Source organism: Eleutherodactylus coqui, chromosome 5 (assembly GCF_035609145.1).
Source record: "Eleutherodactylus coqui strain aEleCoq1 chromosome 5, aEleCoq1.hap1, whole genome shotgun sequence".
In the NCBI taxonomy this organism is placed as follows: domain Eukaryota; kingdom Metazoa; phylum Chordata; class Amphibia; order Anura; family Eleutherodactylidae; genus Eleutherodactylus; species Eleutherodactylus coqui.
Genome location: NC_089841.1, coordinates 126,651,323 through 126,771,568, shown reverse-complemented (window position 1 = coordinate 126,771,568; position 120,246 = coordinate 126,651,323). Strand labels below are relative to the sequence as shown.

Genomic DNA, 120,246 nt, shown 5'->3' with positions numbered 1-120,246 from the left:
CTTCTGTGAGGAGACACTGTCACAGTATGTTAAGTCATGTTAAAGGACCTTAACCCTTTCCAATCCAATTTCCCTGCCACCCACACTCTCTTCCCAGCTCTTATGTATTTTGGGTGGGAAAGCATGTTGTGGATTCCTTGGAATTACTCAACAGAAGTACATAAAAATGATCAGTCATGATTTTATTAGCAATTTTTTGAAAACTAAACGTGAGTTATGAATGTTTCACATTCCTAATAATCATGTAAATATATGCATATTGATATAACAGATATGTATATAATAAGACTTTTAATTTCTCTAATGAGATATTAGAAAAATTAGAAATGAACAGAGTTTTGTTTTGTCAATTAGAAATGCAGGACAGCTCTCTGATGTCAAAGGCTGTTCTGCATATCTCTATTACACTATGCCGGACAACACAGCCCCTTAGTACTGTCCTATATAGTGTAACTAGCTGATATACTCAGCATCGCCCGAGGTAATTTGGTTGAGGTTTTTACCTGTTGGTCACACTGAAAATGTTCATGAAGTCATGGTTAGTTAAGAGAAACAAAGGAATAAAATATGTATACACATAGAGGAGCGTTAGATTCTCCTCAGGCTGCATGTACAGATGTCCCTCTGCAGAATGTGCCACCCATCCCACTCTCCTTACTTTTTACCCTTAAAAGGTAACACCCCTTTTATGCAGATTTACATTCAGACTGGAGGTTGCAGCCTTTTTTTTACCCTTAAAGGCATGCTCCATCCCTGCAGTCCATGGCTGCTTCCTTATGTACTTTACAGGCTTTCAGTATATGCACATAAAGGTCAGTTAGATTGTTCTCAGCATATACACATAGAGGTGAGATAGATTCTCCTCAGTATACATAGGGGTGCACTTACTTTTGCACTTAGCATTGAATAATCCTTCACGAAGTAGACCTAAATATAGAAACTAACTTTTATTAGGACAAACACTTCACATTCAGAGCATTGAGGGAAATAGACAGGCTGGCAATCTCCTAGGTCTCATAATCTCAGGTTATTGGTCCTGCATACTTGCTGTAATATATTTTTTGCAGTTAAGCTCTCAGACTTCATCTGACTATATAGTTGAAGACCTCTTGGGTCTCTCTTACAGTAATAGGTTCTCAGTTTTGGCTCTGGAATTTCCTGATGAACCTCATAATTTGCAAAGAAACGTGTTGAATATAATGAATGTAAATCTGAGTTCCAACTACCTACCTGAGTTTTGAGAATTTTTGAATTGAAGCTCAAAATTAATTTTTGAGTTCTGATACATTTTATCTGGGGCTGTGTGTTTCTACTAGGGTTGCAGCAGGGCCAATAGCATTTCACTGTGGCCCTGGACAGACTATTGCACCCTCGTAGAACCACAGCATTACAGATGTTCAGTTTTTCTACTCTCCTGTAAGGTCTTGTTGTAGTCGTAGAAAGGAGTGAATTTTTGACCGAAAATTCCTTTTTTCCGAGTCATCCTGACGGCATACCTGGAGGTTGCACCTTGACCTTGTAGGGACAGGAAGCAAGAGACTTCAAAAGGCTCCTCCAGCCTCCCATTCTCCAGTGTCTTCTAAATTACTTACATGGACATGTCGTGGTTAACCAAGGAAGATATTTTATTTGCTCCAAAACAAAATAACATGGTTAATTCCATTTGAACATAAACAAGAAGGGTAGCTCACCCGAGTTTTAACAAAAGATATTATGCAAAAAAATGTACCGCATGAAAACGTCCGACATAGGAGTCTTTGGGCTACAGATTCGTACCCGCATAGTCGTAAACATGTGTCAGTTTCGGGAGGGAATACCGTGCCGTCAGGATGACTCGGAAAAAAGGAATTTTCGGTAAGAAATTCACTCCTTTTCCCCGGCGTCATCCTGACGGCATACCTGGAGTATACCAGATTATTTTCAAAGGGGTTTTTACAGAGATTCTGGAGAACTAGGTTCAGGTCCCAGGGGGGAACTATACTACGGCAAACTGGCCTCATTCTCTCTGCTGCCTTCATGAACCTGCGGATCAGTCTGTGATCTGCTAAGGGTTGGTCTAGAATGGCCAAAAGTGCTGATACCTGTACTTTTAGGCTCCCGGGTCTTAGGTTTTTATCTAGACCCACCTGGAGGAAGTCCAAGACCTCCGCCACCGAGGTGTCAAGATTGGAGATTTCCAACCCCCTCCGGGAGGAGAACTTTTTCCAAATTTTGTTATATATAGCAGATGTAACAGGTTTGTGAGACTGGCGTAGAGTCACGATAACTCTGGAGGACAGACCTTGTCTCAATAGCGTCTGTTCCTCAATAGCCACACTACGAAGTTCAGTCTCTCTAAATTGGGGCACAACACTGGGCCCTGCACTAGGAGATCCTTCCTGGTTGGAAGGCGGATTGGCTCTGCGATGGCAAGTCTTAGGAGTACTGGAAACCATGCCCTTTTTTCCCAATATGGGGCGATTAGGATCAGGGTGATATGGCTTTGCTGGACCTTCTGCAAGACTCTCGGGATCAGGGGTATGGGGGGAAAGGCATAGGCCAGACTGAAGTCCCAATCCTAAGAAAAAGCGTCTATCCCCTCGGCCCTGTCTCTCGGATCTAGGGAAAAGTAGACGGGGCATTTTGAATTTCGGCTGTTCGCGAATAGGTCCACCTGTGGACTGCCCCAGGTGTCTGTAATGAGTTGGAATTCCTCTTGGTTCAGGGACCATTCCCTGGGGTCTAGGCGTCTTCGACTGAGAAAGTCAGCTGTTAGGTTTTGGGACCCCCTGAGGTGGACCGCCGTCAGGGACTGTACCGTGGCCTCGGCCCATCGGAAGTTCCGGGCTGTTAATTTCAGTAGGTGGAAATTCCTGGTGCCTCCCTGGTGGCGAATAAGGGAAACGGCGGTCATATTATTAGAGAAGATCTTAACATGTTTCTCCTTAAGGATATCCTGAGCTCTGTGAAGTGCCTCCCAGATGGCCCTAAGTTCTCTGAAATTTGAGGTCTGGCTATGCAACGCTGGACCCCATTCGCCCTGGAGCAGGCGCTGCCCCACTTGCGCTCCCCAGCCAGACTGGCTTGCGTCGGTGACTACACAAATAAAGGGCTCTGCCACCCATGGGGACTCTGCTTCTAGGTTGTGTGTTGACCGCCACCAGCGAAGGGACCGTGTGACGGATGATGACAGGGGCATCCTGATGTCCAGGGAGGTCGTTGCCCCGTGCCAGTTGCCCAGGATGGCCCTCTGGAGCGTTCTTGAGTGTGCCTGGGCCCAAGGAATAATGCTGATACATGAGGTCATGAGGCCCAGGAGTCTTATCGCGTCCCTAATTGTTACTCTTTTCTTCTGGCTGCATTTTTGTGCTGCCTGTCTAAGGCTTTCCTGCCTGGGTGGAGGCAAGGATAAGGACTGCGACACCAAGTCTATCCGCACCCCCAGGAAGGTTTTACATGTCTCGGGGGAAAGACTAGATTTAGGGAAGTTAACTATCCACCCCAGTCTCTGAAATAGGGAGATGACTCGGCTGGTATCCTCTTTGAGGATCTTTGGCGAGGATCCTATGACCAGGAAATCGTCCAGGTAGGGGATGATGTTTATGCCTGCTACGTGGAGATGCGCCACCATCTCTGCCACTATTTTGGAGAATATTCTGGGTGCTGTTGAAATGCCGAAGGGTAGGCACTAGAGATGAGCGAACGTACTCGGTAAGGCCGATTTCGCAATCGAGCACCGCGATTTTCGAGTACTTCACTACTCGGGTGAAAAGTACTCGGGGGCGCTGTGGGGCGGGGCATGGTGTGGTGGAGCAGGGGGTAGCAGAAGTGCGGAACAGGGGGGAGCTCTCTCTCTCTCCCTCTCCCCCCCACTCCCCTCTGCAACCCCCCGCTCACCCACAGCGCCCTCCGAGTACTTTTCACCCGAATAGTGAAGTACTCGAAAATCGCGGTGCTCGATTGCGAAATCGGCCTTACCGAGTACGTTTGAAAATGGCATACACGGCTTCCTATCCTGATAGCGAACCGCAGGTACTTGTGATGTTCCGGCAGGATTGGGACGTGGCAGTACGCGTCCTTTAGATCGATAGTACTCATAAAGTCCCCTTTTTCAATTAGAGTTACTGCTGACCTGACGGTTTCCATTTTAAACCTTTTATAGGTAATGTATCTGTTTAGGCCCTTCAGATTAAGGATCATCCGGTAGCTGCCGTTTGGTTTTTTGATAAGGAATAGGGGTGAGTAAAAACCCAAGCCCTGCTCTACTGTGGGGACCTGAACTACCGCCCCCATTTGTAGCAGATTGGAAATTTCATTTTTAAAGATACCCTGTAGAGCAGGGGATTGCGTGGGGGTGACTCTGAAGTTATTAGGGGGCCGGGTGAAGAATTCTATTCTGTACCCCTGGGCTATGAGCTGCAGGACCCACAAGTTATCTGTAAGCTCCTGCCATTCCTGGGAAAATTTTTGTAGTCTACCCCCCACCTGGTACTCCTCTATGGGGGTAGGGGTTGTTTCTGTCTTACCCCTGCCTCCTTTGGGGTAGGACCAGCGCCCCATCTTTCCTTTGCCCCGGTAGGGCCTGAAGGAAGGCTGTCGTCTGTGGGGAAGTCCGGTCCTCGCCTGGTCCGGAAAGCTGTGGGTCTTGTCGGTAGCCTTCTTAAGGATCTCCTCCAAGTCAGCACCAAAGATGTGTTGGCCATGAAAAGGAATGTTACACAACCTTCCTTTGGATGCCGTATCTGCCTTCCACGTTTTCAGACAGACTGCCCTCCTGGCCATGTTGGACAATGCGGCGCTCCTGGCTGCCAGCCTCATAGATTCGGCAGATGCGTCTGCCAGAAAACCTGTTGCCGATCTCAGTAGGGGTATGCATTCTTGTAATGTGTCTCTAGGGGCCCTCTGTTTGATCTGGTCGTCCAGTTCACCTAGCCAGAGAAACATTGACCTTGCCACAGAAGTCGCTGCAATATTGGACTCCAGCCTATAGGCCGTTGTTTGCCAGGCCCGTTTCATCAAGGCGTCTACCCTGTTATCCATAGGGTCTTTAGGATGAGAGGAGTCTTCAAATGGGAGGGCTGTCTTTTTGGCCATTCTGGGCACCTGTGCGTCCACCTTGGGAACATCCTCATAGACGCTCACATCTTCCTCCGCGAAACGGAGCCTCTCCTTATACTCGCGGGGTAGGTAGAGGTGTTTGTCCGCGCAGGCCCATTCATCCGCGATCACCTTTTTCAGGGTGTCATTTACCGGAAAGATGATGCCGGTCTGAGCCCTCCGAACATGTCATCCTGCACGGACCTTGCCTCGACCACATCCTCGACCTTCATAGTATCCCTGACTGCTTTAATCAGGTCATCCAGATCCCCTGATGAGTAGTATTTTTTGTTCTCATCCTTAGCGTCAGGGGGACGGTCGAACAATTCACCATCTGAAAGGTCGCTCAGGAATTGCTCAGACTCTGAGCTTGTTAGTGGTATGTGGCTAGACCTCTTGGCGGCCCTTCTTTCCCGCTGAGCTGGGGGGAGACTGGAGATTGATGCCCGGACCTCCTCCCTAACCAGGGATCTTGTATCTTCCCTGAATGCAGACTGTTCGTCCGTGAGGATCTTGGAGGTACATTCAGGGCATAGTGGCTTTTTGTACGCCTCGTCCAGTTTTTTAAAACACAGGGCGCATTTGCTGTGTCTTTTCTTAGGGTCCTGTTTAGACCGGGTGGATTCCCTGTCCTGCAAAGATACATGCATGCACATAAGGGGAAAAAAAAACCCATACATCGCTATACCACTGAGCATATTACCCCTGCAATTAGTCACACTCACAGTTTGCAGGGCTTCCACTTCTGATTCCTTGGTAGTCATGATGCAAGATAGCAGTAGACAGAACCAGCTAGTCAGGATAATGCTTCACTGAAGGTGTCCTGTCAGTGGACGCTTGCCGGGGGGGTTCCATTTTTAAATCTCCCGTTATTTCCGGGTCTGCTGTCGGCGTCTGATGTCACCACGTCATTGGCTCCGCCCTCCGACGTTGCGCGCGGCCGCGCCGACACGCCTGGAGGAGAGAGGCTCCCGCTCTCTCCGGCTGAAGTGCTACAAGGAAGCCCGTGAAGAAGCAGGAGGGGACTCAAGGACCTCTGGCCCGCCTCTCCGATGCGCTGCAGTGGTGACCCCCGGGTGGTCAGACCTGTGGCCCGCCGTACTACCGGACCGTGCTGACTTTCCAGAAGGGAGGTGAGAGGGGAAGCAGCCCTGTGGCCCGTCAACCCTGTTGTCATCCTTGCGGCTTCCTGGAGGGAGCTCCTCTTGCATGTCCCTGTAGGGACAGGAAGCACTGGAGAATGGGAGGCGGGAGGAGCTTTTTTAAGTCTCTTGCTTCCTGTCCCTACAAGGTCAAGGTGCAACCTCCAGGTATGCCGTCAGGATGACGCCGGGGAAAATTTTCCTTTGAGGTTAGTTTGTCTGAGGGTTTGTATTGTTTGTGGACGTCCTGTCTTTAGCGTATCTAGGCACCAGTTGTGACAGTGCGCCTACCACGTGCCACCTGTGCCCTGAATGTGTGTGTTTTTAAGTATTTATCCTAATAAAAGCTAGTTTTTATATTTAGGTCTACTGTGAACGGCTGTTCAGATGCTAAACTTGTCACAGAAGCAGATTAAGTCTAATTATTGAATAATCGTTTACTTATCCTATTTAGGACCTGAAGAATGCTCGTGCCAAATTTCATGCTTGTACGACATCGGGAAGTTAGAGAATTAGATTAGATACATTATATAAGGGTGCCAATGCTTTTGCAATTAGCATTGAATAAGCAAGTTGTGACCCCCTTTTCTTTTCCCATTTAAGACCTAAAGAGTGCTCGTGCCAAATTTCACATATGTATGACACTGGGAAGTTACATTACATAGGGGTGCACCTACTTTTGCAATTAGCAGTGAATATTGAGTTGTGACACCTTTACTTTTCCTGTTTAGGATCTAAACAATGCTCGTACCAAATTTGTACAACATTGGGAAGTTAGAGAATTAGTGGCGAGTCAGTCAGTGAGTGAGGCCTTTTAATATAAATATATATGTATGAGTGTAGAACAGCCTTCGACAAGCTCCTTAGCGCTTACTATAGCCATCTCATGGAATCTCTATAGCCTAACATTAGTAGAAGTGGGTCATACTAAAAAGCTCAGTGACTTGGCAGTTTTGCCATAGGATGCCACCTTTATCACAATTCCGTTCATGAAATTTCTGATATACTAGTTCTACCCCAATTAACTATAAGTGCAAGTATCATGAATCGGAAACATTTAAGGGTAACAGCAACTTAGCCACAAAGCAGTGAACCATCTAAACTGAAGGCGTACAGTCAGTGAGTGATGAAGCATGTAGCGAGTAAAAAACTGTCCATCAATAACAGCTTCAGGAAGCAACCTCAGCACAAGAACTGTGCATCGAGAGCTTCATGAAATGGGTGTCCATGGTACAGCACATCACACAAGCCTAAGGGTGCATTCACACATGCAGGGTTTTATGCGATTTTTGAAGCCAAAAGCAGGTGAGGATTCTAAAAGGAGAAAAAAAATAAAAGGAATGGATACAAGTTCTCTATTTTGTATCCACTCCTGGTTTGGGCTTTAAAAGCTGCATTCAAAAACTGAACAAAACCTGCATATGTGAACGTACCCCAAGATCACCATCACCATGTACAATATTGAGTCAGCTGGAGTAGTGTAAAGAATGCTGGACTAAGGAGCAGTGGAAACACGTTTGCTGGACTGATCACATTTCACTATTCGGCAGACTGATGGAAGAATCTGGGTTTGGTGGATGCTTGGAGAACACTATTTACTAGAATACATAATGCTCCTCTCAGGGGGATAACTGTATGATGATATGTTCAGTGCTGGGCCCCTTATTTTCAGTGATGGGTAATATTAATTCTACAGACAATTTAGACAAATGTCACCTTCCAACTTTGTGGTAAAGTTAGCAGATTTTTATTTAGTTGAGGAAATCATCAATTTAATATGCAGGAATTGTGATTTATGGTATAACACAGGTACATGTATGTGGCATTTATTAAATTTTACTTTTCCGAAATGACAAAACTCGTTAGTAGACATCAACTTTTATGTAATATCAAAATATTGAATGTATATACCGTAGTAGCAGCCATTGCGGGCTGATGGGGACTCTGACCTTTGACCTGCCTCTCTGCCACGTCCGTTTGTCAAAGTTTAAACGGCCAAGCTTTGTTCTGCTTTATCATGGCCTTACGAAGCTGCCGGTCCTGGTAGTAAACCGTACAGCACTTTTGCTGTAGTGTGCTGCAATAAAGAGGATTATACATACATTCTGGCTCGCCACCATATGGTGTTCCTAACACTACTGGCGATGCATTCCAGGATGACTTTACGCTTTTGCACAATTCGAGGTCTGTAAAGATCTGGTTTGAATAGTACGCTGTGGAAGAACATGAGTGGATGCACGTAGTGCTGACCAACTCCACCAGACATCCTTAGGATAAATTGAAATGCCAGTTGCGAGGCAGACTTTCTCACACATCATCAGTGCCTGACCACACTAATGCTCTTTTTGTTGAATGGGCACAAAATTATCCCATACACACATCAAGATCTTGTGAAAAGGCTTCCCAGAAGAGTAGAGAAGGAGCCCATACCCCAATACTTACTTCTCTCCATATTCAAATGGGTAAGGTTTACCCACCTTTTAGTTTTTACACCATTCAGATACCATAGTGGGTTTTGGAGCGGCTTGGCCGCATGCTTTTGCGCTGCGGCCGGTGCTCCCATAAAGGAGACCACGGCTGCAATGGAAAAAAAAAATTGACATGCTGCTGCCAGGAAATCTGCGCCCCAGCGCCGGCTTGGCCGTGAGGGATTTGCCGCCCCGTGTGGATGAGTTTTCTTTCTAATTCTGTCCACATGGCTGGTTTATCCCAGGATTAGCAGCCGTAGGTGGATTTGCCACTGCAAAATTCTGGACGGAATTTCCGCCGCAAATCCGCCCTGTGTGAACCCAACCTTAAAAGTAACATAGGATGTTGTGTGCTAAAGGAAGGGCTCCATTACTTATTACAGAGGAATTAACTCCTTCCCTTCAGCTGTATGCCCTGAGCAGTTAGGTTGTATGTAGACGCCCCCGGTATATGCTGTGTATCGAGCAGGTTTGAGAGCTGAGCCCGCCTCATACATCATGGGTATTGGCTGTCTCTGATAGCAGACCCCCGCCTGCAATAGCTGTGATTGGAGAGAACACTGACTGCAGCTGTTAAGCCTTTAAATGCCGCTGTCCATTCTGACAGAAGTATTTAAAAGTCCCGATTGATCTGGATTTAAATGTTCCAAAACACACACACCCAGTGGGGTGCCGACTGGGTGTCATGGCAGCCTCAGGCCTTCTGAAGGAGCCCAGGGCTGTCATGATTGTTTGCCTATTAGGACGTGCCTGCAAAACATCATTAATAGGCCATAATATTGCATTGTACTGTGCAATCACATGATCACAAGTTTAAGTTCCCAATGGGGACTAAAAAAAAAGTGAAAATAAGTAAGACTTAATTATTACAAAAAAAGTTAAATTATTTAAAAAGTTAAAATTAAACCTTTCCCCAGTCATCACATTTAAATAAAAAAATGTAAAAAACTGGCATTGTTGTGTCCGCGAAGGTCCAATTTATCAAAATATCACATTATTAATCCCACATGGTGGACACCTTTAAAAAAAATGCAATGCCAGAATTTTTTGGTAACCCCATTGCTAAGAAAAAGTTGAATAAAAAGCAAATCAGAAAGTTGTGTTAATTCCAAAATGTTACCAATAGAAAATACAGGTTACCTAGCAAAAAAAAAACCAGCCTTTACATGGCCCGGTGATGGAAAAATAAAAAATCTTTGCGGGACAGAAGACTGTCAAAAGCAATTTTTTTCTTTGAGGAGCAGCACAAACTATATAAATGTGGTATTGCTGTAATCAAATTGACCCACAGAATGAAGAGAACATGTCATTTTTACTGACTTTATCCCATATAGAATTTTTTTTTAAGTATTCCCACATTATATGGTATGTTAAATGGCAGCATACAACTCATACTGCAAAAAAACAAGCCCTCATGCAGATATATTGCCAGAAAAATTAAGGATTTTTTGAAAGTGTTGATACCAGAACTGCAGAATTGATTCGGACACAAGGGCATAAAGAATTAGGCCTGTGTCACGTGAACGTATTCTTGCAGGATTTTGTGTATGCAGTGAATAGAGAGAGCCCACTGACTTCAATGGGTGCCTTCATATAAGCGGATTTTGAGCATGCATTTGGTTTAGGCAAAAAAAATACATAGCATTCTCTTTTTTTCCAGCAAATTTGCACATGAAAGTAGCATATATTGCACTAACTTAATGCCCATTTCAATGAATGGGAGCATGTTTGCATGTGCAAATGCACATGATTTGCACATGCAAAAAGTCAGTAAAACACACAGATGCAAGCGCAAATCTGCAATACTTATTGCACAAATAGGTGGCGTAAATGTACTTGCGCCTATGTGACACTGGCCTTAATGAGGACTGAACCTGAAAATGTTCCTATAGCACCTTCTTCAGTGACAAAGTCCACAGACAATTCCTCCAGTTAATAATATTTATTGTAGTCAATATTCAAGTCTAGTCGTAGTTACAGACCGCCGACATGATAGTAATTCTGTAGGGCCGAACATTGTTCATCTATTCAACAATAGCATGCCTCGTTTAAAACATAATGTACAAAAATATCAAATGCTCTAGAGTACAGTAAAAATACTAAGCATCTGCCATGCAGCGCCAGCAGCGTCACCATAGTACTCACATACACGTGGCACAAGTTCATGGTTCCAGACTCTTATGGCACACCTATAGCCAAGTACTTATCAAGAAGTGTTCAAAAGCTTTGTAGTCTATCAAATATACAATTTTAGTACCAGTTGCTGAGAATCCCTTCATTCCACATGATTTCTTACAGAGTTACAAAATATCCAACCAATCAGCAGTCAGCTTGTATCGGTCTTGGTTAATATAAAACATTTGATTTATTATGAGAAAAACATTAAGCAACACAGTTACAGAATCCTAAATAACTCTAAACGTTTTCCCTTCATTTAAAGTCCTAAGAGATGAATCCGTAATTGTTTTGCAGTTCCCTTACGTTTATGGACAGGATACAAGTCCATGCAAACAGATACCTGCGGTCTGCATCATTGTTTGTCCTTCGCTTACCGGGTTTTGTAGGGCATACTAGATATGAATATAAACACCAAACAGGAGGAAATTGCACATCTTGTATGCTGATGAATGTAAATGGTAGTTCCCATGCCTTCAATTAGGGTGAATGCAGACGGCCGGGTCGGATCCTGCTGCGAGAATTCTTGCAGTGGACTGCGACCAGTGCCCTTGCAGTGACCCGCGGCTCACCTCCTCCAGCGTCTTCTCTCTCTGCACTGTAATGTGCTGGCGCACAGCCGTACACGTGCAGAGCAGAGTCGGCGCGCCAGTGGTGACGTTTTTGTGCGGGCCTCTGCGAGGCTTGCACAGAAATAGGACATGCGGCGATTTGTTTAGCACGCTAGTTTTCACACAGTCAAATTGTGCCTGTCTGCATAGGATTGCATAAACCAATGCAATCCTTTGGCAGCGTGTACGGGCGAAAATTCTGCGGGAAATCCCGCTGCGGAATTTCTGCCCGTGTGCATTTACCCTGGTAGAAAGGACTTGAATGTTATACTTCCCAGCCGATATGCAGTTCCAGGAGTTCAGCAACAAAATTCACATTACTTACTGCGGATTTTGAAGCGGAATTGCTGGTAGGATTCGGCGATTTTCAATTTGCACCAAAATCTGCACATTAGCAGTGAATTGTGGGGTTGAATATTTTACCCTGCGTGAAAGCTCCCAAATGGGACTGCTCCCGCTCCTAAGTTGTTCCCTTGGCAGGGTGGGTTATTTCATGCACATCAGGTGATCAAACGCATCTTACATGGACAGGTCCCATTTTAAAGGCGTTGTTGATTGTAACTTGTCCTAATCCAGATGACATGTAATTAAATAAATTGCTGTATTTACTTTTTAGACTTGCAATGCAGTCCCAAGTGTGAGATCTAAGCTCTCTGCTGTTAATGTAGGAGGGACAAGCATGTATGCAGGATTATCATGATGTGTCCAAGGGAGACAATCTGCAAAACTGTAGAACACAGCAATTCTATATAAAACTACATGTAACATCTCATTACATTTTTCCTTTCTATATCCCTTATTAGATTAGTCCCAGTAATCACTAGAAGGAAGGACCAACATCACTAGTAAGAGAGAGCTGGCTCCTACAACTGTGCACATACTGCAACTCTGCTCCATTCACATAGCACACTGCGGCACTTCCATTCTAGTGACTTCTAGGGTCCCAGATGCCTATCAATATCCCATCACATACCGTGATAGGAACACCCCTTTAAAGAGGACCATCACCTTTTTTTAGTAAATAACTGTATTCCCCATAAAATTACAATTCTGGATCATCTTTTATCAGAACGCCATGTTATGATGCTCCTGTGTTACTCCTCCTAGAAATTTAGAATACATTAACAGCTGATTGTCACCAGTTGGGGGCGTCCCAACTTAGACGGATGCTGTGGAATTAGTGCTGACAGTATCAGACTATATAGGGACACACCCTTTGACAAGAAGAAAAGCGGCAATCCAGTTGTCAATTTACTGATGCAATTCTAGGAGGAGTAACGGAGGATGGTACAATAAAGAGTTGTAAGTAAAGCTACTCCAAACTTATTTTATGGAATAGACAAGTCATGAGCAGTGCCAGGTCCTCCATAAATCTACTGAAGTTAACAGACCCAAGTCCAGAGATCCTCTTTAAAAGGAGAGGTTAAGAAGTGTTCCATAAAATCCCTTTTGTCAAGAAGAATTTTAAAAGGCCACTTCAGGGATTTTTTTCCCCCATTCATGATGCAACCATCCCCTAGTGTATATAAGTGAGCTAGTGTTACCTTGGTTAGTTATTTCTCTCTATCTGAAAGTCCTGGCCTCTTTTTCCTTAGATGGTTATGTCATCTCACTTCTAACCAGCTACTTTCGGTTATGCTTTCTGAAATGAGTACATTTCTCAATAGTGCATGATGCTTTTGCATGAATACTACCATAGAAACTGCCTAGAGGGGAACACAGACAATCCTGTTACAGTTACTGATGATGATCACACAGTTATAATAGAGGAGATCACATCCTCCTGACTGTATATTTATGGGTTGTAGCTTATTTAGGTGAATATAGAAGGTAATGATAGCTAAACTGTTCCCCCAGCAGGCAGAAATGGTAGAGCCTCAGCTAATGATGTGCTGATGCATCATGGGATAAATGAGAAAAAAAAATCTCACTCTCGAGATGGTGCCTGGTCAGTATTAGACAGGGGATGCACTGGATGAAAATTACTACAATACACAGATGATACCTAAAGAGTGTGACAGGCAATCAGGTGAGGGCGCAGGAATGGAAAAATGTGTATTCACTGAAGTGGCTCTTTCATAAGTTACTTCTTTGCTATGTTGTCAGTGCTTTAAAGTTACAAAGTTCCAGGCAACCTGCAGCTCCAATGTCCCCATAACAACACTCCTGTCTTATGCTCTATTAATTCAGTCATTAATAGATGGTGATTTGGATTGGCAAAATGTCCACATAGTAAAAGCCTCGAAGTGGATTTTGATATGTATGGCAAATTTAATCCACCTAATGTTCCTACAATAGTGCTTATCAGAAAACATCCTGAAGATAGAAGAACACAGGAGTGGTAGATATCATGAATTAAAAATCTCAAACAAGCTAGTCACGTGACTGCCTGCAATAAACATCCTCAGATCACCAATAATTACATTTTTAGAAAAATAACTATGACTCATCAATACCAGAGGCTCCTAAACCACCACATTTGTCCCCAATGAGTCGAACGCTTTCCTTTATTTTAGTTTAAAAACATAAGTAGTTAAGCAGCAAGTTAACTCCTAATAATGAGATGTTTACACATCAGTTCATATAAAGTAGCTCCTTACCAATTATACTGGCATCAGTAATTAGAACACTTATTCCCTTTCTGACCTCATCGACTAAAGCATGTGAAAAAAGTGGGAAAATAACATAAAAATATTGCACTAAACATCACATATAAAGACTACCACCCTATAGACAGTTTTATACCACTGACCCCCACCAGTATGTGTTGTACGTGAAGGTGCCGTGTCAGCAATTTTAGTCACCGGAAATCTGCTCTACAAGTCTTCCGAGACGTTCCCAGCGATGGAAATCTGTCTCGCCTCTGAAGGGTTCAGAGCATCGTAGCATCTTTAATGTAAGCATTAGCTGAGGACTGAGCTCATGGAGCCCCGAGAATCTTCTGACATGGTGTTGAAATGTACAGTATATGCAAATCGGTTTGGCAGTATGTTGGCATCATTGACCGTGAAGACTTTCCTTACGATGAGTTTGCGTTGCTCCCTTTGCTTCCCATTATTTATATTCCTTAGTAAACAATAAATAAACTAGTACACTGTGTAGCAGGCTCCATCGCCGGCACCGCAGCCAAGCATTCAAGAAAACAGATTATCCACCTGACAGCTCCACTTGCTTCAGGATGGATACTGTAGATTATATCACACTTCTAGCTGGTCTGAAGATGTGGGTAAAATATACCATGAAGAACTCCCTCAATCACCACATTGGCTGTGAGATCTAAGAGAGAAAAGAAAGACCTTGTCAATACAGATCAACACTTAACGCTGTCGTCAAGTAGAGCCGGAGGAAATAGTCTGGTGGGCTTCTTGTGTCAGAAATGGTTCACAATAGCCGGATCACCACCATTAAGGATATTTCAACATATTAATAAATGATATGATTATTACTGATTGTAACAGTAGCAGAGAAGGAGTTTTACTGGAGCTAGAATTGTAACATCATAGGTGGTGTCTATTCTATATTTCCCCTATAGCACGTTTTATTGGTATATGACAGTATATGACTGAAGTCTTTATAGCAATGTCCAAAAATATAGCAGTATATGTACCCATGTCCTCCTCTACATCGCTCTATTATGAAATGTGACATGGGGCGTGTAGTTTTAGTAATAATTTGTGGTGCTGAGAATGATCAGTAAACAGCAGTTAACACATGACAGGTTTGATTACCGTTGGCTTTAGGCAAGACGTATGGATCCCTCAGGAATAGCAGCACAGGCTGGTGGGACAGTTTGCTGGAAAGGTCAAAAACACAAGCATCAGCATCAGAAATGGTAAGCAGAAAATACAACAAACTAGTTTCCATACAATGATGAGCGGAGGAGACTGCAGTGCGGGATATTCATTCTCACTTGGAAAGTTCAAAAGACAAAATCTGCAGGGACCTTGATGTGAGCATAAGCTCTCCTTCATAGTCAGTGTAACTGTAGCTATATGATCACATGCCCCTCTTGTATTATAGCTAAATTAGTTTTATACTTTTATGCACATTTCTCTTAAAGGCTGTCTATCGCTCCCAATGGACAGCGGCTGTCAATTATTCACTCAGCTGTATATAGTCCTTACAGTATACACTATACTGCCAAATGTATTTGGACACCCCTATCAGTATAATAGGGGTGTGGAGGATGCCTGGGGAATGCCTTTTACCCAAGTGTGTTGTGTCAACAGTTTAATACAGTGGAGGTTCCATTATGGTTTGTGGATGTTTCATGTGGTATGGTTTTGGCCCTCTGCTTGTCGGGTGGCTCCTCCCCTTAACCCCTTCAGTGGCAGGTTTATTATTACCATGTCAGTGCAGCAAACCCCATAGATTTTCCTGAGTTAATTCAAAGTGGAAAACGTGTACAGTGGCACAGTAACTGTGTGTCCTGGCCAGCATTTCAGCACTAGAGCTGTCCACGGAAATCTTCAGGGTTTATCTGCATGGTCAGTGCAGCAAGCCCCAGAGATTTTCCGGACGTGCTACTAAAGGGGTTAAGTAGAATAATAGTATAACAATAGGGACTCTCTTCTTTAACTTTTAGAATTAAAAGTTTTATCTTTGAAAGGGTGTCCACTTTTCAGTTTCATACACGGTTGTTTGTAGTAGCAAGAACCATGAACATGGAGGTGCACCCCGACATTCTAAATGATAATGTGCGGTCGACAATGTGGTGTTATACTCTGGAAATGGTCAGCAAGACTGCCAACAAGACAACGTGCCTTGGCACAAAGCCAACACTGCTTTACATTAGTTTGAAGATATGGATGTTCCATGATTGGATTAGTCTGTAAAAAAGTCCCAACCTGAACCCTATTGAACATCTTTGGAATGAACTGGAATATTGGGTCAGGAAACATGAAAAGTATCCATCGTCTTTAAAAGAACTTGCCAGACGTTTGCAGGAGGAGCAGAGGGAAATACTAGCTCAAGGGTATGTGACGATAGTAGAACGTATGCCATAGAGAGTATCCAATGTCATTCGAGCCAAAGGAGGCCCCACTATATTTTAACATGTGTAAATAAATACTACTTTTGATTCTTCGTTAGGTGTCCAATTACCTTTGGTAGGATAGTGTATATATGCTTAAGATACCTTTACATGGGCTGATAGTCACCTGAATAATTGCTCAGACAAGCGATTATGGACAACTTTTAACCCCCCTCAGGGCAGTGAGCAAGAAGTCGCTCATTAGTCGCTGGTCGTTTTGTTTCAATCCACTGAAGTAGAAGGACTACTGAGCGGCTTCTCGCTCAGTGTAAACAGGAGGCATTCAATCTTAGAATGACATCGGTTTACTGTGAATAAAGGTGGGTGGCTGTTAGAGATCTCCGCCTCCGTTATCTGACAGACGTGCTCCTGTGTAAAAGTATAGAAGCAATAATTGCTGGCACAGCTGTCAGACGCTTATGCGCCCAACAGTCGTACCATGGAAAGCAACTTTAAGGCTGGGCTGACATATCAGTTGTGTACAAGGTTGTTTTATGCCTGAGCCGTAAACAACTGATAACATTTCTATGCATTGCTTCATAGTCTGAGATAGCGGAACAGACAAATATTCGACTTTTTTCCCCTGGATCAGTACTGCACAGCAACTTCTGTCAGATGCCAGACACAAAGCCATAGAAAATAATATTTTCAGTTCTGGCTTTAGTTTTCCTTCAGCGTATCATTACCATGCCAAGGGGGAAAAGACCCAATGGCTAGCTGGACATATGAAAACAAGGCCTAAGCTTGCGAGAAGTCGGAAGTGTATGGCCAGTAGGTTTCTGAATGTAGCCATATTTAATAACCCAGTGGGAGTAGCTTTAACATTGAGAAGACAATTTTTATCTAGCATTCTCCTATACAGTGTACAGTATTAATCGTTTCCCTAGGAGTACATAAATGTAGTAGATCTTGTGGCTGTGGAAGAGTCATTATTTGTCTACTTACATGGAGACGTGACATAAATATAGGAATCTATATGTTAAAATCTAGATTAGGAAATCTACATGTTTTTCTCTTCTCAATCCCACTTAAAGTTAAAGGGGTTGGCCCGCGATGACAAGTTAAGTTAAACACTTCTGTATGGCCATATACATGCACTTTGTAATATACATCGTGCATGTAATATGTGCTACACAGAAGTTATATACTCACCTTCCCTGCGCTGGCGTCCCTGTCTCCATGGTGCTGTCTAATTTCAGTGTCTAATCGCCTGATTAGACATGCTTGCGCAGAAGGGTCTTCTCCCTTCTGGTCAGTCCGGGCATAAGCGGCGTTCTGGCTCCGCCCCCTCTACGCGTCATCGCGTAGCTCCACCCCGTCATGTGTGCCGATTCGAGCCAATCAGGAGGCTGGAATCAGCAATGGACCGCACAGAGCCCACGGTGCACCATGGGAGAAGACCCGCGGTGCATCGTGGGTGAAGATCCCGGCGGCCATCTTGGAGGAAAAGAAGGAAGAAGTTGCAGAGAGGGGATTCAGGTAAGTAAAATTTTTTTTTTTAATTTCAACACATCCCTTGGGTTTGTCCTGCACTGAACGGGGGGCCTATGCAAAAAAAATAAATAAATAAATGTTTCGGCGTGGAACAACCCCTTTAACTTTCACTTATAACCTATAGGCATGTTCCCATAATTATAAGTGATGGCAAGTCAGTAGGACATGCTACGGTATCACTTCCTGAACAATGGGGACCAAATTACTGGTACCCCTACCAAATCTCAGAATGAAAGGCTGTGGTGCTCTTAGTTGCCTGCTATGCAGGATACTGCACCAGAGTCTCATTCACTAGGTGGTGATAACCAGGCAGGATCTTCTGCCCTACCTGGTGTATGCGAATGGTAGGCAATTGTTGCTGATGTACCCATTATCCTCTTTAATAGTTCAACCTACCAGCCTATGTAATCTAAATGGCCATCCATGCGATCGCCTCTGTAAAATGCGTAGCTTTGTGGGGAAATATTTACTGGTCCCTACCACAAAGCTTGCAGTACAAGAAAATATAAACTGCCTACCTAGTTTCCTCGGATTCGATTTCCTCAATGGAGCTGAAAGATAGAGCAGTCGTTACTTAGGACAGTAGAACAAAATTCAAGAGACTCTGTAAGTTATATCAGTAAAACTATTTCAGAATTTTCTTCTAATGTTCCTCAGTGTTTTCTTGGTTACACCGCAGAATAAAGATTCATCAGGCAACTAATGGTCCAAGGCCTGGCACATTAATATGCTCTTTCAAAGGCTACATTTTGTTAATATATGTGACTAGGGGCCTCTTCACATCTCGTTTCAGCCTTAATCCCTAGATTCTGTCACAGAGTTCTGTCTGGATCACCAAAAACAGCATCCAGACGTGGTCGAAACGTGGCTGATCATTGTGTGGAGATACAATAACGAATGCATCTTTAATGCAGAGGATTTTATTGAAGATTCCCGTGTGCTGCTCTCTCTTTCTACATTTTGCATTCTGATGTGGATTTGTGAAGTCCGGATCCATTTATGAGCGTGCACCTCTACAGCTCCCCTAAAGGATTGGTTTCTTGCTGTGCTGCTGGTAAGTTTCTATTTGGAAAACTGTAAGCATCCACAGACTTTCATTACTTAAACGGCAACCAATACGATCAGTGTCTGAGCATAGTTCCATCCAGGTTTCCGTTTGGATGGAGTTTTTGGGGATCCAGACAGAACTCACACCAGAACCTGAGATGTAAAGAAGCCCAAACATTACCATTATCTACATAGAAGAACAACAACAACAAAGAGAAAACTAACAACTCATTTCAGAAGTTTGATTCCAAGTAGAGATGAGCGAATATACTCGTTTCGAGTAATTACTCGATCGAGCACCGCGATTTTCGAGTACTTCCGTACTCGGGTGAAAAGATTCGGGGGGCGCCGGGGGGAGGCGTGGCGGAGCGGGGGGTAGCAGCGGGGAACAGGGGGGGGAGCCCTCTCTCTCCCTCCCCCCCCCCCCCCACTCCCCGCTGCAACCCCCCACTCACCCACGGTGCCCCCCGAATCTTTTCGCCCGAGTACGGAAGTACTCGAAAATCGCGGCACTTGGGCGAAAAAGGGGCGTGGCCGAGTAGGTTCGCTCATCTCTAATTCCAAGTGTGATATATAGATATGCATGTATATGTAATGCAATACGAGATAGATAAAGCGATAGGATTTATTACAATTAGTACTAGGGAAAAGTGGATAGCTACCCATAGCAACCAGGTAGCAGCTTTAATTTTTTTTCAAGGGAAATTTTAAATAAACATATGGAATATTACTGGTTATCTTCTCCATTTTTAATCTGCACTAGTTTTAATACACACAGCATAGAAAAATTTGAAACTCAGTTCTGATTAGAAGATGTCTGTTTATTAACAATCAAGTGTGATTGTTCTCAGTAAGAGAAACCAAGTAATCTTGTAGATATGATACATTGTCACGGCTAACAAAAAACATGATGTTACAGCAAGCTTTCGGGATATTGTCCCCTTTGTCAGGCTAATGAATGAAACTAGTTTGTACAAAGTTTAGCCTGACGAAGGAGGCGATATCCCGAAAGCTTGCAATAACATCACGTATTTTTGTTAGCCATTAAAAGGTATCATATCTACAAGATTACTTGGTTTCTCTTACTGAGAACAATCACACTTTACTCTTGGCTAACACCGTACCAAACCTTTTTTTCATATTAAACAATCAAAGATAGATTCATAGATTTAAAATCGTGATATTTCAGTCCTACCCAGACCTCCTTCAAACAATCCGATTGCTTTAAGAATAAGCAATACAGATGTATAGTAATATAGATATCGGCACAGGGTAAGCTATGCTATAATTCTAAATACTCCATTCTTAGAGCAATCAGTGTTTGAAGAAGGTCTGGGTAAGACCCAAAACATCACCTATTTTAAATCAGTGATTGGATGGTCTATAAAAACACATCTGCTAATCACAATTGAGTGCCTGCCAAGTTTTTCTATATTATATTCATAAGGATTGGGACCATGCACCTCCTAAGCAGTAACATTTTTTGATCTGATTTTAATGAATGTCTACCAATGTAGTAATAAGTAAAACAGAATACTGTACCAGCAACTCTCAGCTTTTGGCAGAGATGGCAGATGGCGAATATTCAGGAAATCCAGAAATATTCTAGGGAGTTCTTCATTTTCGTATATAATAGTCTATTAAAAAAAGTCATAATTTGTATTTCCAATACAACTATTAAGTGGCAATTCCATAAAGTTATACTAGAATATTCACTTAAAGTAGTTTTCTGGGAGCAAAACATTGATGGAGTATCCTTAAGATGGGCTTACCCATGTTCAGCCAGTGGAGATTTAGCCACCATGGACTGATGGAATAGAAGGACCATGGCTCATCTATACATGCAGCTGTGCTTCGATTTAAATGGAGATTGGTTGCAATACCAGACACAGCCACATATATGAGCAACCCTTCAGGTTGTCCAAATTTATTATTCTTGATCAGTGGGGTGGTCTAACACTTGCGACACCTGCTGATCAACAGAATAAAAGGTCTCCCAATGGTCCATATAAGGCCTTAGTCAGACGGGCGTCTTTTCGCGCGATTTGCGGATCGCATGACGGATGCGCATCCGCAAATCGCGTGACCGGTGCCCGAAAATCGCCCGAAAATATGCTCCTAGCCACGTTTCATTAGAAACGGGCCGGAGCTGTCCAGCGCATTGCATTCAATGGAGCGGCAATACAGCCCGCTCCATTGAAAGCAATGCGCTGCGGGCGAGTGTGGGATGAATTGTCGGGAAGGGCTTAAATATATAAGCCCTTCCCTGCAATTCATCCAGAAAATTGTTAAGATAAAGAATATATATATATATATATATATATATATATATATATATATATATATATATATACATACATACATACATACACATATATATATATACATACATACACATATATATACACTTATATATACACTTACCTGCTCCCGGCAGCCGGAGTTCCGCGCGGCCGGCCTGCAGTGGGTGTGAGTCAGACCTGCCCCCTGATTGGCTCAGCGCTGAGCCAATCAGGGGACAGGTCTGACTCACACCCCCTTCACACCCACTGCAGTACGGCCGCACGGAACTCCGGCTGCCGGGAGCAGGTGAGTATGTATATATTTTTTATTTTAACACTTTTCTGGATGAATTGCAGGGAAGGGCTTATATATTTAAGCCCTTCCTGACAATTCATCCCGCGCACGCCGGCAGCCCATTGCTTTCAATGGAGGCGGCTGTATTGCCGGCTCCATTGAATTCAATGGGCAAACATCGTTCTTCTCTGCCACAGCTGTTACAGCTGTGGCCGAGAAGAATGATTTGTCTTCTATATGTTCTCAATGGGGTCGGCGCTGCTGCCGCCGGCCCCATTGAGCGCATATAGAGAAGAGAACAGGAATCGCAGATCGCAGATAGGTGCGATCTGCGATTTCTGTTCTATAATTTATCGGATGAGCGCATAAAAAGCGCTCATGTGTCCGATACCATTGCAAAGCAATGGTTTTATAAAATCGCCGGACGCATGCGCATGCGCAAATCGCTGCAAAAAAAGCCCGTCTGACTAAGGCCTCAGCAGTTGTACCTGGACTTGAGTGGGACTGAGGTGTAGTACCAGGCACAGCATCACATAAACAAGCTTTATTGTGCTGATCGTGGGGTTAGACTCCCGCCAATAACATTTTCATGGTTTATACTAAAGATCCATCAATGTTTTACTCCCCTATGAACATCAAATTAAAATGATCATACGCTTTAAACAAACACCACCAACAACGTAATTGAATGAATTATAAAACATGAAGTAAACGTTAACATAAGGAATAAACAATGTGCCGTAAATTTTATTTTTGTATGCCGCTCTAAAAGGTTAACTCCTGTTTCTACTGAGAAGAAAGCAAAAAGAAAACAAAATGTTGCATTTCAATAGTTGAGGCTATTTCATTACTCAGCCTTGAAGGAATCCAATCCATCATTGCTGTGAGAAAGAGGAAATCTCCTGTGGTTTCAGAGACTTACTCTCGTTTTATTAATGCAAGATTTAGGAAATGTTAACAATGTGAGTTGTTTGTTTAGTTTGACAGATCAGCTTACGATGCACTGGCCACATCTATACTATATCTGAGAATGACAAAAGACAGGCCACAAATCTCATTGTCAGGGTTTGTGCAGCTAAGCTCTGATATTTCTCTAAATTAGCATGAAGGCATTTGGTGCGATACGCTCTGACATTATGAATGTGGCCCTGCAACTTAGGGAGGACTGATAAAAACACAAACAAGAAAGCCCAAGAATGTTCACAAGTCAAGCAGCAGCAATCTTCAAAGCAAACAATTAAAGCACCTTTTGAAATGTGAGATTAAAACTTTGTCTCACATTTACCTATATCTGGTTGTGATAATGTTATGGATGTAATATGCACTGGACACACCATGCTCATATTTTTTTTTTTAACCCCTTATTGGCCACCCCTTTTTGATGGCGGCCATTAAGGGGCTTTATTTTGATAGTAACATAGTAAGGGCGAAAAAAAAACCACATGTCCATACAGTTCAGCCTATTACTCCCCCAATGTTGATCCAGAGGAAGGCAAAAACAAGACAAAACAAAAAACAATGAGGTGGGAGCCAATTTACATCATGTAAGGGAAAAAGTTCATTCCTGACTAATCTGACAATCAGAATAATCCCTGGATCAACAACCCTTGCAGTTATTAATGATTCTAACATATAATATTGTATCACTCAAGAAAGACATCCAGGCCCCTCTTGAACCTCTTTAATCAAATTTGACATTAATATGTCCTCAGGCAGAGAGTTCCATAGTTTCACTGCTCTTACAGTAAAGAACCTCCTATGTCAGTGTAGAAACCTTCTTTCCTCTAGATGTGGAGGACACCCTTGTTACTGTCACAGTCCTGGGTATAGACTGTGATTATAGATTAGAGATATCTGTATTGTCAACAGATATTTCCATACATAGTTATTAGGTCATTCCTCAGCTGTTTTTTCTAAACTAAATAATCCTAATTTTGATAACCTCTTTGGGTATTGTAGTCCACTCTTTCCATTTATTACTTGAGTTGCCCTCCTTTGTAACCGCTCAAGCTGTAAAATGTCCTTCTTGAGTACTGGTGCCCACAACTGTACACAATATTCCGTGTGTGGCCGGTTTTGTGCACACCTATGTATGCACCAGCACACACTCGTCTGAATGCACCGTTAATTGTAGAAGCTGATCAAGTTAGTTTGACATGATCGATCCCTTATGAACCTGTGCTGAAGAGAATTTATGCCGTTGTCTTCCTTCAGGTATTCCAGGATGGCATCTCTCAGAAACCCCTTAAATATTTTTCCAATTATTAAAGTGAGACTTACCAGCCTGTAGTTACCAGGCTCTCTTGATCAAAACGTTGCATTGTACCATTAAACAGTACAACTCATCCCACAAAATTACAAAGCACTCCTCTTTTTAAAGCGTGAAAAAGTTGAAAGAAAAAGTTGAAAAACCTGCAGAATTAATTTAACATATCATTTATTCCTACACGGTACACGCCGTTAAGAATAAAAAACATGCTAGAACTGCAAATTTTATTCATCTGGCCTTTAGAAAAAAAACTGGATAAAAAGCAATCAAAATGTTATATGTGCCCAAATATTGGATAAATGAAGACTAGAGTTCATCCTGCAAAAAACAAGTCCTTATAGAGCTCAGCTGATGGAAAAATAAAAATGTTATAGCTTTTGGAATGCAGCCACACAAAAGCAAACTTTTTTTTTTAAATGTAAAAAGTGTGGGTTTTTTTAATGTACAAAAATAGCAAAACAAAAAAATGTATACACTTGATATCGCCAGAGTCATGCTGCCAGAGAAAATAATATATTAAACAATAATGTTATTGAAATTCAAAAACCAAATGGCAGACTTTCTTCTTTCCCCCTAAAAAAAAAAAAAAAATTATATGCGCTATACCTTGGGTTGAGAGTGCCTCAGCTTACAAGCTTTTTGACTTGAGAGCAGGCTCTCTCCCAAATTTTTACTCTGATTTAAGATTGCAAAGCTCTCTGATTGATTTCAATGGGGCCGCTGTTGCTGCCGGTGGCCCCTTTGAAAGCAATGGCTTGATGGCAACCCCTGCAGTGATTTTCGGGGAAGGGCTTTAAATATAAGCCCTTCCCTGAAAATCTTCCCTAGCTGTTGTAAAAAATATATACCCACCTGTCCGCCTGCTGAAAAGCTTAATCCCCGCATGCTGAAAAGCTTCAGAGTAGTGCAGGGAGAGCAAGCGACGGCTAGACGCGCCTGAGCCCCAGCAGACAGGTGAGTATATATATTTTTTATTTTTTTCTACAGCTTGTCTCTGTAAGCACAACCCCTTTAGGTTCTCCACACTACACAGACAGGTCTGACTATTATTAGCTCAAATGGCAGAACAATTATTGTGCCGTTTAGTGAACAGAACCCAACGCAGAATAAGTGGACTCATAGTTACGAGTCCGCTGTGTTCATGAGCGAGCTCCTCCCTTCACGCTCCTCAACATTAACTCATAACTAGCAAATTTGTAGATTATATTGTTAGAAAATCTATGCTTTGCTGTGTTGAGTGCTGTGCTTGGCATAAGGCAGTCAGGAAAGAGTGTTGCCTATCATGAAGAGCTTACATTATTAGCATGCATTCCTGGCCTTGGGTTTACATAATCTCTATATAAAATACAGCGTTCTGTAAAACACCTAAAGCTTAAAGGGGTTGTCTCATGAAATCAAGTGGGGTTATATACTTCTGTATGGCCATATTAATGCACTTTGTAATATACATCGTGCATTAATTATGAGCCATACAGAAGTTATTCACTTACCTGTTCCGTTGCTAGCGTCCCCGTCGCCATGGATCCGTCTAAAATCGCTGTCTTCTGGCGATTTTAGACGCGCTTGCGCTGTGCGGTCTTCTGTGCGGTGAATGGGGCCGCTCGTGCCGGAGAGCTGGTCCTCGTAGCTCCGCCCCGTCACGTGTGCCGATTCCAGCCAATCAGGAGGCTGGAATCGGCAATGGACCGCACAGAGCCCACGGTGCACCATGGGAGAAGACCCGCGGTGCATCGTGGGTGAAGATCCCGGCGGCCATCTTAGTACGATAAGGAAGAAGTCGCCGCAGCGCGGGGATTCGGGTAAGTACTAAACTTTTTTTTTTTTTTTAACACATGTATTGGGTTTTGTCTCGTGCCGAACGGGGGGCCTATTGAAAAAAAAACAAACCCATTTCAGCGTGAGACAACCCCTTTAAGTTGTATATAGCTTGTTGTGTCTACACAATACTTATTTCATTTTAAGTATAAGTAGTAAAAGGGGCCGTCCCACTACTAGCTATTTTGCCACAAAAAAATAGACAGCTCTGTAAATTATACGGTGTTTTTTGCACTTAAAATGCTTGTGTGTTTTCTGTAGATTGTGTGCAACTGGTATGTACTGCAGGGATGAAAAAATGTTTAATGCAAATCTAACTTTTCACAATGAGCAGTTGTGTGACTATACGAGTACCACCAGTATTTCTGGACATCATCTGACTTGCATATGGCATCTTTCACCAGTTTTCCCCTCTGCAGACCCTATCTTTAATTGTCAGCGTTCCCCGAGCTGCTGGGTGTAGACTAGCTGCCATCATGTCATACACTGCACACAAAGAAAAGGATCTTTTCTTGTCTAGCTCACCCTTATAATTAACAGCATCATGGAGAGCATAATACAGCAGCATAGCTGTGAATCCAGCACCGAGGTGTGCTAAAATACTAACTACATACAAGAAGGAATATGTAAGCACATATGGCACTCACATGAATTAAAAAACACACTATCAAAATGCCACAAGGCAATCTTTATTGAATGTACATCATTTAATAAAAAAAAAGTTAAAAGAAAAAAAACACTTAAAAATCTCTGAAGAGAACTTAAAGTTCTACAGTCCATAAATCCAATAAAGAAGAACCCATAAATCTACCTATTAGAACAATATAGACAGATTGAAAACTATGTCAAGCTAGAAAAAAACAACAAGTACCTGCAAATAAGTACAAAAGTATATGAGATATACATCAAATGTGAATACGATTAAATCATATATACATTGGGGAAGTCACACTATCAGTAGGCCTCCATAAACTACAGAATATCAAAAAATATCAAAAGCCTAGAAATAATGTATAGCAAAGTCACCCGACAGGGTGCCCTGGAATTGAGTTAGACATAACAGAAGGAAGGGTGCAGCCTGCTTCCCACATGTATCGCCACTAGCAGGTGGCTTTCTCAGGGTCATTACTCATATGTAGAAGAGGATCTCTTATTGTCTTGTTCTCTGTAGCACACCCTTATAAGTAAACAGCATCATGGAGGACATTATACAGCAGGGTAACTGTGGATCTAGCACTGGAGTGTGATAAAATACTTACTAAAAGCAGCAGCCATGCCTCTAAGTGTCTTATTCCAGCAGCTCTTCTCCCCAACAGACTTCTAGGGGCAGCATGAGCCAACACCCCTCAACTTCCTGTAATCCATCTTGAGGCCTCTGCTGCTGGAGAAGGATTTCAACATGCCAACAGGCACTGGACAGTTAAAAGAATATAAAACCTCTATTGGACAGCACTTTAGAAGGATTTTCAGCACAAAAAATTTAATTTGGGTAAATGAAGCGATTTGCACTTTTGCTGGTCATCACATTGACCAGCTCAAGAGCACGTTTCTTAAAAACTTACTGACCAGGAAGGTATTACAGCCTACATATTTTTCCACCGATTCAGAGATATTTAGGGTGGAATATGCCTTTAATATTATATTTGACTTCCAACATATACAGTATAATGAGACGTTCTGTCACACTTTCAACCTGAAGACGACCCTCGAATGAGATGTAGAAAAAAACCTTCAAGATCCAACAAGTCCAGTAACGTATGATTTATTTCCATCAGATATGCTGGATGAAAGGGAAGTTCATAATATTGGTAGAGGAAAACTAGAGCTGACCAATTACAAGATGTGTCTTCTAGTACAGTACATAGCTCCTATACAGGTGGCTGCAGGAGGACCTGTAACCTTTCTATATCTTGGGATTATGTACATGTCTAATCATGCCAAATATTCGATAATGCTGTCAGCTCCTGTTTATTATGGATGAAAGGAATTTTATGGAAGTTCAGCCATTTACGAGAAATCAGGAATGGTGCAACATCATTTCGCTCAATTCTCTTCAACATTTTCTTCTTGCTACATCTGATAAACAGGAAACAAAATCATAATTTTGTATTTGAAGCATCGTTTCTTCCAAGGAGATATCCACTCTACTCGTGCCGCTCGAATTCCACAGCGTCCTGCTTTTTTTTATCCGCCTTATCATTTTCACAAAACTGTGCTCCCAATAGACACAATTGATTGGCTGCATATGTTTCAAATTTGACAACCCAGGCATTTAATTGTCAGTTATCTCTTATTCTTCTTCAGTGGCTGAAATACAGTCACAAAGTAACAGAGGGACTTGTTCTGCTTTAACCTCAGCTAGCTGCCATCACGCAGTGGAAAACAGTGTTAAAATATCACAGGATCACTCTGTACTGCAGAAGACGACGTGTAAAGAGCGTAATGATTTCCCCTGAGTTTGCTTTTTCGAAAATTGTCAACGGAGCCAGCAGAAACTGTGACAAGTCTTCAGAGGGAATGCTGGGAAATCGAACAATGGCATTCTAGTTAGGGGCCAAGCCTACTCATCAGCCAATTATATCTGCAACGGAGCATCTTGCTGAAAACTTCAACAAGACCACTTTGCTAACCTTTTGAGATTTCCAAGCAAGGTTCCTACAGAGCACACGGTAACATCTGATCAAGATGAAACATTTCCTTCTACTTAGTCTTTTTAAAGTCATTCCTGAAGTGTAATCTTCTAAGTGGGTAGTAAGTTACCTTAGAGGGCAAAGACTCAAGTCTATACGCCATCTGTGGTATTGTGTTGTTAGAAAGAAATATACCTCCTTATTAATTCCTGACACAGACAGTGAAATACTGTGGAGTTCTGCAATACATAGGTATTTGTGCTGGCCATTAGAAAAGAATAGATGTTTTCTGTGTACAGAATAATAAATATAATTAGTATGTTATCGCCATGTTTGTGCGGGATATTCCCCCCCACCCCAAATTACTCCAAAAACCATAATCGCCCTCCTACGCAATTGGCCCATGTATATGATGGAGACCATGATGGAGAGGGGTCGATGCATATGGTGACAAACAGTGAACAGCACTGTGGAATATGTTGGTGCTATAGAGGCCAAAAGAAGTAGAACTAAACAAGTATTAACACGGGGTATGACTGTTTGACAATACACACGGACACAACCGAGCCGCAGTCATGTTCACATTCACAAGTGGAGAAGTTTAAACTATCTATGCGGGCCAGTTTCAATTTTAATTTTCCATTTTTACAGGTTTAACGAAGACATCAGTGACTACATTGTAAATGACCATCTACACATTGACCCATATATAGAATTTTCTATTATCCATTTTTAGCAATTCTTCCCCTGTGACATCTCTCCAGTGTTCACGATGACCGGCAACTCCCTTATTGTATACAATATTGTCTAATATTCGGAGAGTTGTATTTAGCAAACATTTTATTGCCTCTTTTAAGCAAGGTGCAATTACATTTAATTGGGGACCATATTTTTAGACTAGTTATTTGTATTACATGCTTTGCGGTGAACACTATATATTTTTCTTAGCAAACATTTATTTTGTTAACATTAATGAATGGTACAAGGAGCCCTTATATAAAGACAGACACACAATTTTTGATGAGACCATTTGAATATCTAATGTGTATTTGGGCCTGTGGGAGATAAGACTCCCTCTAAAGTTCACTTTACACTGCAGGATAAACTAGAACGAGCAGGTGATCAGCGATTGTATATCGTTTGCTTGGCGTGCATTTACACTGAACAATAATTGGGTAGTTTCAATCGCTCATCGGATTCTAGCCAACCCTTCTGCCACAACTTTCTATTCAGCGAATCATTATAATGCCCGTTTATACTAAAAGACTTACAGCAAATGCTCATTTTTAGGTCTGTATGAATATCCAATGCGCAATCTATTGACTTCTTACTGATCGTTTGGTCCCTGTACTTGTTTATACCTAACAATTATCCCACAACCCACTTGATCTATTACTTCCACGATAACTGTGTCTTGTGAAGGGCCATAATTAATAAACTAATCAACAAACTTCCACTAGCGACAAAACTTCAGCAGCATCTGCTCTATATTACCCGCCCCGTTAATAGTTTTAACAGCTAATGACCCCTAGTTAAAAGTGATCATTCCTCAACCAAACAAGTATCTCTAAATGGCGTCGGCCAACAAGATTATGCATAGGAACATGAAATGTGGAATATTTGCTTGTGTTTGACAAACATGTAGCATTTGTTTCCTCGAACCTCATAAAATATGTAGACAAGGTTGCTGCTGTAACAATGGACACCCCTGGATATTTACATCTATTTCTGCCCTTTCCAATTGTAGCAATTTGTCACCATTATAACACCCTCTCTGTATGTTAAATGGATAGCTCTCCAAAATGCACTTTTCACTCTAAATGAGCGTGGCACACTGTCCTCAGTATGATGGATCTCTTGCTTTAGAGTCCCCCTGAATGCTGTTAACAGGGCCAGTCTCTGATAAAGGCTAACTGGTATGAATTGCTGCTTCTTTCAGCATCCGTCTTTCAAACACCGTCGGGATCATTTACCCTTCCCAATAACAGGGGAAAGCAGCTGTTCAGTGCGCAATGAGGCACAAATGCAGCGTGGTTAGCAGAGTATATATATTATACATACACGTGTGCATATATAAAAATACCGGGAATCAATTAGCAAGTCCGGTTATGTGTGAAACAGTTACAAATACTGGGTCCATCAGTCAAAAGAAGTACCTTTATAGAGAGAATGAGGAAAAGTCTTGAGCCATCAGGGGCATTTTGAATGTAGTGCTGTCTTTTAGAAGTCATTATTATAAATGAACGATATTATTATTTAATGTATATATATTTTTGTTAATTAAGAGCCATTAATTCCAGGGTTTTGTGCATATGAAAAGTACATAAGGTAGAAACCAGTACGATAACCATTATGCAAGGATTGTATGATGGCATATCTAGCAATCCAATACCTTGTAGTTAGAAAATCTATTTAAAGCCATGTCACACCAATAAAAGACAAGAATGGAACACAAGTCATTATGTCATTTAGTTCCCAATGTAATTTCAGGATTTTAATATGCAGATTATTATGGTGTGAAAGCAGCAACATCTGGTAGTTCCAGCATACTAATTGCATACCTAATGGTTTATGTACCTGGATCATGTTCTAAAACAGAAAAAGTCCACCATTTAAGGATAATTTCTAGCTCACCACATTAGTACTTCGCTCTCTTTGTTCATTAGCTTCTTTTACTTGTAGAGGTTACTGCTTTACTCGGAGGACACCAACAAGGGTCAACACAGCGCACCGAGCAGAGCTACCAGCTCCGCAAAACTCAACGCTTCGCTGCCGATCTTCCGTGTAGGTTTTTCTCATTGCTTCTAGATGAAATCACATGCTAAATTTATTGCTTTAAATACACTGTATTGGCCGATCTTAGGCAGGGTTCACACAGGGCGGATTCCCGTCGGAAATCTCGCGGTTTGGCCGCAGCAAAAACCGCGAGATTTCCACCGGGAGAACCGCCGCGGTTTAAGCCGCGGCGGCTTTGAAGCGGCTCGTCCGCATGCTTTTCCGTTGCGGCCGGCTCTCCCATAGAGGAGAGCGCGGCCGTGACATAAATAAACAAAAAAGGAAAGGTAAACAGACCTGCTCAATCTTTGGAAACCGCGGCTGCGGCGGCCGCAGCTTCAACCGGATTTACCGCAGCGGATTAGCCGTCCCGTGTGGACGAGATTTCTGAGAAACCTTGTCCACATGGCTGGCTAATCCCGAGATTAGCGGCCGCGGGCGGTTTTGCCGCGGGCGGATCTGCTGCGGCAAAACTGCAGCAAATCCGCCCTGTGTGAACCCAGCCTTAGAAGTGAGCCTAAAAGGTGTAAATTAAGGTTACATTTGAGTCTTTGTGCAGAATAAAAATTCCTGATATATCAAACTGGGAGAGAATGCTAAAAGAAACACAAAATAATCCTCTTCTGTGCAGCTGTAGGCTTCCGCTTAGTAATATGATGTCTTGCTGGAAGTTACAATTGTGTTTGTAACCATAATTCATTTCAGCAAAGTTTACCCTCTCATAGTTACTTATAATTCTCAACACCTCTCCAGCACTCTGGTGAGAATATTGGGCTGCAGGGTGTCAGTATCATCCAACTATTTACAGATGTGTCCACACACAGGACAAATACGTGGTGTCGAAAAGCGCAAAAATTGAGCAATTTTTAGAGTGGATTTCATAGTGCAATTTCTGCAGATCTGACACCAATTTCAACCCATGCCTTGCAAAGTGTGAAATCCGTGGTCGGCATCTGCAGGGTAAAACTTAAACCACAGGTCAATTTTTGCACGTATTCTATGTGGATTTTTCATCTAATTTGCTTCTACTGTAAATGCTGTGGATTTTCTGCATGGAAACTTTATAGAATATCCGTCCTGTGTGGACATACCCGTGGGCTGTACGGTCACAAGGAGGCCTTCTGATGATAGTAACAAAGACTTATGGAAGAAATATCTTACAAAACCCATAAAAACCTCTTTTACATGAAAACAGAGCATACAGTACATTGGACGGTCAGTTGACCTTCTTGTCTGTGGACTTGACAACTCTTAGTCAACCCGTTATTTGGGAAAGGGGAAGGACAACCCATTTTTTTGTTTTGCAAAATTCCCCTACTCCCACACAACCACCATTAGATATGGGTCACTTAATATAGCAATATACAAAATACTGATCATATGTGGTCAAAACATGAACAAGTTTGGTGCTTTTACCCGGAACAATAAATTGTCAGAATGAGTGAAAAAGTCGTCTGCTTCCAAACAATGTCCATTTGCACCTGCAAATAGTTTACATCATCTTTGTCATGTTTTTGTTCAGTCCATCGTTAGTCTGTCAGGGGGGGCTGGAAAAGCCTGGGAATAGTATTTGAACGACTGAATGATCCCCCTTTACCTGCCAAGGCTAAAACGATGAATGCTGATTTATATGCCTGCACGAAATAAACGACTAACAATAAGTCAACGAATTATCCATCGTCCAATCATTGGTCACGTTTACATTGAACGATCATTCATTTTCGGATGATTCAACGATTATTTGAGCGATACGTGTGCCATATAAAAGGCCCTTTCACAGACATCAATAAAAAAAAAAAAGCCCAAAATTCACACTCCGCTAATCCGTTTCACTACCTGGGATGTGAGCCTTCTCCAACAACTATTCTATCTGTACCTACTATTACAATCAGCTTTTCCACATTTCCAGTCAATAGATTTGCAAAAAGAAAAGCTTTTGAAAAAAAATGATCAGAAGGAGTCAAAAATACCGCAAATAACACGGTAACGAAATAGAGCCCTTTGTCTAGTAACATCTTTTTTACGGAGATTTGATGCAGTCACAGCTCGTCTCCCCAAACCGAGGTCCTTCCAGACAGGATGAGCAGGCGCATTGCATGCTGTTCTGGGAGAAGGGACAGATCAATAGCAGCTGAATGCCATCTGCTTTGGCCAGCAAAACAGCACCAAAAGTGTAAGCCATGCATCTTCCTTTATTGAAAGGTTATTTTTATGCAAGTAAACAATTCATCGTCTCCTTGCACGCTTGATGCTCATTTACCACTTCTGATCAATAAAATATGCAAAACAACAAAAAAATTGAATCCTAAGAGTAGTTGTGATGCCAGGGTGAAAGGTAATCAATAGCAGGCTTGTTCAGTAGGGTAAATCGTGGGGTTAGAGCATCGGAGGGGAGCTGTGTCTCTCTGCTCTTCCATCGGGTCTACTTAAAGGTAACACTTTACGAAGGCAACCAACTTACTTCGTTCAACTATAATCCAGGTATTCAAATCCTATTACAATGCAGCAGCGCTCGAGAACCAACGGTATTGAATTCTATAGACAGGGAATGGCTTGCCGCTGGGAATTGGCACTGCATATTCCTGCAGGTTTTACTAGAGGTTCTGCATATGGCAGCTGTTCCCTTCTCTCCAGATTGTGCACTGAGGATGCAGTGATAAATGGCATCAGCAAGTAAAGATTCTGGTATTGAACTTACATTCACTTTACTGCAATTATCTCGCTTATTAAGTTACACTTACATTATTCTTAGTGATTTAAATGTCTTCTCTGCAGTTTTTCTCAAATTTGGTCTCAACTTTCAACAAGGTAAATGCTCAGGTTCCGGCTTCTTATTCCATGCACGACAACACTTGAACCTATTCCCATGTACTAATACAATAAGTAGTGAAGTCACGGGTTAACGGTTCATGTCTGCATGCAAACATCATTAGAATAGACCTCAGGTATTGATGTTGTATGGGCAATAAAGAATCAGTAGATCAGGCGTTAAACACTCTTTAATGGTGTTGTCTGTTTATAAAAAGACATCAGGGAGTTCCAGGACCCGTCCCTAGTCCGGTATGTCTGCTTTAGTAGAAAATGACCACATGGTCCATCTAGTCTGCCCTTATATTAGTTCCTTTGTATAGATACGTGCTTATCCCAGGCATGTTTACATTCACTTACTATAGAGGTTATAGCCACATCTGCTGGAAGCATCTTCTTCCAAGCATCTACTACTCTTTTCTGACATAGACCAACATGGTTGAAACGTTGCAGCTGTTATGGAGGAACACAGATTTATCCTTTTGTACTGCTGTCCTTTTTGTAATGCAATCACAAGGGAGTTTTGTTGGACTTGGGGCTCTGTGGGTTCCAAGCCCCGGAGACTCTGCATTCTCTTTGATGCTGCGTGCTGTATATGCAGGGTGCTTATATAGACACTTATTTTTACTGTCAAAATATGTTGGGATACAGCCCCCCTAAAAGTGGTAACACCCAGCTGTCAATTCATAAATCTCTAACATAGGAACGGCATAAGACAGGGTGATAAGAAAAAATACTATAGAATTGTTATTTAATAAAAAACAAGCACTTACTAAAATATGTAGGTAAGGGGAGCTGACAGGTCACCTCTAATATTAAAGGGAATCGGTTACATCCCCACAGCACTATCAACTAAATAACGGTGCTGTAGGGGAAGGGACAGGTAGTCGGGTAGTGTATTTTTTTCATGCTTACCCACTTCCACGATCCGTCGGTGCCCTTTTCTGAAGTTGGCATGCAACACAAAAATCTGCCAGCGCTCTCCCATAGACTTGTATAGGACATTGCACACACAGGACTCTGAGAACAGTCAGATTTTCGTGTTTCATGGCAACTGCAGAAAGGGGCACCGCTGGATAGTGGGAGAGAGTATAAAAAAAAGAGTCACCCGGCCCCTGTCATGTCCCCTAACAGCACCATAACCTAGTTTATGGTGTTGTGGCAACGTGATAGGTTCCCTTGAACCAGAGTTACAGGGGTTGCCTGAGATAAAATATTTTTTCAACAAATGGGTCCCGTAGTATGTAAACATACCTCTCCCTGCAAATCCCCCCTTGCCACTCCATTCTCCGCTGTGTTTACAGGCTGCAGGCAGTCTGAATGTCTACTAAACTGGTTGCTGAAACCAGTGACAGAGCACAGCGATCACCGATAGCAAACATGACGTCAGTGAAGAGACCCGAAGCCACCGGCGGAGACAAGCAGGGAGAGGAGAGTATGAGCTCTTTATTATGTTTGCACACTGAGGGACTACTTTGTTGAAAAAAACCCTTTAAAACGGTTGTCTGAAACTTCTTTGGACTTTTACTATTGATGACCTACCCCCAGCATAGGTCATCCATAGTTTATTTGCAAGGCTTTGCTATTGAGGATCCCTGCCGATCGGCTGATCATGTGGCTTGCTGTCAGTGGAGGAAGATAGTGCTGGAAACATTGTAGTGGCTGAGTTTGGAATTCAGGCACATGTCTCAATTAATTCAATGGAACCCAAGCCTGTAGCAGCAAACTGGGCCCATGCATACAGACAGCACTATTTGCTTCCAGTACTGACAGTGGGCCAGGTGATTAGCTATTCGGTGGGGATCCCAAACAGCAGACCCCTGCAGATCAACTACTGATGACCTATCCTGATAGGTCATCAATAGTAAAGGTTCATAGAAGTCCTGGACAACCCCTCTAACAGTGGCTGTCATGAGCATCTTTCACTCTGGAGGACGCTGCCCACCCATGCTTTAAAGGCCAAACCGATCGATTATCAAGACGGATCAGCTTAATGAGAGATCATGTGTTTCATGCTGCCCATAGGAATCTATGAAGAAGTGAGAGGAAGGAAATGAGAGAGGCAGAGATGCTGCTGAAGGCTCTACCAAGTTTCCCGACTAAAAAAAATAAAAGAAACAAAAAAAGTTGAAATCTATGCCAAAAACAATTACCAAATTTGGATTTTTATTTCCACAGTGGTTCTTTTAAAGGTATTTTATTATTGGAGGTGTGGAGAATTCATGTTCCTAAGTAAGTCTCACAACTCTGCTACTGACCAACAGAGATTACTTTCGGTGACTATAACTTCCAAGTAAATGTGGTTTCAAAATAGGTTTCCTAGTAATTTTTTAACCTGCAAGTAATATTGAAAAATAATAAAAGATGCTACACTTACCAATGCAGGTCCCCTGCTAAGCCAGCACTGCCTCTCCTATTGTCTATAGCGTGGTGACCTTCTGTATAGAGGCGGACTGCTGCAGCCAATCAGAGTGCACTGCTGCATCCTGTGAGTTGTTTTAGATATTATATTAGATAATGAAATTCTGACAAATCTAGAGTCATTACTATAATCAATCCATATATTAGAGGCAAGATGCCAGTAAGAACCCATCAAAGAAAGCGGGCAATGCTTGTGCCCTGTGAATGGACAGAGGCTTTGCAGTACCATCTTGCCCAACACACGGGGCCCTCCTACAGCCATCTCCTTTTGTATAGGGGAGGGATATTCCGTCACCGTGTAGGATTAGGATTGCTGAACACAACCCAGCTGGCTAGTGATGTCACACGGAGCTTTTTGTCCACCGCAGTAAATTGTATGAGAATGAAATGACCACGGCTTTATTTTCCGCGGATGTTGTTCTAAACTAGAAGACATTTTTGCTGAAAAGAATGCTTTCAAGAGTTTCTGCCTTCCAAACATCTACTATGTTTTCACAAGCAATTACAGACATATGAAATATGAATCACCATTGATTTTCTTCTTCAGGGGTCACAACGCTCTCTGTTTTACGCACCCAAGGCATTTATTTTGGCGGCCAAACTTGACACATTTTCTCAAAATGAACTTAGTAATGTTACCAAGGCTTTGTCAAAAGGATTCTTCATTTTTTACTTTTTGACATTTGTTCCTTGCACAGCTCTTCAGGGACTGGGAGGGCAAAATAAAAAACATAGAGCCGTGCAATTACTGAGAAGACCAATCCTATTTACACCGAGATGAGACGGAGGAACACTGCACTGAATGTAATCTTTATAATGTTCTCTTCTAAAACTGGTTTCCTCTTGTTAACTTTATTAACCCTTTAGAGACTGACCTTATTTTGGGCCCCACCGACCAAGCAATTAAATAAATAAAAAAGTTACTTATAACAAAGAGGGTGGAGTTGCAGAGGGGGTAAAACACACCCCTACACCACAAACCACACAAGATATAACAACTTATACAGACCAACAAGCAGGTACAGAAGCAATTGCAGCAGGCAGGAGGCCTCCAGCTCCGGATCCAACCCAGGAGTTTCTAAATATATACCAATAGTAAGCAAGGAAAAGAGAAAAATGTACAATAAAAAGCAAGAGGGTGTGGAGAAAACAAAATGGGAGTGGGGAGATGGGAAGCATGAATGGAAGGCAGGAAAAGAACGACCCAACCAAAAAACAGATGGACATTTCAAGGGGCGTCCCGAAGTAGTTTACCATGCTGAGCAGTTTGTTTAAATTCCATCCAGTGGAAATAAGTTCTGTAAACAAGACACAACTTATTTTTCCGTCATTAAAGCTGTGTGAGGGCTTGTTTTTTTGTAGGGCGAGCTGCAGTTTCTATAACATACCATTTTTCAATACATACCACTTTTTTTTTATCACTTTAAGAAAAAACTGTTACTCTGTTTTTTTAAACGTATTTAGCATTCAACGTGTGGGATAAAAGTCATCATAATTTTATTGTTGCGCTCATTAATTTTTTTCTATAAAAGCACAATTTACAGGGAAAAATGTGTTTTTTTCTTTACTTGGACTTTTTTTCTATTACACTTCAGTGAATTTTTTTTTTTTTTTTAAGACTTAAAGGTTTTATTTATTTATTATTTTCTATTGATGACCTGTCCCCAGGAAAAGCCATCAATAGAAGATCAGCAAAGGTCTGCCGCTTGGGATCACTGACCATCAGCTGCTTGCCCGTGCCAATGTCACTACAAGCAGCACAGGAAGCAGATTGAGCTGGCCATAACACAGTGGTCAAGGTTTGTATCGCAGACGCAGCTCCTTTGAATTCAATAGGAGCTCTGCCTGCAATACCAACCCAGGCCGTTGCACTATAGTCAGTACAACCTGCTTCTGGCTCTGCACGTAGTGACAACAGCACGGGGAATTAACGGATTGTCAGAGATCCTGAGCAGCAGACCCACCAACGATCATAAAAAGAAAAAAAAAATGCAAGAAGTCCCTGATAACCCCTTTAAGGGCCTTTTACATTGCCTGGTGAATGGGCAAGAGTCAACAAAATCATTAGGATATGTAAATACCCACATCAACATGATAAACGAGTGAACACTCATTCGTCAGCTCAGCTGATTGCGTCTTATGTGGGCAGAAAAATGTTCACTGGTTGGCTTGTGTTACTTGTGCGACAAGTGATCTTATAACCAATCGTTTGCCATCTTACCAGCGATCTTATGCCGTGTATGCTCTGATCCGATCGACATGCTTTGTCAGTTGGCACTTGTTACAATGGACTGATTTTCATGTATAAGGAGTTTTATTAGTCCCACAATGTAATCATTTGATCACTTGTATAATATACTACACTACTTATGTAGTGCAGTGTATTATGCCTGCCACTTGCATACTGACAGGTAGCCTTGGACATTCTGCCTCTGGCAGAGCCTAATCGTTATTATTATTAAAAAACACTGTCCTCACGTGGAACCCTTTATAATGGCTCGTTTAGGCAGATTATCATTCTATAAATCATTCAAATGAACGAAAGTGAAGATAATCGTTCAGTTTAAATGCGGGCAAATAACCGAATGCCGAGTGACAGTCATGAGGTTCTCACTCGTTCAGTTTCAGCTGGCATAAAAACCAGCGCCGGCTCGTGCACTTCTCATGTAGTTTAAACGCTGATCGTTCGCGAGGACTGCGCGATTCTCAATGAGAATTGTACAGTTCCAAAAGAAAGCAGAGGGCAGATGTGTCATCAGCTTGTCCGCTCGGGCGAATGAGGACCGCGAGATTCTTGGCCTGGCCTAAATGGCCTTAAGAAACTCTGCAATGACAAAAATCAGACAGGCATACGCTTTAAGGTTTACAGGGGCTTCTCTATTCATGCTTTCCACATGCCTAGTTACGACATATGGACAACATGGGGGATTTACTACTAAAGAGAGGGTGTGCCTATGTATATCAAGTAGCCCAACTGCTAAACGGGTGTAACAGTTTTTGAGACTCAACCGGTAAGAGTAGCACAATTAGGGTGCATTCACACGGGTGAGAGTGAGTCATGCTTGACATTCATGGGCATGGGTCGCATCGAACAGCACAGAGACACTCCATCTGTGTTCTGCGCAATGTGCGGGAGGCTTCATATCTGCACGTTCTATTCTACGCAGTGACTTTTCCTTCTCGCGGCAAGAGAAAAATCGGTCATAGAAATACACCCATTGCGAGTCGAATTATTGTGTGTTTCGCAACGCACAAAACTCGCAACATTTTCTTGCCCATGTGAACGAGTAATATATATATTTCTGACCACTTTAACAATGGACAATAAATGCTGAGCCATATGTGTCACTGACAGGTGTACACAGTGCTTACTATGAGCTATGAAGACAGACAGGTACACCAGGTCAAGCTGAAGTCCTACAGATGACTCTTCTGCAGTAATGCTCGTGAAACTGCACAAGAAGGGATGACGCTCCGTTCACATCGGCAGTGTGGCTTCTGTCCATAACGGATGCCGTGACACATCCAACGCCCAACTCTAACTTATAATGGATTCGATCACACTTCTGTTGTGGCTTCTTGTACGTTGTAAACCAAGCTGATGGCAGGTAACAACTATGCTGCATGTATAGATCTGTACCGGACTATAAAAGCCATCCCAGCCGGTTATTTGTCTGTCACCGCCTTCAGACAACTGAGGTTTTTTCTCACATGACTTACGTGCGTTGGCCAGGGCAGACGTCTCCTAGTTGTAAAGCGAAGTATGGAACTAATTACTTCCAATGAATCGGTTCCACTTTGATAGCTTATTTATCAGGTTGCGGAAGACAGAATTAATGGTGCTTGCTTTCAGCAAGTTCTATAATTGGAAACCATGTTGTGCTTAAGCAATTAAGGGCAATTTGCTAAAACTATGTGCGTGCGTAGTTTTTGTTTTTATTCCTCACTATTGTCTGCTTGATTGGATTTCTCCAGATACGCGCTATACGAATGGGGATACAATCCAAGAGTATTACTCTGAATAAAAGCCCCACTAGCTAAATTACTTACCGTGAGGAATGTGAACACTACCAATTAATCCCCCTGCCGCTATACATTTATTTCTCTGCAGTTATAGAAAAGTAGAAATATTTCTCACTGAGTAAATCCAACGGCCTCCTATTGCTATTTGTTATAAGAAAGGCAACAGAGAAATATATATTTTTCTTGATTAAGCAGCTGCATTTCTCCAGGGATGGAAAGAAAACGAACAATTAATCTTTTATTTGTTGGGAGAAGGACGTACATGCTGTGTACGCAGGATAGCCAATGTACCTGTGGCAGCCAGTCTGCTGCAATTAGGCTTGATCTGGAAATGAATGGACTTAAGTCAGAGGGCTTGGTCTGCTGAGACTTCTTTCCAGAGGCCAAGGTTATACAGTTCAAATCCCCTGCTGTGGAAATATAGCTAAAAATTACCCACCATGCTTTGAAATAATTAACAAAGCTGGGGAATTAATATCAGCTAAGTAATTGGAAAGAATTAGCAAGAGAAATATACATTAATCTTTACTAGTTACATTAATGAAAAGAAGCCGTGGATTTGCTTAGTCTTAAAGTTTCACTTCAGAACACTTTTCACCTGTAGGATAGTAGTAAGGAGAGCGGGTATACATGCAAGCTAATTAGGAGGATGCTAATAGGAAATAGTAAAAACTATTCTGTAATCTACCAATTGAAGCATTACATTAGATGCTACATTTTGGCCTCAAAACCCCTAGGCCACATTTCCGCACAAGACGCACTAAGACGATAGCTTCTATTTAAAAAACGGAAGTGGTGATGGACGCGCTGTGTCCGGACAGCAACCAATGGATCCTGCGGACTAACTTAGAATGGTTTCCTTAAGGGTTCAATCCAGGTTTCCGTCAGTTTATTGGCAAGCCATTGTCAACAGCCCCATTGGAAGCTGTCTTGCTTAATGCAATTACTGGACACCGATATAAGGTTACTTGTCTTATGTTCTGTATATATTGTATTATGGTCAGGTCTACTATGCGGCACAGATGACAAAGTATGGACGGATATCTTGTTTTCTTACGTGTACTGAAAGCAGGGGAGAAGGAGGTATCAGAGCAAATACTTACATATTAAAAAATGTACAGCACCAATAGTGAGATCCTTGTTGTTACCAGATTACAATACAAGTTAGGTTAGCGGAGTTAGACTTTCCAGTACAAATATTAACTGCATCATTAAAAATGGTTTTCTGAGATTAGTTAAAAATTGATAGAGAAGAATGTTGGTGGGTAAAATAAATGTTTGCCTAGTACCCCCCCAACCGCACCCCGTCTGAAGCTGGAAGCTATTACTGCAGTCGTTGTTCAAGTGGCTGCTCAGCCAATCACTGGCCTCAGCAGTTGTTCCTCCATAAACTCCCCTAACGCCAGTGATTGGCTGAGCAGTCACATGGATGTTGCAGGAGCTTCTGGCTCCAAACCAGAGCAGCAGCACTGACCCTCAGGGAACATTTACAAGGAGAATATTTTTTTTAAAGGTTATCAGTACTACCGGTAAATGGAATTAGACTCTACAGTGTATGTAGAAGCAAACCTTGGGGGAAATTTACTAAGCCTGGCATTTCCTGTGGTGGGCTTAGCACAATTTCCCCCAGTGCATGGTGTGCCAAATGCATGAAGAGGTGCATGTGTCTTCATGAAATCAGCTCATCCCCCAAGCCTCCGTGCGCCTTCTGAGGAAGGTTGGGACCAGGCGAACCTAACATACATTTCTAGCATAAATTACACATAAATCTGTTGGTCCAGAGCGGCCATACCCCTTCCGGACAAGTCCCACCCAATTTTTGAAAAGAAGGCAGGGCAAGTGCAGGAGGAAGAAAAGTTGCAAACTTTTGTACAAGTAGGGGTTGTGCAAAACTTTGTGACTTTTGTGCCCCAGTATGGAAAACGCACCGGATATTAGGAAAGAATTCAAGCATCTCCCAAACCAAGTTATCTTTCACCTGGGCTAGGAGAAACTTCCTCTGAGTAAAGGAAAGAGTATTGCCAACCCTTACAGAATAGTCCAGCTTCTTCTTAGCTTTCTTCATAGTAGGTTAAAAAGAAACTGATGTAAATACAATACTATTTACGTAAGTCTGTATGTGTCCATTTACACACACATCTTTCAAAAGATTGAAAGACCAGAGATTGTTTTGCATAAAGTACTAATAGGCACTAATTGCTATTAGTACTTTATTAGCTTCATTTGCATGCAGATGAGCTTCTGGGAGCTGTTACACAATTCAGCAGGAGGTCTGAGCTCTGTAATTAGCTCCATTGTTCAGCCACTGGCTCCCCATGGAGAATTCAGCACCATGGACAGCAGACACAGGGTATGGTTCTGCTTATCAGCTGTTCTGCTGACTGACAGTTTTCAAGCAGAACTGAAAACTGTTGTTCGGTTGAGCAGTGAAAGTTGGGCACATTTAGACAATGATTATCGCACAAAACACGTCGATAATCGTTCGGTCTAAATGGGCCTTTATACACACACCAATGTCATGCGTACGGACACTGTACAGCTGGCTGCATACATAGTCCTTACTGGTCTGTAGTATGGAGCAGCCGGCACTCCATGTGTCACTGTGTAGTGCCTTTATGAGGCTTTTTTCTACCTGAAATCAATGGCTAATAACTAAAGGGAACCAGTCACACTGAAAATGCACTCCAATGTGCAAACATCATGTTTTGGAGCCAAGTGAGTAGATTGATCTACATACTGTATTTTTTGAAAGGATTCAGTAGAACTAATAGTTCATTAATAGAGACCTTTGCTTATTATGGGCTCAGGAGTCCAGTGGGTGGTTCTACTCACCGATTGACACCCTTTCTTAGGGCTCCTGCAAACTGGAGGGGGCGATATCGGGCCCTAAATCACGGCCCAATATCGCCCTCGCTGTCCTTCTGAAAACCCCTGGATGTGAGGTGTTTTCACACGGAATCGGTCTTACATCCTTGCAAGGGTTTCCTTAATCTCCACCATGGCTTTCACAAGAAGAAGAAAACAATGGACGATATCGCAAAAAGAAAGTAGACGCTGCGATTTTTTTTCATGCAGCATCGCAGGAGTAAAAACATCGCAAATGACAATGAAATCATTAAAAATGAGAAAGAAACCATTGGTTACATAATCATGCGTTTTCCCTCACCCTCACATCGCGAAAAAATCGTGTGACTTTCTCGCTAGTGTGAAGGAGCCTTTGGCTGCCTACTTGGATTTTTAAGCGGATGTGAGGTGTTTTTCTTTCAAAAATGCCTGCAATCACTTCTGTGAAGTAGGGATCCTCCGGCGCGGCTTTCAGGTCATTAGAGGATCAACAGGCGTTTCCCATTGTTTTCAAGGGGAAATGTCGCATTGCACAGCATGCGATGTGTTTTACTGTCCCATTGGAAACAATGTGCGATGCGTTCTATGGAATGTGAAAAGATAGGACATGCAATGATTTTTTTCCCTCACCGCATAGCTCAGGGAAAGGACTCTATTCAAAAGAATGAAGTTCATAGTCGCGCTGATTTCGTGCATCTCACAACACACCAAACTTGTGCGAGATTCTCGGCCGTGTGAAACCGGCCTTAACCCTTTCCAATCCAATTTATATCCTGGTTTCCTAGGGGGCTTACTCTTTTTCTGCTGTTATACAACGGCACTATATGTTGGCTAAAGCCAGTACTGCATGAGGTGACACGTTGGATAGGCTCCAACAGCAGAGAGGCTGGCAATATACAGCAAGAGAACCCCGACGGACGTCTTCCAACATCGGAGCTGTACAGCCTTAAATCATAATGTCGTCAGACAGTGGATTGGAAAGGGTTAAAGATAGTGCTATATCACCAAGTAGGACCACCCACTGAAATCCTAGGGCCAAAATAAGCAGATGTTTATAAATGTATTGTTCTACTAAGTCTTTCCCCATAAATATGTATATCCATCTGCTCCGCTCCTCCTGCTCTATAACACGCTGCCCACACATTAGACGTTTCTGAACATGACTGCTTCTCTTTAACCTGCGCATGTCTCAGAAGTACATTGTGGACCGAAAGAATTCTACAAGCCCCATATATGGGAACCAGAGGTAATACAGCTGTGGACACGAGGCCTTAAAAAAGAGAGATATATAATCTTTTATATTCATTGTATTCAAAAAGATTACAAAATGTAATAAAAGCACAAGTTGGAAAGGACCACAGTGTGCCATCCAACAATAATGTACGGTAATGGAAAGAGAATTTTCCTGTAGTTTAATTTAGAGTGGCTTTCTGGGTAGACCGTAATAATATTGTACCTGTGAGACTGTGTGTTTTATTTAGGCCCCTATCTAATCTGAACTCAGCCGGTGGGTTTTTTTGCAGCTCCTGAAGACATGAATTCATCCTATAAACTCCATCCAACTGATATACACGATGATGGATTCAAGTTATTAACTGATCACAAGGAGATGGATGGTCGTCGGCTCTCGCTAATCTACATCATCATCTTGATTCATTTAAAGATAGGCCATGCACTTAACAAGAGCAGTTAAGGTTCCGATAGAATCAGCCGTATAATCTGAACCGCTGCGCCGAGCCCAAATCAATCAATACATTCACTTGTACGGGAAGAGGACTGTTAAGTACTTACAACTGGGGCCATTAATATTATTTAACACAACGTCCAAAGTTTTTAATAAGAATCAAGAAGAGGCTAGTGTTTTCTGCCGGATCAGATACCACTGTATAAAAACATTTCATTCTCTTCAATGAGATGTGCTTTTAGCCTCCATTATCACAGAAAAACAAAAGACTGCTCCGCGGGGACGACCGATTCCAATTTTGTCTTCTATTTTTCTATTTAAACAGCGTTACAAAGGAAATCAATGCAGATAATTGCAAGAAAAAGTGGATGAGGCAATTTTTCAGATTTATCAAAGAGCAGAACTGAAAGGCGTATGGAATTTTAGTAATCAGGTGCAGCGTGTACCACTGCCGCACATTTACAGCGGGTTGTGAACTAATTGTTTTCAGATTTTATATGTAACCTTGAATTCTGAATGCATAAAACTCTATTAAAGCACTTCAATACCAACTGCTATTATTTTCTCTGTGAAAATGAACCTCACATAGTAAATCCAGCATTTGATGAGTTAAATAGGCTATCCAAAGACAATTTTTTATAAAAACTGCCACAATAGTGTAAAAAAATGTAATAGTAGCAATCATAGTCAAGTGCAAACAGAGAGAAAGGATTGGTTTTGAGGCTAATTAAACCGATTATGGACCAGGCACTGAAAATTTACGGTGCTTGGTCCTGGGCTTTAATCCCAGCCAATAACAAAAATACGGCACAGGATTGTCCTCAGCTGTTAGTCACAGCTAAGGACCCTGAGGAGAAGGCAGAAGCTTTTTTAACCGCTTCTGCCTTCTCTCTTGCAGACTACATAGCACTCAATGAGCGCTATTTAGTGAAGGGAAAAAGCGGAAGTGTTACTTCCTCTATTCGACCCGACGATCAAACGTCTGTTGGATGCCCTCTGCCAAAGCAGAGCTGCAGGGTCCTAGCAGATGTAGATCAGCGCTGTTAGTGACTAACAGATGCCCCAGCTACGGTGGAAAAGTATGAAATAAAGAAAACATAACATAAAAAAAAAAGAAGACAATGTGAATGACCCCCCCTGAGTTCTTTTAGGACTTCATGGGCAGAGAGGTTAAAAGAAAAAAAGTTACAAAAATACATTTTAATAATTTTTTTTAATTAAAATTTTATTAAAAATATAAAAAAAGCAAATTACCCACCACCTACGCTAACCAAAACGGTCACCATATATGTACCCTGTAATCCAAGACTAAACAAATTATATATCAGAACATCCAAAACAAAATGAGAAACCCATTCCTGTACTTTATTTTTTTTAAAATAGCCCTATATATAAATGGCAAAAAAAACACAAACTGCAAAAATCGTTTTGGTAACTGAGAAAAAATATATAGGGCAGTAAAATTATCACATGGGTAAAATTCCTAAAAAGTGTCTGGTCCTTTAGTACCAAGACACCCTGGTGCTTAAGGGGTTATGTCATGGAAAAAACAATTTTAGCCCTGGAAAGCTCCGCTAATATTAGATCCCTGTGGACTTCACTGCCGAGAACCGCAATGATCACGAGTGTTGGGTCCCAAGTCCCCAGTACCTCATCTCGAAGAGTTTATATCTAGCAATGGACGAGCATGTACCCTGCCACTCTCAGAAACTCCATGAGAGTTTCTGAAAAAGCTATATGCTCTCACTCAACTGTTTTCGTAACTGCCATAGAGTTCTAAGGAGTAGCATGCTCAACCTCCGCTCCATACAGCCACTTCTTCATCTTCTGCAAATCATGACTGGTCGAATTCTTTGAAATAGTTGGTTGGAATGCCTTTGCCCTGGGGGACTACTTGTCTAGAAACACAGTTCAATATATCCTCCACAAATCTAAAAAACATCTTCTTACCTGCAAGTATGACTCAAGTCCTTGCCGCCTTTGTTCCAGCACTTTAGGGATCCAGTTCCTTACATGCTTTGAGGGCATCTCTGGAGTTTTAATATTTTTCTTTAGCTAAAGAAAAAATTACACATGTTGAAAGTCATCCAAGTATTACAAGCCTCTTCTTTACAAATTGGTTTCAAGGCGATTTTAAATGATGTCTTAAGGCATATACTGTATGTATAAATGGCAATTCCCTGTTATATTGTGATTAATGGAACCACTGGCAGTGATCAACAATAATGAGTGGCAGCAGAGGGTAATACAAATTGATAGAAGCTTCCATGCTAGCCTGCCCGGAAACAATAGACTGTGTTATTAATTAGCTAATTAAAAGGCAATTAACAGAGAAAACTGAAAGGGAGTATCTAGTAGTTTAAGTAATTTGCCTGTGAGCAAAGAATGGTAGAAAATAAAAAATAAATAACCAGTGCTTAAATATTAAATATCCCCACCACCCCAGTGCCGCCAGTCCCTGCTGATTCTACAGCAACATAAGATACATCATTCGCTAGACCACTGCGACCAATCACTGATTGCAGTGCCAACGCTATGCATGCAAGGATCAATGCTAAGGCCACTGATTGGCTGCAGTAGTCAGGTGAGTGATGAACGAATCACAGGAACAGCGGAGGGAGAGAGGATTTAATGGGTTAAAGCTTATTTTAGTCCTATTGGTTCTCACAAGTATTGAGTCACTCTGAACAAATGTAATATTAAAAAGGGAGCCTGTCAGCAGTCTTACAAAAGTAAAACGGTTGACAGTATTAGATAGGGCCGGGGGAGGAAGCATACTTTTGGGTAGGATTTTACTATCAGCAGTACTGCAAAAACAAAAAAGTTGTAATCCCCTTCGTGCAGCCACCACCACCACAAGTGCCCTAGAGCCCTCCTTTCTCGGCATTGAGCTGATCAACAGCTGTAGTGGTCTCCTTGTTGGATGCTACAGTCCTCATTCAGAGCTATAGAGCCGCTCAATGTAGAGAGGAGAGCAGTTCAGAGAGAAGGCCAACTCCGGAGCATTGGCTTTGATGCTTTGGGCATTAAAAATTTGCTTTCTTGATTCCACAGATGGTAAAATCCTGTCCAGAGGTGTGCCGATACCCTGCAACACCGCCCCTACCTAGTGCTGATGCACAACTGCTGATATACTGCCACTAAGGCCTCATGTGACATCGCATAAGTATCACAGCAATGAGACAAGCCAGGAAGGCAGTGACAATGCACCTAAATCAGATGTCCCATACACCTCTGCAGCCACAGACTAGCTCAGGGGTCATGTGATAAGAAAGAACAGGTTATTACAGCACTGAAATAAAAAAAAGAGCCAGTGAGAGACTGGGAACATTTGGATTGGTCATTTTAAAAGGGTGAGTATACTACCATTCATTATAGTTAGCTATTTGGAGAGTCCTGTCCTCGTTTATTTAGCTGGGAAAAACCCCTTTTAGTTTTTTATTAACCCTTTCCAATCCACTGGCTGACGTCTGAAGACATTATGATTTAAGACTATACAGCTTCGATGTTGGAAGATGTCTGTCCGGGTTCTCTTACTGTATATTGCCAGCCTCTCTGCTGTCGGAGCCTATCCAATGTGTCACCTCATGCAGTACTGGCTTTAGCCAGCATATAGCGTTGTTGCATAACGGCAGAAAAAGAGTAAGCCCCCTAGGAAAACCAGAATACAAATTGGATTGGAAAGGGTTAAAGGAATACACCAGATATAATTGATAGACTGTGTGCATGATTCGGGCATATAAAAGAACATTTAAAGGGATTGTCCACTTCTACAATACTGGCGACCTATCCTCAGGATAGGTCATCACTAGCAGATCGGTAAGGCGGCATTTGCATGTACAGAGCTGTCTTTCTGCAGAAGCAGACAGCTCTGTACTTGGCGCAGTGACCTGGCATGCGGAGTCTCATAAATGTGGACATGGAAACTATGTTTATATACTGTACAAACTGCTTCTGCCTGATCCTTTGTACATTATACCCAACTGTATTTTACTACTTAGCTGTAGTTATGAATGAAGGGAAATGCTTAGTGCATCGCCTCTCTTCTCATTCAGAAATCTCCACTTGGCGCCTGACTTAAACGCGGCAGCTCCTCGCCTCTATGGGATTTACAGTCTGAGGTCTTTTTCATTACTTATCAGTGTCAAGGCAAAAACTCTAAATCCTTTTCCTTCGCTTTATAAATGTGCCAAGCTTTCAAGCGGCCATCATCACAGCTGTTGGAGTCCATGACAGAGCAAGTGGGTGAGTGATGAATTATGCCGGATGACGAACGGCAAACATGAAACAATGCAGGTGTCCTGCAGGATGACGAGACGGATACTTACTGTGCGGCCCATCATTTCACAGCTCTAATCCTTACATTCATAAATGAGACATTATAAAACAATTACACCAACACTCCTCTTTTTCTGTGTCCCATCTTGCTATACTCTATGGGTTCAGTGTACTTCTCACATGATAATAGGGATCCTTCCATCAGAAGTGCCGTGTAAGAAGACTAAACGAACACTTTGCATTGATCACTGATACAATGTGATCGGATTGTCACAATTATGGACAGATACAATGTAACAAAGTCACAAACATTCATGTCTTCTATTGAGCTTGTTGAGTAAAATATCCACAGTATAGGAAGAAAAAGTAAGTGAACCCTTAATCTTATTAACCCTTCGGTAGCAGCAATCATCTTCGCCAAACATTTCCTGTTAGTTTCAGATATTTGCACAACATTGTGGGAGAACGGTACTTTTTTATTTTCTATAAAGTTTGCAAAGATTAATTTAAATATATTCATAGGTAATTAAGTCAGGTATTTATTTAATTGGTAAAATTATCTTTTCATTTGCAGATGTCGCTCACCCTGTAGATTTATGGCGCCTTGGCACTGAATTCTGTTTGTGTCATCTTTTCTTATTAAATTTAAGAATGAGCATGCATTCTTAATGAGCATGAAGTCATGTTGACTTCATTATTAATATCATTAATGTTCTTAACGTGTGTTTCATACTTTTGGTCTGGGTTTTATTGGTGCTCTGCTGTTTCTATGCGGTAACAAGGGGCATCCCGCACGCCTAAAACACAAACGATCCTCTTTGTTTTTCTATGGATCTTCTGGTAATTCACCGGTAAAGCCTTCATTCACTTACATCATGGATGCTCCTGTGTCTGCCTAACACATCCGTAACCCGGTAGGAGAGCGGATACTGCTTTTCTTCAATGCTTTGAGGGAAGTTCCAGCCCTTGTCCTGAGTTTTTGACCTTTATGGAAATCGATATGCTGATTGTGGTGGAAGAGCATTGATCTACTTACGGCCTTGTAGTAAAGCAAGGCGTTCAAACTCCCAGCACCGATACTTATGCAATTCCCTAATATAGCAGTATTCTCTGATGTACGTTATGGATAGATACGGAGCTGTGAACAGTATAAGAGTAACTATTTACTGTCACATGAGACATGATATCATCATCATTATGGCAAAACCAATGTTCTGTCTTCTTCCAACTTACCTTTTTATGAAGTGCATGGAATTCACTATATCTCTTCTCAACAAAATGCCTTCTTCCATTTACTAATACTTCTATTCTAAAAACCTGAAAACAAAGAAAACCAACATCATCTGTTACAATATGATTATGTATAAGAAACATATTACATACAGTTAAATATGCAATCTATGCTTATGAGAAGGTATAAATGCACAGGCAGCTCCTAATCTTACATCACTTTGCTTTGAAAATCAGAACCAGCGTCATCGATGTATGCTTTTGGGGCATTTTCTATTTAACCACACTTTTCCAATCTGCTTTGGAAAAATTAAAATCTGATTAGTTGCTATTGGCAACTCCCTAGGCTGGGTTGGAATAATGTGCACATCACCCTTGATTTATTTTCCACCACAGATAGCTTCAATATAGGAGTTTACGGCCGGTCTGTAAAAAAATATTACCAAGTAATAAATGTAAGTCGAAAAAATTAATACTGTAGATGAACATATATGAAGCCCAGAAAATATCTGTCTGCCCACACATTAGTGCTTGAAAGAGAATATTCACGTTTCCTGATACGTCTCTTCTATATAAAGGATTTGCATTATTAACCCTTTCCAATCCACTGGCTGACGTCTGAAGACATTATGATTTAAGGCTGTACAGTTCCGATGTTGGAAGACGTCCGTCGGGGTTCTCTTACTGTATATTGCCAGCTTCTCTGCTGTCGGAGCCTATCCAATGTGTCACCTCATGCAGTACTAGTTTTAGCCAGCAGAAAGCACCGTTGTATAACGGCAGAAAAAGAGTAACCCCCTAGGAAAACCAGGATACAAATTGGATTGGAAAGGGTTAAGTGTAATATATATATATATATATATATATATATATACATACACACACTTTTACCCAAATCACTTCCTTTAAGGAGAAACTGGGGTAATAAAGGGGAGGAGATAATTACTGGCGCTATCAGCAGAATATGGAAATGGCTTAGGATCGAACATGGAATTTTCAGTGCGGATTAACCTCTGAACCACAGCAGATCGACATGTGGATTTCGCCCTGTCAATGGGCAAAATCTGCCTATGGGATTTCAACCATAGATCAGTGTAGAAACACGTCAAAAAGTTTGCATATGGATTTTGCCCATTGACAGGGCCATATCCTCATGCGAATCTACAACAAAATATGGAGCATAACCACAGTTTTAGAGGCAGAAAATTGCGCATCTAATCCCACTGTGTGAACATACCCTTATAGTGCCAAAAGTCAACCAATGGAGAGAGCGGTTGTTACTACTGAGCTGTTCTAATTGTCATTGGAACTGCACTTCTCTATCCCAATGAAGAGAGGTGCCTATACGGATTTCCCCACAACTGCCCTACTGTTACCTAAATCATTCCCGCTAGTAAAGGAAGCAATCCAAGTAATAGTTGAATGATGGGAAGTTACAGCTAATACAATTTCCTATCTATAATCAAATGTTCACCAAAGAAACAGACATTTGCATAACAATTCATCTGGCCAAGAAATGACAGGCTAATTTTTCTATGACCTACATAGCCCTTTCCACCATCATCAGGGGCCGCTCTTATTTCTAATGCACAAAAACAACGTGCGGCACATGTTTTCTGCATGTGACGTCTATGACAGAACTTGCTGATACAGCCAACTACCGGAAGGTTGCAGGGCAAGGAAAGTGGGACATCTAGACTCACTAATTAGTAGCCTGCAATATGACATGTTCGTGACACTCAGGTCATGGGGGTCACAGTGAATAACAGGTGACAAGCTACACAGATGGGGTCTTCTAAAGAGAGGAAAGGGACTCAAGAAAATTGGTAGTGCACGTTCTAACCCTATCTCAAATGACAACTAATATAGCATGCTTCAAACAATACCCTGTCGACTGTCAGTGACCTTATCCACAGGGAACTATCCTAAATTTCCCTATTAAAGGAAAACGTCCAATGAGTCAGACGTTTCTCCAACCACTTCATGTGACTGTAGGATTGTGTTGCCTAAAAAAAAAATGAAAATGGTCACTTTGTTAACTTTCCAGTTTAAAGCTAATAAAGATTTTCTGTTTAAAAAAAAAAGTTGTTTTGTGTTCTAATTTCTCAACATTTTTAAGACCTCCATTTGAGGTCAGTAAATGGAAACACTTATTTACATTGAGAGGCTGAAACCCGTACAGACTAATAGTTTGCTACAACTACACCCAGAATAGGCAACTGTGATCCAAATACTCCAGCATCACAAATATAAGGGTTTGTTACAGTCTTACAGCATAGGCAGAATGCATCATCATTGAGGAACATCACTGTGAATGGCGTACATACGCGGTCAGAACTCCATTCATTTCAATAGGGGTGACAGAAATACAAGAATGGGTGCCTTTGGGTTACGTCTGTCCAGACTATTGTTCGGATTCATGGTCCATTTCCAATGTTCTTAGACAAATGATTCATAACTTTCTGTATTTAGTTTACAACTTTTTGTAACTTTGCTTCTAATATCCTGTACATACGATCATCAGACTTGGCACAATTGTTCTGCCCATGCTGCCTTGTTTCCCACACAGCTTAGTATATGATATTCTATAGAGACTCTTATTACTCGGTGTGGGAAATAAAGGATTTTTTCCCTGTTACACAATATGCATTAGTAAATGCAATGTTATCAACATAGAGGCATCTACAACATAGTAACTGATGCCAATATGGGCTCTGTGTGTGCTGCTGTTCAGCCAGAAAAAAATGGGGTCGCCTCCTATTACACCAATTATTTCTTATTACCGCTCTCTCCTGTAATCTGCATAAAACGTTACGCAAGGTTGTAAATATAGCGCATTATTTAAATTGAAACAACCCCCATTTACAGCCTGTACTAGAGGACGGAGCTGCATTCACAGTTCTGCTGAAAGTACTGAAGTCTCCCAGCACTCATTGCTGGCTCAATATTTACACAGAATTTGGGATTTGCAGTCTATGAAGTTTAGTCTTTAGGCTGGGTTCACACAGGGTGGATTTGCCGTGGAAATTCCGTGCGGAATTTCGCTGCGGCAAATCCGCCTGCGGCCTCTAATCTCGGGATGAGCCAGCCATGTGGACGAGATTTCTCAGAAAGCTCATCCACACGGGACGGCCAATCCGCAGCTGCGACGGCTGCAGCCGCGGCTTTCAAATATGCAGCATGTCTATTTATTTTTTCTTTCCGCTGCGGGCGCGCTCTCCTCCATGGGTGCGCCGGCCGCAGCGGAAGAGCGAGCGGCTGGGCCGCTTCAAAGCCGCCGCGGTTCTCCCGGCAGGAATCTCGCGTTTTTTGCTGCGGTCAAACCGCGAGATTTCCAACGGGAATCCGCCCCGTGTGAACCCAGCCTTACACCACGTATTGTATAGTTATCTAATGTAGGAAAAGTTAACTGCCTAGTTGCAGTGAGACAGTTAAAGAGTTAATAAGAAGCTTGATGTCCATTTCTGTAAATGGCAAGCAATAACGTACTTGTGGCTTTAATGCCACTTTTACACAGCAGTATTTTGCATCTATAAGCCAAAAGTAGTAGAAGGCCCAAAACACAGAAGAGGTGCAAGTCTTTCCACAGTATTTCTTCTAGCTGTAAATTCCAATTCTCACTTTGGATTACAAATACAAATGCTAAACGCTCATCCAAGCACTGCTGTGTAAAGGTGGCCTAAGGCCACTCTCACACATGCCGTCGGCAAAAAGCCATTAATTAAATCACAGCGTTTTGCAGCGATTTTACCACCATTCTCAAACGCAAGTTCCTGCCTGGATGATTAGGTTTCTTAATCGCGGGAAAAAAAACCCGGAAAAATGGAGCAGATCGCACTCAGGAACCAGCGCCCGGTTCCAACACGTCGGCGAGGCCCTATGTGAGAGTGGCCTAAGGCTAATTTCACACAAGCGAGTGTGATATCGGGCCGGGAAACTTAGCCCAGTATCACGCTTGCCAACGTGCGATGTCCCCGTAAATGCGAGACATTTTATTGCGTTAAAACCGCCACGCATCACTTCAGGAAGTAGCGATCCTCCGCCATGGCTTTTAGCCGTGCAGGAGGATCACAGAGTTTTTACCATTGTTGTCAATGGGGAACCTTGCATCAGACTCGTGTGTTGGTCCCATTAAAAACAATGAGGAAATGCCCAAAGATAGTACATGCCATGATTCTTTTCCCCTACACCGCGATGCGGGGAAGAAAAGAAAAATCACTCGTGTATGACACCATTCAAAAGAGTGGGGTTCACATTCGTGCAAAATTCTCTTTTTTTTTCTTCACACATCTTCAGGCCAGCCCTAAGCGCTCTCCATCTCGGGTTTCTGCCTCACATGCTGAATATGCTAACCAAATGAAAACCTGAAAAGAACCATAGCGTTTAATATCTGAAACCCAGACCATGTTTGTCCCCATTTCACAAAGTTTCCAACCCACTACTGCCATTTAGAAGGATAGAAAAGCACAGTGGTCAATGCTTTTCTATCTTTCTAAAAAGACCTAAAAGGGACAAAAACCCCTTTGAAACCGAGATAAACATGGTCTCCTTTTTACACATTAATGGCTATGGTTCTGTCCAGGTTTCTGTCTCAATGCCATTTTCAAGAAGCAAGACGGAGAGCGGGGTGGACTCAAAAACACTGTGTGAAAAAAAACTATGAGTAGCAAATATTGAGGTCTGTGTCCAATCCCAATTCCAAAAAAAGTGTGAGAGACTCTGCCTCTCTGACATGTTCTTTTTATACACAATCATGTGACTTAGTAGAAAATTGACCCTCCAGCTGTTTTTCATGAATACCACTTACTTTTTCAGCCTTTTCTTACGCCTCTCCCAACTTTTTTGAGATGTGTTGTAGCCATCAATTTACAAATAAATTAATTTTTCTAAATGACATGGAAAAGTGTCTCACTTCTAACTTCTGAAATGTGCTCTATTGTTAATAAAATATGGTTATGGGAGATGTCAAAGCCATTGCATTCTTTTGTTTTCTTTAGATTTTAAACGGCATGTCAACTTTTTTGGAATTGGAGCTGTATGCTTCTTGTGTTATAAGCATACACACAGTAGCAAGTTTAAAGCAGCATTGTGGCAGCTCCAGACGTGGCCCCATATATGAACCTTAGGGCTTATTCACACGGCCGTATTTTTCATCAAGATTTTGTGAGCCAAAACCAGCAGTGGGACGTATAGAGAGAAAGTATCATGGAAAGATTTGCATTTCTTCCAGATTTTGGACCCACTCCTGGTTTTGGCTCACAAAATACTGGTGAAAAATACGCCCGTGTGAATAAGCCCTAAGGGATAGATTTTCAAATTCAAATATAAGCATCCAAAAAATTGGTCTGTGAGATTATCACTTGGTATGTATATCCTGTTAGATGGTACATACCTATGCATCCCATAACATATTACAATTTGTTAGTGAAACACTGAACCCAAATCTCCCAGGAATAAGATTTCCCGTTACCACTATATGAGAAGCAATTTCATTCATTCATACTTTCCAAAAAGGAATTATGTCACCACAAAGTACCTGTCAGGACCAAACATGGATTTTTAAAACTATTGAAATTGAAAAAGTGCAGACTATGTCTGCCTAACAATGTAAGGAAATTGGTTCACAAAAGTAAGAGAGCCAAAGTAAAGAATGAGGAATTACATGCTGAAAAAATATACGCTAGAATGAGGAAACAGCTATGCATCGTAACAATCCTATCTCCCAGCAAATCACTAAAAATATACTGGTGTGCATTAAGACCCATACCAGATAAAATGCTAAGTACTACATAGTCCAAAATATACATCCATTAGGCGGTGTTTACGTCTATGCTGGGTCACCCTATGGATCAACTCTCACCATTTTCGTCTATCAAGTACAGCTTCTTTTAACTAGCAAATAGTCATAGGGTGACCCGGAGTCTGCAGCGACTAAATGGTTAATCGTCACTTCTATGTTATGGCTTATGTTAAATGGTCTGCCACATCATTCGCAAGACAGACACCAGAAGAGCCTAGTTATAATGGAGTATGTTGGGGTCCGTTGAGGTGATCATTTTTTGATTAAAAATAGTGGTTGTACACAAAAACTATTTTTCCCCATGAAAAACAACAGAATCCATGACAGAGACTTGTGCAATTGTATGACAACGCAAGACTTCAAATAGGTATGTGCAGCTACATAACTAGCACAATGGTTCACATATTTCAAGGTGACATTTTAGGCTGCCTGTCCACGGCCGGGACGGAATCCGCTGCCGGCACTGGTCTGCACATGCGCCGGCTGCCGGCACATGAAAGAGCCGGAGCTGCAGGGCGCGGGTGAGTACGCGCTGCTCTCTGCAGGTGCTCAGGTCAGGTCCGGCTGCGAGAATTCTAGCTGCCGGATCCGACCCGGCCGTCTGCAGGCGGCCTTACGAAGAATATGCGACCGGTTTTGCCATCAGTTTCAATCCAGTATTTTTGCACTATGCTGGAGGACAGAATAACTGAAGGACCGGACAGCAAAGAAGAAGGATTGTTCTTCCACTGATTCTAAGTAGTGGTTCAATGAGGACATCTCAGTCAATAAATAAGTACAAAGCTTTCCCCCAAATAAGTGCAAGTTTAAAATACGAAGCTCAACAGATTGCAAAGCACCGAATGGGGGTTCTGAAACTTTAGGCTTCGGCTGCTATCAATGAAGTCCAAGAATATTGTTGCAAAGGCCTAAACAAAAACTAATCACTACAACAAAGCCTATAAGGCACACTAAACTTAAAGGGGTTGTAATATACATCGTGCATTAAATATGAGCCATTATTAGAAGTTATTCACTTACCTGCTCCTTTGCTAGCGTCCCCGTCTCCATGGTGCCGTCTAATTTTCAGCGTCTAATCGCCCGATTAGACGCACTTGCGCAGTCCGGTCTTCTCCCTTCTGAATGGGGCCGCTCGTGCCAGAGAGCGGCTCCTCGTAGCTCCGCCCCGTCACGTGTGCCGATTCCAGCCAATCAGGAGGCTGGAATCGGCAATGGACCGCACAGAAGACCTGCGGTCCACCGAGGGTGAAGATCCCGGCGGCCATCTTCGCAAGGTAAGTAAGAAGTCACCGGAGCGCGGGGATTCGGGTAAGTACTATCCGGTTTTTTTTTTTAAACCCCTGCATTGGGTTTGTCTCGCGCCGAACGGGGGGGCTATTGAAAAAAAAAAAAAAAACGTTTCGGCGCGGGACAACCCCTTTAACCTTTATGGTTCTACTAAAACCATCTCATTTCATTTATTAAAACTCGCAATCTGTGCTTACAATGTATTTCAGACCCCAAGGGCTCCTATAAACGCTAAATCTATGAGAATCCAAACATCGTTTCTTTCATGATCCCAGACAGAAACTATTTGCCACTAAAATCCCGGAACCAACAAGACCCCCTCAAGCTCCGCCGCAGCAGCCTCTTCAGGGGGCAGGGCTATAATGGAGTGAGGAGAGACACAACGAGCATTTAAAATCTCCCCCCCATGACATTTTCCACTGCATAGATTTTAGCAGCATTTCCATTATGTGTAAACATAGCCTTAAAGAGATAGTAACACAAATATCGGAAGAAGCTGCAGGATTGTTACAAGAAAGCTGAAAAAGCAAAGCCCCGATGGACACCATGAGGGCTCAAATTACCTAAACGGAATATCCATTTGTCTTCCTCACGAAGACCCTTGCTGTTTAGATCGCCACCTCTGCAGCCATTATGAATCCGATTCAAACCAGAATCGTTTAGGTTGTTAGCAGCAGCACCATTCATATGTGGTGCAACTGGTGTATCCATTTTTATTCTACTAGAATGTTTAATTTTCGACATCTTTGTTGTAGTTGCTGAATGGGTTTCCTATGTATAATTTAGGGCATGAGCATTCAGCAACATAAATAACACCAGCTATTAAAAAAATGTATCAATTTGTTTGATTTGGTACATTTTATTATCTACTGGACTACATAATGATGTCATTTTTATAATAAGACAAAATTTACAATCACCACATGGAAAGCTGCCTATAACAGTCCGTTCACGATCAACTCTCTGTTGCTTAATAAAATGACTGTGTACCAGTTGATTTCTTAAGGCCCATTTACACGTAGCGATGATCGCTCAAAAAAACCCGCTAAAAAGCGATCGCTTGAGTGATCATCGTTGCGTCTAAATGCGCAGCCATCATGCACTGCTAGCTGATAGTTACGTTCAGGCTAAATTAAAAATCATCGTTCAGCCTCATTAGTAGTTCTCCACGGGTAGTGCTGATAGCATTGTTTCCCATTGGAGAACAAAGGAACTGAAAGCAGATAAGAGCCCTCAGGCTATTAACTGCTTTCAGCTAAGGCTTCATTTGCACACTTAATTGCTCTTAAGTAGCTGAGTAGCTACTTAATAGTTTATGCTGTCACTTCAAACTGTCATTTGAGCGATCTTTGAGCGATCATCGCTCTGTGTAAATGCGCCTTTAGGTTCGGTCCACATCAGTATGGACGTGCAGGTTTTGTGGGCAAAACTTCCGCCAAGTCAGGGCCCTCTCTTATTAAAAGCTAAATATTTTTAAAATGCCCCCGATATGACCAGCATAGGCATCATAAGTGCCAACGTTTCTGATAGTTCTATCTTTTTTCAGTTTTTTGGTTGTTGCAGAATAGATGTCCATCACGTTGTGTCTCATTTGCCCACTTAAAGGCTTTAAACAAAAGGTTTGGAGGGATACCCTCTGGCTCTCAATTATTTGAACAAGGTTTGACATTCATGCCTGTAGCATCCTGACTCCCAATGGGGGCAGTAATAAAAGTTCTATTGTTCTAAACAAAAACTCTGACACTTAACAAATACCAATAAATATAGTAAACAAAACAAGAATGATAAAATACACTGAAGGAAATCTAGTCCGAGCGCGCTACCTCCTATGCATCTCTGTCAGCCAACATCTGGAATCAGCATATTTCTTTCCAGCACCTCAGTTCATTGTGTGTGATAAAAAAGGAGGATCAGTTCCAAGAGATTTGGCATTGATTTTTCACCCCCATACAAAGACCATTTCTCGTTACATGATCTATCATAATCAGACAATTTGTACCTTGGCTTTGCTTTTGGAACAATGACTCTTAGACTGATTTTGCAAGTCAACATAATTTCTGTGTGTTCTACCAGCTGTTCCTTCCAATCACAAGTAACCAGGCTGAGAAAACCAGAGATATATTCTCGGAGAATCTATTCGCAGTGGGCTAAGCACAAATGAGTTGCTTATAAAACTGTTAAAAGAATTACGGTACTCAGAGTGAAAAAACATATATTTTCTTCATCAGAAAAAAAATCTGTAATTTATAAAAGGTATGTGGAATTTTTTTGCAGCCCTGACATGGCAGTAGTGAGGGCCCGTGAAACACAATTCTCACCATTTGGCTGGTTTCACATTTCCGTCGGAACCTTCAGTCGGAAGTCCTGGAAGAACATATCCAGCTGCAAATCCTGGAAGAAAAAGGCACTGCACGCAGCACTTTTTCTTCTGTACCAAGACTGGACAGAAAACTGATGTACTCCATTATAGTCAATTGGGTTCGTCCGGCGCGGTTCAGTTCAGTCCAGAGAGGGAACTATTTGGCCGTGGGGATTCCTCTTTCCTGCTCCCCGATTGGAGCAGGAAGGCAGAATTCCCAGCTCAATTGTGAAAGCAGCCTTTAATGAATTCTACGATACATTATGCCCCCGCTGAGTTGAACAAGTGCTATGCAACGCTCCATTTTTATGCTACAGGGAGTAAGTGTGCCTTTACATGGAATGATTATTGTCCGTACGCACTAACAATAATCAGTTTGCTCATTCGCTCCAGCAGTTAGTTTAGACACAAAGATAAATATGTATCTTTTAACAGGGTTGTTCAGTTCACTGTACCAGTAAATGAGAACTGAACAATCGGTGTTTAAACTGAACTATTAGCGAACGAGCCAATGGTCATTTTTACGGTTGGATGAAATGAACGATATGCGAATGAATCACCGTTTAATCGTTGTCCGTGTTTATGATCGTTGTCCATTTTCGCCCTTTTAAACTATAATTACTCAGTGTATAAGGGCCTTAACTGTTTCCAATCACAATAACCTCTGAACACAGGGGGTCTCCGTGAAGGAAATTCCTCCCTCCTCTGCATCCCATATCACCTCATCAATGGGGAAAGATGACATTAGTGAACAACCCTGCAAATAACTTCTTAATGACTGTGAATAACAAAGAAAATTAAATACCCCAGTAGTTCAATTTAGAGAATGATCTGAAACAGTTTTCCGGCACTCATTCGGTGCCTCATTAGAAAAATGCATGTTCCTACCAGAAATTAACAAGCAACAAGGAGAGATTTCTTCCAGAATGTACAAAGAATTTTCGCATGACTCCCATCTGCAGCGCTGACACCTATTTACATGAGATCACATCAAGACATCTTTACCTCGATAAAATGCAGATGCCACTGCGGATCAGGACGGCACCCGACTCCTCGTACAGACAGTCCAAAACAGTTTTCTTGATCCCTCTCAACCTGAAGTCTTGTCAATATATGGATTGTCTAGCTTTCTAATTCAGTGAAAAATCTAGTTTTCTATTAGTCTCTGCCTTTCTAATTTTCAATACAGCCTTACTAAATGTAATTATTAAGGGCAGATTCAAGAAAGCAATTACTGAGCTACTCGTTTGTATCTTCAAAGTCCTAATACACAGAGAGGAGTCTGAATGTGTCCAACAGGAGGAGATAGGAAATTCTGTAGGGTGAAATGGGATGTCCACTTCTATACCCTCAACACACAAGAGAGAACATCCACTTATGGAATGCATATGTTGAAGGAAAATTACACACACACTATATATATATATATATATATATATATATATATATATATATATATATATATATATATATACACACACTACCGTTCAAAAGTTTGGGGTCACATTGAAATGTCCTTATTTTTGAAGGAAAAGCACTGTACTTTTCAATGAAGATGACTTTAAACTAGTCCTAACTTTAAACAAATGCACTCTATACATTGCTAATGTGGTAAATGACTATTCTAGCTGCAAATGCCTGGTTTTTTGTGCAATATCTACAAAGGTGAATAGAGGCCCGTTTCCAGCAACTATCACTCCAGTGTTCTAATGGTACAATGTGTTTGCTCATTGGCTCAGAAGGCTAATTGATGATTAGAAAACCCTTGTGCAATCATGTTCACACATCTGAAAACAGTCTAGCTCGTTACAGAAGCTACAAAACTGACCTTCCTGTGAGCAGATTGAGTTTCTGGAGCATCACATTTGTGGGGTCAATTAAACGCTCAAAATGGCCAGAAAAAGAGAACTTTCATCTGAAACTCGACAGTCTATTCTTGTTCTTAGAAATGAAGGCTATTCCATGCGAGAAATTGCTAAGAAATTGAAGATTTCCTACAACGGTGTGTACTACTCCCTTCAGAGGACAGCACAAACAGGCTCTAACCAGAGTAGAAAAAGAAGTGGGAGGCCGCGTTGCACAACTAAGCAAGAAGATAAGCACATTAGAGTCTCTAGTTTGAGAAACAGACGCCTCACAGGTACCCAACTGGCATCTTCATTAAATAGTACCCGCAAAACACCAGTGTCAACATCTACAGTGAAGAGGCGGCTGCGGGATTTTGGGCTTCAGGGCAGAGTGGCAAAGAAAAAGCCATATCTGAGACTGGCCAATAAAAGAAAAAGATTAAGATGGGCAAAAGAACACAGACATTGGACAGAGGAAGACTGGAAAAAAGTGTTGTGGACGGATGAATCCAAGTTTGAGGTGTTTGGATCACAAAGAAGAACATTTGTGAGACGCAGAACAAATGAAAAGATGCTGGAAGAATGCCTGACGCCATCTGTTAAGCATGGTGGAGGTAATGTGATGGTCTGGGGTTGCTTTGGTGCTGGTAAGGTGGGAGATTTGTACAGGGTAAAAGGGATTCTGAATAAGGAAGGCTATCACTCCATTTTGCAACGCCATGCCATACCCAGTGGACAGCGCTTGATTGGAACCAATTTCATCCTACAACAGGACAATGACCCTAAACACACCTCCAAATTGTGCAAGAACTATTTACAGCAGAAGCAGGCAGCTGGTATTCTATCGGTAATGGAGTGGCCAGCGCAGTCACCAGATCTGAACCCCATTGAGCTGTTGTGGGAGCAGCTTGACCGTATGGTACGCCAGAAGTGCCCATCCAACCAATCCAACTTGTGGGAGATGCTTCTAGAAGCGTGGGGTGCAATTTCACAAGCTTACCTCAACAAATTAACAGCTAGAATGTCAAAGGTGTGCAATGCTGTAATTGCTGCAAAAGGAGGATTCTTTGACGAAAGCAAAGTTTGATGTAAAAACAATGTTATTTCAAATACAAATCATTATTTCTAACCTTGTCAATGTCTTGACTCTATTTTCTATTCATTTCACAACGCATGGTGGTGAATAAGTGTGACTTTTCATGGAAAACACAAAATTGTTTGGGTGACCCCAAACTTTTGAACGGTAGTGTATATGCAATGTGTGAAGAGCAGGCATTGTACAGAATACCTAGGTAATTTACAGAATGTGTGATGTTTTAAACTACAATGAAAAAAGTTTGATACCGTGTTCGCCAGTAGCGCAAAATGTGATTGCTCTCAGTAAGAGAAACCAAGTAATCTTGTAGATATGAAACCTTTTAATGGCTAACAAAAATACATGATGTTAATGCAAGCTTCCGACCCAACGCAGGGTTGTTCTTCAGCCTAAATGAAATAGATCCGAAGAGGCATGCATATTTATACACACATACTTATGACAAGACATGGATGTGAATAATTTGCACTTAAAAGAATACTACAACAGAAATACAAACATCTTGAAATAGTCCTTGATGGGGGAGTGAAGGTTTTATAGTCCCTGAATTAAAGTTGGGGTGTGGGATGGGGGGGCAGGCCAGCAGTGTTATCTGTGCTACAGATTTCTCCTACTTCCCAATCAGGCATAAATCCTCGTGAAGAATTTAGCCCTTTCTTGAAAGTGTCAAAAATTGTTATAAATTTATGTTCTTCTACGGCTTTGTGACTTGAGATATGAAAGTTATGATACTGAAAGGGCTGCGGCTAAGATGAAGGGAACCCTTGTGAAAACACCTCGAATCCAGGGGTTTTTAAAACTGCGAAGGCGATATCAGGCAGTGAATCACGGCCCAATATCGCCCTCGCCAGTGTGCTGGAGCCCTGAAGCCGCTCTCACACACAAAGGTTTTTCCAGCGTTTACTGCGACGTTTCACACAACACGGTAAACCCTGTACAAGGCCTCCCTTGATTTCAATGGGGCTTGCAGACTAGAGTTCGAACACGGTGTTTCTATAGTCGATTTATTTTCATGCATTTAAGCGCTTTTTATACAAGCTCATCGCCCATTACAATGATGGGGTGCATTATAAAACACTATAGAACTCTGTACAATGTGTTCGAAAATGCCGCTTGAGATGACAGTAAAACGCGACATTCGAAACGCGGCATTTAATGACAGTGGTGTGTGTTAAAGTAAGCATTTACACAGTCAAGAAAAGCGTGCAAATTTTGTACGCTGCGAGACGTGCAAAACTCACACGAAAATACAACCCATTATTTGCATAGGCGTATTTACATGGGCATTTTTTATCTCGCAACATGTTCTATTTTCGTGTGAATCTCGCACGAGAATACAGCATGCAGAGGTATGGTCTTCCACACATCACATGGATGTCGCCCGTGTGAATGCACCCTAAATAGGCTATAAATGCAGCACTCTCCAGATAAAGGATTCAGTTTTTGTGAAGACACTACGAAGGGTAAGTGAATCCGACATGTGGTCACATAACTTCCCCATTTTTCCTACATTGGTGGTCAGTGTGAAGAATTTTAACGAACTGGAATTTAGTTTTGCCTGCAGCGCATGGAAATACTTTAGATAAAGTGAAGTTTGAGGTGCCATAATGGTTTTGCTATCAGTGACCAATAGATAAATAGAAATGAACTCACAGCAATGAGGACAAAGAGGAAATGATCAAACCAGTTTTCGCAATGTAACGCAGTTATCACTGTATGGTCATATGCATTTTCCAACCTCAACAGTCCCAAAAACCTGAACGTGTGAACCTAACCTTAGGGGTCAACATTCAGGTCTGTTTATTCAAGAATTGCATCCAGACCCTACAGAAAATGACAACAGAAGGCAATTGTTTACATGTAGCTATGCAACTAATTCAACACCAGCATGAATCCATTTTTTTCAGTATATGTGAGATTATAAACTTCATGCTTTTTAAGAGGGGTTTTCCACGTCTATGAAACTGATGACCAATACTTAGGACGTATTTGTCTAGTGCGTCTCCACCGGAAGTATGGGTTGGCCGGGCTCACCTACAGGTAACACCCAGGTCACGCCCAGGAGGCTACAGCCACAACCACACGAGCTTCAACTGCTGACGAGCGATCAGCCCCGAGGCTATAGCCACAACCACCTCCGAGCTCCCGACCGGCTAGTATGCGTTTTCTTCTCTACCGAAACTAGGCTCATTGCACCTCCAATTGTTCAGAGAAAAAGGCATCATGAAAGCTGCTGAGCAGAAAGCAGCAGGGCTCGGGAGCTTGGAGGTGGACGCGGTGGCCGCTCGGGTCAGGAGTTCGACGTGGCTGTGGCCTCGGGGCTGATTTCTCGGTCAGCAATTTAGCTCGGACCTAGGGAAACTGTAAGCGTGTGTGTGTGTGCAGGAGCCAATCGGGAGCTTTTGGCGGGACCTGGGAGTTACCTGTAGCTAAGCCTGGCCAACCCCTGCTTCCGATGGAGACATACTACACTAATACCTACTTAGGATAGGTCAACATGTATTCACTGGGGGTCCGCTACAAGAGACCCTTGCTGATCATCTGTCTAAACAGGCCATGGCACTCAGGCAAGTACCACGATCTATTCCCTGCACAGCCGATACAGTGCTATAAATTTCATAGTAATAATGCCTGGCATAGCAGCTCAATTCCAGGCATTAGAGCTCCAGGAAGACTATTTGCTTATTCCCAATGCATTTTGTGAAGAGTTCAAAGAGTGGGACCATTTCACATGGTTTCCATCCTGTCAATCCTTAAAGCTGAATAGAAAAGTGCCGTCTCAGCATTGTCCTGGTTTCCATCTCTATACAGTTTTAAAAGATGGAAACGGCATTGAATAGAAGAGTATGATGTGAAAAGAGTTGGCAGGAATGCCAGCAATGCAAACTTCTCTCACGGTTTCCACTCATTTCTGTGTGTCCCCATCTCTGGAGACAGATGTAATAAATAACTGGGAATATTCTTCAAAGACAGCCATCTTTTCAGCTTAAAAATAATCCTTCATATCTCAAAAGGAAATGTACCATTAAAAAATATCTAACATTTGAATCAGGTTTTTTATCCTAAACTTTGTTTTATTTTACAACTGGGTGCCAATCTGTGACTTTTCATCTTGTGCGATGTACAATAGGGGCGATGTCACCTCACTATTATCAGCGAGCAGGTTTACAACAAAAGGTAGCACCTCTATTAGAAATCTGCCTACAGATACTAGAGGTTCCACCAATGACAACAGGTGATGGGTTGGCTATTCTACCTTGCACACTTCCCACCTTCACATGGTGATTTTTTTGACTGTTATTTATGTTCCAGCGCCTTAAAAATGAGAATATAAAGAATCAGCAATTAAAACATTAGGAGGAAAAATGTTTGTTTATTTTATAATTAGTAAGAGAATTCCACATTTCCTTAAAAAAAATAATGATCTAAGTCTTTCTTGGACTTGGTCCTTCATTGACAACCAAACCTGGACAAGCAGAGAGCCATCCTGTGGGCTGTGTTCATTCAAGCAATATGCAATGTTTTATTGAAGATTAGTCAGAGAATAGTGAAGAGGTAAGGAAACAAAGTTAATTAGGATAGAGGTATGTAGGATATCCACTGGGGAACAGATTGCTTTTTTCAATATACAGTATAAGGCCTCATGTCCACGGGTGGGTCAAGTTTTTGTGTGCGGGAGCCCTGCCCCGGGATCCCACCCTGCCCGCGGCATGAGGACATTCCGGACATGTGTGGGTCTCCTCCTTGCATGTGGGTGGGCACGCCCCCCACACATGCATAGGGGAGATTTTTTTTAAATCTCCTGCTTTCCCGTGAGCATACAAAGTCCTAGAATCTTAGGAGAATTCAAGAATGTAAACATACATCATTGGAGCATAGGATGCTGGGAATGTGCTTGGGCGTCAATTTTGCTGTTCAAATTACAATACTTGAATGGTAAATAGGGATTTTTTAAAATTAAATGTATTTAATAAACGTGTATACTGATAATAAAACTCTCTTAATGATTTTTTTTTATTCCCAATGTGTCCTCTTTAATCTCTTAGTGACCATCCCTACATGTTTTAGGCTTAGGCTAGGCCATCATAAAAACATAACGGTCTAGTGGGCACAGGAAACCTACATTGGGAAAAGCCAGGGTTTGGCTGTCTACTGACAGTTGAGATCCTGCTCTAATGGCCAGGAAGGAAGTAACTAACGATCCAAGCCCTTTTACTCCCCACATGCAGCGATCAAGAGTGATTGCAGCATGTAAGCATTTGACAGGTGGTGGGGTTTCCCCCGTCACCCCGCGATACGATTATGAGGTGCTGATGGATTCTCATGATAGCTGGAGGGCTAGTCAAGGCTTTTGGGTATGCTGCCTCCAGCTGGTTTAACTAAAAGGGGCTTTTAATATCATACTATACTGCACTATATGCATTAGGGTGCGGGCAGACGAGCGCATAAACGGCGCGTTTTTGCGACCAAACGTTTATACGTGACCATCTGAGGCAATGGTTTCGAATGTATTCGTTCGCATGGGCGATTTTACAGCGCGTAAAAACGGAAATTCGAAAAAAAACGGAACATATGCGACCGAAATACGCGCCAACGCATATTCGATCGCCGAAAAGACCGTTTGCAAAGTAGGACCAAACGAAAATACGCTTTCTAGCTCTGGTCGTGATCGGTGAAAAACGATCGCTCGGGCGATTATACGTTGCGCTCGTGCGAACGTAAATACGCCTACGCTCGTCTGCCCGCACCCTTACTTTGATAGATCGGACATGCTGATATCAAATATGTTTAGTTTTTTTTTCATTTTTTATTTATAGGAAAAAACTTTTTAAAAACTTTTATTACCTTTTATTTTTTTTCTCATAATACATACTTTTTTTGGAACATTTCTTATATTATAGCATATATTGATAGGCAGTCTATCACAACATGCCACAGGCGCGCCTTGATAGGCAATCAGTCATGGTAGCCTTGGCGGCCTTTAGAAGGCCCCAGGTTGCCATGGAATCGGAATGGCACCTCGTGAATTCATCGTGGAGGAGGGGGCGCTCAGGACATTTAAATGCTGCTGTCAGAATTGACATCCACAATCAGCGTTCCCGTTGATCGCTGCTGTTATGGACAGTTGTCAGCTGTCACAGACAGACAGCACCTGCCCTGTAAGGAGTGGGATTACTTGCAAACCCCTGTGTGCCCAGGACTTAAATGTACAGTTTAAGGCGTGGAGGGGTTGAAAAAAGAAAAACATTTTTTCTACAAAAGGCTATTTTTAAGGGAAAAAAAGACACGTATCAGGCATCACTGCATTTATAATGACATGTACAATAAAAACACGTTTGCTATCCAACATGGTGAACAGTGGAAAGAAAATGTCAGATTTGCCATTTTTAATTAAAAAATACTGTAAGAAATGATTAAAAAGACGCATCTACCCCAAGATGGTACCAAGAGAAACTACAACCCGTCCCGCAATAAACAATACACCTGTTTTGACAAATAAGTAAGTGTTATTGGTTATGAAAATCAGCAATGCAAAGCAATAATTTTTCTTTAAAAAGGGGCTATGGTGCAAGAAAAATATAAATTTGTTAACATAATCGTATTGTCCCAAAGAATGACATTAGCATATTATTTATACAGCATGGTGAGTGTCGGCAAACAAAAGCAGAATTCTGCCTCCAAATCCCCCAAAATTGTATCATTGGAAACTTAAACTCGCTTGGCAAAAAACAAGACCTCACACAGCTCCATTGGTGGAAAAAATAAAAAGGTTATGGGTCTGGGATTACAAACAATTATTTCTTTTTAAAAAATGCTTTTACTAAAAAAAAGCGGTAATGCTTTAAAAAAAAAAAAAAAACTATGTAAATTAGGTATTGCCATAATTGTACTGACCAACAGAATAAAGGTAACATGTAATTTATATTGTACAGTAAACACCATAAAAAAAAAAAACTTAATAAAAGTCAAACAATAAATTTTATGTATCCTTAAGTGTGCTTGTTCTCCGTAAGAGAAATCCAGTAATCTTGTAGGTAGGATACCTTTAAATGGCTAAGAATACGTGCCCCATGCAAATCAGTTTCCATAGAAGATCCAAAAGCTTGCTATAACATCATGTATTTTTGTTAGGCATTAAAAGCTATCATATCTACAAGATTACTTGGTTTCTCTTACTGAGAACAATCACACTTTGCTCTACTGGCTAACACGCTTTTCCCCCCATGTATCCTAAAGTGGCTGCATTAAAAAATACAACTCTTCCCACAAAATTAAGCCCTCATACAACTATGTCAAATAAAAAAAATCTAAAAAAAATTATGGTTATTGGAGTGATATTATGAAAAAAAATGCCTGGTCATTAAAATACAAAATAGGCCGGACACTTAGGCCTCATGTTCACGGGCATAATTGAATTGCGGAATTCTACTGGGTCATCCGTGCGGATGATCCGCAGTTCAATATGCCCATAGACTATCATTGGGCATCCGCAGGCATTTACATAACTGCGGATGTTATTTTTTCCCGGCATGTGGACTGCACACGTGGGGGGGGGGGGGGGGGAATGCAGCACGCTCCATTTTTCTGTGGATCTCGCATAGACGGCTTCCACTGAAGCCGTCTGATCCACGGCACGCCTGCAGCTGACACTGTGGCAGTGCCACAGATTCGCGGGGAAGCAGGAGATTTTTTTTAAAAAAGAAAAGAAAGCACGGTGTGCGGAGCGCATCGGCCGTGCAGGAGAAAGAATATCCACCTGCAACGGAGGAGACCCGCGCTGCATCCGGACAGGTGAGTAAATGTCTTTTTTTCCTCATGTCTGCGGGTACGGGTGGAATCCGCTGCAGAATTCCACACTCAGAATCTGTGCGTGCCCGTGAGCACGAGGCCTTAGTGGGGAAAACCCACGTACTCTCTCTATACACTGTATGTATGTACCCAGTACACACTTTTATTATTACAGACCGCTATACTCAAGATACAGGTTTGTTCTCCAAGTGCGCTAGATAAGATGAGCTGCCCATTACCTCTCGCAATGACAGCTCGGCGAGCTATCAAGTTTCTTGCTCCTGACGTGTATTTACATCATACAATGACATCTGACAGCAGTGAAAGGGTACACAAAACTGCTTATTGATCAGTAAAAAACAATTTGACGAAGTAGATGAGACTGTTTAGGACTGCGAGTGCTACAAGGTGAAGACATTTTGTGCTTCTTCAAACTCACGGGAAATGCTACACAACTTCATTAAATCATGTCAAAAGCACTTAACATATCACAACTCTCTCCTGATCAGTAGGGCAATGAAGACACATTACCAGCACACAGATTAATTATCAATGTGATTATATCAAGGAAACTTGCAAACTAGTTGGCGAGTTGTCGAAAAAGATTTAATAAAAAGCTCTGAAATCCTAATCTCATCCCGCTCAACTCGAATTGTGGCAGGAAATTGGAAATGTGAGACCTGCTTAGACTTTACTTTCATTTTTGAACACAAACTACTGTGTTAAAGGGAAAATGGATCTTCAAAAAGTTCCATTAACCAGAAGAGAACGCAACTTAGTCGGAACTGACACGCAATTGTCATTTCATGCTATTTAAGGGCTGCTCATACAGACAACACAAGTTGTATAAATTAATGAAGCACGATCAAACATTGCCCAATAAGTTATGCAATTCTCAAAATCAAAGCGTACTTAGGCTAATGGCGTTTTAAGAACAGAAGAATTAGTGCTTTCCCCCCCAGAAACAGTGGGACCTGTTTTTAGGTCTCAGATCTGGTACTGTAGCTCAGCCCCATTCCACCCAATATTGCATTTTGGTCTCCAAGTTAATCATGGCTCCTTGAAATGAGACCACGTTTGGTTACAATGACTACTATAACTATGCCCTTCCAATTCACATAGCAGTGGAAGAGCCTATAATATATCTACTTTGAATGGGAGGTCTGTCTAATTAAGAAATGTTTTTAATCAGATGCCTAAAACCACAAAGTCATGGTTCCAACTTTTTTTTTTATTACAGTTTAGACAGAAGTTAGCAACTATTCAGCTAGTTTTTTAGTATTGTAGTTCTGCACAGTTCCGGATCCTTTTCAAACTTTTCTTTATTTATACGGTTTACTGAAAAAACATCAAACTTGATTTGCTACATTTAAAGAGCACATCAGTGGAGACAGAATGAAAGTGACAGGGATACAGGGACTCGGGAGAAGACTGGGCGGTTGCTCAAAGCATGCCTGTAGCACTAGAAGTACATCACTTAGGGCTGACTTCCCACTAAGCTGGATTTTGGCCATTTCTATATTAACACTATAGAATTTCTGTGAAAGTCAACTAAAAAAATGATTGTTAAGGTATGTAGTGTATATAGCCATAACTTCTCATAACTAAAGCAATTCTAGATTACCATAGTATTGCATTACATTAATTTGTCTATTGCACAGTGCCATCTTTAAGGTGAACCAGAATAACTAAAGCGGTATACCAATGACATACATTAATGACATTTCATGATATTGGATTGCTGGGAGTCTGACCACTGGAGTCTGAGTGCCAGTTCAGGCACCATGTTTGGCATTACAACCCAGAACTATTCAACTTTTATCAAGCACCAGAACCATAATTATTATACACTGATGCCATACGGTAAGGATATGCCAGTAATAATAGTTATTAGAATGCCATACTGATACATTAAAGGGGTTTCCCGGAATTAGAAAACAAGGCCGCTTTCTTCAAGAAACAGTTATGGGTTGTTTCTGGTATTATAATTAAGTTCCAATGAAGTGAAGGGACTGAGCTGCAATATCACACGTAACCTGTAGATAGGTGTGGTGCTGTTTTTGAAGAAAGCAGACATGTTTTTCAAATCATGGACAACCCCTTTAATGATTAACTTATACATATGCTAAGTGGATTTTTAATTTTCTTGTGGTAGGCCTCTTCAACATCATCCAGTTACTTAAGGCCCATTTAGACAGGAAGAGTGTCGGCAAATGATGCCTGACACTCGTCCCTGTGTCTCCGCGCTCCCGCACTCCTGCATGGGAGCTAGCAGAGCTTGCTCGTGCATGGAGCGGCCAGCAGGGGGGCTGGGCAGTGCAGGAGATTTCTCTCCTCACTCCCCCACACCTCCTCATTCACATAAGGGCGCATTCAGATGAACGCATATCGGCTCGGTTTTCACACCCAGCAGATATACGTCGTCTCTCTCTGCAGGGGGAGGAGACTGGAAGAGCCAGGTGCAGTGCTCTGAGCTCCCGCCCCCTCTGCGCCTCCTCTCCGCCCCTCTGCCCTATTTGCAATGAGGAGAGGCAGGACGGGGGTGGGGCTAATTCTCAGAACTTAGCCCCGTCCCGCCTCCTTTCATTGCAAATAGTGGAGAGGGGTGGAGAGGAGGCAGAGAGGGGGCAGGAGCTCAGTTCCTGCTCCTGGCTCTTCCATCCTCCCCCCTCTGCAGATGAGGACATCGTATATCGGCTTGGCGTGAAAACCCAGCCGATATACTTTCGTCTGAATCTAGCCTAACACAGCGGCCGTTTGCTATTGAACGGCAGCTGTTTAAACTGCACAATGAGCTCATTGGGAATTCAGGGAGTAATGTATCAGCCATGAAAGCCAATTACTGCCCATTGGATACAGCCTGCCTTCCCCCTGAAAGTAGGAGATTTTGATCCTGATTTAAGGCTGTACAGCTCCGATGCTGGAAGACATCCGTCGGGGTTCTCTTACTGTATATTGCCAGCCTCTCTGCTGTTGGAGCCTATCCAACATGTCACCTCATGCAGTACTGGCTTTAGCCAGCATATAGCAACATTTTATAATGGCAGAAAAGGAGTAAGCCACCTAGGAAAACCAGGATACAAATTGGATTGGAAAGGGTTAAAACCCACCTTGAACTATTTAACTTTCAATTGAGCTGTAGGGTAGTACATCCTTATTATTCAGGCTGCCTCAGATTACTTAACCCCTGGGCTCTTTCACACAGGCATAGGTGTTTTTCTGGAGTGCCCGCCAGCACCGTACAAATGTGTGAACGTTGCACAAATCTGTCGTTTGTGTGTCTGTTCAGACGGCCGTGGCCCCGAGCATATACGCTGAGCCCAGATTGCCGTCGGGCTGGGGGAGACAGTTTAGCTCTGCTAAACTGCCTTTCCCCTTTCCGCCCCCTCGTCGGCTCTTGGCAAGGGGAGGAGGCAGAACCAGGCGGGAGCTAGTGTGCTAAGCAAAGCACCCTTCTGGGATTTCATTTGTACTTGTTGGACATTGCAGAATGACCAGGTTAAGTATTAATACAGATATGTAAAGGTATCGGAGACCTTCTGAATATTAGACAACTGCAAAATGCATATTAATACAAAGGAAAATTAAAATTTGTGAATGTCACTATTAAAAAAAAAAGCAAGAGCGATAGAACGCCATTGACATGACAATTATTTAGCTAGCTTCAGGGCACCTTCTGGTCACCAACCTGCCATTTTTATGCTACACAGTGACATCAGGTGGAGTTAAATGCTTGGTCTGGCGGGTTTAGGTAAATTCCACAGAGATTGGACAAACAGAAAAACAAAAATAAAATATTAAAACCTCTCCATCTCTTCTACTTTACTGCACAGGGTGCTGACGGCAAGCTGCTCCGCATCCTTCACATGACTGCAAGCGTGAAAAGGTTTGCACTAACTCCAGTGAGAATAGCTTGTTAATCAGAGACAGCATGTACAATATAACAAGAACCCATGATCTGACAGATTTTAGCAACAGATTACTGACATTTTAAATGTTCTCTGAATGAAATCTCTAACATTAACACCTCCGCGCTAATCGATTGATGTCAGCGGCATTCTGAAAGCTGTGCTGGAGGCTTAGGTACTTCATACAAGCAATCAATTACAGATTTTGGATGGAAAAAAATGATGCATAGATCAGGTTTTTCAAGAGTAAAATAATAGGAGTTCTGACATTATCTACAAGAAGGATTTCATTTGTTGGAACACAAAAATTGTAAATTCAAATCTTCAAAAAATGAGAAGCTGAAATGGTATAATCCCGCCACAAATCCATTATAGGGAATAAAAATAAAAGTAGTTTAAAAAGTTGCATGAAAACAGAAAACAAAGACTTGCTTGGTATTAGTGTACCATGTATCCACCGGAAGTATGGGTGGAGACATGGGTTGGGAGGGGAAAGTTACACGGAATGCCCACAGCTACTGATTGGCTGGCTGGACACACACCTTCAAGAGTTCACCAGACACACCGCTTCAAGAGTCCAATTTATTCAGCTCCCCGCTTATTAGCCCCTGTGAGAAGGGCATGTCTCCCGAAGTGAGGGGGTACTCCGGGTCGGAAGCTGCACTCATTGCCCTTCCTCATCCCGCCGCCAGCACCGAGGGGGTACTCGGGGGCTGGAAGCTGCAGTTATCACCATCCGCGAACACGGCGGCAGCAGCAGTGCCAATACAGAAGCGGCTGCTGGTGGACAATGGCTGCACGCCTTCCTTCCTGACAGGCGCCATCAACGAGCGGTCAGAATGCTGCAGATGGAGCCTGTGAAACAGACGGCGGCCCAACTCTCTCCTACCACCTGAATGCCCGTCCGCTCCAGCGGCTGGGGAGACACCCTGCTGCCACCTGCTGGGAGGGAGTGCTGAGCCAGCAGCGGCTTCTGTGGATGTGCTCATCCCATGTCGGCTCCAGGGTGGTGATGATGGCCGTTGTGTTGTCCCTGTAGTATATTTTCTACAAGCGAAGGCAGTCGTGTAGGCATGGCTCTGTGCAGGTGTGCGTTAACCAGCCAATCAGCACATGTGGGCATTCCACCTCTGCTAAACCAAGTCTCCACCCATACTTCTGAGTCGACATACTGAACTAATACAGACTTGCTTTATACTAGAAACCGCACTTCCCTTGTCCACATGCTGTGTTCTATATTGCAGAACCCAGTTCCCATAGTAGACATAGCCCATGGATAAGACTGGCATTATTTCTAAAGCAGCTAAAGGTCCATTTAGACGCAACGATTATCGCTCAAAATTCGTTTAAGCGATCAAAAGTGAGCAAAAGTTTTGCTTTTAAAGACGACCGTTTAAAATTAATGATCGCCGTTGGAAAATGGACGATAAACGATAATGGAACGATAGTTTGTTTGAATGACATGTGAATCAGTGAAGGTAAACAAATTTGGTAAAAATCATTAAAAGACTGAACAATTTTCATTTAAACCAAACGATAAATCGGACTGAAAGACAACGATGAACGAATTGGGCGCGCATTTACATGTAATGATTATCGCTCACTTTCGACATTTAACAAATTTTGACCGATAATCGTTGCGTCTAAATGGGCCTTAGATTTTTTTTTTTCTCATATAATCTTTCATTTAGAAGGTTGCCTATATAAAATGCCCGTACAGTCCTTATATGACTATATCGCACTATAGAACCTCTTTCACAATCACTCATGTTAAAGGGGTTGTCCCGCGAGACAAAGTGGGGTTATACACTTCTGTATGGCCATATTAATGCACTTTGTAATGTACATTGTGCATTAATTATGAGCCATACAGAAATTATTCACTTACCTGTTCCGTTGCTAGCGTCCTCGTCTCCATGGTGCCGTCTAATTTTCAGCGTCTAATCGCCGGATTAGACGCGCTTGCGCAGTCCGGTCTTCTTTTCTGAATGGGGCCGCTCGTGCCGGAGAGCGGCTCCTCGTAGCTCCGCCCCGTCACGTGCCGATTCCAGCCAATCAGGAGGCTGGAATCGGCAATGGACCGCACAGAAGACCTGCGGTCCACCGAGGGAGAAGATCCCGGCGGCCATCTTCACCAGGTAAGTAAGAAGTCACCGGAGCGCGGGGATTCAGGTAAGCACTATCCGGTTTTCTTTTTTAACCCCTGCATCGGGGTTGTCTCGCGCCGAACGGGGGGGGCTATTGAAAAAAAAAAAAACCCGTTTCGGCGCGGGACAACCCCTTTAAACTCATAAATGCAAGAACATGACACAGCTGTCTAAGAAATAAAGCAAACTCTTCTGAAATCTGAAGATACAGAATAAATATACAGTCTTATTTCATCCTCAGAATAGAATAAAAATACATATGGTTTTCTGATTCTTCTCCTCCTCCAAGCCCCACGTCATAATCCTTAGCCCCCAAAACAAGAAATGTAACTCACATTAAAAGGTAACCCGTCATCATGTTTGAGCCCCATAGCGTAAGGTGATGGAACAGGGAGTCCAGACAGCTGTGTTTTATACTCCACCAATGCTCCATTCCAACACAGACTCTATTCACCTGTTAAATAACCCTTCAATCTAGCGCAGTCACCCAATACTCCGCCGCGCCAATCCGGGAATCTCCTGCATTAGTCATTGCTCATGTGAGCACTACAGCCAATCACTGACTTCAGCGGTAACATTGCTGTGAACAGCACACAATTGCTTAAAGGCCCATTTACACGCTACGATTATCGCTCAAAACTTCAAATGAATGAATTTGCGCAATAATCGTTATGTGTAAATGCGAAGCCATCGTGCACCATTCATTCACTTGTCCCTGAGTTTCAGTCTGCATAAAAATGGTCATTAGTTCGTTTTCTTTTCGCTTCGTTTAAATGACATTTGTTAAGTCGTTTGAAAGACTAAGGCTGGGTTCACACAGGGCGGATTTGTCGCGGAAATTCCGCGTGGAATTTGGCCGCGGCAAATCTGCCTGCGGCCGATAATCTCGGGATTAGCCAGCCATGTGGATGAGATTTCTCAGAAATCTCGTCCACACGGGACGGCCAATCCGCTGCGGTAAGTCCGGCTGAAACCGCGGCTGCGGCGGACGCAGCCGCGGTTTCAGAACATGCAGCATGTCCATTTTTTTTTTCATTCCGCTGCGGCCGCGCTCTCCTCTATGGGAGTGCTGGCCGCAGTGGAAGAGCGAGCGGCCAGGCCGCTTCAAAGCCGCTGTGGGGTTTTCCGTGGTGGTTCTCCTGGCGGAAATCTCGCGGTTTTTGCTGCGGCCAAACCGCGAGATCTCCGACGGGAATCCGCCTAGTTTGAACCCAGGCTAAAAGACTCGAGGGGAGGGGTGATTGTTTGCTAAACACAATGACTACTTGTTTACTCCTGCAGCAGAAGACAATGGCTTTTCTTCACACTAATTAAAAACCTGCTGGCCAGAGATTCCCCTCATAAACACACGCCCATCTTAGCATTTCTATGCAAAAAAGTCGTTAATTTGTTCAGTCTTTCAAAACAACAATCCTTGTGTGTAACTAGAACACTGAATGGAACATGACTGTGGTAGAAGCTTGAGGGGCTTGGGAGGCAGCGCTGGACTTGGCAGCCATAATGGTTGAGTACAAGGTTTTTTTTCATCTTAACTCACAAATATTTTTTAGCTTTTAAACGTTATCAAAATCAATTTAAACAAAATGACTAAATAAAGTAAAGGACATCCCCTCCCCAAGTAGCATTTGTTCCTTCCCTGTTTACCAGAAGCTTCTCTTTTGGTGCCTTTTTTTTTTAAGTGATGGCAATGGCCCCTGTGAAGACTTAGTGAAGTGAAACAAACAGATCTAACATATTTGTTGTAAATCTGGGGCTTACCTGCTGCCTTATTCATGGCTGGTCATGGTACAGTCTTTTCAAGTCTATTTTGTTCAATCTCTGCGTGTCAGATATTCTTTGCTTCCCCAAACAATCAGGGTGTATTAAAATAACCGTACGCTGATAATGCCACCAACATGACAAATTGCAGGCCAGGAGTCAGATACCAGAGGGCTCAAGAGCCAGGCCCATTTGCAAGTAAATGATATTGTGTGGACCTGGCATGCCCAGTGCATGACAAACTGAAGCAATTTCAGCGTTGTCGAAGGAACCTGGTTAGATTCCTCTGATGCTAGCTTGGGTTAGTGTACTGAATTGTGCAGACTCCCAAGATTTGAATCACTGGGGGCTTGAAAGGTCTGCATTTGACAAGCCACAAATAATTACCGCACACTCTTTCTATTGTACTCCATTATTTTGCACCTCTTATCTGTAGGCTTTGGGCACTTGTGAACAAGCAGGGTCTCTTCTGTTTTGACCACAGCAGCAACAAAACATTGCTCTTTTCCTGATATCATAAATAAAAGGAGGCCCCGCAGACAGAATTATTTTATCAGGTGTACAACAGTTCACTTTGTACTTGAACAAAAGAGTAAGAGGAGAGATCTAAAAATTGAACCCAGTGGATTTTCATGATGGAAAAATTAAAAGGGCAAGTTCATGGTCTTCTCTAGTCTTAAGGCCCTGGAATTACTGCAAAAACTCAGTTGAAAAATGGTGCACAAAACTTTCTGATTCTTGCAATCATCTGAAATATTCACTGCAAACATATCGAAATTTGGAGAAGTATCAGCCGTAACTTCTGCGCTAGGCAGAAAATATTGTCAGAAATAGCCACAATTGTTACCGGATTACTTCCCTACTTGTATGGTAATTCTCATAGAACTTAAAAAAAAAAATAGAGGTAGCGCTGTCTCGATAAGGAATATAGCATCCCTTCTCGTACATGGACGCAGTGCTTTGTATTACTGAGTCATTTTCTGCATGGAGCAAGTCACACCTCTAGGCTTTAACAGAGTCCACACAACAATACACAGCATGCTCAATTGGATGCTGTACGATGATCAAAATCTTCCAATGGAGTCTGAACAAAATGTAATTAAGAAAGATGGATACATATTTTATGACATCAGCATTACAGAAATTACAATTTCCGTGATAAGGTAGGAAATATTAATGACAATAGGTTTAATAATGCAAAGAGTTGGGATTTTCAAGGATTCTTCGGATTTACTAGCCATGTGCAATCAGAGGGGTTTGAGCTCCACAGCAGTAGACTTCTCTGTTGGTTAGGTGGTTTCCTGCTCCATTCGGGGAGCAGGTAAGAGAATCCCCATGGCCGAATAGCTCCATCTCAGGACGGAACCGAACATTGCTGAACAGACCCCACTGACTATATTCGATTTTCGCTCATCTGCCCGGCTTTTAGCTGGAACAAAAAGCTCTGCATGCAGCTCTTTTTCTTCTGATATTTTCTACCAGATCTGTGGTAGAACCTCCGACCGGATGTTCCAACAAAGATGTGAAATCACCCTTATTGCCCCTTTGTGCTTATTAGTAGTGCTACCAAAGTTGGAGGAACACTAATTACACATTGATGGCGTTTCATAAGAACCAATACGGATATCAATAAGGGGCTAAATGTAGATGAAACCTATTGCGCTTCATGCCAATATATATATCTTTGTACTTCAGAATGAGGCCAAATGCAATAATTATGAATAGGTGCTGGTGGTCTAAAATTGGCTCTTAGTGGTAATTAAAAGGGTTCTGCACAATTAAAATATTGATGACCTATCCTTGGGATAGGTTATTAATATCAGATTGGTGCTGGTGGGGTGTTCAACTCCTGGCAATCCGCGGATCAGCTGTTTGAAGGGGCCTTGGCATTCTGATGAGTTCTGTGGCCTCTTCGCTGTATACCAGGCACAGCGCCAATCATTTTGTAGCAGAGGTGCCTGGTATTGCAGTTAAATCCTGAGGCGCACACAGACCATGTACCCAATGGGTACTGGTGTATCTTGTCTCCACCAGAAGAATGGGTGGAGACAAAATTCATGCCCACAACTTGATTGGCTGGGCAGAAGAATGGGTGCCCATCATCTCCCCTTGTGTCACTCACCGTCCACCGCTGTCGCTTTTCCCCTTCCCAGCTCCTGCGCTGTCAGTCTCCTCGCTGCCATCACATATTGCAGCCATTATGTGAGGCCAGACAGTGAAGAGACTGACAGTAGCTGACCGACTGCACCGCAGCAGGGAGGGGAGAAGGCAGAGTGCCGGGGCCAGTGACAGGTGAGGGGATGAAAGTCTGTAAGTGGCGGACACATTGCAGCGCTGATGGGAGGCTTGGCGGGGAGAGTCTCCACAGGGAACGCGCTGTGCCAGAGCCGGTAGGCGACAACTTCCAGGAGGGGAGATGATGTTACAGCAGTGGAGATGGAATGTACCTGGAGTAGAACCCCAGTGATCTCATATTGATGACTTATGCTGAGTATAAGTCAGCAAAATTTAGTCACAGGTAACCCCTTTAAAACTTTGAATGGTACCATAAAAAGTAAGAAATCAACACTAGGCTGTCAAAATAATCAAGTAGATATGTGCCATGTAGCTAATACACAGGCTACGTGTGGAGCGCTATAAAATAACATGTAATAAATAAGATAAAACCACCTCTTATAATTTGTGCATACGATTACATTCATACCAGACACTTCGTAACCTCCACTCTCTCTGTATTCAGAAACATAGGTGTGCAGGTTGGATACCCTTGGATTGCTCGCTAGAAGATAAATGCATGCCCAAAGTTATTTGCAAAATGAATTGTTTTTCTGTTGAGACAACTGGGTCAGGGGTCAATACCCCCTTTAATTCAAACTAACAAGAAGACATGTTAATGTTCATGATTAAGCAAGTGGACTTGGGACAGATATTGACACATTGTGATCTTCCACAGCTCCATGGCTGACCTTGCTTCTGCTAAAGCTTTATTCAGACACCTTTTCAATGGCAGTTAATGAGTACAGGCACCAGCTACATTAGAGATCAGCAATTTTGGACATTCACAATGCTTTGTTTAATCTTCCATTAGTTTTTTTCGCTTCCTTACAGCTATCTTTACTTCCTCTTGGCAGCAATTTGTTTTAGTCTCGAGCATGTCTTCTGCTCATCAAACTGACTTTAAAATAGTCCATTGTGTAAAAAGGGAATTACAGAAGATTACAAATGTACCTGCATTCCCTTAGAACAATGGGCGAGATCTGCTGATTAAAAGGCAGCAGAATTCTGGCTCAAGTTGGACTAATAAACAGATGTAAATGCCATGCGCCGAAGTTGTTATTATTGGTGTAAAGTAAGATAGCCAAGAGAAAAGCGTCTAATATGTCTAACAAGATGTGTCAAGTTTATCACACAGCGTACGCCACTGTAACATAGTAGGTTAGGCTGAATGAAGACAATGTCCATCCAGTTCAGCCAGTTTCAACCTCCTTGTTGATCCAGAGGAAGGCAAAAACCCCAATGAGGCAGAAGCCAATTAGCCCTTTCGGGGGAAAAATTCCTTCCCGACTCCATAATGGTAGTCAGAATAATCCCTGGATCAACCTCTAATAGTTCCTATCAACAACCCACAGGTCACCTAATGTCTGTATCCTGTAATATCATAGCGCTCTAGAAAGATATCTATTCCCCTTTTAAACTCCTCTATGGATTTTGCCATCACCACGTCCTCAGGCAGAGTGATAGATTTGACAGCGTTTTTGCCTGTCCAGTTTAGCAATATGCTCCATAGATTTAGGACAGGGTTATTAAATCTGCCGCATTTAAGGAACTAAGCAACAGAAGTAGTAGTGTGATGCAAAATATTCAAAAACACACTATTAAGGGGGTTCTCTGGTTAGACAAATCCTCTTTAGATGACCGAAAGTCAAGAACAAAAAGATACTCTAGCTATGACAGAGCCAGAACTTTTTTTTTAACACTACACAATAGAGGTTCAGTGCCTAGGGGGTCAACTTTTAAGGGGATTGATGTCAACCAAGAGCGACAAAATGTAACTTATTTTTTTAAATAAGCCTCTCCTCTACCTCCTGTTGGGCTACCCAGTAATATTGGTGTCGTTCAGTGTGTTTAGGGTGTCAACAGAGAAAGAGACTAACAATGCTCCTCCTTTCTCTTCTGCGCTGCAAGGCACCGCCGCCGAAGAGCAGCTTCACCCACCTGTCTGATCACTAGAGAACACATACTGTCCAATAGGGAGGCCAAGTGCTTTACACACATTACAGTACTTCTATCTGCATGTCAAACTCTGTAAAGGCAAGTTGCAGCTGGAAGAAGTGACCGTGGCAGTTTGGATCAACTGGAGAAGATGGGGAAGCAAATTGGGATGACATCAGCTGTCAATCACTAAATTTGTTTATTCTGATTTTGACTGCATCTGAATAGCATTTTATTAATTAGCCCAATCTACAGTGTGGTGATAAGCACTTAACACTAAAAAACCTACTATCGTCTGCCAGTGATTGACCCAATAATAAAGCTATATAAAATCAATATTCTCGCCATTGCTCCACTTTGGCGGCATGGCATCTGACAGGTGATGACAGCTTAGTGATGTCCCGTATATCTGTCATGTGAGCTTCTAATGTGTGGCCTTCTTATTGGCTGCAGTAAACAAAAGACTGTAGGGCAGTGGAAGGCAAGTATGATTTTTGTATACTTGGGTTTGTCCCCCCACTGCCATCAGTAATTTTTATTTGAAAAAACCCTTTAAGACAATTTAAAGGCCCCAAGAGCATTTTTCATAATATCCACATTTAGAACCAGTTTTCACTGCAGCTGCTACATTCAAGTTCTATATAAAAAAGACTATTATTACGTAAAAGGCAGTTCTAGAAGAACTCCTGTGACATTTTACAGCCCATTCGCTCTGCCGGCACTATGGGCTGAGTATGGCACTGCATATGCCCGGAAATCTGACATCACGTACATGCCAGTGTGATTTTTTTAAATTACCGGCTCTGTTCAGAGCGGGGATGTGTACCGAAACGCTACCCTTACACAATCTATTGCGTATCGGCAGAGTATCATACATAGAGAAATAGACAATTTATTTCTCTTGCATATGAATAAGCAGTATCCACACACCGATGTGCATCGAAGAATGAAAGTCCATTGGCTTTCATTGCCTTCACTCACTGTGTATTACTCGTATGTGCTATGCACACGAAATCCGCGGTGAAAAAAAACATGAGCCCTTATTTGAAAAATGCTGTAAATACCGATGGTCACCAAGTTTGGCATTTGCCATTATAAGTAAAGAAATTTTGGCCATTCCCATCTTGGACATTTATTGCATATTCAGATGGTTTTATTATACCAATCATATGGATTTCTTTAATGCGTTTTCATATTTTAATTTTTTTCTATACAGATAGTCCCCGACTTGCGAACATTCGAGTTACGAATTTCGCTAGATACGAACTATCTGTCCTGCACAGTATGATGTAATGCTATGGCATTACATCATACTGTGCAGGGACCGGGCAGGCTTCTATCAAGCCTGATAGAGGCCTGTCCGGTCAGATCGCGGTTGCTAGGCAGCCGGGGGCCTTCTGAAAGGCCATAGGGCTGTCTATGCAGAGCGCCTATCAAGCCGTGCGCTTGATGGGCACTCTGCATAGGCAGCCCTGGGGCCTTTCAGGAGGTCCCCGGCTGCCTAGCAACCGCACAGCGTCCCGCGATCTCATCGTTGGACGCTGTACGGGCCCCCTGAACGTCGGGTGCAGGCTGTTTCTTACATCGGGCACCCGGCGGCAGCAGTTCCGATGAGCCGCGCCGCTCGTCAGAACTGTTAACACTTTAAATACCTCTGTCAGAGTGGTATTTAAAGTGTTAACAGTTCTGACAAGCGGCGCGGCTCGTCGGAACTGCTGCCACCGGGTGCCCGCTGTAAGAACAGCCTGCACCCGACGTTGTATGGAGTGGGATCCACCCGCGATCCAGCTCCATACTACCATTTGTTCGACTTGCGAACAAAATGGACTTGCGAACGGGCTCCCGGAACGGAACCTGTTCGCAAGTCGGGGAGCACCTGTATAGGATTATGTGGGTGGCCATCTTGCCCGTAATGTGAACGGAGGATTCTGCGTTATCTATATAGAGGTGTAATTATCCTTGTCATCCTGCTTGTGATAATGAGAAAAATGATCCCTACCAAATAGAAAGCATCAGATTATTATTTGGTGTAGTGATCGGTGTGAAAACTGCAAAGTTACACAAACATGTAACGTGAAGAATTATTACTTGAAGACATTTGCTGGTAAGGATCAGTTTCTGGTGTTTCACTGGTTAGCGCTGTTGCCTAGTAGCACTGGGATTCTGGGTTCAAATCCCACCAAGGACAACATCTGAATGGAATTTGGGCATAACCATTTTTACATTCTGAGCATGCTCACAGTGCAGAGCACATGCTCTGGCTCTTCATTAATGCCAGGAGCATCTCTTGAGCATGTTCCCTAGCTGTTCATTGTTGCTGGAGCACACCCAACAGAGCACACTCAGATTGTGCTGGCTGTGCTCCATCCAAAAGCAGGGTTGAAAGCAGAGCATCAAGATGGCGGTGCTCAGTGCAAAAACTCTTACGGTAAGTTTACACGTAGCAAAAATGCTGCGGGTATTCAGCAGCGGAAAATTCAGTGACAAAATTAGTAGCATTTACTTAAAATCAGCGGACACTTCCACATCACGTGCCCAGCGGCTCTGCACTCACTAGAGGCGGCTGTGTGTCCAGTGAAGGAAGCTCTGAGCGTGCAAAGACTTCATAAATAGGGGGGAGCGCGGTATCTCCTGAAATCCGCTGTGGAAGTGCAGTTGATTTCAAGTCAAAATCTGCCCCTTTTAGGTACTCCTCCTCTGGGTACTCAGTTTCCTCCCACATTTCAAAAACATGCTAATAGAGGACTTTAGATAAGTATGCACTATATAAATGAAATAAAATCAAATACATCAAAAAACTAAAAATAAAATGGTGCCAATGGATTGTTCTATAGCATACAATCATAATGTAAACGAGTACCATATTTACACATATCATTCCAATTGCTATATTTCCATATGATCGCAGCAGTAACAGCCAATAATTACATGTGATAAAACTAGCAATTATTGTTGATTACTATTAAGTGCTCATTCATAGAACGGATTGTGGATATGAGTTACTACACACTAATCTTTACCTTCTACAGCCACAGATTAGCATTGCAAAATGATGGCATTAGTGCAGTAATTTTAGTAAAAGATATGCCCGTCCAGCATGGCTCGTCAGGGATTTAAAAACTGTAACGTTTAATTGTAGCTCAACGATGCCTAGGGAAATATTAACAGATTCCTGCAATATCTATCATTAGAATGGCCCAATATAGAGCAAGCATCATACATAAACTAGAATCAGAATTGCTAGTGGCATATTATATATCATGCATGACCTTTGTATATTAAATGGATGTCACCTTGACCTGTAAAAGAAATGGATTGGGTCAATAGAAATCAAATGAGAACTAATTTATTCAGGGCTGTGAGGTATGAACAGCAGAGATCAGTGAGGTAGTTTTAATTCTGCTTATTGGCATGAGAAGAATATTCAAATGATACCAAGTATCTCTTGGAAGTTAAATTGTTCCTAATGGTCAATTGCAGGGAGGGCTCATACGTAGAAGTCACATCTGGGCAAACTACACACAACTGTTGCATTTATTAAGGTCCATTTACATGGGACGAATGTCGGGCAAACGATGCCCGACACTCGTCCCTCTGTGTCCGCGCTCCTGTGCTGTCACACGGGAGCTAGCAGAGCTGGCTTGCTCGGGGAGCGGCCAGCAGGGGGGGCGGGGCAGTGCAGGAGATTTCTCTCCTCTCGCTCCCCCGCCCCTCTCCGTTGAGATGACACAGCGGCCGTTCACTACTGAACAGCTGCTGTTTAAACTGCACGATGAGCAATGAGCTGATTGTTCATTGTTTATATTGCATAAAAGATCATCGATGAAGCTCATCACTCAATTTAAACAGTGGCCGTTCAGTAGTGAGAGGGAGAGGGGCGGTGAGGACGAGGAGAGAAATCTCCTGCACTGCCCTTGCCACCCTGCTGGCCGCTTCATGAGTGAGAGCTCTGCTAGCTCCCGTGCAGGAGCACGGGAGCGCGGAAACATAGGAACAACTGTCATGCCTGATTCTCGCAGCGGAATCCAACCCTGTGACCCCCACGTACCTGTCTGATGTGTTTGTGTGCAGAGCGCTGGCTCTGATTAGTTCTCAAGTGCCACAGCCCAGCCAATTAGAGCCAGCGCTCGATGGACCAGTTACAGACATTCAATGGATGGCTGTGATTGGTTCATTAAGCGCTGGCTCTGACTGGCTGAGCAGAGGTGCTCGAGAACCAATCACAGCTAGCGCTACCTGGAGGTAGGGTTTTTCAAACTCCTCACCAGGAAGTGTTGCCTGAAGACAAGTACATGCAGAGAAGATGTGCGGCAGAGCTGACAGTGGCTGTTAGGTGATGCATTTTTTTTTTTATGCAGCTAAGGCTTATTTTAGGGACAAACAGTAGGATTTCCTAATGTAAAAGTTGCATCACAACAATGCAAAGCAGCAGAAAGGAAGGCTCCATAGGGAGACATGGGCTACAAAACATTACAAATCACGGCTGTAGAGAGCATACCGCGATTTTATATTCTCACAACGTAACAGCCTACAAAACATCACTAATGTGAAAGAACCCACTGGAAAGCATGGGCCTCACATACATGCGATTTGTATTGCTGTCGAATCGCAAGATATTGTCGCCTAATATATTTTAATTATTTTACACTTCTCTTAAAGGTTAAAATGTTCTTATTTGTGGATTATTCTGTAGACCCAAAAGGTAATCTGCAGCAACATCAGTTTGGATTTGTTGTAGAGTCTGAAAATCCGCATCAACTCCATGGTCTAGTCACACCATAAATTGATTTATGCTATGGATTTTTTATGCAGCGTGTGGATCAGATTTCTATAAATCCCATTTACTCTGTTATTCTATAAGGGGATGTTCATACAGTGGAATTCACTGTGGACTTTTCAGTGTAAATCCCGCCTCAAAGAAATACGTCAAAATCCACGGCTTTCTGCCACAGTCTTGTGAGAAGATCTGCACGTGGATTTTGCTAGTCAATGGGCAAAATCCATACGCGGCATTCCGAAGTGGTAAAGTCACATTTCCGTGTCTAGATGTGACCATTGACAGGGCAAATTCCAAGCGTAAATCTGCACCAAAAAAAGCTTCAAAAAGAAGCATTTTTTGTGCCAGAATTAGGCCGCCTGCAGACGAGCGGAAATCCCGCCGCGGGATTTCCCGCGGGATTTCCGCCGCTGAAAGTCTGCATAGGAGTGCATTACAATACGCACTCCTATGCAGACGGCCGCGGTTTGGCCGCGCGAAATCTCGCGCGGCATGTTCTAATTTTCTGCGGGGCACGCACTCACCTGGCCGCCGGCTCCGGTCTGCGCATGCGCCGGCTGCGCGGCAGCCGGCACATCAAAGAGCCGGGGCCGCCAGGCGCGGGTGAGTACGCGCTCGTCCCTGCAGGCTCTGGGGTCGGATCGCGCGGCGAGATTTCTCGCTGCCGGATCCGACCCGCTCGTCTGCAGGCGGCCTTAATGTTGAAAATTCTGCGGTGAATTCCACAGTGTAAATATACACTATATTTTCCAGATGTAGATCCGAAGAAAAAAAATAGCAGCCAATATACCCCAAAGAAAACTTTAAATACAGCTAGGAAAGGTACACTCTTGTGACTTTTTCCCCCTTGTTTCAAAATGTAATAAAAGCCAGAATATCCCCAGTTGGTCATCATTCTGGCACAATTTAGCAGAAAAATTTTTTTGTAGCTGTTGTTCAGGGTTAGAAAAACATAGCAGCTATCTTACAAAAACAGCACCACACCTGTACACAGGTTGTGCATAGAATTGCAGGTCAGCCGCTTCACTTTAATGGTGTCAAGCTGCAATATCATAAACAACCTATGAAAAGACACAGCTTGTCAGTTTTCTGTCTCAATAGTTTCATTAAAAAAAAAAAAAAAAAAAAAAAAAAAAGGGGTTACCATTTTCCTTTTTGGCCAACCCCTCCTGAGCACTGCTATAAAGAACAGGAGCACCTCCGGGGGAATGTATTTCAATGGACGTGGCATAATGCTTAAATTCCCTGCAGTAAAGTTATCAGACACCCAACAATATCAGAGGATTGTGGGGAGAGTGCCAGGTATCACCTGCAGAACACTAGTATATGTTATATTGTAGCAATGGAAACATACAGTATTCAGAATGGTAATTAAAAGTTATGATCATTATCTTGTATGAACTAGATGGCTTTGCAACATGAAAACAGTTGTCATGTTTTGCCACTAAAATAACTTTTTCTTGCTTTAAACAGCTGTAAGAAATGACAAATACTATGAAGAGCGCGCATTCCAAGTGAATAGACCGATGTCTGGAACACTGTTGAATTATTTCAATACATTACCTTGCCCCAAGGACAAGTGTAACTGGTTTTCCACCTGTCTGGTCGGGTGAATCAACACCTACTCACTCCATTCCTCAGAATTGGCCGGGCCTTCTGGGAACAAAACTCCAAATGAACAGACACTCTGAAATCTGCTTTATTATGTAATGCTGCTATCAGAAAAGAAAAAACACATCACTAAGCTGCCTTCACATCTGTGCCGAAACCTCAGTTCAGGGTGAGCTGTCGGAGATCCAACACAAGATACTGAAAGAAATAGCGCTTTGATTTCAGATAGGTGGCTAAGGGGAATCCAAACAGACCCCATTATCGTGGCATCTGTTCAGCACTGTTTAAAAAGCTTGCACAGTGGGCAGCGACTAACAGAAGGGTATTTAACAAGGAGAAATGCAAAGTCCTACATCTGGGGAGGAAAAATAAAAAAAAGCACAAATGAAAAAAAAAAAGCACATACAGAATGGGAGGAATTGAGCTAAGCAGCAGTACATGTGAAAGAGACTTGGGTATACGAATAGATCATAGACTGAACATGAGTCAACAATGTGATGCAGCAGCAAAAAGGCAAACACAATTCTGCGATGTATTAAGAGAAGCAAGGAGTCTAGATCACGTGAGGTCATAATCTCCCTCTACTTTTCCTTAGTCAGACCTCATCTGGAATACTGTGTCCAGTTCTGGGCCCCCCACTTTAAAAAAAGACATACAAACTGGAGCAAGTTCAGAGAAGAGCTATCAGGATGGTGAGCGGTCTGCCAATCATGTCCTATGAGGAACGGTTAAAGGATCTGGGAATGTTTAGCTTGCAAAAAAGAAGGCTGAGAGGAGACTTAATAGAGATCTACAAATATCTGAAGGGCTGTCACAGTGCAGAGGGATCAGCCCTATTCTCATTTGTACAAGGAAAGACTAGAAGCAATGGGATGAAACTGAAAGGGAGGAGACACAAATTAGATATTAGAAAAAACTTTGACAGTGAGGGTGATCAATGAGTGGAACAGGTTACCAAGGGAGGTGGGGAGTTCTCCTTCAATGGAAGTGTTCAAATAAAGGCTGGACAAATATCTGTCTGGGATGATTTAGTGAATCCTGCACAGAGGGTTGGACCCGATGACCCTGGAGGTCCCTTCCAAATCTACCATTCTATGACTCTATGATTCCATAATAAGATGGATCTGTTCGGCCAGGGGATTCCCCTTTCTTGCTCCCCGAATGGACGCCCCACTGCAGATGCAACTGCAGTCCAAGGCCGATTTCACTGATACGATGAGTCTTTGCCTGAAAATTGCCTCGCATCTGTGAGCAAACTGTACATTCACGAGTGCAAAATTGGTCCGCATTTCCCGGCCTAATATCGCTCTCCCGTATGTAGGGAGCCTTATACATGAATGTGAACAACAGTACAATTTCTCGTTTCAAAAACCAACGATGTACCTGCCTTTATAAATACTCTGATATTGTTGGCTCCTTCAAACAATAAATCGTTTGGTGTTCACGGACTCTTAGATAACAATAAGACCTCATTTTGTTAGTAATCTGTACAGAAATCCAACTTTTTTAGTACAGATTTTTAATTAGTTGAAAGGAAAAAAAAATAAAAAAGATACATTCCTTTAATAATTCAAAAGTAAATACCTATATGTTTTTCTTTTAAGCTAACACCCTTTCATCCCTTCGAGGCAAGGCCTGCCACAATGCTATTTCCTTATTATTGTATCTCTGGTTAACCATGCTTTACACTAAGGCTGGGTTCACATGAGACTGAAATCCCGCAGAATGATCACACAGAAGTGCAAATTCCATCCACTTTGCAGCTTTATACCTGTGTTTCCGTGCTCCCATGCTCCTGCACGGGAGCTAGCAGAGCTGTCTCGCTCACGGAGCGGCCAGCAGGGGTGCGGGGCAGTGCAGGACATTTCTCTCGCTCCCCTGCCCCTCTCCATTCACATAACACAGCGGCCGTGCACTACTGAACGGTGGCTGTTTAAACTCCATGATGAGCTCATCGTTTATGCAGCATGAAAGATTAGTGACGACGAAGCTCATTGTTCACTTTAAACAGCAGCCGCTCAGTAGTAAACGGCGGCTGTGTTATATGAATGGAGAGGGGCGGGGGAGCGAGAGAAATCTCCTGCACTGCCCCGCCCCCCTGCTGGCCGCTCCATGAGCGAGCCAGCACTACTAGCTCCTGTGTGACAGCGCAGGAGAGCACACACACAAGGACGAGTGTTGGGCATCGTTTGCCCAACACTCGTCCTGTGTAAATGGGCCTTTAGACTTTCCCCGGCGCGTTGAATATATGAACAGGCGCAAGCATCTACATCTATTCAGTGTGTCCCCGGTAGCTCCATGAACGTTCGCAAAAATGTAGCCTGGTCCTAACTAGTGCATTTTTTGGCATAATTTATGTCAGTTTGTGGCGTAAATTATACATAAATCATAGACTAGTAGAGTTGGAAGGGACGTCCAGAGTCATCGGGTCCAACCCCCTGCTCAGTGCAGGATTCACTAAATCATCCCAGACAGATATTTGTCCAGCCTTTGTTTGAACACTTCTATTGAAGGAGAACTCCCACCTCCTGTGGCAACCTGTTCAAATTTGTCGGTTCGGATGACCGCGCCCCTCCTCACAAGCCTGCTCTCTTTTCAGGAAAGTAGTGAGGCTGGCACAGGATGAAGAAAAGATGGAAAAGGTTTGCCCGAGCAGGGCTTGCGCAAAAATTTGCGATTTTTCTACACCAAAATTCTGTGTAGACCACTTTATAAATGTCCCCCATTGTAGGTATAAATTGTTGCCAAGGCAGCTATACTAAAGAGCAACATCCCAAACTGCTGCTGATCAGTCCAATGTAGGGGCCGCCAGTATCCCCGTCACTGCCGACATAGGCAGAGGCTGGGCCATGCAAACAGCGGAGTCTAGCACTGCAGCTCTGTCCAGTCAATGAATTACAAGCCATCAGTTATATTCCTGTCACTTCAACTGTCTTGTAGAAGAGTAAATTAATGTGTTTATACTCCATTTTCACGGTCAGGTGCAGAAAGATGGAACTGCACCACCTTCAGTTCTACGTACCGGATCACTTGAGCATCAGTACTACGGCTATTACCATCGCCATTAACATTTTTTTGTTGTTCAAATCAGAAAATTTCCCTGCAGGAACTGTATAGTCAGGTTGCATCTGGTTTTGATGTATTGCTGACTAGGACTTCCTTTACTTCTTCCATGACGCCAGTGTCAGCACGTTCTTGGACTTCCTCCATGGTCCAGGAAATGCAGGCCATGCCTTTGAGTCTTCTCAATTTAAGTCTTTTGATTGTAATTGTAAAACAGTATGGTAATAAGTGATCCCCATAGGGGCCACATTACTAACAGTGATCCCAGGAGTAATAGGGTCCCCATAGTAGCCCCAGTAGTGATAGGGACCCTCACAGTGGACACATAAGTAATAGTAACCCCATAGTGGCCACAGTAGTAACAGTGACTCCAGTAATAAGAGTGACCTCCATAGTGGCCCCAGTAATCAGAGTGGTTCCAATTATAAGAGTGGTTTCCATAGTGGCACCAGTAGTAATAGTGCCCCCCATAGTGACTCCAGTAAGAATAGTGTCCCCCATAGTAGCCCCCGTAGTAAGTGACCACAGTAATCAGAATAGCTCCAATAATGAGTGGCCCCCAAAGTTACTTCAGTAGTAATAGGCTCCCCATAGTGGCCCCAGTAGTAATAGAGTCCCCCATAGTGGCCCCAGTAGTAATAGAGTCCCCCATAGTGGCCCCAATAATAACTGACCCCCAGTAGTAAGCTACATCAGTAATCAGAGTGGCTCCAATAATAAGAGTGCCCCCAATAGTGATCGGGGCCCTCATTGTGGTCTCAGTAGTGATAGTGATCCCCCTTAGTGGCCCCACTGGAAATAGTGACCCCTATTGTGACCCCAGTAGTAACAGTGACCCCAGTAATAATAGGGTTCCCCATTGTGGTCTCAGTAGTGATAATGACCACTCATAGCGACCCCAGTAGTAATAGTGACCCCTTAGTGGCCCTACTGGTAATAGTGACCCTTATTAGGACCCCAGTAGTAACAGTGACCCCCCCATAGTGGCTCCAGTAATACCAGTGACCCTAATAGTGGCCCCAGTAGTACCAGTAGCAATTGTGGCCCCAGTAGTAACAGCGAACCCCACAGTAGCCTCAGTAGTAATTGGCCCCTGGTTGGCCAGCATTCCTAAAGGCATTCCACTTATCCAGCCACTGCTGAACCTGTAACCGCTGACCTCTCCTCTTGGCATCCGCGCGGCGTACAGGACGGCGCGCACACACAGACACGGCAGGGAAGAGGTCAGCGGTCACAGACTCTGCACCGCCGCGGGACAGCAGCTGTAGGCTGTGTGAGTGAAGTGCCTATTAGGGCTCTTTCACACCCAGCCGATCTACGCTGCCCATCTGATGCATTGGTTTCCAAACAATCAGTGCAGATGGACGTATTCTCACGGCGTAAAAATGGCCAGACAAGATAATGTATACGGTGCGCATTCCAGACAGACGTTTTTACGCCAGCCAGGAAAGATAGTTCAGGAACTATCTTTCCGGTTGGAATACAGTGGGGGCTACCATAGGCGGCCTGTACACAAATCTCACAGCGGGATCTGACCCGGTGCCTGGCAAGCGACCCCCGGGTAACTCTCCAGCGTCTTCTTTTCTCCGCTGCAGCCAGTGTGCCAGCGCATATGCACAGTAGAGATGACACGGCTCCTGCGACCATCTGCAATGATAATTGCAATGGAAGCTGTCTGTGCATAGCCTGCACAAAATCGCGGCATGCCGCGACTTCTTTCCTGTGAGAGGAACATCGCAATTGATTTCCGCTCGTGGGCAGGTATTGTCATAGCATGCTATGGGCTGGATTTGCTGCAAAATCCAGAGGCAGACGCAGGCGGCCATAGACTCACTACTATGGGAGCTGCCGGAAAAGCGGAGTGGGAGGGAGTTTAGCAGACACGCTGCTAAACTCTCACCCCCTTCCATCCTCCGCTCTGCCCCTTGTTGAATGCTTGCAATGGGAGGGGGCGGGAGCTAGTGTGCTAAGCTCCTGCCCCATATCGCCCCCTCCCATTGCTCGCAGCCAACAAGGGGTGGAGAGGGGGTGGGAGCTTAGCACACTAGCTCCCATTCCATTCCGCTCCCTTGCCGAAAGCTGGGGGTGGGGGGGGGGGGGGAATAGCAGTTTAGCAGAGTTAAACTGTCTTCCCCTGCCTGACGGTATCCCGGGCTCAGCTTATACTCGCCGGACCAGGCTGTCTGAATGGCCGCATGGACGGGAAATGCAGCAGTGACTCGGTCATGGCTGCCTCTCGCTCACTTGATTTTCGGTTTCACCGTGACACAGCTGACCGAAAATCATTGCATGGGGTAGCATGCCGCATTCGGCACGCGGGACTTGTGTTTGACACATGTGGTCTGCAAAGACAGTGTAACGCTCAAAAAGTAGGTCTTTGAGTATGTCTAACAATCCATTACTTAGTACCACTTGTCAGAGGTACAGCAGATCTATTTCCTAGACTATAGTAGCAAAATGTCCACTAAAAAAGACTTACACCTACGGGAACCCTCCAGCTACCCCTTGTTAAGGTACACTCCCCAGCAGTTACCTGGGGTCCATCATTTCCTCACTTGAGGCTTAGTTATCTGTACTTTATAATAATTCGGTCCTTTCTGTAATGTACACTGACATGTAAAAAGTCATAGCACAGTAATGAAAATCTTGTAGGACTCCCTCTAGCCTGGCAAAGTGCAGCAACTTGTCATATCAGCGATTCCCCGAATGGACGGAAGATGGCTGGAGGGATGTTGAGCCATGCCACCCACAGCTTTGTGGTATTTGTAGGTGCAGTACCTTGGGTGTGAATGAACTTCACCACCACATTCCATAAATACTTGATTTGGCTCAGTACAGATCATACTGTTCATAGGAACTCCCCAGAATGTTCCTCGAACCAATTCTAGACAACTCGGGACAAATAGCATGGCGTATTTGCCTGTTGGAATATCCTATCATTGTAGGGGTATATGAAGTCCATGAAGGACTTCCATGACGTTTTAATGGGACATTACTAGGCCTGATGGCCAGGTATAGTCACCTGTCAAATGTAGTTGCACTGAAACTGCATTCCGGTGCTGCAGTAAGTATATTTCTTTTATATAGTTTTGGGACTGGGAGGCCTACAACTATATGAAAAAAATAACTTGGAAAACCCCTTTAAGTAATCCCCAAAAAGGCACAATTGTAGTTTTAAATGCATACATTAAAGGACGTGAAGAATCTTCAGGAAAGCACATGACAGTCATGCTTTAAAGAGCCACTCCAGTGAATTCTTTTTTCGTGTTTAATTATGTAACCAGTCCCCCAGTGTACATAAGACAGCTAGTATTACCTGGTTTAGCTATTACTTTCCAACTGAATATTCCTGGTAGACCTTCCCTTCATTTCAGCCATGTAATGTAATGATAACTGCCTAGGAATTACCTGTCTCTCTGTTTTTTCCAAGAGTCTCTATGTCAATTACCAAAATTCCCATATGATGAAACTGTATGGACTGTACCACACAGGCTCTTCACTGGGTGGACACAAACTCCTATTAGCATTACTGCTGATTAGATGCTCCTGACATGCTTATAATGACCATAGTTTATGCTCCCCGACTTTATACTTATGGTTTTTAGCTTATTCAAGTCAACATAGAGAACACAGAGGACTGCACTGTATGGAGGCGAGTGCAATATACATAGGGCAAATCCCGAGGCAACAATCTATTAGGTGAGGGGTGTAGTGATGGAAAGTGTTTTCACTGGAGTGGTTCTTAACAAAAAAAGAGAAGCTCGTGGTTTTCAATTCCCAATCTTTGTTAAGACCTGTACAAAGGGTCGGACATTGATTTGCAGGAATGCTGCCATCCAATGGGTCGCACCGCAGAGGTATCGTTCCATCTTTTTTATTTGCATACATCTCCCAGAGGAGCATGCATGACCTTATAAGTCTCCTCACTCACCTTCTAGGTGCTCTCCTCAAGGAGATACAATTCCCCTACTGACTCAAGTCATGCTACACTACACACACATACACACTATTAGGACACATTCAGACGTCTATATATTTGGACTTTGTGCCATTTGTGTGTTAGCCATAGTGTCCATGTCCTGTCCGATGTGAACTGTGTCCTAGTTTTTTGGGCACAACTGCATACAGTCGTCTGATAAAAATCCTGCCCGATATATAGCCTTAAACACTAGTTGCTGAGACCATCACAGCTCACACGTGGATGCAGATGTGCCTCAGGGTCTTTTCACTTGTGGGAAATCGTTGGAACAATCGTTTGCTTTAACCCCTTAAGGACATGGCCTATTTCGGGCTTAAGGACACAACGGTTTTTGGCAGATTTTTATCTCCATTTTTCAAAAGCCATAACTTTTTTATTTCTCCATCGACGCGGCCGTATAAGGGCTTGTTTTTTTGCGTGGCAAACTGTAGTTTTTATTGGTGCCATTTTTGGGTACATAGACTATATTGTAAAACTTAAATTTTTTTTTTTTATGACCGCAGGGAGAGAAAACGCATCAATTCTGCCATAGATTTTTTTTTACAGCGTTAATCATGCAGCATAAATGATACAATACATTTTTTCTGCGGACCGGTACGATTACAACGATACCAAAATTCTTACATTTTTTTAGGTTTTTCCACTTTTCTGCAATAAAACCCCTTTTTTTGGAAATCTTTTTTTTTTCTAAATCGCTGCATTCAAAGTCCTGTAACTTTATTTTTCTATTTTTGCCTCAGTTTTTTAGCGGTTTTTTAAACGCTTTTTTCCGTGCAAAGTCAAAAGCATGTGAAACATATTGTACGCATCGTTACGGACGCGGCAATACCAAATATGTGGGATTTTAATATTTTTTGCCTTTTTTTATGCTAATATGACAAAAAAGCAGAAAAAAAGGTTTCTTTAACATTTCTTTTTTGTACATTATTTCATTTTTTTTTTTTAACACTGTTTGTGTTCCTCTGGGGGACTTAAGGCACAGCACTGATGATCGCTGTGATAAGGCATGGCAGGACTTCTGCCCTGCCATGCCTTATCGCTTACACAGCGATCACAGGCTATGGCAATACAGGACGCCGGTATCTGGCGTCCTGTTGCCATAGCAACCACCCGGGCGCTCTGCGATTATATCACGAGAGCCCGGCAACTTCACAGAGGGAGCGTACTCTCTCTGTGAACCCTTCTCATGCTGCGATCTACATAGATCGTGGCAGAGAATGGGTTAACAGCGGGGGGCGCATCTCCGATGCACCCCTGTTGTTGCAGCAGGAGGCCGGCTCCTGCTGCGGGATAGAGCGAGATCTGCTATGATCTCCCGCTATCCCTATGACGTAAGGGTACGTCATTTTGCGGGAAGTACCCCGCTGCCATGATGTACCCTTACGTCATGGGGAGGGAAGGGGTTAATATGCAGTCAGTTCACATGTGCAGATAATAGTTTATGTTTTTCATCATTTGCTCATTCACTTGATCGTTTGTGTTTCAGACAACTGTGCCAGTGAATGGGAACAACTGAACAACTACTTTTTACACATAATAACTTGCGAAAACAATGATTTTTATAAAATGAACGAGGAACAAAAAGGGAACAAATTATCGTTAGTCGTTCAATTGTTAGCTGTATTTACACCAAAAGATTATTGTTCAGTTTCACATGATCCAACAGTTTTTTGAATGATGATTGTTCCATGTAAAAGCGCCCTTAAACATGAGGTCATCGGTCTACAGGTCTTTACGGAAGCCTCCAAGAGTCCTTGTTCTTTCTTTCCACTTGTGATTCGTGGATATTGACCCCATTTAGCTTTATTTGTACACACAGCAATGTCTATTTGATGATATGTTACTTTGGACCTTGTTGCCTTCTTATGCAATTGTTTATATGATCTGTTCCTGCTGTTAGATCCCCAGACCCTGCAGTCTTGTGTATTGGTTAATATAGTGGAAGCTGCTAATGCTGGAAAGCAGAGTTTCTGTGTGGCCAGAGCCTTCTACTGCCAATTTCATAGCTTTCTAATATTGCAACACTGATACAAATGTATACCGCCAAACTGATTGCTGTCAGAAGACAGTATGTTTGGTGCTTTATTTTATTGGAAGTGCAGAGTTTTGTATGCATTGCATTAGTCATGGAGTGGTTACCTTCACTTGGGTCCTGCAATCTATTCACCCATCTGAGAGTATCTAGTCAGGTATCCTGCTTTCACTAAATTCAGTTGGAGGCCTTTGGCCCAAAGAGAGGTGTCTTAGTTAGGAACCCACTCAATAAGGTTCACCTGGACGTCACGGATGGGCGCTCATGTTTTGATCAAAATAGATGCTAAAAGCCTTGCATTTTTATGTGCCTGGTATAAACAACAGTTGTGCAATTTTATTCAGGGATAAAATGTGTACGAGTGAAGCAGCACGTGTTTCAGTTACTGGAGATGAAATATTTATCTGCAGATCATTGGCATACATGGGTTATTTTAGCAGCATCTGCCATAAGGGCTCATGCCCACGTGCCCTGCGGCGTTTTATACATACACAGCCCATACGCTCTGCCGGCAGAGACCGCGTATGGCACTGCACATGCCCAGAAATCTGACATCACAGACATGCGCAGTGTGATTTTATTTATTTTTTTTAATTCCCAGCTCTGAGCAGAGCGGGGATACGTATTGAAACGCTGCTTGTACGCGATCTCTCCTTGAACCCCTATATCCAATGTCTTGCCCGAGCAGGTCACCTGAACCTCAAGAACATCGCAAGAATCCACTCTCTCTCACCGTGGACACGCTAAAAACGCTCACCATTGCCCTCATCCACCCTCCACGCCATTATTGCAACTTGCTGCTTTCCGGCCTCCCCCCACACCAGACTCTCCCCTCACCAATCCATCTTGAATGGGGCAGCCATGCTCATCTTCCTGTGCAGCCACTACTCGGACGCCTCTGCCCTGTGCCGGTCACTGCACTGGCTGCCCATCAAATACAAAATTCAATTTAAACTCATCACCCTCATCAGCACTGCGCTGCCCTACATTGCATCCCTCATCTTAATCCACCACCCAGCCTGCACCCTCCGCTCCGCTAATGAAACCAGATTAAGTGCCCTTTAACCTGAACCTCCCATTCCCACCTCCAAGACTTCTCCAGAGCAGCACCTGTCCTCTGGAACACGCTACCCCAAACTATCCAGGCAATCCCTGACTCGCACAACTTCAGGTGTGCTCTAAAAACGCACCTCTTCAGGGAGGCATTCCATATCCCCTAAACCAAACACCTCTTTACTCCCCCTGATATAATGCTCCCTGTCCTACTGACTGTAATCCCTACTAGCCGTAATCAACAACCTCCTGCGGTTATACCGATTGCGGTTATACCACTATAAGACTTAGTCTGACCATTGTCTATGTGTATAACATTGCTCACTCTCCACCTGGCCATACCGGGCACATCTCCAGCCCTTTACCTTCTGTATCACCCCATTATCTGTAGTATGTAAGCTCATTGGAGCAGGACCCTCACCCCTACTGTTTCCATCAAATGATTACTACATGTAACCGTGGATTTGTTTCTGTTCCCTCTGTCTTGTAAGCGCTGCGGATTATGTTAGCGCTATGTACATATATAAAGATTATTATTGCGTATGGACAGTATATCAGAAAAAGGGCTGCATATCATAAGCAGAGAAATGAGAGCATGCTGTGATTTATTTCTCTTGCGTATGGATACGCAGTGTCCACACGCTGGTGTGCATGGATCAATGAAAGTCCATGGTCTTCCATTGCCTCCATTCACCACGTATCATGCGTGCATGCAACGCACGCGCAATATGCTTTGAAAAAATGCCTGTGGAAATGAGCTCTTAATCTTATGTGTATGACCACCATAGACATCATTTTGTCAGCAGGTCTCACCAACTTATGACTATGGCCAGCTTTAAAGATAGCAGTAGGGAGGAGGGATTATAAGCATAGATCAGAATGTGAGGAGTGGAGAAAGCATCCATGTCTTCAGGAAGAGCGGATCACAAAGGTTGTATATGTCCAAGTACAGATGGGGAGGAAAGCACACACACACCAGTCTGATAAGGGAAGGGATGAATTATATAGGCTGTGAATGAGTTTACACAGAAAACAGAGTACCCAATTTTGGAGGGGGAAGGGAAGGTAAAATATCTTACAGGTCGTGCTTAGTATACAGAAAGAAGAGAACCCACAGTCACTCAGGTGAAGGAGAGGTGGGATTAAAAAATCCTCAGAATCAGTCAATAACAACAGATTCCATCTGAGGTACAAAAGGAGAAATCAGAACAGAAATGAAACAGTGCCAATACATGAGAGCTACTGGAGGCAGCAGCATCCTGGACACACAGACCGCATAACCGTGTACTACTGATACTTACATGAGAAAAGACCAACACAGGGATCAGGCTGCAAATGAGTAACTGGGGGTTTGGAGATGAATGAAGATGGCGGCCTGCAACTCGATGAAACTTTTTTGACCCCAAAAAACCACTTCAATATGTAAAAATCATTTTTGCCATGTCAAAGCTATCACTTTTAAAGCAATATACAGATATGGCGATTTCCCTTTTGTTTGGGATGATTTAGTGAATCCTGCACTGAGCAGGGGGTTGGACCCGATGACCCTGGAGGTCCCATCCAACTCTACCATTCTATAAATATTTTAGATCTCATGGCCACAATATAGGGTGCTTCCCTTATAGGAGGTTGAGGTTTGTAATAAACGTTATATAAACCATGGCGTGTTCTCTGGACACTAAACGAAAATAAGAAGTGCAGTGGTTAAGTCAGCCATGTAAACAAGAAGTAAAACAACTCATTCTGACATCATCAGGAAAAGTTCATTTTCTGTTTCACAAGAATCCCATAAGCAGAACTAGTGTGAATAACAGACCCCAGAGCGTGGGGCTGCAACCTGCGGCGGACTACTATACCAGCATGCCCTTGCAACCGCAGCATGGGAACTATCCACAAACAGGTTTCAGGAGTCATGTGCCGTTCCTGACCGCAGCAGCTTCTTCCGGGACCGGATTCGTAGGGACTTGGGTTCTATTTTTTTTTTTTCATATTACCGGCCAATTCTATAATTTTTTTTTCCCATTCCTGTAAAACCCCTTTAATATTTTAAAACCACATTTTGGCTCTTCTGAAATGCTGTAATGTCTGATATTGTACTGACTTGTTCCCTACGTAACCTAATGGCCACGGTCTAAAAGGTTTTTACATCTGCTGCTTAGGAACAATTTTCTAGCAAACTGGTCTTTGCCTTTGTGTTTTTTTTACCATTGTACACCATCATGCCTTCTACTATGCACTCTCATAGTGGCCGAAATTTAACAGGTTCACATGGGGTATATTCAGCACCACAATAGGCTTATAGTATGCATCCGATTGATTTGTAATGGGAAGTTGTGCCCCAGTCTTGACGATGCATGCATACACACACACGACGTCTATTTAAATTACGCATCACAGAAAAAAGAAGTGGCATGTGACTTCCTTTTTTGTTTTGTGTGCTGAATTTTGGCTTTGCAATCAATGGGACTTCCAAATATGCGTCATCAGGTTTACACATGCATTTTGGCAAACAGCTGCACCTAAAAAAACAAGAGTTCACAGGAGTGTATTTTGACACATTTTTTTCCGCCTCATCGAATATGCCTTAGGGCATGTTCACCTGGGTCGGATTTAATGTGCAGACCATCCGCACTGAAAATCCGTGGCATTTAAGGCCCTTTTAGACGATTTTCGCTCAAAAATCGCTCAAAGCCATCTTTTGAGCGATAATCGTTGTGTCTAACTGCACTGACATCGTGCATATTTCGTTAAGCCGTCACTCGTGCTGAATGATCAGTGATTAGTTATTAGGGATTCACAGCGGGATACAGCTGATACTATTGTTTCAGCTGTATCCCGCTCCTTGAAGACAGGCGGGGTATAAAGAACACAGCGGTCCAGCTGTGTTCTCCATCCCCCGCTCGGAGTGCTCGGCTGTATAACAGCCAGGTGCTCCAAGCAGTGAACAGCTGGATGCAGAAGACAAGCGGCCCTGCTTGTCTTCTACATCCCCCGCTCTGAGCGCTCAGCTGTATAACAGCCAGGCGCTCCGAGTGGGGTACAACATTTGAGCGACCACCTTGCGCTGTAAGCACTCAATGATTATCACTCAAAAAAAAAAAAACGCTCAAAAGATTTTTTGAGTGATAATCGTTGCAGAAAAATCCTCTACGGAAATTGAAATGTAGTTTAGTATTTAAATCCACAAAATGTGAATTTTATCAGCGTTTATGCTGCGGAATCCACCTCTTCTCAATATCCATCATCAAATACCCTCTTTACATGAAATGTCCTGTTACCCCGTTTCCCCGAAAATAAGACAGTGTCATATTAATTTTTGTTCAAAAAGGTTTAACTTTTTTACATGTATAGCTGCCTGGACACTATTTAAATTGACTTTTTAAATTAACTGTTAGCAGGGCTTAATTTTGGAGTAGGGCTTATATTTCAAGCACCCTCAAAAAGCCTGAAAAATCATTTTGCATCCTCAAAAATTCTGGAAAATCGTGCTATGTCTTATTTTCAGGGAAACAGGGTATATATATCTTCCCGCCTGACAAGCTACCAGGGCACGGGCTGTACTGGACACCATTATACTTGGGGTCTGTTCATGTTGTGGTCACTGTGGATAGACTCCTGAAATGTACAGCTGACAGTCAGAAGCTGCAGCAGATACGAGGAGTTATTGCTCACCAGTAAATATAGCTGGAAGGAGTCTCCTGCGGGTTTATATTTCTGGACAGGTTGTGTAGATATCGCAATGTAAGAAATACTAATGTCATTGGAGAATCTTCTTTAGGTCACAACTTTTCCATTTCACAGTACTTCTTTCCTACTTGTGAGAACTCTCCATTTCTTAGTGCCTCGTCTCTCACTATTCTGCACTGCAAACTAATTGCACTTTTGATGTTATATCACACTTGTAGATGCTGCACTGAGTCCTTCTACAAGTAGCAGCTTTAACTTGCTGTACAGACTGAAGACAAGATGTTATAGAGGACGGGCTGAGCAGATTGTATACAGTTTTATGGGAAGAGGTTAGTGGGCGGTCCTAGCAGTGATTGACAGCTGCCCCTGTATGTACAGTCCTGATAGGACCGCCCACTTGACTGTTCAGCTCTGAATGACAAAAAGGTTTCAATGAATAAAACACAAATTACACTGAATCTTTCCCCATAAAACTAAGTCTGCTCAGCTCCTCCTGCTCTTGGACAGCATGTTCTAGCTGACACATTGCCTTCAAAAAGGGTCATCTCAGGGACCCCTGCCAATCAGCTATTTGCTGGCCCATGTTCTTGTGCACTGAGCTCATTTCTGCAGGAAGCAGACAGCTCCATTCTCACTACAGTGGCCCAGCTTGGTATTGCAGGTCAAGTTCTCACTGAAATAAATAAGAACTTGGCCTGCAATACCAATCCTGGCTACTGCAGTGGTAACGGAGCTGTCTGCTTCCTGCAGAAATCATCTCATTGCATGAGCACACCAGCCCAACAAACCGCTGATCGGCAGGGGTCTCAGGAGGCAGACCTCTGGTGATCTATTATTGGTGGATTATCCTGATGATATATCAGTAGTTAACAAATAGACAACCCCCTTCAATGGATTCCATTTGGAAACCCACTTCTATATGACAGGGCTCCAGATGGTGACCAGAATGATCACGGATACCCCCAGTATTTTGTACATGGCCATTATAGGGTAAGGCTACGTCCCCACGCAGTTCATATACTGATTATTCCCCATCCAGACTTGTAGATGGACGCGCATCAGCTTGTTACATTAGCAGCAAAGTGGAGGAGATTTTAAAAAGTCTGAATCACAATCTGTGCAAGAATACCCGCATGTAAATTGGCAAGTGGGGCATTGTCCTGGGGGTAGCTGTCAGATCACGGCAGCTGTCTGTGACGAGGGCGCTTCTGTAACACAGCCTCAACAAGTGTTACTTCTTTTATTACCCGGCATTTATTTATTATATGGATATAAAGTTTACACCCCCCACATTACCATACCTCAGCCTATGGCGTGGCTTAGAGGTGACAGGTCCTATAAGGCCGCTGACCCAACAGGACCTCTTCACACATTTGTGTCTAAATGTTTCTCAGCAACACAAAACTTTAAATGTTTCTAATGCCCTCTTCTCTCAGCCGCTATACACCAATAATTCTACCAAAATGTGCACGCCCAATACACAGAGAATAGATCCCATTGATTTCAAGGGGTTCGTTCACATAAGTGCATTTTGTTTGTGCAAGAAACATCCGCAGCCTGCGCCACTTTCCCGAGTACGAGAGTAGCACATATTGAACTAATTATACTCACTGCCCATATCCATGAATGGGAGCATGGGTGCGTTTTTTGGGGGGATGGGGGGGGGGGGCTGGGTGTGCCTTGGGGCTCCTACAGACAGGCATATGTAATTTTGGCCCATGAAAAATGCACTTTTCTCCCCTTCATACGTATGCATGGTTTACATTTATGTCCGTATTGCAGGTGTCCACTGAGTGCTTCATGCACACAAAGGAAAAATACAAACCACGCGAGACGACCCAACTGATGTCACCCCCCTCCCCGTCTCCGGACTATATCTTTCATGACCGTCCCATCCATCTCTATGGTAGAGCGCATGCATAGTGCAGGCACGCTGTGTGCGGCACGCCAACTTCATGGGGGAAAAAGTGCTGGAAAGTCAGTATCACATAGCGCTCCCTGGACTCCGTGTTCCATCAACTTTGAACTCCATAACATAGTTTATGGGGCTCAGGAGTGATGACAGGTTCCCTTTAAATAAGGCACGGAGCAGATTGTTACAGTGATGTCACACTAGATACAAAGAGCAAAACTGTGTTCATTGGACGCTTTTGCTTTAGTATTTTTGCAACTGTTTCCCCGATTAGAGAGCCGCACTTCTGATTCATTTACACTAAGTGGATCCGCAGATTATTATGTTCTGTATGGGAGAGTCTCGGGGTGCGATCGCACACGGCGGAGGAATCCCGCAGCAGCATTCAGTTTTAGTGCGGAATTCATTCAATTAATGAAATCCGCTGCACTTCTGCGATGTGACCCCCTGCCCCCGCCCATGACGATCTTCCACTGCAGATTTTCCCACTGAAAGCAGACGGGGTTAATAACTCTGCAGCGTGTCACCTGCTGGCGCTCTATGGGGGGAAATCCAACCTGCAGCATTTTTGCACGAAATCCCCATTAAAAAACGGCACCATCTGTGGCGGTCTTTGTGGATAGTCAAGTGGATTTGATGAATATCCCCATCAGATCCGCCATGTGGAAACATCCTCAGACGGATGGCGTGCGGCGATCACTGCGCCTGCTGCGCTATTCTCCACTAGTGGCAGAACTGCGGTCAGCGTCCAACAGCGGGGTGAAGCAGCGGCTCCCCTCCATACAGCGGGTGGGCTGCACATCACCCAGCTTTCCCAACCCCTGAGTGGCAGCGTGTTGAGCTCTGCAGCAGGGCTGGAGTCCCCCGCTCCCCAGCAGGCATGTCGGGGTGTCTCCAGGCGTGATGCTCCCTGCTGTATTATCCGGTGCAGGCTGCTGCCATCAGCTGCTCCCCCCGCACATACCCCCCGTCCGCCTACCGTGTAGCCCCTCTCCAGGTCGCTCTCCTCGTAACGAAACGACGGCATATAGACCTCCATCATCGCCGGGCGCCGCCGCACTCGGGGGCGGCCAATGGAATGTCTACCTGTGACGTCACCGCGGGAGCTGACTGCCAGGATGGCGGAGCGGAGGGGGTTAAGGAAGGTCACATGACCAAGCAAGACGGGGCGGGGCTTATTCCCTATGCGGCTCCTCTGTAGAGCGTAGAGAGGGTTAAACAAGAACACGTGATCAGACGTATAGATGTGTGTGTGTGTGTAGGGGAACTTATCTTGGACTGAATTACGTTGCACACTGAGGGAAATACGGCTGAAAACAGCCTAAAATACTGATACAAAAATGGGTATTAAAGGGGTTTTCTGCTATATAGGTACATTGGAGGCAGTGGGGGGATCAGGGAGATGAAAAGTCATCAATAATGTTCCGTAAAGACGGGACTTCTACATTAAAACTCTCCGCAAGGCGTGTACGAGACGTCCGCTCTCGGATGATTTTTGCATAGTTTGGAACAGGGACAGCATGAATGCAAAAAAAACAAAAAACCTCTTTAAAGTGGGCACCTGTGCGCGATTTAAAGGGTTAATTGAGTTCAGGCCCATTTAGATGCAAAGATAATCTTTCAATTATGGCAATTAATACTTTATCATCTGCATTTGCATGTAAATGAGCCTCCAGGAGCTGTTTGCAGAGCCCAGCATGCCATTGATCACAGCTGTATTGTTCTCCTTGCAGGTGATGGCAGATTACAATGTTATCTGCCAGCTCCCTGGGGAGATAGCAGCCTGAGGTCTACTGAGAGATACATGCAAAATGCTTTATCTCCAGTAGCTTAAGGATGGATTTTAAATTCACCTTAAAATCATCATTCAAAGAAAAGTGCCCAATGGCCGTGTTTACATGTAACGATTATTGCTCAAATTCGGTCCAGTAGCGGCCACCCTGAAGTGGTCCTAGGCGCTGGCTGAACGCTGGATGCCCTGATGATGCGGGCACCTGATTACAGACACGAGGGGCCGCAGTCTACAGATGCAACGCACACTCTCAGATAGAGAAATCTACAGGAATGTGATTCATTCGCTCTACGTGCCGGAAGGAAGTGGTTCCCTTAAAGTTGGAAGGCTGAGTGCCACAGTCTCCAAGAGGTCTGTGGTCTATCAGATGTGGTGTGCAAGCTTAGAGGAGAGGTTCTCAAGGAACATCACTGCAACATCTCAAGGACACCCATGTGCCCCTCTAAGATGTTCCAGTTGGCTCACTATGTCCTGCAGCCTGACCGGCCCATTGCAATAGAAACGTTCCTGATACAAGGGGGTCTTATGGTTTCAGGAATATGAACATTCTTCATTGGTGCGTTTTACATTTAAGTCATTTTTATATTTTTTTCTGAATAAATTCCCTATGGTCTACAGGATCTCTGCTTGCAGTCATCCAATAGGAACATTCGTTCTAAAACTGTTGTGGGCATGTAATGGGTTCAGAGGTGCCTTCCGGTATCAGAGCTGTGTCTTGTAACCAGCCCAAGCTGAAGTGTTCCATCTTCCCGATTACAGAAATATGTTTCTGTCATATAGCGGAGGGTAATACACGACTCGTATTTTATCTTCCATTGTCTTAAATTAAGCAAGGACAGAATCTTCCACCATCTCTAGGGTTTTTTTGGTGTTGTGCAAATACTTATTGATTGAGTAATGAAAAGTCATTGTCAAAAAACCAATCCAGCACCTAGAAGGTGTTGGAATTAAATGAAACTTTCTCTGTGTGATTGTAACGTTGATATCAGTAAGTGATTACAATATCGGAGCAAAACGGTCATTTATTGTGGAAAACTAATGATCTTGAAAGGAGGCCCTAGTACCCTGTTGTACTGCCTCTAGCTTGGATACAAGGTGTGATATGTGTGGGCATGGAAGCTCTGGTACCATGTTGTACCGCCTCTAGTTTGGATACAAGATGTGATACAGGCGGGCATTGAGGCTCTAGTACCATGTTGTACCGCCTCTAGCTTGGATACAAGATGTGATACGGGTGGGCATGGAGGCTCTAGTACCCTGTTGGGCTACCTCTAGCTTGTATACAAGATGTGATACGGACAGTATGGAGGCTCTAGTACCCTGTTGTACCACCTCTATCTTGGATACAAGATGTGATATGGGCGAGCATGGAGGCTCTAGTACCCTGTTGTAAAGCCTCTAGCTTGGATACAAGATATGATACGGGTGGACATGGAGGCTGTAGTATCCTGTTGTACTGCCTCTAGCTTGGATACAAGATGTGATACGGGCGGGCATAGCAGCTCTGGTACCCTGTTGTACCGCCACTAGCTTGGATACAAGATGTGATACAAACAGGCATGGAGGCTCTAGTATCCTGTTTGGCTGCCTCTAGCTCAGATGCAAGATGTGATATAGGTGGGCATGGAGGCTCTAGTAACCCTATCGTACCACCTCTAGCTTGGATACAAGAGGTGATTCGGGTGGGCATGGAGGTATACAGCTTCAGTATCGTATGCTGCGGCATATCACTCCACATTTGCTGTAACTGAGCCTTTAGATCGTGCAAACTTGTAGGTTGTCATCCCAGATTGTCCCATACATGTTCTATTGGTGATAAATCTGGCGACCAGGCAGCCATGGAAGTATGGCAATGTTGTGGAGGTATCCTGTGACATCCCTGCTGAGTATTATCCTGCTGGAAAATACCTCTTGGAAGCCCTACTATGAGAGATAACACATGTGGCTGCAGGATGTCCTGAACATATCGCTGAGCTGTCATTGTCCCTTGTACCACTACTAGGGGTAATCGATTGTCATATGTGATGGTCTCCCAGACCGTCACACCAGCAGTGGGGGCAGTGTACCAGTTCACACCAAAGACAGGATTCAGGCGCTCACCTCTAGGTCTCCAGACACAAACATGGCCATTGTCAGTGTCCAAACTAAACCTGGATTAGTTGCTGAAAACAACTCAGTTCCACTCCACAGAAGTCCAGTTTTGACGTTCATTACACCACTGTGAATGGAGGCGATGGTGGTTGGATGTCAAAGGCAGTAATGGGCTCAGTGATACAAAATGTCCTTCAGGCAAGCACGTGGAAATGGTTCCCAACAGACACAGGGGTGGAACAATGGTGCCACCTGTCTCTGAATGGCGGACAATGAAACAGTTGGAGCTTCTCCTGCTTGTCAGGTGAAGAGACAATCCCCTCTACTAGTGGTCTGTTGAGGGCATCCTGAGCCTGGCAACCTAACTTTGTGCTCTCACGCATCCACTGGTCCCAACACCTGCTAACAATCTGGTCAAAACAGCCCAGGTGGTGGTGGGCAATTCATCAATATGACCACCCAGCTTCCCGCATTCCAACAATGCTCCTCCTCTCAGACTCTGTTAACTGGGTGAAATCTCTGATTGCACCATAGAGGCATGTGGCATGTCTAGTGGTCAACAAGCTCTACACAAGCGGATAAAGAGGTCACTACACACAAGGAGCCTCTGAGAGCCTGCATACAGGCCAAGGGGGGAACCACTCTTGGCGACTCAAGTGGCAAGACTGATCATCTAATCACACCAACTACAATCATTTGCATATCTGCCTGAGATGTAACTGCATGCCAAGTTTTGCAGCAAAAACAACTCCTGGGGGCCTGGATTTTTTTTTTGATAGTGTGTACTTTCTACTCATTGTCTTACGTCCAGCTGACACAGGTGCAAGGCACATTATACAAAAATTGTTTCATTTCTACCACTTGGCACTTTATTCCAATTATTACAGGCTACACCCGTAGGCCTCATTCACACCAGAGCATTTAGCATCCATATTTGTAAGCCAAAATCAGATCTGGAACCTAAACACAGAACATGTATGAGGGCTATTTCATGCCAAATCATCACAGCTCCCCACCCAGCCATCTCAGATTTCCATGACATTTGGTAGGATGGTAGAGGGCATAAATTAATTTACAGATGTAACATTGTAACCCTTAGTAATACACGGTACTCATACAGCAGTGTTGCAAACATGAGAAAAAATATGAAATTTATGCTTACAGGTTAACAGAAATTCATAACTTTGCTTCCAATTATAGTAGAACTTTCACCCTAAGGCTGTTTTGAAGCTAATAGAGCACACTTTTCAGTAACAAATATTTTATAATAAAATATTATGTTCTTTATTTCAAGGTCACATGCTGTAAACTCTGACCTTGAGTATCTAAAAATGTGTTACGTTCATTTTTGGGGGGCATAAAGTATGTAATACAGGTAAATGCAATCTCTCCTCGGTTCCCAAAGCCATCCCAAAATAAAACTTACACTGAGTAAAAAAAAAATAAAAAATTATATATATATATATATATATATATGTAAAATTAGTATATGTCACATTCAGTGAAATACCTTGGCACTTGTTTAAGAAATTACTTTATTCTAGAATGAAATACTTAGTGGTACTTACAATTTTGAGGAAAAGTTACACTTTAGCGCCTTCTATCAGTAGTGCTTCTTTTGTGCTTTGGGTGTTTGTAGCAGTTAGTGTGTGGGTGTGCCTACTTGTAGTACATGGATCATCCTTAGGCCTTCTTCGCGTTGCTACAGTGCTACAAATCGCATGTATGTGAAGCCCATGCTTTCCTATGGGTTAATTCACACATGCAATGTTTTGTAGCATACGACATCCCGACACAAAAACTTTGTGGGTCCCGCGATATGCACAAGACCTGCGAGGTTTTTCAGGCCATGTTTCCCTATGGAGCCTTCCTCTCTGTTGCATCTCATCACATGAAAACGCGATTTTCGTGCAGTGTGATGCAATGCAACTTTGACAGTAGGAGATCCTACTGTCAAAGCCCTAATCTAAGCCCTAGCCTCAGGAAAAAATTAACAAAACCGTATATATCACCTTAGAAGTGCTGTCAGCCAGGCTGCATCTTCTGCCTGGGTCCCTGGCACTATTCTCCTTTATCTCTTCTGGCCAGGGATTGAAAAATCCCCGCCTCCTGGAAGCGCCACCTCTGATTGGCTGACGCTTAGCCAATCATAGCCATTCATCAATCGCTGGCTCTGATTGGCTAAGCATCAGCCAATCACAGCCAGCGCTTCCAGAAGGCGGGGATTTTCCATTCCCCGGCTAGAAGAGATGATAAGACCAGTGCCGGAGACTAGGAAGAAGCTGCAGCGGAAGTATGCTTTTTTTCTGCAGTTAGGGCTTATTTTCAGGGTAGGGCTTATATTTCAAGCCTCACCCCCGAAAATCCTCACACCACTTTGTTGCGCTAAAAAATCGCGGTATTTTGCCTGCAGATGCAAGGCATTTTTCAAGCAAAAATGCCTCGTATCGCTTATGTGAAATTCCGATCCACACATGCGTCAGAGAATTGCAAGTGTTTCCCATTGATCTCAATGGGAAACCTGGCATCACATTCACATGTGCATTACACGGCATGTGAATGTCATGCAATGTCTTTAAGGCCCCATTGAAAACAATGGCGGATGCATTCCAAGGACCGCAAAAAAGGGCATTCAGCAATTTTTTTTATAATTTTTTTTTAACCTCACAGCATTACTATGGGGAAAACTATCGTCATGCGTATGACTCCGTTCAAAAGTATAGAGTTGATATTCACGCTCGTGTGTGTGTAGCCTAAAGGTGTTTTCCAGGAAAAATACTATTGATGACTGATCTGCATTAAAATCAATGGGAGCTGCGCCTGCAGTTACAATCACTGGCCACTACACTGATCGGAGCAGCAGCTTCTTCTCCGACCTCTGTGTATTGCAGTGCTGACAGCGGGCACCTGATTGGCCAGTATCCAGAACTGCGGATCCCATCCAATCAACTGCTGATTACCTATCAATACTATTTTACCTGGAAAACCCCTTTAAGCTATTCCCTGTTCTGGGTATAAAAGCATGAAATGTTTGAGTTCCAGGTACTCATCTGGCTTCTTCATGTCATCTGTGTAGCAACGTCTCATTCTCCATTATTTCTTCTTGACACACATACGGCACAATTCAAAAAGGAGCAGATTTGGGGATTTAATGAGAAACAGACAACAAAAGACAGGTACACAATCCACACATCACTGAAAGGACGACAGTTCAAAGGTTTTTATGACATACCAGTAAGTTCCATCTTCAGTGATGTGCGGATTGTGTACCTGCCTTTTGTACTGTAGTTATAATTAAATCCTCCAATCTGCTCCTTTTCTAGTAACCTTCTACACCAAGTTCATATTTGGGATAGTCTTATCAAGTAAAACAAGTTTCTCAGAGTCATAATTTATTCAGTATAAATACAATATAAACGTGCCCTAGCAGCTAGCCTCTTCACTGCTCCGCCTCTTAGTGCCACAGCCAATCACTAGTCACAGCAGTGGCCTCCTACAGCCAGTGATTGGCTGCAGTAGTCACATGACCTGGTAAGCAATAACCAGGAAGGACACAGTGTATGTGAAGCATTTTTGGTGGTGGGACAACCATATTAATATTTTTTTACTCCTGTTCTCAAAGCCATGCAAAACTAAAACTTGCACCAAAGAGAAAGATTACATTTATCTGTAGAACAGACTGTATTTCCAAAATAAACGAATGTGCACTTTTTAGACACTCCAAGCCAAAGTTTACATCATGTGACCTTCTAATGAAGAATGTAATATTTTACTATAAAGCCAATTTGTAAAATTAAAGTGTGTTCCGTTAGCTTCAAAACGAGCCCAAGATGAAAGCTCTACCATCATTAGAAGCAAAGTTAATAATTTTTTTTGTGGGCCTGGTAAGCATAAACAAGCCATTTTTCTCATGTTTGTAACCATTGCTGTTTGAATACAGTGTATCACCGAGGGCTAGAATGTTAGAGGACATAAAGTACCCTTCTACCAAGTTTCATGAAAATCTGAGATGGTCGGGTTGAAAAGTTCATTTTTTTGTGATGCTTTGGTGTTCAGTGACTCATCAATTGTTTCACAGCTTTTGCTTAGACCGCATTTTTTGATAAACATTTTTGAGCCAAAGCCAGAAGTGGTTCTAGCGGGAAAACCTTCCTATATATTTCCCGTATCTTTTGAGTTCACTTTGGATCTAAAAACCGCAGCTTTTTTTCCCTAAAAACACTCCGCGTGTAGTCTCACAAATGGTTTTTCAGGCCATTTTTCATGTAGTTTTTTTGGGGCCAAAGCCAGAAGTGGAATTAAAATATATGGGAAATATAAAGAAAGGATTTTCTGCTGGATCCACTTCTGGCTGTGACTCAAAAACCCTGAGTGAGAAAGCAGTCGCAGAGTCCCTTCACATTAATGGGTTTGGAGAACCGAACCCATTAATTTCAATAGATTCGTTCACATTTCCGCATTTTGCGTGCACATTTCAGTTGCGCAAAAAGAAAGCCGCAGCATGCTCTACTTTTCTGCGTACTTGTGCACCAAAGGTCTCCATCGAAGTCATTGAGGAGGGTACCCAAATGCACCCATAATACGCAAGGAGATGTGTAGTACGCTGCGTAATTCTGTTGGAAAAAGAACACATCTGGAACTATTAGGCCTCATGTCCACGGGGACAGATCCGCAGCGGGTCACCCGCACGCGTGATCCGCGCCCCATAGGGATTCATTAGACACCCGCAGGTAATTAAATACCTGTGGATGTCATTTTCCCCTGAGGCGCGGATTGCGTGTGCGGGAAAACACCCGCGGCATGCTCCATTTTAGTGCGGGTCTACCGCGGGGACGGCTCCCGCAGGCTTCTATTGAGGCCTGTGGAAGCCGTCCGGATCCGTGGCACACCCGCAGCTGAATTCCGGCTCTCCGGCGCGTGAGCTAAAAAAAAAAAAAAGTGCATGGCGCATGTGTGTGGCACGCTGTCGGAGTGCCGAGCACATCCGCCGGGCCGAAGAAAGAAGATCCGGCCGCGACGGAGGGAAGATCCACAGCGTCCGGGCAGGTAAGTAAATTCTTCTTTTTAGGCCTCATGTCCGCAGGAAAGGAGGGACCCGTTGCGGGATTCTGCATGAAGAATCCGCGACGGGACAGATTTTCCCTGTGGACATGAGGCCTTAGACTAATTAGACATTTCAAGCGATGCATTTTTGTTTACCGTGCGCAAATGAACATGCTTTACAGGCAGGAAAAGAATAAAATACACGTGCAAAAAAAAAGCTTTGTTCGGTGTGCAAAAAGGTTGCGCTCAGGCGCATGCAAATGTGCATGTGCTCGAGATGAAGGAGCCCTAAGGCCTCCTTCCCACGAACGGATTTACGCCGCGTAAATTCGCGGCAAAAAACCGCTGCGTGGCCCCCTGCTATTAGGTTCTATTGAACCTAATAGCACAATGCTCACGATGCGTAATTCCACCGCGGAATTACGCACCGCGATTTCTCCCGTCCTCACCCGCAGCATGCTCTATTTGCTGCGGGTGAGGACGGGCTGTACGCGCTGACGGCTTCCATTGCAGTCAATGGAAGCCGTCCGTTCACGCTATCTCCCGCTGTAACCAGCGGGAGATAGCGTGAAAAAACGCTTCCCCACCTACCGCTGCAGCGTCATTTGACGCGGCCGCGCGTCACGTGACACGGTGGGCGTGTCACACGACGCGACGGCGGTGGGCGGGGAAGCGGCTTCACGCTATCTCCCGCAGGTAAGTATAGGGGCTCTGGGGGGCGCCGTGACGGGCTTCACTGCGTAATATTACACGGCGGAGCCCGTCACGCTCGTGGGAAGGAGGCCTAAGCCTGTGTCTACACTTGCATGGAAATAAAACCCATTGTTTTGAAAAGAATTTCCTTTAAAAAAAAAACAACGTTATTTTCATGCACGTGTAAATTGCATGCTCAGTGACGCAATGCAATTTTCTCACAACTCATATCGCACTTGCAGTGAATATCGCATTTTTACAATTTTGAGTTTCTCAGACCGATATCGCACAGCCAACTGTTAGCATAGGTAACTAGGCAGTTCTAAAACACATTACAAGCGGAATTTTGTCATGGCAGTTTTTGGTGTGTTTTTTAGGGGTCTGTGCCATATATATTTTTTCGGTATTGCGCTTTCCCATAATCTCTCTATAGAAAAACAAAACAAAAAAACCACCTGATAAAAATGCAGATCACAAAAAGTTAGAATTAAAAACAAAAGTGGACAAGAGACTGCAAAAACATCACCGGGTTAGATGTATCCAGACTTCTGTTGTACAATGCTGATGAACCCATTTACCCATTCTGTCTGCTTTCCAGAATATGTCGGTATCTCAGTCTACATTTCAGCAGCTGCAAGAAGCTCTCCTGTCCACATGGACTTAAAGGGGTTGTCCCGAGGCAGCAAGTGGGTCTATACACTTCTGTATGGCCATAATAATGCACTTTGTAATGTACATTGTGCATTAATTATGAGCCATACAGAAGTTATAAAAAGTTTTATACTTACCTGCTCCGTTGCTGGCGTCCTCGTCTCCATGGTGCCGACTAATTTTCGCCCTCCGATGGCCAAATTAGCCGCGCTTGCGCAGTCCGGGTCTTCTCCTCTTCTCTATGGGGCTCCGTGTAGCTCCGTGTAGCTCCGCCCCGTCACGTGCCGATTCCAGCCAATCAGGAGGCTGGAATCGGCAATGGACCGCACAGAAGCCCTGCGGTCCATGAAGACAGAGGATCCCGGCGGCCATCTTCAGCAGGTGAGTATGAAGACGCCGGACCGCCGGGATTCAGGTAAGCGCTGTGCGGGTGGGTTTTTTAACCCCTGCATCGGGGTTGTCTCGCGCCGAACGGGGGGGGGGTTTAAAAAAAAAAAAACCCGTTTCGGCGCGGGACATCTCCTTTAATACTCTTGCACAACTATTTCTTCACCTAGTGGAATCTAGGCCACAATGAATTGCTGCGGTTCTGAAGGCCAAAAGAGGTCCAAAGCGATACTACTGAATGGAAGTCTCTAACAAAGTGGCCATTCAGGGTATGTTATATCCCATATAGACGGGATGCTAGTCATATAAACGACTGCACAAGCTGTGATGTCACCGCTAAGGTCGTTGACGCTCATGTAGGACAAAGTTCACCACTGGATCACAGCTGTTATGTGTGCTGCTGGGATCTGTAGTTCTAAGCTTCCTAGCAGCACAGCCCTCACAAGGATTCATGACTGCTCGCCCTGAACACCAGACAGAGACTGACCAGGAGCTGGGTTTATATGTGAGCACAGACCCAGGAGATTGGCTAGCAGGAAGTACCACACCCAGCCAGCTCAATCAATTAACCCTGTGAGGGCCGTGCTGCTAGGAAGCTTAGAACTACAGATCCCAGCAGCACACGTAACAGCCTTCTATATGAAGCGCTGAGTGAGAAGCATTTACATTTAGTGAGAATCCCATGATCCAGCGTTTTTTGTTTTTTTTATGCTAACAAAAAGGCAGTGGTAATGAGAAGTGAATGAATAGTCAACTATTTTTTTCCATGTCAAATTACCTCTTCTCTAAAATATTTGCACTTAAAGGTCTTCTTAAATGGTCCGCTTTTTTGCTTACATGGTATTTGATAAGTTATACTGCGTTTACCCGAAAATAAAACCCTGTCTTTTATTAATTTTTGCCCCAAAAGAGGCACAGAGTCTTATTTTCAGGGGACGTCTTATCATACTTACCTAGTAGGCTCCGTGCTGGTTCCTCTCGCTGGTCTCTGAAGCTCTTGCTTCAGCTGCCAACAGAAAATTGCTTGCTGGTAACGGGGTTCTTACAACCCGCCTCCAGCAAGCGATGGCTGTGATTAGTTCTTCGCGTGCTGCATTGATTGGTTCTTGAGTGCCATGGCTCAGCCAATCAGAGCCATCACTTGCTGGGAGGCGGGTTGTACGAACCATGTTACCAGCAAGCGATCTTCTGTCAGTGGCTGAGGACTAAAGCAAGAGCGCCGGAGCTCCAGAGACCAGTGGGAGGGACCCAGACAGTACCTGCTAGGTAATATATAGCTTTTTATGTAGTGTAGCTAGGGATTACTTTTGGAGTAAGGATAATATTTCAACCCCTCCCCCCCCCCCCCCCCAAAAAAAAAAAAAAAAATCGGGGTAGGGCTTATTTTAGGGATAGGTCTTATTTTGGGGTAAACACGGTAGCAATAGTGAGTCACTTTTCCTATAGTAATAGAAAGTTTTGCTCATTGTCAGACATTTTGTCCCCTTTTTCTATCTGCCAATCATATATAGGTTAGTGTCTAATTGCATTACAATACCAGAGCATGGTACTTCTACATTGAGGAAGGAAAACCCACCCCTTCAAAGTGAGCTCCTCATCTTAGATTTTCCAACGTGCATGCTTAGATTTGCAGTATAAATTATATGCAGAAACCTGTAAACCACGCACACTGCGCATCGCTTTTCAAAATTCATAAATGATGAGAATTAATTTTTCTACACAAATTTGGTGCATTTAGTCATTTGCACACCAAAAGCGTGCGTAAACTGCTTAAGGACACATTCACAGCTGCACTATGGTTTGTTTTCCTGCACAGTTATGGGAGAAGGAAAATAAATGAAAACCAGCTGCCAAATGGTTCCGACATAAGATGGATCCAAACAGTGCCGAACGGATTAATTTGACTACAATGGGTCAAACTGTCTGACTTTTCCTGGGTCAAATAATGCAGCATGTTGTCCTGTTATCCGGGATTTTTAGCAGACATCAACAATGGAGGCTTGAACCAGAACCTGCAATACTAATGTGAATACAGCCTTAGTCCTTATTCACACAAACGTTTTATTGCAGCTATTTTGCCGCGATAAAAAACGTCCCACGTAAATCGCGACCATCTGAAGCATTGGACTCTAATGCATTCATTCAGATGGGCGATGTTCCAGTGTGTAAAATCGGTCGGCTGAAAAAGCTAGGTCTTGCCCTATCTTTTGGCCGTGATCAGCTAGCAGCTCCTATAAAAGCCTATGGGAGCCACTGGCAAGGCGAAGGGCTTTAGCAGCGGCTAGCACTGCTAAACTACCTCCCTCCTTCTTTGCCAGCAGTTCCCATGGGCTTCTTTGGGAGCTTCTATTGCCGCGATCAGCTGGCAAAGTATGGGGAAGAGAGTTTACCGAAATCGCAATGCCCATATGCATAAAGCCTCATAAATGTGGGGCCCTAGTGTTGTAGCAGTGAACCCTGATGAGCAGCTTTATGAGAAATGCACATTAACCTTCCATATGTACAATGAAAATGCAATAGGACTGTTTGAATCTGCAAATGTTAGTTTTCTGTAAATTTGCCATTTACATTGTCTGCACAACCCTTTGGCTTGTCCTGCGAGTGCGTGCACATACATACATACATACATACATATACACATAGTTAGTAGTTTCAGCATCCAAATTAAAGGGGTGGGCATTCATAGTGAAGATAGCTGAAACCGCATACACAGATGGATGAGCAAGTTTAGGTCAAACTAATATTCTTTTCTTGTAATGAATAGGAAAAAGTGAATTCAAGTCCATTCTGCAGTCAGGTATCAGGCGGGATGCCGCTTCATCTTACCTGCCTATGACAGGTGTTTAGAATGACTAAAGATTCCTATTCATTACAGCAACGGGGAGTCATAGATGAGACGTCAGCTCTTCTTCAACTCCTCACATCCTACCACCCCACGCTGTAGTCTGACAGTAATATTAGGTGACTGAACAACATTTGGCAGCGTATCGACCACTGGAGGGTGATACACATCTGATAACGAAGGAGTTACCAGCTCTGTAATCAACCATGGGTTAGGCATTAGTCCAGCACCCTGCTGTATGCCTGGTGGGACCGCTTGGTCTGATGAAACGTGGTTATAATGGGTATTACTGTATATACGGTTCACATATAAAACAGATGAGCTGCTTAGAAATAGATCTCTTGTTCGTAGGCTTTTACAGCATCTGTCCCATTTACCTGTTATAGAAGGACGGTTATAAAATATCTGTGCATTATCGGGATGAAACAGTGCTACATGTTGTGCAGGAAGATGGTAGCCAGAATGCCATTATAGTTAATGGGGTCTGTCCACTGCCAGATTTCGGTACTTTCATTGTTCTCCAAAGACTGAGCCAAACAACGCAAATAGATTGGAGAGGCCTAGGTGCAAGTGTGACTTAACGAACATTTACCACCTTCTTACATTGCTAGTATGGAGTCCCTTGTCATAGGCCTGCTAAGGAAGGGAGGGTAAGTACATTGCATGCAGGCACACAGCCCACACTAATGTACCACGTTTCCAAGATAATAAACCCTGCCCTGATTTTCAGAGGGTGTAGGGGTGGGAGAATATAAGCCCTCCCCCCAAAATAAGCCCTGGCTACACTAGATAAAAAAAACACCAAAAACAGCAGTACTCACCTAGCTGGCGGCATCCCGATCCTTTGCGCTGGTCTCCTGCGCTGTGGCAGGCTGCAGAGTCTTCCGTGCTGACAGCATTCTCTTCCTGGTAATGGTGGGTGGGGGTCTGACGGCTGGGACCTCCAGCACTTGGCAGAAGGCTAGGAGTTTAAATGGAACTCTAGTTAAGCGCATTGCTTCTCCTAAGTCTGTAGTGTGGATAAATAGCCAACACTGCATCACAATGGATTATGGTAACTGGATTTTAATTAGGTTTTCTTAAAGGGTGCCATCACTCATGCAGGTTATGAGTTGCAGCTTTTGAAGCAAAAAATTGGGCAGATAATTAAAAAAAAAGTTCTAGTTCTCAGCAAGAGAAACCAAGTAATCTTGTAGATATGATACCTTTCGAAGGCTAACAAAAATACATGATGTTATAGCGAGCTTTCAAACCTACTTCAGGCTTTGGTAGAAGGTGTCCTCAAATCGCTAGTGAGAAACACAACCAGCTATTTGCAGGACACCACAGACCTACGGAACAAACGGTCAACCATAGGTCCCCTCTCTGATAGCACCATCCTGGCCACCATGGATGTGGAATCCTTGTACTTCAACATCCCGCACAAAGATGGATTGACCGTCTGCCAGGCGCACCTTGAGGCCAATGGGGTTGGCTCTGAATCTGTGTTACAACTCATGAGATTCGTCCTCTCACACAATTATTTCTCTTTTGGCAAAGAGATATTCCTGCAGCTCAAATGGCACCGCAATATGCAAACCTTTTCATGGCAAAACTGGAGTGACTTTCTGGCCCCCTGCTCTAGCAAACCACTAGCCTACTTCCGCTTCATTGAAGTCATCACAATCATCTGGACCAACACTGAACAAGAATAAAATTCCATGAGAGATTCAATGCCTTCCACCCCACTGCAAACCTGACATTAAACTACTCATATACTGAAGTCAACTTTTTGGACACCACCATAAAGATTTCAAACAACTCAATACAGATATTCCTATACCAGAAACCGATTGATCAGCCCACATGCCTCAGATGGGACGGTTTCTATTCTAAACACATCAACAAGTCCATTGTCTACAGCCAGGTCATCAGATAAACTGGATCTGCTCCAGCCCAACAGAGGACCATCTATACCATCTTAAAAGAACATTTTTATATCAGGGCTACCATTCCACCTCAATTGATGACCAAATCACCAAAGCCACCAGGATGCCCAGAAATCGACTACTACAATATACAGAGAGAGAAGGAAACGATCGTGTACCTATAGTAGGGGACTTAAAATTCACAGCTAGGAGGTACTAGGGAAAACTGCAAAGAAACTCCATCATACCCTATACAAGGATGACCGTCTGAAACGGATATTCCTGGGCCCTTCCCTTCTGTGTTACCGGCAACCTCCAAATTTGAGGAACTTTATAATCAGGGTTGCATTGCCCTCTGACACACAAAAAGGAACTTATCGCTGCAATGTAAGGGAGCTGCAAGACCTGCTCACGTGTACTGACTATGGACAGGATACAAATCCCCAACACACAGCTGGACTATAAGATCCCAGGGACATTCATATGTTCCACAACTGATGTTGTGTACCTGATCCTGTGCAGTAATTGCCCCGTTGGGGGCCTTTATGACGGAGAAACAGGACAAAAACTGAATGCGAGGATGAGATCTCACTGCCACACAATTAAAGGAAGACAGAATTACCTGTGGCGGAGCATTTTTCTAGTCACTATATTAAAAGGCAATTTTTACTCACAAACCCATAAAAGAATTTGAGAGTACAAGTTTATAACCACAGTTGACACTTTCAACAGAGGCCTACATTTTTCAAGAGGATTCATGCATGATTGGGAAGTATGAAAAGTCTATAGCACAAACACTCTGGCCTGGTGACCCCCTAACAGCAATTCTGAAACCATAAAACTTTCACAACCTTATTAGTGGACTAAGTATTTACTTCTCTACTCATCCTGTTCTGGTATTTTTTTTAGTGCAAATTAATCACACCATGTCTGTGTTTTTTGGTACGTATATATTAATGCATGTGTCTTCAGCTCTATTCCATAAGCCTGAGGAAGTCTCCGAAGTAGGTTTGAAAGCTCGCTTTAACATAATGTATTTTTGTTAGATATTAAAAAGGTATCATACCTACAAGATTACTTGGTCTCTCTTGCTGAGAACAATCACATTTTGCTCTACTGGCTAA

The 120,246-nt window shown here is 43.1% G+C and overlaps 1 protein-coding gene across 1 annotated transcript; it reads right to left on the bottom strand.

The window, feature by feature from the left end:
• Window positions 1–10,613: 10,613 nt before the first annotated feature.
• Window positions 10,614–104,823, bottom strand: SNX24 (sorting nexin 24). The gene is made up of 7 exons (XM_066603118.1): window positions 104,696–104,823; window positions 50,403–50,486; window positions 46,842–46,946; window positions 20,588–20,682; window positions 18,517–18,549; window positions 15,201–15,265; window positions 10,614–14,748 (listed from the first exon to the last, which is right to left on the bottom strand). The coding sequence occupies exons 1-7, from the start codon at window positions 104,756–104,758 to the stop codon at window positions 14,678–14,680; spliced, it is 516 nt and encodes a 171-aa protein (XP_066459215.1). The 5' UTR covers window positions 104,759–104,823; the 3' UTR covers window positions 10,614–14,677.
• Window positions 104,824–120,246: the final 15,423 nt, after the last annotated feature.

Excerpts from the sequence above, each read along its gene's own strand:
- SNX24 (XM_066603118.1), bottom strand. The coding sequence starts at position 104,758 with ATGATGGAGGTCTATATGCCGTCGTTTCGTTACGAGGAGAGCGACCTG. Across the intron at positions 50,487-104,695 it reads ACCTGGAGAGGGGCTACACG|GTTTTTAGAATAGAAGTATT; the intron begins GTAGGCGGACGG and ends CTTTGTTTTCAG. Across the intron at positions 14,749-15,200 it reads CGTCTTGCCTAAAGCCAACG|ATCTCACAGCCAATGTGGTG; the intron begins GTAATCAAACCT and ends TTTCTCTCTTAG.